We start from the raw sequence: 124,643 nt of genomic DNA on the forward strand, positions 1-124,643 counted from the left end.
TGGAGAATTTAGGTCAAGCTACAATAAAAAGACTCTGAATAGAGCCTATCAGCAATTTTAAGCTTCTGATTAGTTTGTGGGTTCCAGGTAATTGAATGAGCTTTGTGTGAGGTGTTGCCTGAAGTCATGGATAATTCACGGACTGGTCATTATATTATCCCTTCTCCTTTTTTGTTATTCAAAATGCAAAAAGCATTTATTCTCCCTCTCAGTTTTTCTTAGAGGCTTGATGTGTCACTAAATCCTTGTTTAAAAGTCCAAATAAATGTTTCAAGGGTCGAGTGGCCGCAGTAAAGACCCGGCGCAGGAAAGGTCTGCGGCGAGGGCTGTGAGCAGCTCTGAAAACGCCAGCAGAGATTTCCCTCACTCCAAGCTATGTGAAATATTTGAGCAGAGGAGAGAGGAGAAGGCTGACATTTGGATTAAGAGTTGTTGAGCGCTAAGTGTTTTTGAGACTGAAGATCTGGCAGCAAATAAGGTGAACCAAAGTGTAGCTTATCTGTTTGGCTGAATTTCCAGGGCTAACAAGTCCCTTGTCCAGGAAGCAGACTGATTGCTGAGGGAGGAGCGGGGCTGGAAAAACATTTTTTTACTGAGGATGCTTTCACAGGTGCTCTTCCCTTTTGCTGATTACTCCCAAACAGCATTTTTCCTTCATCTGTGTGCATGGCTCGCTCACATCTGGGTGCCAGCAATTTGCTCTTGAAAGGTGACTTTTTGATGAAAAAGAGGGCAGTGGGCTTCACGATAGCCTTGAGATTAGTCTATAGCTGTCTGGATTTCTTACCCAGCACCTCTCACCAAAAGTTAATTCTGTTTCATCCTGGAGGATTTTGTTCAAGTTGATTTTATCCAATGGAACAGCTTAGGTATTGCCAAATAGTAAAGAATAACAACAAAACACCAACTGAAAGAGCAAATCTTTCCCTCAGCTGGTTTTATTTGAAACATCTGAAATTATTTCTGCGTAAATGTAACTCCTTGATGAAGAAAACATTACCTAAAGAAAAAATGCACCATGGGGTGCAAGAAGGAGCTTGCATCTTGAATCCATGCTGGAAGAAGGGCACAGATGCAAAATACTGGTCTCTGTAAATTCTCTATAGAAAAGTCTTCTGTGATTTCCTGGGGATGGAATGAAAGACAGAGAAATTCAGCTAATGAAGGTTTAATAGACTCCAAAATATTTGTAGGAATTTTTTCAGCCATCTTATGGTGTTCAGTTACAATGCTTTGATGCTTAACTTCTGTATGCAGAAAATACCACTCTTGGGAATGATAATTTGGTTTCTATGGCTTATTTCCACAAGGGCTGGGCAGTTCCATTGTACGACCAATCCTGCCACACTAGGTCAGTTTGGTATTTCAGCTTAAATGCCTCCAGGACCAGTGAAGCAATGAGGAGGAACACCCCCCACACCTTGCTCTTTAGCCAAAACCTGCTTGCATACAGAAGAATGATTCCTTGGAGAATTAACACTTGCTGTTAAATCCATAGAGGCGACAGAGACCTTTTAAATACAATGTTCACATTTTTGCATGCATTCTTTTCCCAAGATTAAGATCTTTTGGCCTTGAGTGCAGGAAGCTTCTCCTGTCACCTAACGAGCAAGCTTGAAGTACACATAAATTCAAACATGCCCACGAAATTAAAAAAAAAATTAAAATACGCAAGCGATGGGATCCTGATTCAGGAGAGGACACAGCTACCTGCACTGGTGCTTGCCTGAAATTGCTTTTCTCTGCTTTGAGACAGTAGCCTGGGTTTTTGGATGGCCCCAGAGAAAGTTAAAAGGCGTTGTTTTGAAGTGGTGCTGGCTTTTCCTACAGTTCACCGCAGATCTTTTTAGGAAATGAAGGAGAGGAAACTGGGCAACCGCACTGCTCAGGCACGAGGAAATGCACAATGAGCGTGATGAAGCCAGCAGCTGCAGGACAATGGGAACAGGCTGGGGCTATTTTTGTTAGATGTGAACAATCAATTGAACGTGTGAGACCTTATCACGTTCCCTCCCCGCCTTGTCCCCCTTTTCTTCAGCACTGGAAATTTTCCCAAAGAGAAACAGCTTTCCTTTTCTCTTAGCAAAGTTGATTACCATAATAATTTTCTCTTTCATCTCAGAGCAGGTTTCTTTTGGAAGTCTTTGATGGCTTCCTCTGAGTGCAGTTATTGTCTTGCTGTGACTGACTGACTTGCAGCTGGATCGTACTCGGCATCATGAAACCTGGAGCCGTGTTTGCCGGTATTTTTGAGTGGGCAAGGGTCCTCTCACCTCTCACTTGCTGGATGTGGAGGCTGGAAGCATTTCTCCCAGAGTTACCCTCAGGGCAGAAATCTGAATTTGAACTGGGCATAGCTTTCACAGACAGAAAATAAACAGCAAGCGTTTGCATCAGATGTAATGAGAAAAATACATAATTAAGATGGTAATCAGCACTCCAATAGCTGAATTCCCCCTTATCTTTATGAGTCTCTTCTCAGAACAGTCCTTTTAAATGTCACAGCAATATTAGCTCCAACTTATAGAAAAATGGAGGGAGATAAACACATGAATTACGATGTTAAGTGAGAAGGAAAGAAAAAACATATTTTGCTCTCTCTAAACAGAACTACATTCTTCTTTTATATTCAGATATAAATGTATAACCCCCCTGTTATAGTTATGTCTAATTTATATTGTTTCAATGTTCCATGTGCCAATAGCAGCTATACTACACTAGATTCTCATACTTCATAAATATGAAAGGAATATTAATTTGTAAATGAGCTTTTCTAACATCTTGTAATATTTCATGCATGCACTGAAGCAGCACTTCAGGTTTGCTATTAATATTTTCTATCTTCAGTTCTTCAATGTGTAAGTCTTTCTCCCTTTATTAAGCAGCCTATTAGTCACATGAGATCAATACTTTCTGCACTTCTACCTATTATCTTAATGTCACTGAGATCTGGCTAGAGCTTCATACCACAATTCTTGCTACTACTTTAATTTCATTGTAATGATATGTTTACATTGGTAACAGTTCAATCAAAATTGGATGTGTTTATAACACTTACTGCAGTTTAGATTAACAGCTTACTTCTGCTTTACTACAAGGAAACCACTAAATTGACTGTAATTCCTAATCAATACAGCTATAATTCTTAGAATTTAAATAGGTTTTTAAGTGGTCTTGCCTGTGCTGCTAAAGGTGACATGGCTATCCTGTAATTTGTCATCCAGCTACTGCAGAATCCATTTCCAAACAGTCGATTGCTTCATTCTACTTCCAGTTACCAAAACCAGAAAGATTTAACTACAGGCTCTTTTTCCGATTTCTCACTGCCTTTCCTTCACCGGGGCTTGGTCTAATGAGCAGTGACGTTGTATCACGAAAGCAAATCTCGAAAGATCTAATGACTGAATCCATCATCACAACACATCCATGCCTACTGCAGAGGAGGAGATGCTGGTGGGTACATCTTGCAGGCTCCTCCTTTAACTCCTGGCCCCCAGGAGTCACTAACTTTCTCTTTTATCATCCCATTTGGGTGAGTACAACAACTCGCTCCACTCCACTGCCCAAATACGCTTCTCTGTTCCGGATTTGTCTCCAGCAGTTCGCCATTGTTTTTCTCAAAATCAAGCACAATTTCACTGGGAACGGTTTTCTCAGAGTGGCAAAGCTGATGCTCTGGCCGGTCATATCTGAGAAGCCTTAAACAGTACTCGTGATCAAACTTCAAAGTTTAGGAATTTATCCTCCATTTCAGGCTGGTCTGCAACACAATGACACAATTTGCAAGCATTGCAGTGAGATGGTCTGCATCTTGAATAACTATTTTTGTCAGTGTTTTGGCTATATTTCAGCTGAGGATCCAAGTGTGTTTCAGGCACCCCCTGCTCCTGTATCAGAGGGCACCAGTCCCCACACCACACCTCCCACTTTCCCCTCTTGTGGGAAGGAAACCCAGCTGCAGGGGACCAGGACATTTTTTTGGACAGGTCGCTCATCTGAACAACCAGGCGCTTTTCTGGTCTTAACTTTGGACTCAGACGCTGCTCAGCTAAAATGCGCCCAAAAGAGACTTGATCAACTTCTCTCCCTATCACTAGCCCACCTGAGAGGGAATTTGACCTCTCATACTTGAGCATAACTTCAGCCAGGCAAATACTGATCCTCGATCAGATGTAATGTGGCATCCTGATGTAGACTGGCACTTTTTAGGCTAGGCAGAAGCTCTTACTGAAAATGGATGTCTAAGTTCCCATTGACTTATTTCTGTGGTCGCTTGGCTCTGTAGCAATAGCAGCTTTAAAGGAGGTGGTGGGTCAGACCCTGGACGAGGTATTTTCTTTTTGGATGTAGCTCCAGTGGACCAAACTGCTAAAGATTGGGGAAAAAGAGTTTCCAGGCAGGTAACCCACATCTAAGTGTTACAGCCCTATGCTTATTATTTGCTTGCTTTTTTTATCCCATAATTGACTCTTTCTGAATGGAATAAAATGAGATTCTGGAAAGCCTTTTAACAGCCTACGTACTTCCGTAACTTGGTTTCCCAGGTTTCCTAACACAAAAAGGAGCTTCAAAACCTTTTCCCCAAAACAGCTGGAACTAAGCTTATTTCTTGGCCCTGTGACCCTTCCCTGGAAAGACTGCTGCCCTCTGATTTTGACTCTGAATTGCACAGTGAAATGCCTAGAAACTGGAGCCCTGTTTTGTTGGTGCTTCTGGGTATTTAAGAGCTCTTTCATCAAGGAGAGATGACAGCTTTCTTTTCAAATCAACTCACTTAGGAAAAAAAAAAAAAACAAGAGGAAGGGGAAGGAAAAGCTCTCAGCTCACACAACACAAAGCTCATTTTTCATGTTGTTGGAGACAGACAATATTTTTAATCCATTTCTCCCAAGTGAGTCTGAGTTCAGTAAACCTGGGATCCCTTTCCACTGTCTCAGAGGTAGCAAATCGAAAGCAGGCTGCCAGCAAATCCTGAATATACTGGGCTCCCCATCATATTGGAGTAGGTGAGGCTGATGGGACCCCAGCTACCTAACTTTAACTCACACTGAACGTGCTTTGGGAGCTCCAGCACCAGCAGACAGGTCCCTTGAGGCACTCACCTCTCCCTGATGCTCACTGCTTTCTTAGGCACTGACTCTGCGGGTGTAAACGGTGCCCAAGCTGGGCTGATCAGATCCTGTCCCATCTTCTAACCAGCTTTTCTGTATCTAATGATGGAAAAAAATTCTTTCCTATTTCCAGTCCCTGTGCCTGAGACTGTAAATGTGAGCCCTTTTCCCAGAGAAGCAGCTTGACAGGTTAGCAATGGCAGGTTGTTAATACTTGTGATGACTTCAAGTATAATATCAGATTTGTTGCCTGGCTTGGGGTTTGTCTAGACGGGTTGTTTTATTAGATAGCAGATGGTTTGGAAATTGTTTGCTGTGACAGGGCTGAGTGGAATTTGAATTCTCTGTTCCCAGACCAAAAAGGGGTGGGGTAGGGAAAGAGGAGAGCGAAACTCCCACGTTTCCCATTCAGATTGAAAAATGCATATATGTGTATATATATATATTATTGAGGGAAATGAGCTTCACTGCACTGATCGTGGGTCCTGAAGCAACTCTGATCAGTCACAAGATTAATTTCCTTAGTACACCCTCAGTGCCAATATTGGGAAAGCAAATTTACGATCTTTGAGTGTTTAATTTTTGCAATTTTGCTCGAGATAAATGAGCGTATTGGCTGGACCAAAAAAAAATATGCATTGATTCAGATTATGGTATCAGGTAATTGAATCTACTCTGTTTATTTGGATTCGTGTGGGCAGAAGTTGAGGCTGACTCCTTTACAGATAGGTCTGAGAGTCTTGCTGGCAATGATTTTGGATTTCTCTTTCATTCTAGGCCAATCTTCACACACTCAAATGAATTTGTTTGCAGGGGAGGCAGCAGCTCTCTCCCCTCAGAGATAGCACAAGGCTCTGCAGACGGGCATTGTATGTCAATATGGACTTAAGTGTGAAGTTTTAAACAATTTCCCCTCTGTCTTTCCTGACATAAAGGTCCCCCAGGGAGGAAATGGTTGCTGAACTGAAAAACTGTAAATGTCATGAAGCAATGCTTGTTCTCTGAAGAGATGTGAAGCTTTTGTTTTTGGCTGCACAGGAATGAAAAGCCATGTTTCTGAGCAGAAGCTGGGCCATCTGCGCTTTGAAGTATTTCAGATTTCATCCCCGGAGCCAGAGTATGTGCTGATAGGGAAAAATCAATGACGGGTTAAAATTGACAGCCCGCAGCCTCAGTTAGTGTAACTGGGATAGTGTACAACCACATTTTGGGCTTATGATTCAAGGCTGAATGGTGCTTCCGGCTTTCTAAGTCCTCCGATAGTGTGTCTGTAGGGAAAAATAGCTGTTTCAGTGGCAGGGAACTGAGGCGTTGAAAGCTGGGTGCCGTAGTCTAGGGCAGCCAGCAAAGCTCACAGCATTGCTTGGCAGAGCTTGGGGTAGGCAATCCCTCATACCGCATCCCTCACCACCTAGAGCAAGGGGAGAAGCAGCAGCTCTGACCACGACTCCCTCTTTCTCGGGGGATGGCATAATTGCACACCAGCCTGTATTTATATCTGTGTGGGCAATCACATTTTTAAAGAGAATTATGCACTGCTTTGGCTATTTCTAACCTTGTTTAATCACAGCATCTGCTGAAATGTAACTGTAAAATGTCAGGGAACTCTCAAAGGTCACATCTGGCTCAGGTAGGCAAAAACTATCAGAGTTTTTGTGTCATCTTTTTATACCAGACCTCGACCAACAAATCTCTGACACTTTTGCTGGTTGCATCCATCAGGAGGAAGAGGCACCTAACTGCAGGCTTGTACTTCTGTATTTGTGCGTTTTGGATTCCTCTGTCATCTCAAGATGATCCTGGAGTGAAAGATTTTGGACCCGATTTTGTGGCAATGAGCTACCTACTGTATTATCTTCACTCTGCAACCAGGTATTAGCAAACATTTTACCATAAAAGAAGGTATATCATTAATCTAATTAGTGGTAATAATTCTTGTGTTTATTTTTCATGCAGAATCATGCCAGTGGCAAGCTGCTTATTCAGGGAATAAGAGATGCCAAATTTTGCAGTGATGTGCCAAGCAAAGTATTTGCTGACACTGACTGATGTCTGCCCTGGTGCTGAGGGCATGCAAACAATGTGTTACTTCAATCTCCAAATAGTTTAAAGGAGAATATAGGCCTTATGCTAATTTTTTTCTATAAAGGCATGTGTTCGTCTTGTCTGACATTGTTTTACCAGTCTATGGCTGCTACTCATCAAATAATTGACAAAATGGTAACACCCAAATTTTGCAAATGCCTTAGTTCTCAAACATTGGGCTGCATTTTTGACTGGTGTTAGTTCTGACATGAATGTATGTACATGGTGAAGGGATTAAAGGTTTATCAGTCAATAATACAGTGGCATCAGGATGCCTGGAGTTACTACTGATAATTTATTTAGTGCAATTCCCCAGGATGAGTAAATGCATTTTTTTTCTGCATGCTAGAAGCTAACGCTTGTTGATAGCTGCACATTGCCATAGAAACCAGGACAGGTTCAGCTGTAAGTCAAAGGTTAATTTATAATTATTTTTTAAATCATCTCACTCAGATGCATCTGTTTAGACAGAACTAGTCCAAAACCTGATTTCTTACCAATAAATCTATCGTTCTATTCCGGCTTTTCCAAAAATACATTAACATGGCTCCTGTTTGCTTAAGGCAGATTCTCCATAAGGTGTTATACAAGATAACTGTCTGGTTTTGAGTGTTTGTAGCTATGTTTGCAAATGACAGAGTGACTGACAGCACAAGCTCTCTGTGGGATGGCTGTGGACCAGAGCACGGATGACTCATTGTGTATGATGTTGTTTCACACCAAAGTGTTTGCTCTATATACCAAACGTGTGCGAGTCAATAGCAAAAAGTTCAAGAGCAAACACAGCTTAGGTGGAAATAAATTCACAGTGACTGAAATCATTATGCCCAAGTCAGAAAGCCAATTTCATTGAAGGGCAGATGACAAGCGAAACACCCATTTAAATGCCTTTTTAAAGCAGGAGGTTTACTTGGGGTGGTTCCCATGTTCTCCACAAATGCTTGAGGGTCAGGCAGTGAGAACAGAGGGTCTTGGCATTTTCTTGCAGCAAAAGCCTTTTCATTCCAGGTATGGGCCTCTAGAGGCGAGTTCAAGTCCCTGCTGAGATCTCCCCCATACTACAGCAATACCAAATAATTGGGTACTGTTTTTCTCTTGGAAGGACAGACTTTTGCCAAAGACTGGCTTTCTCTCCCACCTGTCTCCCCAACTGCCTTTTCATAGCTCAGCAGAGACCTGAATAGTTGTTTTTATGTTGGGACCTATTTATTTGCTTTGTTGCCAATTAACCTTCCCCTACAGCCCTTGCATGGCATAATTGAAAAACAAACTCTTTTTGATTTGATGATGTTGTTAATGTCCTCCTGGGAACAACCCCAGTCTCAGGCTGGCTCAGTGGTGCAGAGTTGCCCCCCTCAGCCGGCTCCCTCTTTCCCCAGCTGAAATAATAAGGATCTGTGGGAACAACTTGACACTACCTCAGTCCCTCAGGGGTGCTTGACTGTACCTCTGGGCCATCTCTACTTTCATTAAGAAACCCCTCCACAACATATATTGGAAGATGTCCTTTACTGAACACATAAAGGTAGTTTCATCTGTTGTTGTGCCCCTTCTGTGAACATGCAGCAAAAGGACACAGAAACATTCCTCTTATCTGGCAAATAAAAAATCACTTTTACGCTAGCATGGGAGATTAAACTATACAATTTACTTTTTTAATCAGGTTTCTCGTTGGCTGTGGGTGTGAGCCCACAAAAACTTCAGGAGTCTTTACCAGGCTTTCAATTGTGTTGATAAGAACCTATTGTAGGCAAGGGACTGGTTCAGGCAGTGCTGTCCGATAGGGTCACTGGGATGGATCACCCACCAGTGCTTGCACGGAGGGTCTTGTGCATGGTAATGTGCGCAGGGAGCTGGAGGGCAAAGGCAAAAAAAAAAAAAAAAAAAGTAAAAAAAAAAAAGCGCTTGTGGAGGACACTTCTGTTCAGAAAGTCTCAAACTCATTCCCCAAAGGCTCTGGCAACGTCCCTCCAGCAAAGCCTATTTCCACATGCCAGACCTTTTCTTGCAGCCTGCGTGATTCTGGAAGCAGGCAGCTGATGAAGCCAAGGGGTTCGTACCCTTGTGGAGTGTCACGAGACACAGCAGAGCTTCATCAGCTGCAAGGCTCCAGATGTGGCCAGGATGGGACAGACAGGGAATTCCCATTTCCTCATGCCACAGACAGGCCACAAGGCTGCAGTACTGTCCCTCCTTTTTCTGTGCTTGCAGAGGCTGAGCTGCAGCAATGGCAGCTTCACCCCAGGCAAGTCACCTCCTGGGACGCTGGGACCAGCCTGAGGGACAAATTCAACCTTGAAAAACAGCCGGCAGAATGGCATGCAGATCAAAGGGGTGTTGCAGAGCTCAACTTTTTAAGGCATTTTAGCTCACCCTTAACTTCCTTAAAATGGAGCACAGAAAAATAAAATAAATGCAGAGGTTGGGACATGCCTTGGAAGACACGGGCACCTGAGGAGCGTTGCCATCTTCTGCACCCCTGTCTGCTCGGTGACTCTGTGTTGCTTACAAGAGGTTTATTGTTGCTGTCGTACCTTCTGAAATATGACACTGCAAATCTCTGAGGCTGGAAAAACTGTTTTGTGATGACATTTAAACATTTTAAATGTGGTGTGTACGTATCCAATTTTCCATGAGGTGTGGGAAGTGTGCATGGGTGTGAAAAAGCCTTCTCAAGAGCAAGAGGCAGCGCAGTTATTTCAGTATTTCATGTGCCTTGGTCAGTTTGTTTTTAATGAGAGGGGGAGTGGTTTTTTTTCAGTTTCCATCCTCTAGTTTGATTTATCAGTCCGTCAGTGGACACAGGCACCATAAGTGCATGAAAATACTTGCATGTCAGGTAAGGTTTCCAAAAGCGCGCAAGCTACAGTGAGCCATCCTATTTTGCAGTTAAATTCCATGTCTCTGATGGATTTCCCCACACTGTTGCTAGGAGATGAAGGTACTAACAAAAGGATATATTGACAAAAAAATTTCCAGAACAAATCTATCTCGTTATGGTAAATAGAGCCTCACATAAAATGGATATTGCAGGATTTATTTCCCTAGTAGTGGCACTGGCAAAATGACACACATCAAGTGAAGGTGAAATTTCCCCATCACGAATGTGGTTTTGTTTTGGTTTTGTTTTGTTGACATGAGGACTTCCAGTGTGTTTAATGCTGAAAGCGCTGTTGCCTTCCAGTGTGTTTTGTTGCTAGGCTAATAGGATGAACACATCCTACGTTAGTATTTTTCCCTCTTCCCTTCTTTGCTACTTCTCCCTTTCAGAAAGAAATGTGGCTTATTATAGAGGTTTCCTTTTTTTCATGACTCTTCTGGGAAACATGGATTCCTTTGCTTATTTTAAAGGAGGGAAGAAGTGTGCATGACTCTGGACAAGTTGGGATTTGGCACAGAAGCAGACGAATGTAATGGAAAAGCAGATCAGCCTCTTGCGTTACAGCTCTAGGCACATCTATGTTAAAAAAACAAAACACAAAGTTGAAGGGAAATCTAATAAAGAGAGGAACTTCAGGAATTCTCATGGAAAGATTAAACTCTTAGAACATTGTTTTCTCCCTTTCTCGTGGTGATGTAATAATGAACACACAACAAACAGATTTTAACAGCAAAAGCAAATGTGGTTTAAGTCACATACAATAAAGCTCTTTCCTGCAGAATAAGTTTAGCCCCGGTGTGGCGATTATATTTGCTCATCCACTGCTGTCCCAGCAGTTCCTCTGCCACCGTACAGGTCTCTGGCTCTAAACACATGTGAGTAAACAGCTCACTGTCCAGAAATACGTGAAGGCTGAAAATGAGATTGCCTCTTACCTTGCAGGGGAGGAAAGGAGGCAGGGGGGAAACACAGTCTCCTTCATTTCTTTACATGCATCATTGCACAGAGGGAACAGACGATTTGAACTTTTTTATGTTAAAGCTACCGGGTCCCTTCCTCCACAGCTGTGCAAATGTTGGGCTGGTTTCTTCTCGGGGGGCGTGAGTCAGCGCGCCCAGGTGAGGTAGTCTGCACAGGCCAGTGGCTGACGGGGACAGAACGAATGGTGTGGAAGGGAATTAGGGCAGAAATTGTCACTCCTTTCCTTCTCGCTTCCTTAACCTGTTCCCTCCTGGGACGTGCCATTACCTTCTGCCTCACAGGGCACACTGAAGGTGAACCCACCAGCTGGGCAGAAAAAAGCAGGTGGGGAAGGAGGTGACACATCAAGCTTGGAGTTGCTTGTTGCCATCCATCATGGCCATTCCCCGTTCCATGAGGAGAGGGGGGAAATGCTGGTTTTGTGGTGTTGATGTGAATGCCTTCAAGAAGCACTATTTCCACCACAGTCCTGGACGTCTGTGTCAACTTTTGCAGCACTAACAATCGCGAACAAAACTTGCCAGAAGCCAGAAATCTGCGCTTAATTTGTATATAAACTTGCACAGGGTTTTAACTAGACACGAATGCATTGAGATGTTATCTCTACTTGTTTTGACGGGCGGGGGAGAGGGGACAACTGGGAAGGGCCTTGCAGCTCCCACTGTTACTGCACTTATCCGGTTTTCTGCTGTAATATCCTGTTTTTAGATGCTTACAGTTTAGCCAAACATTAACCATTTAGGATGAGACTGACCATCCTGGGAAGGTGCAGACTAGTGCCTGAGAATATAAGTTAAAAAAAAGTGATGTATTTTTTCCCGGATCAAAGCCAAGCAGGGGGAATATTTTATTCTATATTAAAAGATGACTGCAATCTCTTTGCTTTGAAATTTGGCGTGGTGGTAGCAGTTAGGTCACAATGTTGTTTGCTGAACATATGGCAAACCAAGCACATTTAGCCAAAATAAAAAATAGTAACAATAAGCCCTTAAAGTACAAGCGGGAGAATACCTGCATTCAGCAGAGACTTTGGTTCTCATGACTGCATTGCTTAAGGATTTGCTCCTGCCAGATATGCCCTGAGGGTCTCCCCCTACTTGCAGCTCTGCAGGGTGCGGATCCCCTTCCCATGGACCCGTCCACTGAGCCCTGAGCATGGTGTAGGAGGCACCTCTCAATTACACGCAGAGATACAGCTAGAGGGTGGATAAGGGAGCAGAGCTGGAAGCTCAGGCAACCTCCACCCGAGCTAAAATAAAACGCTGGTCTCCGCTAAGTAGTGATGTCTTCTCTGGGCTGGGGGCCGCCTCCGGTGGGATGACATAATGCAAACAAAGCAACACAGCCAGTACATTACACCAGGCTACCTGGAGTGGGAAGTTTGGGAAACAATCTGTTTGATGGGAAAAGAAGGAGAGCCCAGGAAGGAGAAAAGATAGCCAAGGTGACAAAGGAGATTTTGGAAGGAGGTGAAATTTACTGGGTAAAATCTGAAGGCAGATTGTGAAAACCAGAAGCTCTGAGGACAGGTAAGAAGTTGCATATTAAAAGAGGACTGTGGCACAGGGGCAGTGACTACCAGGAGACAGTGAAGTAACAACATCAAGAAATTAATAGAACGGGAAACGAAAAATAGAGAAGAGAGTTTTTCCTTCTTCTTTTACACTTATGCCAAATGTTTATTTCCTTTATCCAGTACAATGTAGCTTTTATCCAAGAGTGATTCACGGGGGCAGTTAAAAATCAGTGTGAAGTTTTCTTCAGGTCTTTCCAGCTATAGGCTGGGCACAAGGGTTACTCTCTTTGCCAGACTCACTGGTCTCTGCCATCTTTGCGGGACCAGTGACTTCTTTTTGGAAACGTCGATATGGAGGTGGTTGTAAAGCTTCCATTTTCTACTGCCTGTCGTAGACCAGCATTTTGCAGCTGCTGACAAGAGCTGGATCCACACCATTGCTCAGCTTCAGAGAGTTCCCAGTGTTGTGAAGGGCAGTGGTCCAGGCCCCTGCTCTCCACAGCTTTTGGGTGTCAGCCAAAGCTGAACAAGGACTTTTAAAGTACTCAAGTCTCTATTAGTTTAAAGGGAGCTTAGAGCACCAGGTGTGACGACTACAAAGTATTGTGGAAATGTTGGTGACTAGGGTGCATTCAAAATGGAAAATTTTTGCTTACCAAAGAATTTGCTTACCAAAGAATTTGCTTACCAAGAGTTTTTTTCAAAGGTGCTCGCATATAGCAGTGACTCCGCATTGCTGTCATTTGTCAGGTATTCAACAAATTGTCTTCGGCAGGCTTGAATCAGCATGCAGTAAGTTGGTCAAATGGGGCTGAACTTTGTGGCCCCTTAACTGTGAGTTAAATATATTTTTTGTTCCACTGAGTGTTTTTTGAACAAACATATTTTCTGGCGTGTTTCCTGTAGGATAGGGACTGCCATTGCTCACATATTTATTTAGCTCATGCATTGGCAACTTAAAGTGGAAAAAGCCTTTTCACAGAAGCTGCAAATAGAAGAAAATCCTAGCTATATACAAAATCCTATTTCTTCTGTGATCCTGCCCTTACAGGGAGTAACCACAATTCTTTTCCTATCCATACCAAATTATATATATTTTTGGTACTTGAATATAGCCTTCATCTGCATTGAGTGGCTCCTGACTGAGAAGAATGGATGGCCCATGACAGCACTGGGCTACTCCACTAAGCGTTTCAAAGCTCACTACAGGGTGACTTTAGTCTGCTTTAGTTTCTCCTACATTCCTAAAACTGCTCTTCTGACATCTTAGTTCATTAAGCCTTGGGCTACAGTCTTGACTCCTTCTCCTCTATTTTCCTCCCTCCTCGGTTCACCCATAAATGTTATTAATTCAAATATATTTCAGATACGTCTGTTCACTGAAAAAAGTTTCTAGTGTTCTTTACAGAAATAGTGGGAGCTGACTTCAGTTTTCCACTCTGCTCTCAAAGAATTGATGTTTAGAAGATTTCTGTGATCTGATCAGGTATGTTGACGTAAAGATTCCTTTAATTGTATAAGATGGGAAAACCCTCGAAGCAGAAGCTATAGTTATCTGTAAACTATGCAATATCAGACCATTTCCTGATTCAAGTATGAGCACATGCACACTGTGTGATAGTCTTCATAAAAACAATACTGAACTCTTAAAAAGTATTATAATGTTCTAAAAAGATTTTTTTTTAAAAAAAAATTTCTATTAAAGTAACTTTGTTTACTCATCAGACAGTAAGAATTTATTGCATTGAAAGAAAAATCTTTTCTAGTTTTCTTGCTTCACTATGATTTTGTTTTTTTCAAATAAAGAGTTTACTTATAAGGAAGTAAATAGTCATTAATTCTTCATTGCAATTACCTCAGTCAATCTATTAGCATGAACTTCAACATGGATGAAACCAGCTTGTCCTGTTTTTCAAAGGCACGCTATTAAACTCTTGAAGCACATTTTGAAAGAAATACTAGATGTGTTCAGTCACTAAAAAGTTTTTTTATTGTTCCCTATTCTGCATTCTGAATTACTTAGAAACTGCAATTTCACAATGTAATGTAAAAAGTAATTTCTAATAGCAGGACCATAATGAAGATCTTCCAAGAGAACAACACAAAGTTAACCAAGTTGTGGGAACAGTATTCCAGGTAGACAGAATGGGATGTCAAATGTAGTTCCAAAGTGTAGTTCCACTTCTTTGAGAAGTAAGGAAAAATATTCAAAGGATTTTGTTACATACTTCCATGATCAAAAGATGAATTATCTGTTACCAACTAAACATATCAACAGGTATAAACTGAGAATGAGCTGGGGGCAAATATTCATTCTTGTTTATCATTCATTTGGAGACTACTGGTTGTTACTAAAGCTAGCATTAGCATTATCAGCTGCAAGTGATTCTGCTTTTGTTGCATTGCATTTCAAACATTTCCAGCATTCTAATCCACCATGTGATTTCACTTGCTCTTTATCAAAGCAATCAAGCTGCCAATGGATTTTTTTTCCCCTTTTGGTTATATACTAACAAACCTAATTTACATAATACGTAATAATAAAAAAAATATTCCTATGAATTCAGGCATTTATGCCCATGACATAATTTGCTTTTGCAAGCAAATCTTTACTGTAAGGGGGACCAAAGATATTACTGAGCTATACATGTCTTCTTCTACTAGGAGTATCTCTTCAGCTATACATGAATCCTTGGAAAATACCGTTTAACTTGTGACAAATGTGACATATGATAGGACTAGGAACACTTTATTAGTTCTATAACAGTTGCCTTGGTGTTTTCTGGGGTTTTTTCCACATTACCTAGAAACAAAAGTATTTCCAGCAATATTTTGTTCTGAAACGCTATATTTAAATCACTTCCTTGGTCCTCTCCATTTGCATGCTGTCTCACACCTGACAATCAGGTATCAGGAGCAAGAGAAATTTCTACATTGACTACAGTAAATCTTTGGCAGTTGTTCCTGTTCTGACTGCTTCCGTGCAAAATCACCTCTCACTCCTTTCAGAAAAGACAAAATGTGGTCTTCCTTAGCAGAGCATCTTGAATTCTTAATGGGACATGACTGCAATAGTGCTATTGTGGTCTTGATCGAAAAAGGACATTACAATTAATTCCAAATTCACAAAGACTGTAAATTTATTATTATTACACTGTATTTCTCCTTATTATTATTAGATTATGATCTTTCTTTCAGCCTTGCATTTGTGTCCTGATGATGTGGTTATCCTCCCATACAGCTGCTATTTAACTCATAAAAAAATACAGGATAAAACCACCTTCAGATACAAGTATGGCATGCAGAGCAATCTAGCTGCAGTGCTTTTAATTAGACTACAGCTATTTTGCATATCAAATATATCTGTTTGAATTTCAGCAGGAGGTGATGTAATTTAGATACAAAGACTGTAAAGACATGTGGAGCCCTTTGTGTTTAAAGATACCGTTTAAATGTAAACCACTGCTCTTTGATATCAAGTGCACAAGGTTTGATCAACAAAGTGGCCTGGGGAACACCAGCAGCTCTCAGCTCAGATGAAGCCACTTGGGTCCTCACTGAGGGGGAAGCATCTCCCTGAGTCGCTGCTCAGGGGCCCTGGTTCAGGTTCCTCAGCTCCAGGAGCAGCCTGGGAGAAAGACCTGAGGGAGGATTAAGTAATATTTTTTAGATTAATTTTCTACCTTTGTTCCTCTCTTTACTTCCCACAAAGTCTTTGCTGTAATACAAAGAAAACTGGCTTTCTAGCACGCTTCCAAGTCCAGCCCTGGATGTAGCACTTACCAAGCCCTTGCACGAAAACCATGCTGCTGCAGCTGCGTGGCAAACACTTGCTGTTTACATAAAAATTAATGATGAGAAGTTTTTCTTTCTCATTTGCCATTTCCTTGCCAGCTTTGTAAGAGCAAAGACAAAAGATCTGGGGAAATACTGTGTTTAAACCAGCAAAAGCTCAGAGGAGGAAGACAAATCTATGCTTTCAGGTGCTCACTTCAGTAGAGCAAGACAAAGGGAGACGTTTTCTCTTTCTGCTTTCAATTTCTTTAATCTTTTTCCAAATAGTATAATTAGTTCAGGTGATTTAGTTAACAATGACACTGCTTGGGTTTGCTCTGAAAAGCTTCGAGTGAATCAAGTCTTCCCCTTCCTCTTGCAGCAAATTAATAACGTAATGACCACTCGGTAAGTGAGAGGGAGCTAATCAATCTAAGCAATAGATTAAGAGAAAATGAAGGCTAAAATCAGAGCCTGGTGGCCACAGCTTGCTGCTGGGTTTGGCTCCCTGCATATTGCAAGGGAGAAGGCAGCATGTAGCATAAAAAACAGAGGGGTGTTTTCAAGTATTAACAAGGAACAGACTTCTTATTTTTTAGGATACATTCACTTCAGCAAAAAGGCCTCACCATTCAGCTTAGCGGCCAGTACCTCCTGCCCTCTGCAAGCAGAAAAACCGTGGCTCTGATCTTGACTAAATGTTAGTGCCATCTGCTGTGGGCCGGGGAAGTAGCAGGGATCTTCCCTCTGGCAGTACTTTTCTTCTGCCAGTGAGGAACAAACTGAGCGGTTTGTTGTTTTGGTTTGTTGTTTTTTTGGTTGTTTTGTTGTTTTTTTTTTCTGAGAAGCAACACCCTATAAATGGATAGTTATCATGTTTTATCCCCTGAGGCGAGGAGCACCCTGATCTTTCCTCCTGTTCCCTTCCCCAGCGGCACAGGGCCAGGAGGAGCAGGCCCCGGCTAGGCCCGGACAGGCGAGGCCTGGGCACGCCTGGTTGGTCACAGCTTCCACCGCTGTTAAGGTGTGCTTCAATGCCATTGGTGTTTATTAACAAGAGACGTACTCAATAATAGTTATTTCATGGTTTTGTTCTGCGAGGAGAGCCCAAAGGGGATGGTGCCGGAGGCAGATGACTGCTGGCTCAGGCGGGGCCCGTCGGCAAACCCTGGGCACAGTTTCTGTTGACAGGTATATAATCTTCACCTCTCCTCAGGGGAACAAGCCTCATGCCTGGTTCTTTTTTTTTTACGTCCAGCAGCTCCTGGGTTCATGGAGAAACTTCACCCAGCAGCAAAGGCAAAGGTCTCAAAGAGATGAAGCCCTGAAGAATTATATGAAAACTGGCAGATTGAGAGGAGAGGATGGAAACCCCCTGAGTTGTGTGCCTCGCGAGGGAAACCAGCACTGCTGACCCCATGGTTTGCCTTCTTGGTGCCAAGCCAGCACATGCTTTTTGGAGCCAGGTCGAGGAGAGGTAGTGCCAGGCAGGAGGTAGTGCTGGTAAGTGCAGTAAGGCATGGTGGGGGCATGTGGAGAGGGATTGGAGCAGGGGAAACGAAAGCATTGCAAGGGTGGGGGAAGAGCATCGGAGGTGGAAAGGGAGAGAGGAGAGCGACCCAAACCTATGGAATGCCAGGCTTCTCTAACACGTCTGTTCACAGAACAGTGTGTTGGCTCCTCAGAGCTACACCCACCGTCCCCTCTTGCTTTCCTAAATGCAGCATGGCTAAATTCCTGCAGTTGCAAAGATATGGTTATTATTGAAGCTCCTTTTCCTCTTGACCTTTGTTTCTCTCCTGTCTGAAAGTTTACTGGCATATGCACATATTACAGATTTTGGTTTGTTTGTTCTTAGGACTTATTTTTACCATCCAGACACTTTGGGATGTACCAGGAAGGCAGGCAGCGGCATTGCTTTTATTTTGTTGACAGTTGTCATGATGGGTGGTGACAGCAGAATTTCCATCCACTGTGTAGATAGGTTAGTTATTTGAGTGTGACATGACCTTCAGATTAGATAATCATGGGCTGTTTTTATCAGATCTGCCAAGAAAAAAAGATTACTTCCTTCAAAAACAAATTAGAATTCATGATTTTTTCCCAAGAAATTGCATACTTTAGGGTAGAATAGGGCGATGTTTTTGTGACTAAAATCCTTCTTTTCTTACGTATACGGAATAGAGTAAAATATGGCCTTGACGTTTCTTAGTGATGCTGTGCTTAGTGATACTGTACAAGACAGTGGTTCCTGGGATCCTGGAGCTTTAGATAATGTAGGCACAGGCTTGTACTTAATTTGCTTTTTAATCCACTGGGCAATGTTATACGAGGAAAATATTTATTTCACAAAATAGCCAAAAGCCTGTCTTCATTCTGGGATTATTGCAATTCATTCATATGCAAAGAAAATATTCCAATAGTTGCTCTCAGTTTTTTCAGACCAACAGCCCGCAATCTGCTTGGGTTGTGTGCCTAAGCTGTCTCTTTCTTGTATTGCACATTTTGGTGTAAGATTTGTCAAAAAATAAGAGCCAGTGCATCTGAACATCATAGTCTGTTGCACACTGTGTTCAAACTATGCCACGGTTTTCTTCAGGGAGTATGTGTTAACTGCCAAATATTATATTGACATCAGGAAGTGAGCTTTCTGCTACTGGAAACATGCACTGCCAAGTATAGCATTCCTAAGTAAATATGGAAGCAGAGATCATTGTTTACGGTCCACCTATTCACCCATCTGAACCTCTGTACTCTGATGTCCGAAAGCAAAAGGGAGTTTCAAAAGTACACAAGACCACTGTTCTCCTCATTTGACTTTGGGCCTGGTGAGACTCCCTGTGAAATCAGTGGGCAGAGACTCTATCCCTTTGCAGCAGGAACCCCTTCCAGAGACTTCATTCCTCATTTGGAAGTGTGATGCAATTTAGCAACCATCTCGAAGTGATTGACCTGAATGAGAGACAATTTTCAGCATTATCCTAACTCTGATTCCACCTATTTGAGGTAGGCCAGGGCTGACCACCTGAAAAACCCCACTGTTATATATTTTGTGATGTCATCAGAATTTTTATGAAACGTGCTGATTTCGTGGAAACAGGGACTGATGCTGCAGCCTGCACATTGCTTTAAGCAGTAGCAATGGCTGTGTTTCTGGCTTTTCTCCCAATGAACTGTGATGAAATGGCTTGCAATTTTTACATACATATGTGTGTATGTGTATGCAGTGTAGTACATTATTAATATAAAAGTAATATGCATTTGATATAACATACCTCTTAAAATGAACACTACCTGAAACAAAGAAATGTTTAACTTAGCACTCAGCTCAGCTCTTGCCCCAGGAGAAACTCCCGCTAACTTTGCCTGAGTAACAAATGAGAAAGAAAAAAAGAAAAAGGTTGTGGAAGGTGATACACCTCTGTAGTTATACAAATAACAGCTTTGCTGTACATATGTTTGATCTGAGACTACGTATTCTAGATTTATTCAGGCTTTGGTCCACCTGCCTCAATTGCCATAAACACTTCCATTTAAATACGGAAGGAGGTTAGTATAGAAACACATACTGATTATATGCAGAGTAATGATTACACCCATGTGAATGCTGTGGGATGCATTCGGTTCATTGGCCCAAATGGACCCAATCCTGGCTGTAACCGCCAAGGAGTCCTGTGTTAGCATCTGGTGAAGAGAAAGAGGCTTCCTTATGTCCAGATGGTTTCTCACTGCCGTTCTGGCCCGGGAGGGCAGTGAGCATTCAGCATGGTACAGAGTAATGTCAGAATCACTCCAGCTACTACCAGCCAGCTTTGAGAGAAGGAAACTGGGTTAGTGCCAGATTTGCTTGCTTTTCCTACTGTTATATGCACCCAGCACAGCTCAACTGGTCTAAACGATCTAGGATATTATTTCAGTTTCTGTCGGTCTCTTACAATTGTTAACTAACATAATTTGTTTATTTGAGGAAACAGAGCACTTCATTGTGGCTGCTGTGTTGTTTATATCCTATTTGGGGATGTTGCAGAATGTTCTTTAAACAAAAAGCTTTGACTTCTTATTTTTTAAAGTCTTTTTGCAAAATAATCTGCTGTACATTTACATCTTGCGCTCACCCATGTTGCCCTTGCTTTCATGTACTCATTTATGTTTCTGTAAAAAGTGTTTTTCATTCTATGCTTATTTAATATGTTTATGTAGCAATGTTATTATTTTATATTTAATACATAAATACACATATACATAAACACATAAAGCTATTAAAGCCCTTCTCCTTTGGGGGCTATTATGGCCTGCATTTCAATAGATGTTTAATACATTTTAAAGGTCCAATTAACCAGCTTTAAAAGTCCTGGAACTCCACAACTCAGTTGTGCTACTTTCTATACAGAGCTTTGTGAGGGTAGCTATTACTGCGTTGTGTGACTTGTTAAGTGTAGTTGAGTGCAGAGGGAACCAGGGAGGGGCTGCATTATGATCATTACATTTTAATAGTGTCTGCTTCTGCCTTTTTTTTTTTTTTTATGGAACTCACGTATATGCAGTCCCTTCTACTCTGCATCATGTACCGCTGTAGTCTGAGCTTTGGCTTAACATGTTTAAATCTCCAATCTGTGCTTAATGGCAGGATGAAGAATGATGGGTTTTTGTCTGTCCTAGGAAGAAAGCACATCAAAGGTATTGTGGTGGCAGCATGCCTACTGTAGACACTTATTATCTTAGAAATTACTTGAGAGAATTACTAACTATGATTTATACTCGTATGACTGGAAAGAAAGAAAATCAATTAGAGCTGGCCATTACATAGCCCTGAGCTAGTAATATATAGGCAACAGATCCTATCGGTTCTTTTGGGATTGCCAATTATCCAGCTTGGATGATACTAATACTATTAGTATTTGGGACACAATTCTGCTAGGAAAAATCCTTCAGGACAAAGCCTGGCATCTCTGATTTTGGAATGGAAGGGTTGCAACAAGAAAAGAAAAAGGAAAGAATGAAGCTTAGCCACCATTTTAACTAAAAAAATGCCTTTGAAACTGAAAGAAATGATGGTATTTTGTACTGAAACATTAGTTCACTTAAAAAGATACTGCCATACGCATTTACACAATAATAATGCACATCCCTTACAGATGTGATATCACATCCCGAGCCACTTGCAGTGAGGGAATTCAGTGGGATTTGGAAATAAGTAAGAACTGAAATGCGACTCAGGACTTTCACCTGTAGGGATAGACAGTGTTGCTACTGGTACTTTGAACAAGTTTTTGGGAGGGCGATATCAAGCAGCCAACTTAAATAAGTGAGAGGCCCCCTCACTCTGTTTAGAAAAACAAGTAGCCAATTTTCTCCTCTCTAAAAGATATCTAAGTGATGGAATTGGAGCAGACAGTAATTTTACTAAATAATTTAATTCAAGTTTTGTCAGTCTGAAATAAGAATAGAGCAAGGCATTCCTTCCCAGGAGTGAGGAGCTGCAAAATACACACATAGTTACAGAGTGCGGTTGGGTTTGTATGTCCCCTCAACAACTCCAGTGGAATTGTCTTAATCCCTGCTGCTCCGCTGGACCCACGATGGGCAACAAGCCAGTTGTGAATCTTAGCAGTAGCTCCAATATCCTATGACAGTTGTGTAAAACCCATGGGAATATATTCTTCCTCTTGTCCTGCCCTCCTGCCCAGGCCAGGGTTATAGCTACCCTTCATTTTCACAATCATTAAGAAAAAATCTTGTACACAGCTAATTCCAGTATCTCAGCTAGTGATTTGGAGGAAAATATGTGGAAATAATGATTGACAATTATGTGTGATCTGTAATTCACAGAATTACAGAGAACCAGAGGCTCCATTTGCCTATCCTGGCTTAGCAGGTCCTATGTTATTCACAATATCGCTCCTGAAACCTCTGTTTACAGAACATTATGCCAAATGTGGTTTTTTTTTCATTCACCATTTGGTTGCTCTGTCTAAAGAACCTTGAAGAGCTGCAGAGAGAAAAATAATTTTATCAGTTTTGTTTTGAAAGCTTTGGAAGAAAAAGCAGAGAGAATTTCTGAGAAGCTGCAGGAATTCAAGGCTAAAGAGCAGAGGAGCCATGGAGGAAGGCTCAGTTATGGATCCATGTCTGGTTCACATTGCTGGGATCTCAGTGGAACTGGTTTTACTGATTTTGCTGAGAGTTGAGCCATGTCCTTTTACTAGATAGGGTCGCATAATGCCACTGCAAACTGGGCAATGAGACTCTGAAATTGAATATATGGAACTTTGGATACAGAGAAAAGTCTGGACAAGAACAGGTGATGGGATCCTGCTCAAGAGGGGGAAAATACAGCAGGGCAGTTGGATTATTCTTGCAATGCAAATAGAGGATGTAGGAATCTAAGAGCAGCTCTAGCTTCCATTAAACTCAGTAGCTGTTTTGCCATGGCTCTTAGCCAGCACTACAGCCACTACAGCTGGGTTTTGCCCCTTTCCACATTACTGAGAAAATTCCAATTGACTTTAGATAGTGAGGAATTATGCCACTCCTTTTTTAACACAGAAATAATGTTTAGCCTGTTTGTTTTGTGCAAAAACTGCTACAAGAGCCAAGATATAAAAGGAACAATGACTTGAAAAAGCAATTCAGTGGAACTGTGGAGCTGCTTTTAGTATTTATATGTTAAAATTTTCTTTTGAAATAATCTCACTGAGCTTACATGGGTTGTTTGAAGATAAAAAGAAGACTAAAGGTGGCATTTTCAGCAGGGATTTATCCCTGTTCCTTCTCAAGTCAAATGGATTTCCACACTGGCAGGTCAGGAAGGTGCTGCATAGAGAGAGCATAACCTAAACCAAAGCCCACTTACAGCTCCCCGTCCAGTGGGAGTCATTCCCCAATGACAGTTGCTTCAGATAAAAATTTTAAAGAAGGTCACCATTTCTGTAATTTTTCTATGACTGACTGCTGTGATACATCTAATTACTGATATTACTCTGACGAATAAAAAAAACATAGTGGTAGTTAGAGCTTAGTACTCAAGAAGTTTGAAAAAGTTATTCCAGCCACCTTGGTTTTGTTTGTTAAAACTATCCCATAAATAATCAAGGGCTTCCAAAGACATAGGTTAAAACACAATTAAATTCCAGGCACACAGCTGGACTATCGGGCAACCCTTCAGCTGAGACATGAGGATCCTAGTGTGTTTCATGTTGATGAAATATGTTGTGAACACACCTTTGCCAGAATTTTTTTTAAGCAGGCATTGGTGTACAGTTGGAGAAATCAGCTTATTTCAGGACCTTTCCAGGACAGTTTGGAATGCTATTTCGTTTATACCCTTGCAGATGCACAAGCTCATTTAAGCCGATGTACACATTTGAGTTCCCATAGACTGATGTATTTAAATTATTATTTTTTTTAAAAAAAGGAGAAATCAGGACTCAAGAGCTGCTTGGAAGATGAACTTTCACATAGTAACACCTTAACAGGTATCTCTGATCTAACTGGAATAGGAGAAACCTCTTTGATAAGCCAGGGCTCAGTGGGAGGGTTTTACTGAGTTTATCTGAACTAGTGCAGCTAAGAGACACCTCAGAGAAATCCTGTATGACAGCTCAGAGAAGAGAAGACCTTCACATGTATTTAAAACTTACATTTTCTTATTTTACAACTTTCTTTTGTAGTAGGTATTCTGAGCTGGTAATCCATAGCCTTGTTTCTCAGGGACACAGAATACAGAGGTCTGTAAGGCCATGAAAGCAAGACAAGGCTGGTGACCGCGAGGTTGTGGCATGCTTGTCTGCTGCAGGGGTCATTGGTGGGGAATGCAGAGTACCACTTAAACTGAGAGGTATTCCTCAGAGCACCCTATGGTTCACCAGGAGGCAGTGGGGGGGTTTGTGGAGGACAGTGCTGGTGTTGCCACTGCTCTCCCATGGAAGGCAAGTAATGGGCTGGTGGGTCTATCTTGTGCTGAGCATTACTTGACTGCAATGCTACACACACTACTCAACGGGTGCAGATTCGTCTAGTAAAGCTCTAGCTAGGGATGGAAGGAAGGAAATCAATGAATCACCAAGAATCAGCGCACAGCCCTTCCTGCTTTCTTTTGACTAACGAAAGAACTGAAAATACACATAAGACTCTGGTAATTACTGTGGGGCTCTGCTTTCAGCAAATTATAGGTGGGGTGTTTTCACAATTGTAATAATGGTTGCTCATACAGCTTACTTTGCTGCAATATTAAACTGCTTTTTAATCTCCACCAAATCAGCCACATTAGCAAAGACCAAGCTCATCTTACATTTCAGCTACTGCAGTTATCTTCCACTAAGTAGTTCTTTTCAGTTTACTAACTTTATTTTACCAACAAGGATGGTGAAACTAAAGCCAGGACGTGGCCATCCCTGAACTCACGATCTGAGTCTTGCATACGTGGCAGTGATCCAAGGGGAAGATCCAAGGAGAAGCCCTTGAAAATTGATTTGCAAAGTTTCTTAATTTTATACTTGGGCACAAGTGTCCACGAAAATCTGTGGAACAACTGTACATGGGTGAGCTCTTAAAAATACAGCTCCAACAGCACACTGCATCTGTTCACTTAATCTATGTTGTCTCACATTGTTGTCCTCATCTTATTTTCTTCATCACCTTGCTGCAGTGGATTTCAGAGAGCAGTTCTAGGAGATAAAAAACCCAAAGCCGTTCTACAAAGTAGGAGCTCCACTCTCCTGTGAAAGTGTTTTCTCCTTGTATCTAAGGGATATTTAAGGGTTTAAGCTCACGTCATTTGCCTTTTAATTTTTGTTTTGTAATCTTTCTAAGACCTTTCAGGAAAAATGTTTGCTACCTTGTTATACTCACTGAATAGCGTGGCTACAGGCTCAGGAAAGCTTCTTCCTCACACTACTTCTAGTGCCCCTTTGTATTAATTCCCTACCTCTCTATGACCAGTCAACACTATTATCCCACAGTCCATGCTGCTATCCTGCAGAGGGTGATTTACATGAATTTCTTTAAAAATACAAGTCTTACACTAAATTCAATTAAGGAATTCCGAAAGATTCTTACTTTTTCATAAAATGAAAGTAACTTTTCTCTTACTTTTCATAAAATGATTCAGATGTAGTCACTAAAAAAAATCCAGACAGAAAAATATATAGTGTGTCCATTCCGAGGACTCCAGAGACAAAAGCTGCCCTGGCCTGTAAGGAGTGAATTAAGACAAATCGGTGCAAGGTATTCTGAGAATGACCTAAAAGGACATAAAAATGCTGTCCTAATTAAAATAAAAATCATCTTCTGAAAGGGGTTAGTAAAATGGTTACAGCTTTTGTGTATAGGCTAGGCTTGAGAAAATAAGAGCATAATTACATTTTTATTTGAAAAGAGGACTTTCTAGGAATAGTTACACATTTGGTTTTGATTTGTGCTTCTGGTTTGGCTTTGGCTTCGGCTTCTGCGTAAGATTTAGCCTAGGTTTTGGTTTCAAGCGTAGCTGGAGTTATGCTTTCTGTGTTCCAGAGAGTCTTGACAAGGAAAACAGAGCCTCTTTAAAAGTAGCCAATTAAAATAGCTTATTTTTATTTTTATCTTCCAATTCCCTGTAGGAATCCTGTTATCAGTTACACAGCAAAGACAAACTAACTTCTTCAGCAGAAAAAGGCAAGCAGTTTTGGTAGCTGGAGTGTGTGAGATCCCTGGGACCTCAGGGGTCCCTTGTCTTGCAGGAGATGGGAATGGTGCCACTGCATGGGCTGAAAGCTGCGTGAGGGCTCCTGGTGCCGTACTGGAGGGCAGGCAGGAAGACAGGCCACAAGTGGCTTTTACATAGATAATGAGATGGAAAGAAAGAAGCAACTGGGGGAAATGGAGCAAGACCTGAGACAACTTCCCAAGCAGCTGGAGGGAGGAAAGGAAGCAAACCTGCAGTCCTGGGGTTGTTCTGGTGCTTGGGACCCTGCCATTGGCCCTGCCATCCTTCCTCTCCTCCACCTACAGAATAACTACAGCAATGGTGAGATTTGGGGTTGTGTCTAAAATGGAACTAGAAAATTAGAGCTCTTCTTATTTTGTGTTTGACCTAGAAGTAAAACTCTAACAGTAACTGAAAATCCTGGTGCTCTTATTTGTCCTTGTTTGAGAATGCACAGCCGAGATTTCAGACTTGAGAGACTAAATTTGGCTCCTAAACCCCATATTTAGGTGCCTAAATAACCTACTTTCCCAGAACCTGCTGGGTGATTACCAGTAGCAAAGATCAAGCTACTAATCTTGGTGGCTAAAAAGGATTTAGGAGCCTAACATTAGACACCCACTTTTGAAGCATGCTGACGTTGAGTTTCAGCCCATTTCTGATTTATATACTTTTATTTTTGTGACGTTTTTTCCAAATGCAAGCAGGAGATTCCTAGGTTCTCTTGATGTCTTGTGTAAGTAGATAGTGTTTGCAAAACATTTGCCGTCACCCATGCCACAGCTCATCATCAAACATTACAGAAGTTCAGACATATTAGCTGAAGGCTGCCAGGAGCTTTCCCTGTTTTTACTGACCAAGGAAATGCATTTGGCAAAAGGTGATAACTGCATTAAATCGAAGGAGGAGTTTAGCAGTAAAATATGCCCAGCTTTTCCACATCTGAAGTAATTTTCCATAGTAACATGAGAAGGAATATCAGCCAGCTCACAGAAGTGTGAGCGCTATCTTCATTTTTCTCTCCTGGCCAATTATTTCTCTTGTTTTTATGGTCTCCAGGAGAATAATTTGGCTAGTGAGGCCTTAGTTGTATAGGTTTGCCAGGTAGTCATATGGTCAGAATCCACTCCAGCTGAGTATATACTGCATTGCCTGTTGTATCAACAAGGAAAAATGTTACTTGTTATCAGTGCAGGTATAAAGTGGAGAAGTGAAATTTGAGTGTATGAAGATGCAACAGAGGGAGGAAAAAACAAACAGAAGCAATGCTCGTTGCAGGGAAACGGAAGGCATGTCAAAACTGTTGAGAACTGGGAAACAAAATGTTAAGTCTCGCAATACTGAAAGCAAGACAAGAAGTGTTTGGCCGAGTCTTTAGGTCCATGGTTTATGGGAGGTGCACAAATCAGGAAGAATTGGACATGTTAGTGTTAGCGCCTTCTCTGTTAATGACCATGACAGTCTATTTGCAATGGAGTACTCTTTTGTTACTCCAACAGTTGGGCACTCGGGTATCTGCAAGTCACATTAGCAAGGTCATGTGTGGTTATAAGTGACAGCTGATTCCTGTATAAGGAGCAGCTGAGTTGCAGAAGGGCAATATCAGGTGCTTTCATTGTCATGTAGATCACATCTGGCTCATCTTTTAAAGCAAAAGTGATGTGTGCTTCTTGTTCCATGCCCTGCTACTTAGTGTTGCCTATACTCGCTCATTTTTGTGCACAGTGAATGTCACAGGCCAACGGTTCAGCGAGTTCACAACTAACTCAATCCTAGATCTGATGTGATGGAAAATTCCTGTTGGTGGTGGTATTGTTTCTAACTGGCAGGTTCTCTTCTGTTCCATAAATTGGGCTAATGCCCAATGGAAATAAAGATAATCCCTGTTCCATTTAGTTCCTATGCTGAGTGAGGCCTACATACTAATACAATGGGAATATGAGGCTGGAGAAGGATGCAGGAGATTTGCAGAAAATAGAAATACAGGGCTTCTATTCACATACCACAGTTCTTTCTCCAGGGCCTGATTCTGTCAACACTTGCATATATAACTTTGTATGTTAAGATGTCCAGCTCAATTTAATAGGAATGATCATTACACAATCAAAGCACAGATCTGTTAACCTGTCACTAAAATAAGTGCAGAATAGATGTGAGCAGGCTTTTCCAAAGTGATCAGCCCTAACGCTGCTCACTGAAACTGGTGAAAGGTTGGTTTTGGGCTTTTTAATTGACTTCACTGGGAGCAAAGTTAGGCTGGTCTGGAAGGGTTTGAAGAATCTGCCCTGTAACTTTGGCTGGAGAGAAGATCTGGCCTGGCTTGAGCACAGATCTGGTCTGGCTGAACACCAGAAAATATTGTTTTCAGTTAAATTCCTCAGCAAATATTGCTATTTAGTCTCCAAAACATGGACTGCAAGGATATATATTGCCAGCTCTGAAAATGACCAAAAGTTTAAAAAATTCTTTGTCAAATAAATATTTCAACAAAAAGTAAAAAAAATTACTAAATAGTCAGCTTGATAAATAGTATTCCATCAGCTCTACTGTTTGCAAGATTTGATGAAAAAAAATCATTTTAGAAGAAGGAATAAAATAAAAATATGCCCTGAAAGAAACATATTTCCAGTGCAATTGCAAATGTTGTCAGTAACCAGCAATCTAGCCTGGATGAAGACACCTCCCAGTCATTGTTATTCTTGAAGGATTTTGTGACTCTTCCTGTTGTTTTTCGGTGGGTGGCTCAGTGACTCACCTCAGGGCCTCCCAGCCAAACAGGATCCCAGGGAAACGAAAGTCTTTCTAACACCAGTTGCTACTGAAGGACTGAAGTGCAGAAGCCCTCCTCCAAAAGTAAGGAGTGATTGCTATAAACTACTCAATCAAAGTAAGGAGACCACAGAGGAGGGGCTGGCTGTGGGTTGTCAGTGAGGTCTTGCTCCTCTCACCCCTTGCTCATTGGCATTCTGCTGGAGCAGTGCTAATGTCTAGATATTACTTCCTGAAACACGTATACTTTCCGATGCTTTTTTCTTTCAAGTACTGAGCCGATCCAGTCTTAGTTGTACAGCAGATCCAAGCATCAGGTTATATAGTGATTTCCAGCAGCTATAAGCTGTGTTGAAACAGCCCCTTCTTGTAAAGTTCTGCTGTGCAATGAAGGTGACAGAAAAGGGCTATGCCAATTAAATTAAATAAAAATCTTAGGTTTCTTCAATGAGTACTTGAACAATTGCCAACACTTTACATTCCTCCTAATGCGGATGAAGCTATTCTGCAAAACTGAACTTTCTGTCATGCAGTAATACCTCTGCAAAGGAGGAGTTTTGTACTATCATTACAGCTACTTCAGTGAATGTGATGATACAACACGTCATTTCACAGGTTTTGGCTATTTCTACCTATATTTGTTAACAAATGGATTTGATAGTCTGTGTATGAGGAATTGCCACCTCAGCCAGCCCTGGAAAGACTCTGTATTTCATCTTGTTTCTCTAATGGAGAAACCCAGACCAGACCCCAGTCTCCCCAGCTGTGGCTTGCACATGTAGGCTGAAAATGGGCCTCCATATCTGTGGGTGATGACAAAAGTTAGATAACCAGTGGATTAATAAACTGATAAATGATACATTTTCCAGACTGAAATTCTACCTCATAGACTCTCAGGATAGCAAGGATCCTACAGGAATGGGAGTGAGATTTCTGCCACAAACCATGGTTCATTGTCTCTGACAGATATTTTACCTGTTTTTATATGCTCCTGTTGATAACAATACTCCCTGTCTTCAGCCAAACTGTTCAAACAGTAGAAAGTCAGGTGAAAACAATATGCTGTAGTTTTATTGAGTGCTTACTTCCTTCTTGAATGTGATCAGGTTACTCAGCCTGAAACTATAGTTGTGTGGACTGCATTGTTCCAGCCTTGTATTGTTCCTCCTTTCTTTTCCCATCTGTCAAGAAACAAAAATAACTAGTCTGTAGAAGTAATTGATGTCCACCTGCTTTTCCGAGCACTGGACAAAAATGAAAGCAAAGTATTAACTTCAGTGTCTGAAGTGCTGAACTTCAGAGTGTAACTCCAGTTGATTTACCAGAGCTAACTGGGGTTTTGCTTTTCAGTTGAGCCAGGGGGATTAACAGTCTCCTAACTTAATCCAACTGTAAAGGAAAATTCATTGTCTTAACTTGTTGGAGCATAATATATGTGTTGTATGTGGTCCTGTTCTTCATGGAGATATGTAGGAGAGAAGCCATTTTTAAAAGCTATTCTTTGCCTAGCCATCTTCTCATGGTACACCCCACTTATCTGCATAGGCCTTGAGTCCAAATGAGCATTTTTTAATGTTAAATTGAGATACCGTGTTGTTGCTGCAAACACCCATGGTGCTAAAATCCCTGAGCATAGTTTTGTAACTCCAAATATATAACAGCATATACTATGAAGTTAACTTAAAAAGGTGATTGGCATAATATGTAATAGTTTATTAACCGCTTTTGGTTACTATAAGCATTTTCCATTGCTACTGAACAGTCCTAAATACAGTACATGGCAGCACAGAATGCTGGTAGTCCATTTTTGTCTGTTGCTTGGTGGGGTTTTTTCCCTTAAAAAAACTTTTACTATCCCAGCTGCCTGGAACAAAAATTTAAATAAGTGTAAGCAGAGATGAATGTGAATAGGTGCATTCCTGATGACAAACTGTCCGGCTATACAACAAATTACCAAAAGTAGGTATGTGTAAAATTTTTTTGTGCATTTTCCAACTATCTGGATGATCTGAAATACCTGCTTTTAGCAGGTGCCCAAGCTGCTGTTATTTTCAGTTGGCTACTTAGTGCGTAGCTGTTACATGCTGTGGAAAGCATTTAGTCCATTCCGTATTGCTGAATAAATTGGAGAGCAGAAATGCAGAGAACAGGAAAAAGTTTATGATATCTGTGAAGGGGCAGATATGCAGTCTACTAGGAAGCTGAAATGCTGGGGGTATATTTTGGCACAGAGATTCTACCCACTTTTCTTGGCGATGTTGTTTCCTTATCAGACCGGACATGCATTGTATTTTGCATGTGTCAAAAAGTGCTTGCCAGCAGGACTCATTCTGATAGCGACAACAGGAAGTCTGAAATACACCAAAGGAATGAAGGTTTGGGAAGCCAGACACTGAGGAGCAGCAGTAATAGCAGTTCTGGATAAGGAGGTTAAGCCACAAAGAGTTCAAGCCTATCAATGCTGGAAGTCGGATTGGAGGAGATGGTAGATAGCTGCAAAAAAACAAAAAAAAAAATTAAAAGAAAATAAATCATGAGGATAAATGCCAAGCAGGTAGGAGCTGTCTTAAGTTCAAGAGCAGCTCTGTGCAACAAAATGTCTCCTAAACATTGTCTTGGAGCATAACAATCTAAAATTCATAATACGTGAATTCTGGCTTCTTGAGTTCCAGCAAAAGCTGTTCATTATGAATTGTCTCTTTACCTCACTTCTGTGATGGAGTAAGAGATGCAGGAAATGAGTGTGCTGGCCCGGCAGTTCCTGCATACTCTCTATCTGCTCAACATTAAATTCTGTGCAGCTGCCAAATCTCCTGTAACTCTCCCTTTTTCCAGCCCCATGTCCTGCAGCTCAGAAGTTCCCAGGGTCCTCTAAGAAGCAGCCCAAGCCCCTCAAATCTCACAATGTCGACAAACAGAAACAAAACTGGGCAATGAGGAATCTGGACACATTTTTTTCCAGTGGCTCCTTTTATGAGTGGGTGAAAACATATGTTTATAATAGATGCTGGGATACTAGCATAGCCATAGTGTTGGCTGCTGAGAAAGCTATAGTATTGTGTTGTACTTAGGTACAATAGGCTCTTTATAATCAGGTATTTTATAATGTTCTAAGATGTCCTCTTCTGGCACTAGTGATCTGAAAAGAAAGCTGACACTTAAAAACTATAGCTTAGACAGACCAACGCACAGAGTATCCATCCCCTCTTGGGGCTGATGAGAAACATGATACATTTTTCCACTGCTTGTGCAGAGGAAACCAAATGGAAAAGAGAAGCCACAGAAACTCAGATCAGCAGAAGCTTGATGTCCAACAACAACTTGCCCAGGAAAACTGACAAGTATGGTTGGAACAGAAAGTACATCTCGCTTTTCAGTACTGAGGTCCACTGCAGTCTCATCCTCGTATTTTTTAACCAGGCCCAAGAAGAAAGAGCTCATTGCAGTTTGCCACAACAAAGATGAGATATATGTCTGGATAGATAGTGGCTGGATTTATTCAGCCTTTTGGAAAATTAAGGCATGGTTCAAACACATACTTCTGTTTTGTTTCCTCTGAGACAGCCAACCGTATAATCATTCCATGCGTTTCAAATAACATGAGAAACTGAGACTGACTCACTGTTTCCCATTTCATTAGCTCAGGACAGGATGCAAAGCCTATAAACACATTCTGTGTGTGTCTTTACATGACATGAAGCTCCTTGCTCTAAGTTTGCAAGCCTACATTTTTTTTAAATCCTTAGAATGACTGTTTATTGTCTCCCTCTTCCAGCTCTCCTGACTCCCTGTATGTAAGCATGAAATAGGACTTGGGGCACCAGTACCTTTCCCTCCATAGCTTTCTTCTCTTTGCCACTGTAGTTATGCTTAAGCTCCTCTCTGGCCAGCAAGATCGACATATCTATACATCAGTAACTCACCAATAGAGAAAGAATGGACCTAGAACAGTGTCCTAAGAAGGACCTTGGCTGCTAAGTAGCACATTGCAACTCCAAGCGAGGAGCTCATGAACTCAAGAGACAACCTAGTTCTTAATCTAGATCTGAGTAACTCCTGAAGCCAATGAACCAGGTCACCAGGTATAGGGTAAATTGGTGTCCTTCCATTAAAATATATTGTCTATGGGATTAGGAAATAAGGACTGAGCACAAAAATGAGACTGTCTTTATTTATACCCGAGACTAATGAGACAGTGAAATAAACTGTGGTCTTAGGATGGAAATACAGTTTTGGGAACAGGAGTGTGAAATGTGTAAGTGCCACAGCACTCTTCCTAGCCCTCTCATGTTTTGCTAGCAGCAGCAATGGGAGCTTACAGTAAGAGAGAGATGGACGGAGGTAGCTTGGGAGTGTAAATTTGTTGCTCTCTTTTGACAGTGACATGTATCTACTGAATACCTCAAACATACAATATCCTTTGAAATCTGGCAGTCTAGCAGAGTGGCAACTACGTTTCTACAAATGTGGTCCTGACTTGTATCATTGCAAGTGAATAAACATTGAACCAGTTCCTTCAAGCATATTTTCACTCCCTGTAGCACATCAATAGAGTTCCAAGTATGAAAGAGTAGGAAAAACATGCTCTGCAGTAACAGATATCCTTACAGAGTCTGTTGGTATTGCAAATAAACAATATTCAAGCCTGATAGCTAGAGTTGCAGTAATTCTATTAGGTCTGGCCTTGAAAATATCTTTTGTAAAAAGAGTACTTGATAGAGACTAAATGCATTTTGGTCTTTAGTGCCTACATAAAGGCATTTAGGCACTTAGAGATTTAGTGGAATTTTTCACATTAGTGGCTGGCTCTGATTCAAATCAATTACATTTAAGCATTTCCATGGTACAAAGAAAAGGTGGCTATCTTGTTTTTTTTAAGCACTTAAATACATTTGCGAGCCTGATCTTTCATATTTTTAATATTATTGTGTGCAGAGGAATTTGGGCACTGACATTTCTATTCCCTGAAATGTTCCAATGCTTCCATAAAAAATTCAGAACAAAATATCTACATTTTAAAATGTCCCTCAGCATGAATTTTCAGAGTAATTTTTATACATGACCATCAAAATATCTTGGTTTCATACTGCTATATTAAAGTTCTTTGAAGTTCTACTTTATAGTAAAATTTTAATATCTATAATAGACTAAAACAAGAACTTTGAACAAAATTTTAAAAGAACAGAAAGCATAACTAAACTATGTATTTCTACACTGTTACGACTGCATTTTTCCATGTAAATTTACCCTGCTTAGAGGAGTATAACCAAATATACAGTTGTCATAGGTATTTTCTGATAAAATATCACCTTAGATGTATTTGCTGAAATACAGATGTAGCAAAACAACAGGAGTTTGAGATTAGCTTGCTCTTTTTCTACCATTCTGCTGTAAGAGTTAAAATAACCATCAGTGGAAGGGATTGCAAGCATCAATGGGAAAGGCTGGCAAATGTAGTCACTGTGTTTGTTTCTTCACTTTAGTAAATCATCAAAGATTGTGTATCTTTGTATCTTTTTATTTTTGCTTTTGTAAAGACTTTGACAAATTTACTCTTTGCATCACACTGGAAATTGCCAGTAGCTCACAGCAAGGCAGCATGGCTGTCCATATTATTTCCTGTTTTATGCAGTGGCGCTTCAAGAATATTGAACAATATGTAAAATTCTTACATTCTCTAAATCTGAAGGGGATTATTTCAACCTCATAGGAGAACTGTGCATAAAAAGGCAATGTTTTGCTCCAAGCAATGTGAACTAAGAAAGAATATATAAATACAGCCTGAGACCAATAAATCTGTAACTGCAAATCCACTGTGGCAGTAAATGGTTTCCCTTTAATAATGAAATACCACACTGGCAAAAATAAATATATAACTCAGGCTACCCCAACCATTATTGGACTACAAAATAACGGTATTTTAAAACAGAGAGCCCTTTCTTTCTCTAGAGTGCTCCTTGGTCATGTTTCAAGTTTTCTTCTGCAACTAGGAGGGCCAAAAGCTTACTTGAGAAAATGTGGAAAGTGAGACTGTCACACAGTCACTTGTTCTGTGGCTCAAAGTGAAACTCCAGATATTCCAACTACAGTTGGCGGCAGTACCGATGACCAAATTTCTCTTTATAAAACAAAGCACAAGTTGGCACTGAAGCTAAGTTTCTTGGTTTGAGGAAAGAAAGAAAAACATTTATTCAATAAAGGAAAACTTACTTGCTGGTAGGGAGAAAAACAGAAGATTTCTGTTCAGTGAACACATAGAGGAATAATCTTTTGCTACGAAGATCACTGGAAGTTTTAAAAATCTTAAATGATTTCTTTTTAAAGGAAAAAAAAAAATGTTTCCATTCACAAGAGTTGTGAATCTCTCTTCTACAGCTCAGACACTGCAAGCCAGAAGGTACAACTCAGCTTTGGCCAGAGTTTTTCTTTCAGTGACTTATTTGAGCTGCTCCCCTTCTATTCTTACTATGCCTTACTGTGCATGCTGCTGCTATCCATACCAGGTTTGGTCTAGCAAACGGTACGTTACCTGCCTTTGATGTTGGTGTTAGCGAGTATCTTAGAGGGGCACAGTTCTCTTGATGCTTCAGGGAGGCAACAAGTTGCCTTAGGACTCTCTGAGGTACAACTTGAGTTGCATGACATGGTGTAAGGCAAAGACTCTTGGCCCTTTCTCTTTCTTTCTCTCCCACCCCCTTACGTGAGGTTGGGGAGCCTTTTCAATGCTTGTACCTGCAATATGGGTAGCTATGGCAGGGCTGCAACACTTTGTGCCCTTTCTGCCTTCAGTGAGTTGCAGGTAACCACCACCGTCATCATCTTCAGCAGCAGCACACTGAGGACTTCTTGGGATGCTACTACTCAGATGAACAGCCCTGAACCAAATCAGTACTCTCTTGGGCATTCAGATAGTTTCTCTGTGTCTCAAAACCCACAGAAAGGATCCTGTCCTCAGGCCTGTTAGATTTTGCAGAGGTTTCATTTCCACCAATAAAATAATATTCCTTTCTGTATCCTTCTTCAGAATTAACATTTCAGGTGGTGGTTTGGCAATGCATTAAATAAAAGGTTAGAGTCCCTTTTACGACATCAGAACAGCACTAACCTGGGATGAATTCGCTCTCCACGTTCAGATTTATCTTTTTGCTTGAAGGCTTTCTGCTGCAGGAGTTACTGCTTTTTTAGCCCATTCTAACTTTAGGTCCTATGTCAAAACTAGCATAGAAACAGCACTGGCACTAACTCCCTGCCATATGCTCTGATCAACTTGACAAAAGTGTCATTGTGTGGCCAACTCTACGCTGAGTCAAGTTTGTATTACTGTGTGATCCCTTCCAGTGATGGTGAAAACAGTCTTGCTAAGGAGAACTCACGTTTGCATCTCTTGTGGATGCAAATACGTAAGTTTGTCCAAATGAAGTGCCAGAAATCCTTGTCTACTATCAAATTTCTATGGAGCACCAGCTTCTGTCACCTGCAAGAGGATGTGTCATAGCCTTAAGATATAAAAATGTAATTTCTTTAACTAAACAAAAGTTGTTCCACATATGATGCTGAGCTGCTACTGTTTCCTCATCCCATGAATAAAACAGTACTGTTGTTGGAAGCACTGTGGCTTAGCTCCTGGGAGTTCCTGCATGCAAAGTTGTTCCAAAACTTCCCCTTGCAGCAAGAAACAGATGTGAGGGGGAAAAAAAATTATCTTAATTACTGCAATAAGTAGACTGTTTGCGAGATCAATTTTTCCACCAAGTTTTCCTGAGAGTTGATAGAGAGGGAGATGAGCAAACATACTGCACCGCATTCTTGTAGTGGTTGAAGTTTTGTGATTAATTGCCCTCAGCTGCCTTGAATCGTTAAGGCACAGAGCACAAGAGTATTATGAGATTGTGTTTTGATAGCCTTTAACTCTAGAGCTCTGCTCGGGTTTCTTCCACAGAAGTCAGAGAAATGGCTGTGAGAAGGAAGGATACCAAAGTTTCCCAGACCAGCGGGTCTTGAAGAGAAGAGACCAATTCTGTGCTGGCTTGTTAGGCAGCCCAGGTAAGAGGCTCTCCCTGGGGTCTATACTCCCATCCCATGGCACAGCAAGTATCTATACAGAAGAATAAAAAAACCCTTTCCATTACTAATTGAGCAGACACAGTCAAGGCTAGTTGCAACTTTTCAAATTTAAAAGAAAAAAAAAAAAAGACAAAAAGCCCAGTTTTCATTTAAAGAAAAAACCACACTCTCCATCCAGCTCTAACTCTGCAGACCCCAGAGCCTCTCCCTGCTGAGGCACCTTGTGAGAGTCACTTCCTTGCCCTGTGCTGGTGTCCCCCCACATCCTCTCAGTTGCAGGATGACAACTGTCTCAGGGAAGCACTCTCTCTGCCTTTAATGTGAAGCAGCTGTGATTTTCACCAAAGCCACTTTACACAACACAAAGAAGAGCCAGGTGAGGGCTCCTGTTGTTTGTTTTGCTCCTCTGTTCCTGGCTGCCTTATTCCCCACTACCTGGGCTCCCTCATTTCTCATAAATGTTCCCTTTAAAAGTATCCCCAGGTACAATATGGAAGTTGGTGATGTATACCGTATTCTAAAGAAAGATTTGGCTCTGTTCAAAAACCTTCCTGACCTCATGGCCGAAGAAGAACAAAATAATGTATTAACAAAAACACAGTTCACTGCCAAAGAAAAGGAGTTCCTGTAAGGACTGAAACAATAAATCTCCTCCATACTGAACTCCCAGAGGGAGTATGTTGTGTTTCCTCCTGTTCTTTATCAAAGTCCCCAAAATAAGCAGGAATGGGCAGTGACTAGGCACAGTCTCTACACACCTTTTTCCATGGAGTAATTAAGGCCTGCCTCAGAGTGAGAGAGCACTCCCTGCCCAGCTGTGCAAGGGAGAGCTGACACCACCACCACCACCAAGCATGAAGCTCCTGGGGATCGCCTTCTTTTTCCTAGCTGTACTCTGTGTTTTTGCTGTGGGAGGTAAGTTCTTTGGCTTTTTTGGATAGACTTGTCACATTCGTGGGGTGTTTTGCTAGCAAAAGCTTAGCTGTCAGTAGCTGGATGCTTTTTTTTTTTTTTAGTGCAGTGATTGAAAGACTGTGTGTTGGAGGAGAAGAAGGTACAAACTGGTAGTTGAGTTATATGTGTTCTGTGAAAAACTTTCCTGCCATTGTATTTTTGTGACAGCTCTCTTTCTAGGTGTCATGAAGCTCCTCAATCTGAGAGGAGTTAAAAGCAGAGGTATATTTACAAAGGTTTTCTGTTCTGGTTTTCTTCTTTGAAATAAAGCATCTTTTGTAGAAATGGCTTTAAGGGGGAATTGAAATGTCTGTCAGATTTTGCAAATAATGCTCTTGCAAATCAGATCCATCCTGATGGATTTCCTTGGCACTATGCCAGCAATGTTTGGCCAAGGGTATTTCTCAGAAATTATCTTAGTTTTGCCCCAAGGATATAGGTGCTTACAGCATTTATTGAGTGTCAAATAATGAGGGGTGCAAGCCCAAGGACAATATTAGTTACTGAGTGCAATATCTTTTAAAAGTGATTCTCGAGTGCACAGATTAAATCAAACTTTGTGGTGTTCATATGGTCACTGAACTGCTGTTTTCATTATTCTTTAGCTTGAAAGGTCATGCTTTTACAGTGGAATTAATTAGTAGAATGTGAAAGGCTGAGAGAAACTGTAACAAGGGCCAGAGTCTATCATCACCTTTGTCAAAAGATACATTTGAAGTCAGATCTGCTTTCTATCTGTATTTTCATTTGCTGACCCTCTGGTGTGAATACTTATAACTGAAGTTTCCACAAATGCTATAGATTGCCTGTAAGGGATTTTGTGAATCACAAGTTAAAAAAATGATAATACTAGATTAACTGATCTAAAAAAGTTAATCAACTTTTGCTCAGATTATGTGTTAAAATCTAGAAATGTCTTTTGTGGTGTAGTTTATGCTATTGCTTGGGCTCACTGCTGTTAGAAAAAAAAATCAATAAAGGAGATTAAAAATAAGACTGTGCCACAGAAAGAACTGCTTTTAAAACTATGTTAAGTAAGTACAAGCCCTGAAAATCTGTGTTGAGGTACTATTTATTCTCTGTCTGCTACTCCTAGTAAAAATAGCCTTCCTGTCATTGTTAAACCTTTAATTTCCCAACTTCTGAAAAGCAAAGTGGAGTTGGATCAAAAGGACCATATTTAACACAACAGTCCATAAAGCTTATCAGAAAGCAACATGCAAAGGTGGGAGGAATTCTATCAATTTTATACAATCCTTTCTTTAAAAAGAATTTTGTCTCCTCTGCGTGATATGAACAGGGCAGAACTGATGACAGTGAATAAGCAAATTTCATATAGGATATATTTGCTCTGAACAATTTTGGTTCTGTAAAAGTATTTTTTTAAAATGCTTTATTGCAAGGTAGACATGGTAGTGAAATTCTTTTGGGAAAATGTGGGGTATGTCTCTACCTTGTGAAAGTAAAAGAACGTAATCTGGTCAAGCCTCCTTCAGGCTAACCCATGCATCATCTCTTAAGATAGAAGCAGTTTTATTGTCCGTTATATAAGGTTGGACCAAAGCCTTTGGATTTCCACTGTTTGTTATTGCTAAAGTGGCCTGGACATCTGGGCTGTAATGGCAGGATCCTATAATCTGAAGAGAGAAATAGATGGTAAGGAGGCTGATGCCAGTCTTCCTTGTGCTGTCTCCCTTTTTTGAGCATTGGAGACAGCGGCAAGAAATTTCTCCAGTTGCTTAGAAACATTTTTCATATTTTAAAATTACACTCAGTAAAATTTAGTGAAGGTCAAATCACACCCCGGCATTATAATACTCCCTCCTCCAGGTTTTGGGGTAGTTTGTCTTCAAAGCTTACCAAGACAAGTAATGTGTGGGCTTGCAGCCTGCCTCTTCACATAATACACACAAGCTGCTTGTCTTTGTGTCTTTTGTAAATCATGCAGAAGTGGACAAGGATGTTTTCACTGTGGTTAGTAAAGAACGTACTAAGTCTCCTGTGGGGCTTCCAAATTTCATGCCTTGCCTTCAGCCTGTATGCTGGCTGTGCTTTCTTGGTAAATTTCTAATTCATCATGGGATCTTGCATCCTCAGAAGTCCCTAATGTTTTGATGGGATCTACCCTCTGTCAGAAAATTACTAGAGGCTCAGTTATGTACAGATAGGGAGGCCAGTAGCCTCCTGACAACTTGTCCCTCCTCTCGAAGCTTTTCTCAAATCTTTGAGAGCTAAATAACATGCTTAAAGCAGGAGTTCCTTCATGCTCATCTCAAGGTGTTCAGTCCTGCTGGCATATTGCCCTTTATTCTTACCTGGTCCAAAACATATTTCAATGCTTTCTGGGTTGTTTCACAGCATTTCAAGCTTTAAAAAACAGACAACACTGGAATGGGTCAAATATATTGCCAAAGGACAGTAATCAAATATAAATGCTCGAGTCTGCATTAAGATGTAATTACTTTTTAAATGTGTAAAGGTGAAGTTTGCTCTTCTAAAATAGGAGAGGAACTGGCATGTATTTATAATCTAAGTGCTCAAAGGTTACATCTTCCTGTGCCTTAGCTTTGTAATACAACATGGCTATGGCTACATAGCATAGCAGATGTCCTCCACAAAGTGCTTGTAGCACACCACACCTTCCTTCTCACTCAGGCACCTAGGTTTCTTTCTTGCAGAAATGATAGCAGAAAAGAGTGGGTCTGTGCTCCTCTTAGCATCAGTCTAGATCCAATCAGGTTATGCACTCAAATGGGGGAGCTGGAACTTACTGTCTTGTGTTGTAGTGGTACGGTCAGTGTGTTTATTAATGTCTGATTAGTGACCCCTGTTGACAGCTAGCAGTACCTTTCTCCAAGAGTGCCCTTGTCAAAACTGATGGCACTACAAAAAACCAAAGATGCTTTTTCATTTTTGAAAGGTAGGAGCAAATCTTTGCATTGAGAGCCTGGCTCATAGGCCACCGAAGCAATTTGGAACTGTTCCATTACACTGTGGATCAACCCTAAGTTATGTGCTTCTCAACCCCCCTCCCCATTAAGGGGATGCTGTGGAGCCTGGGACATCATCCCAACCCTACAACCCAGTAGATTAATCCTGGCTCCCAGGCTGATAGCTTGAGAAAAGTTCCACTAAAACAGGGCTCCTGTAGTGATTACATACATTTGAACTCTGCTCTTGTTGCTGTTAACTAGAGGAGATGGATAGCCTTTTCCTTTTCCATCGTCTCTGCTCTCAGCTCACAAGCCTCCAAGTCTTTTAAAAAATTCATTTTTAAAATTAAATACTAACTAAACCATTTTAAATAGTTAAAGCTTTTGAGGATGGTCTCCCCTCATGCTGGGTTATTATTCATGGCTGTGCTCTGGGAGAGACCAGCAAGGCACAGACTGTCACAGTTGGGTTGGTGTCTCATCTCTGAAAATTTGAGAAATGTGAATAGGCTTTAGATAACCAGCTGCTTTTTTACACCCTTAGCTTGCTTGAACCCAAACTTTGAATGTCTTGAGAGTTTGCCCGTTGGGGGGAAAAAAATGTTTTGGATGTTTCCACCGTTCCTAGCAGTTTGTAAGACTAGCTTTCTCAAAAATCAAATTGTTGTGCTGGAGCTTACCATGGCCTTTTACTGAGTTTTTGTTTCTGTACAGACTTTTTCATTCATTCTTTCTTCCTTTTTTTTTTCCCTGCTGCCACATTCCTTTCATTCATTAGAGCTTTCTCACTGGGCCAGTTTTGCCTAGTGGATTTTAAAGGTGTATTTATTACTGGGCAGAAGAAGATTGCTGCTTCTAGCCCTAAACCCAAATGCAAGTTTACTGCATTTACTGAGGATAGAAACAGATGGCTTGATACCTGCTTGATAAGGAGATTATGATTTGCAGCCAAAATAAATAGAAACTGAATTTGAAGGGCAAGTTGCCTGCAGCATTCGGCTCCAAAACTGAGAATACATAATGGCATATAACATGCCCAACAAATGGTTGTCTCTTCTGAAAATGTACCAGAATGTTTTCTCTTTTATTTAGCCGTCTCTTTTATCTGGATGAAAGTGTAGAGTTCACATTAAACTTTACTCCTTTATAAATTAGGAAAAACATCTGCTGAGGCTTATGTTTTGTTTTGGTTTTGTTAGGTTTTTTTTTTTTTCTAAATACGAAAGGACCTTCAATTTGGTCTCTGCTTGTTTATACATCTGAGTCTTGTGTGAAAAATCTGCAAAAATAGGAATAAAAAATAATCTTTAAGAAACTCTTAACCTAGGGAGGGGAGTGTTTTTAACTGGTACCATTCAGTGGCCAGGCTAATGTCACAGTCTAAAGATAAGTAAGGCCACACAGTAAAATCACATGGGAAAGGCATCCTTATTACTTGTGTTCTTCATGAAGGGGTGGTGGGTGTTGTTTGTTTGTATTGTTTGCTGAGACAACTCAAGGAAGAAGCTTTAATGGTTTTCTTTTGCAATTCTGTAAACAGGCTATGTTGGATTTGTGTGTGTAGCAGCTGTTATTTCCAAATACAAGTGAACAAATAAAGACCTGTCTCCCCTAGAAGACAAACATTTACTTTTGGTTTCAGCTAGCACTCTAAAAATAGGTGTCCCAGATTTAAACAGAAGAATCGAAATCCTGAGTTGCACCATGTCCTGCCATGCAAGCCACTGTTATTGTCCCAGCACGTGATCTATCAGGTAGTGATACCTTTGCATTCATCTTGTGAAAGTGGATCCTTGGATGCCCTTACAGCGGCACTCTGTATCAGCCAGACCTACCTACAATAGGAAAAGTGGTTTGACACAATTTAATATGATGCTATCTCTACACTGTGCCTCCTGAACCTACCTCCCCATGTGAGAAAGCTGTGCTCTAATGATCACTTGCTGATATAAGGGCTGTAAGGGAACAAAATTCAACAGGTATGATCTGCTGGGGTATTGTCCCCTTGCAGGAGAGGCAGCAAGGGGGTAGGAAGCCCTCTGATGCCACACACACATGTACTAGAGCCTGGTTTGGAGGGTCCAAATTAATTCCAAATGAATTTATTCTGAGAGTGGTGATACTCTGGAACAGGTTGCCCAGGGAAGTTGTGGATGCCTCATCCCTGGAAGTGTTCAAGGCCAGGCTGGATGGGGCTTTGAGCAACCTGGTCTAGTGGAAAGTGTCCCTGCCCATGTCAAGGGGGTTGGAACTAGATGATCTTTAAGGTCCCTTCCAACCCTAACTGTTCTATGATTCTTTTTCTCAGCAGCCAGGCTAGACAACAGCCCCTTTCAGGCCAGACTGACTAGCTAATGCTCCAAAAATTACATTTCAAACTAGTAACAGGACAAGGATTCTGCCTGCTTCTATGTGGAAGGTGGATCCTTGCTTGACTTTGGTACAGATGAAAATCCTAGCCAATTTATCAATGGAGTATTTTTACAACAAGTTTTAATCTCTTTTTTTCCAGTGGCACTAACATGCTCCTGGGTGTTAGCTGCATGTTGTAGATAGCAACGCATGTCTGGTTGCTGAAACCACAGAGCAAGTCATCTCACTGGTTTCACTCAAAACACAGTTTTGCATCATATTTATCTGCTGTAACCTTTCTGCCTTGTCTTATCACTCCAATTAAATTATGCGTTTTCCCGGGATGGGAGCACTACACCAGCCTTGCTGTCTGAAGATTTCTACGAGATATGTAATCGTTCTAAAAAGCACATTCAGTTTGTCTTAATGTCATGATTTCTCAGTGTGGTACTTGGTTTGAGTGGATGTAATCAAAACTATAGGGTTAAATCAGTTAAATCCCTGATTATATTAATGAGGTGTTTATGCTTCTCGCAGATTTCTTCTTTCATAATCTTTAACAGGAGATTAATATCATATTTGGACTTGACAGGTTTGGCTATTGATGCAACAACTCTTCAGAATGGCAAAAGCTTTGGATTTTAGTTAGTCTGACGAAAACAGTGCCAGGAGATTTATCTACCTGGCTGGCCAAGGATTCACATTATTTTCCTCTGTAAAATACCTTACTTATTTGTTGAGGTGTGTTTTCATTGCCTGATAATTATTTGAAGTGATAAGAGACCCATATATTCCTTCATTTTTTAACTAGTTTTCCCACTTCTTTGCATGCTCAACATTGAGTCTAGGCTTTCATTTGAAATACACTGTTAATAACCTTCTAAATGTTAATGCATGTGCTGCTATGTAATCCAGTGTAAGGACAGTTCTGAAATCATCTTCTTTGACAGATCAATTATCCCTCCTTGTCTCAGCATGGGTTATATATCACAGCAATAATAGATGATGTAAACACAAGTGTTTGCAAACTCATGCAGGAGCTATGGAAGTAAAAATATCACCAAACATTGTTAGGTGAAATGGCAAAAAGTTGAGGATTGGTCTGGCAAGAAACAAGAAATTCAAATGTTTTCACCCCCAAATTCCCCATGTCACATCCGGTAGAGATGACTTTTGGGTGACTTTGGATATGATACATGGCTAATGCTTCCACTGCCATTCAAAGTCCCCAAAAGCCAAAATTTGAGCTTTTTCTTTGTTCAGGAATTACAGGCACCCTGAAACGCCTACCAAGTTGTCCACACTTCATTTCCCCTTGACTCCTACAGACGGTCATAAAGGCTGAAGTCTGTGGCATGTCGAAATAAATGTTTGGGGCCAACATGCAATTCCATTGCAGTTACTCATTTCTGCACAGGACTGTTAAAATCTCTTTCTGACAACTACTGAATTCTTTGAATTACGGGGCTTTCTGGACATCCTATGGAATTTAAAGCCTGCTTTGCCACAAAACATACAGATCTTGAATATTATCCAAAAGCTGGCTGCCCAGAAAACCTAAAGCTGCTCTATTGTAATAGCCTATCTTTAGGAAGGTTTTTTTCTTACTAGAGTAGTTTATTAATATGTTTGCTGTGGTTCAGAAGGCAGTGAATGTATTTATGAAACTGTTGGGCTTCACTTGCAACAACTCACTAGAGTAGTTTCTAACATGTAACAAGAGGAAGAACTTCTTAAAGATTTATGCCAAATAACCCAATTGCCAAGATGTGCTGATGACAGCAAGGGTAGGACACAGCACAGGTATTAGAGGCAAAATATCACCCAGTGCAGGACTGGTTTTTGGGTCTATGCACATCTTATCCTGTCTAGTTCAAATGGCTTCAGAGGAATCCATCATTTCCCTTTGCAAGCCATTCCCTGTGCTAATGGTGTCATGTGGCTAGTGCGTCTCAATGCTGTTGAATTTAGATGAAGTAGTGCACAATTTATCTTATTGGCTTAGTGACGCTTTCTTGTGGTGCACTGTCTGCTTCCTCCCTAATTACATTCACCTTGCATTTCCAAAAACTGGCAAAAACTGGAAAATGAGGATTGGTTGTGTATGGAAGAAATGGCCAAAGCAGAAGAGCAGAAGGCTTTTGATTAGGAATGAAGGGGTGAACAACTCATTCGCAATAGTTGTAATTGTCGTGGGGAATAACATTACGCTAATTGCCAATAAAAATACAAATGATGTCTATAGCTGTTCACCAACATAAGATGATCAGCTCCCAGCTCACTGTGACTTCCCAGTGCACTGACTGAGACCCAGAGTTTGGACAAGCCTGAGCATCCTGATTATGGTCCACTTTCTGCTCCACTAGGAAGATGGTTGTCAGCGTGGGTGCTGGTGTGGCTATCACAGCAGTTTCCACTGCTCTTTGATAGTGTAAGGTCTTCAGTGCTGACCCTCTGCTTCAAGTGCTCTCCTAGTAACAGCTTTGCTTTTTTAATTCCTACTTTTGAACATAAAGCATGTGAGAAAAGCATTTCAGTTTCACAACTGAGCTTAGCAATTGTATCAGATTGAATACTCAGGTTATTTTGAATTTCTACCAATCAGCTTTGCAAGATACTCACAGACAAGGAGATCTTCATCAGCTATATATGCCAGTTACAGAAATCAGGTGTTTTCAAAGTATATCTTCCATCTTTGCATATAACCTATCTCAAATGACACTGTACTCCACTTTGGGCTTCCAAAGCTGATTTTGGGCTTTCCCTTTGGGATATTCTGTGTCATTTAACCTTTGTTCTCTAGGCAATGTGGAAAAGATGAAGAGGGACTCATTGAGCATGGAATTACATTAATTATAAAAGCAGTTCACAGTGTTTCCACAGAATTTTTCTGATGGGAACAGGTTTTTGATGCTCCAGAGGCTTTCAGAGCTTTGTCAGGAACAGTGTGGCATGGGCGGGTGTGGCTGAAATGGGTGTCTAGGCTGATCCAGGATGTGCTAAAAATAAATATATCATAGCAGTCACTACAGTGACCCTTTCCTGAATTATACAATTAGTCATGTTGCTGCAGATGCATTTGGATCACAAACATAGAGCAGAACTATCATTTTACTAACTGCAAAGAAGAGCTACCGATTGACCTGGGCCCAGCTTCCCCTCTGACTGTTTCATATCTGCCCTACCCAAACACACTCTTTCCTGGGAAACAAAAATAGGTTTGCAAATAGCATGGTAAGGAAAAAGCATTGTAAGCATTACCCAGAGAAGGATATAGTTTTCTCTTGGCTTTCTGGGTGGGGGTGACTTACACCAACGCTCCTGTTCTTTCCTGTTGCAGGGGAAGGGGCTCTCCTTTCTTTCTTCTTCTTCTTCTACTCAGCAATGCAGAATATGTAAAAATCTCTTTCTATATAAAACTGCACCCATTAAAGATATTTTCAAATTGATATAGCATGACTAACATAAGGAGGGGTGGCAGTTTAGTTTTCATACTATAAAATAACCCTTAGTAACTCCTACCTTTTATCTTACACATGGACAGACAAATATATCACCATCAAAGGGTGACAATCTGGTGATTTAAATAGCTTTAAAGGGTTTAATTAAAACCTATTAAATAGATTTAACAGGTTTAAATAAAGAGAAGCACAGAGCTTGGAGCCTTTGTCCAAGGCAGGCTGGAGTGCTGATGAGCATGCTGAGCACATTTATTATTTTATGGAGTGCAAACAATGTGCTCATCCCTCTGTAGAACACAGTAATAAAGATATCCACCAAACTTCACATAAGAGCAAAAAGTGCACTGAGAAAGCTTGTGATTAAAAGCCCTTGATAGGGAGTTTGCGTTTCTTCTGAGTCAATAAAAGAAACCATGAAACTGGCTAGTAAGTTCCCCAATTTCTATGGCCACATGTGCAGAGAGGCAAAGCATGCTGTGCTTGGGTTTTTTTTAGTACTCAATAAAACACGGAGTCACTCGTCCAACCCTCCTCAATACTTTTTTCATTAAGGGGGAGCCCTCAACAACCTACAGCCATGTTAGCTGGGGCCGGTCCTCGGCAGCTGCTTTTTCGGTATTTCTCGGTGTGGTGGCTCCCTGTGCAGAGGCTGTTTGCTGGGTGCTCTGGGCAGGCTTTGTGGCAACGGTGCTGTTTGCCTGGGGAATTAGTAACTCCTGGCAGCTGTCTGCTAGCGCTTGGTGTTGGGTCATGCTAGCCACACGCCTGGGCAAGCAAGAGGAGCACTGGGGCAGCGCTGGCACCAAAGCTGCGTTTCCTGCCTTCTCCCTGTTCCCTGCTGGAGAAATTGCGGCAGCTCCCGCCCTTTCCTTCCTCTCCTCAGCTCTTGCTGCTGGGCGCCTCCAGCCCAAGTTCCCTCTGCAGAGCCCAAGTCCCACATTGCCCCAGTTGCTGCTGTTCATTCTCAGGCCATGCAGGAGCAGCCCTGTCACTGTCTCCCTTTCCAGCTACGGGGCTTTGAATTTATGCTGTCCCTTCCCTAACATCTTCCTCTTTCTCCTGTTTTCTTGTGCTTTTGCTTTCTCCAAGAATGGTGCTGTGCCTTTCTGGCCCAGGAGCTTCTCCTTCCTGCCTTGGTGTCTTCCCCCATGCTCCTGCCCGTGTTTCTTCCCACTGTTTTGTAGCAGGTCCTCTCTGTCATGTTACAGCAGCCTACAAACCAGGACCAGGAGCTACACTGGAGAAGCAGAAAGTTGAACTTAAATAGAAGATCTCAACATGTAGGATTTGTATAGTATGTTTTCCGTTTGCTGCTGAAGAGAGGCGTGACTGAAAGGAAAGTAACAGCTTGGCAAACGGGAGGTGGTTTCCCACCTCCCTAGGCAGCAGCAGTCAGAGGCTTCCAGCTGGTTGGCATCAGGCACCGAAGAACATGGTCTCTCTCCCTGCCTTATGGTTTTTAGCATGGCCTGTAGTATCTGACTACAGCTCGCAGGGGTTCACCTTAAACATGACTGGTGTACTTTGTTCAGGGTCCACGTAGTCCTTATAGTTGCTATTGTAAGATATTCACAAGAAAGAAAATCCTGAGGAGAAAAATGGCTTGTATTTCAGGAGGCTGTGTTAAGAGCATTTGCAGAAGTGCAAAAGCGTTGTGAGACCAGGCTGGAAAAAAACTTTGCAATTCTTAACTTGTGATGATATTGCAGTGGCGGTGATCCACCATGGGACTGTTATTAGGGATGCAGCTTTCCTTACACCAAGTGGTATCACAGTGAGAATAGTTGTGTGCAGATATTATTACAAACACATCTGAGTGTGTGTGAGGCATGACATGCCTTGTGTATTGCTTTAGCATACTGAAGGAATATGAAGATGTGAAAGTTGTGTATTTTTCTTTGAGCTTGCTTCAAATTAATGAAGTTTGCAAATGGCTTTGTTTAATTTAATATCCTTTACCACACACTGTTATCAGCTCCAGCCATTCACTGGATTACATCAGAACCTTGATTCCCACTTAAAATCTAGCTGATATGACTACAGAGGAAAGATATAAAGTTTGAGTCCTTTAGGATTAAATGTACTAGAAAGACTATTGCTTCTATCAAATTAATTCTTTTAGAACACAATATCTGCAGGGTTTTAATATTTTATTTTATTATTTTTTAATTCTTGAATGTTAAATTCATAAATTTTTTATTTGTGATCTTAGAAGTTTTGAACAGGATGAAAGGAATTGATGGTTTCATGGTTTTGAGCAATACTGTTAAAATGGCACTTAAGTCTCTTCTAACAGTACATCCCAAGTGGAAGTTTTTGCAATCTGGAGGCATGTATGCTTCCTCTAAGATTTTTTGCAGTGCTTACTGATTTTCCAAATAGTTTGCGTAGTACGGGTTAGTCATTTTTAGCCAACCAGCGACTAACCTACGACCACAATTCAACACTGTTGTTTGATGTCACAATTTCAGTCTTAACAAAATACTCCAGATGAAAGTACTACAGGGATGACTGTTCTTAAGATTTATCAAACTACTGTAGATGCACCCTTCTACTCTTAGAAACATGCCTGTCTTGAACCTGGCAGATTTCCTGGCAATGCATTTCTCTCGGTATTAGGTGGCTCTTATTTGTGCACTTAGAATGTGGGGAAGAAAAAGCTGTATCTAGTGGAAGTAAAATGAACTGCAGAAATGCAGAGGGAGGACTGAAATAACAACAGTTATCTAAAATTATTCCCATTCCTTGCTCTGTCCTACGTTACGGCTTTCTGCAGTATTTTCAGAGGGTTGATTCTGCACTGAACACATGGTCCAAAGCAAAATGTTGAGAAAGCTGAGATCAGTTGCAAATGCAAACGTTGCGGCTTGTATCCATATGGAAGATCAAAATAATAAAATCTGAAGATGCAGTTGAGATCTTGACCTGCAAATATCTCTGTTTCATGCGTAACTCTATAAATGCTAGAATGTGGTGCCATTCTGCATTGCAGTTTTTTTCTAGTCCTCTAGAAAATAAGAACATACTGTTATTCCTCTTATCGATTGGAAAATGGGACACAGGGAGCGTCTATGTGGCAAAACACATAGAAATACCCAAGCTGGTCTGAATGAGGCAGATGATTAAGTTCCAGAAGGTCTATCTAAACTAATTAAACCGCATTATTCTACATAGTCATACTGGGCAGAAGGGAGTAATCTGTACTCCAGAGTTGTAGCCATTTATCTTATTTGTGATGATATATCCAGGAGAGCTGTAAATTGGCAAGCTCACACACTATGGTAGCACAGCACTGCAGCGTGGATGCCACAGACATGGACATGCAGGAAGTTGGGTGGAACCTTGGGGAAATTGGCCAGCACCATATTGTTACAAACCAGCCATAAGCATTGATGGCAGTTACGTTAAAGCTACTTTATATGTGTCTTAGCAGAATATTATCTTGAAGTTCTGCAGGAGACTGGACCTGGGGTTTCCAACCACTGCTTACAGCACTCTGCCGCCTTCCCCTCAGCTGGGGGAGAAGCGCAACCTGGGTCTCCACAAAACGTTAGTGAGGAAGAAAGCTGGAAAGCACCTAAATACTAAACCTCACCAGGTAGAAGGCCCATGTAGAAGGCCTATTTCTGCATCAGGAATTAAACCTTAAGTTTGATCCCTAAATTAATTTATTGAGGTGCACTTGAGTTCTGTTGGAGGGCATGAATAGGGCTTGAGCAGTGTCCAAAACTTGTTTTTGCTCTCCGCACATGGGAGCGGTGTTTGTGCAATGGCTGGTTGATGGGAGAGGAACTACTCATCAAGGCAAACCATTATTTTTTTTTCTTTGGAGGATGCCAGACCCTTTACACAAAAATGCATTGCGAAAGAAGAAAGAAATTTATTTCAAGGTTTAGGGTAGAACGTCATGAACCAGAAAAGAAAGATAGGTGAGAAGTAAAAACAGAAATAAGATAATTGCGAGAACTACACTGGGCCTGGGGAAAGATCAGCTAAGAGAAAGAAGACATGAAGCAGCAATAAATGAAAATGAAAGAGAAAACATAATAGACAACAGAGCTCCAAGGTAAGAGTAAACAGGTTGTGTACATTGTCACGCAGCAGCTATTTATTAGGACCTCCGAGAATATCAGTGCCAGCTTTTCTCACAAGGACAGCTATAACTTTCTCCAGAAAGGACAAAATGTCACATGAAGTGTACAGTCTTCCCACAGATACTGGTGGAGCAGCTGTTACAGGAGGCTTTATCGTGGTCGTGGGGGCTGGCAGAATTATTATTTGCTTCCTGGAGAAAGATCACTGTTTCTTTCTTATGGTGTGGAAAGATAGAAAGCAAGAAAGCAACTTTGACTTCCCCATGACTTGTGTATAATTGCAAAGGCCCAGGGTCACACAAACAAACATAAAATAAAGTAATATACAATAAAAAAAACCACCAAAAAACATAACAATGCCATCTGTAGATTCTGCTTTATAGCCTTGAAACAGGGTATTGACATGTACGGGTTTCTCAGGACACCTCTTTGGTAATTGCTCCCAGCTACAGCTGGTATTGGTCTGGTTTTTGAGTGGGGATATCTTGCATCTTCATCAAGAAAATTGTTAAAACACTAGCGTTTGGCTGTTATGCCATCAGCTTGACGCAGGCATTGAGTTGCTAGTGTAAATTTCCCTTGTCCATTATCTCTAGTTTCATCGTCAGTGGATGTAATGAGAACTTTATTCCTTTGTCTTTGTTGCAGCTCCTCACCTACTTGAGTGCTGCTATCGTGGCTTCTGTTAATCTTTCCCTCTCCGGGCTAAACGCAATTTTTGCAATCCTTCTCGAGAGGTCATTTTTTTCTAGACTCCTGATGATTTTTACGGTTCTCCATTAAGCCCCACTCCAGGCATCCACAACCTTCTCAACACCCTTCCAAACCTGGACCAAGTACTTCAGTTCTGGCCTCATCTGGATGGAGGGTTTTTAATATGAACATATACTCCTGCCTACCTAGTGCAAGGTCAAGTGAAAAAGTGTCAGACAGGCTATTTCACCATTACTGTAGTGATAGTTGCTTTTCCATAAAAATAATTTCTTTTCAAAATCAGATATTGATGATAAAATACTGTGCACAGACAGCATTTAAATTCACTAATTCATGTAATGAATATAATCAATATATATTTTGAATGGTCTATTAATCTTTTAAAATGGTTTTGTTTTGACTTTTTGGCATTCACTTTGGTATGAGCTGTTTCATGTGGTGTTTTAAACTTAGTGGTTTGTGCCCTGTAGTATCCTGTAGGGTATAAACAGAACTACTGATGTAATATCATGCAGTCGTGTCTGCTTTTTTTCTCTCTTGATTATAGCAGTGACAGGCATCTAATTAGCACAAGGTCAAAACTCGCTTATCTTAGTCTTCCCAGTTTAAAGGTAAAAATAATGAGTGAGACAGAGGAAAGAAATTATGAGAGCTCCAAGCTCAAACTTTGGAGACTGAAGCCTACATCAAAAGCTGCAGTTTGAGGACAGCTGTGGCTGTTGGTCAGCCCTGGCTGAATTCAGGGACTCCTGAATTTTAAAAAAGAAAGGAAGTTCAGTGTTTCAGTTTGTTCATTTCAAAATCATATCTGAAGATCAAATTTTGATTTCACCGTCGCTTTAATTTTAGAACAAATGTACAATTTAAATCCAAGTCAGAAATGACAATAAATGGAAATTCTGTGAACCTGAAAGGAAAAAAAAACAGAACCAAAAAACCCAACAGTTTCTCTTTTTTCATTTTGGCCTTGTGGCCATCGGTCAAATATTTTTTGAGCTCTAAATTCCTTCTTATTTTTCCCTGTCACCCTTATTGTCTAACTGTCTCTGGGCCTTCCTGCCCTTCCCTCCTCATCTTCTTCCTGCCCTGTTATCTTTCTCCCAGTTGTGATTTCTTCTTGCCTTGTTATCTAATTTTAAACATTTTTATTTTTTTTTTCTTTTTGGATCTTACCACCACCACCATCCCGTTATTCAGCCCTCTGTCACATCTGAGCAGCTTTTAGCTCTGCGTGTGTTCTCCAGACACAAGAGTGCTACATCCCATGTCACCTACGCTCTTTTGGCTGGGTTTATTGCCAGGGAGCACAGCAAATGGGAGAGGTTTGTGTGTGGGAGCAGTTGCTGAATAGATTTTGGCTACTCCCACATCAGAGTACATCGAGGTGCTCTCATATCAAAGCGGTCACCGTGTCTAAATTTGCTGAAAAACATGCAATTGTAACTTAATTGGTTGTCCATCATCTGAGGCTGCAACCAACCTGGCATGAGCAGGAAAATTAATCTTTCTCTGTCTAGCAACAGTATCTAATGTGCCAAAGTTCTTTTCTCAATCATTTTTGATCTCTTGCTTTTATCCCCCGTAGGATTCTCCTTAGTCACAACTTAACATTGCAAATAAGAGCATAATAAGCCACACATGCTGTCGCTTCTTTTAATCAACCAATTTCCCCCGAAATCCTGGCTAGTTTTAAGCATTTTAGCATGTTGCTTTCAACTTGTTTTTAAAGTATACTTAATTATCCACCATTTTAAGAAAACAATTAATTCATAAAACTCCACTTTATCGTACTCTGCTAATCGAATTTACCTTTGTTTATATCTAGCCTGTGATAAAATCAGCAAATTGTGAATCATAACAAAACTGTGACTTAAATTCCCAATTTTTTTTAGTTTTGAGGAAATCTCGGCCTATCAACATGGTTATTAAATGGAACGCCTTTAAAGGATGAATGACCTAAGTATTGCAGTGGGCTTTCCACAAGGTCATGTTGAATCATAGAATCATAGAATGGCTAGAGTTGGAAAGGGCCTTAAAGATCATCTAGTTCCAACCCCCCTGCCATGGGCAGGGACACCTCTCACTAGAGCAGGTTGCTCAAAGCCCCATCCAGCCTGGCCTTGAACACTTCCAGGGATGGGGCATCCACAACTTCCCTGGGCAACCTGTTCCAGTGCCTCACCACCCTCACTGTAAAGAATTTCTTCCTTATATCTAATCTAAATCTCTTCTCTTCCAATTTAAAACCATTGCCCCTTGTCCTGTCACCACTCTTCCTGACAAAGAGCCCCTCTTCAGCTCTTCTGTAGGCTCCCTTCAGGTATTGATAGGCTGTTATAAGGTCTCCCCGGAGCCTTCTCTTCTCCAGGCTGAACAACCCCAGCTCTCTCAGTCTGTCAACCTGGGACCTCTCGCACCCGAAGCGAGAATCATACCCCTAGACCAACGAGCCGATCTCTCATGTTGAGCTAAAGGAAGAGTTAGGGAACGAGCTAATTGGCCACCTAGTGAATTTAGCTGGTGTTACAGACATGGTAGTTACTGAGAGATGTTCTAACAAACCATATGAAATGTAGGCACTGTTGGAAAAACATTCTTGTTTAGTGCTGTGGCCTTGTGGCGTGAGGATTTACAGGAGCTTTGTCAGCAGCTCGTAATGAGAATGAAAAGATGGAAAAATGCTTGTTGTTTAGGGAAATATGATTGCTTTTTGGCCTATTTAGATGAAATTTGTTTTCAAAGTATTTCAAGTGTGGGTTATGAAGCATTATTCTGACTGGGTAACTAAATGGCAGGAAAAACAGTACTTTAAATGCATGGGGCAAAGGGCTGTGCGTAGCCTGACTGTATTGATGTGTCCTGGAGAGTAGGGCTGGGGCAACAACAAGCCCATAGGGAACTGATTTAATTTGATATGGGATATAGCTATGTCAAACTGGGCCAACACATGCTGTGACGGAGGCATTGCGAAGGCGTACCTAGATGAGATGCCCAAGACAGTGGGTCTCACTGGGAAGGGGCAAAACCCCAGCTGAGGCCCATTAGAAGTGCACAGGTGCCAAGAGGGCTGGTAACACCTTACACTGCTTGAAGAGGAGTTGTAAGGGCTCATCTGACTGGGCCTTAAGATGTCCCTGCAAAGCTCCTGCAATTGTATTATGTATTTTATTTTTTTCCAGGTTAGATCTGTGACTCTGGCAGGCCTCGGGTAGTGCTCGTGAAATGTTAATCGGAGCGCAGCACGCTGAGCAAAGGGAACAAAGCTGACTGTTCTGCCCTGTAGCCAAAAAAAGAGAGAATGCCAGCAGATATTACCATGAATGGAGTCACACAAGAATGGTGACATGCTGTCCTGACTCAGTTTTGCAATGTCTATATTACAGCATGCTAATGCAGCATGACAGGATGTCATGCTCCAAAGCTGAAAGTACTGGGGGATTATTCTGCGCCATTTTGCTCTCCCATTCAGTCGTAGAGCTGATCTCTTCCTCCCCAAATGTACCTGTCCTTTTCTCACAATGGTGTAAAATGGTTGTGAAATGCCACTGTTTCCGATTCAATGTAGTTTTTCACCCTCTTCATCATCCCCTTAACTTCTTTTAGTAGAAAAATATGAACACATGAGAAATAAGACCGAAAATTTTATTTGAAGCCAAAATTCTAGTTGAGTTATGCTGTTATACTTTTCAACACAGCCAGAAGATATAGAAATTACTTTGCTTTTGGTTTTGTGGGTTGTTTTGGAGTGGTTTTTTTTTTTTTGGCTGGTTTATTTTGTAATATTGGAGACTTTCACCTAATAACTTGACTTAGGATTTTTAAGATTGGCATCATTTACTGTAGTAAACTCCCAACAGTTGGAGCACTGCCTTGAGGGCAGTGGGGAGAGTCAGTCATTACTCAACTTGGTGCTTCCTAAGCCAGAGTCTGTGAATCCTCCTCTTCCCCTCACATACAGGGTTCAGGGTGATGCTGAAAACCCCTCCTAAAGTGCTCGTACTAGCCGGGGAGCTAGTACAATTTTATTCCTCCAAGGCAGGAGAATGGGTGCTTACTCCTGCAACCAGGTATTTTAGCTAATCCCCTCACCCTGAACACCCAGAGCAACTGTGGTTGTACTCAAGGAGAGGAGGAACTAGCAAAAAACCTCTAATTGTTCCAGGTTTTTTTCCAAAACTAGTCTTAGAGACACTAATACCTGTTGGAAAAAAAACTCGCAGTCCAAGGGGGGAGGCCATAGCAGGTGGTCCCCATTACAGCAGTGAGGGCAAGGCTAAGAAATTTAGGATACAGCTTGAAAAGGTTGCTAGCAGAGTTGTATGATTTGGTTGCTTCTGCTAATAGGCTTCTGAACTTGATTTTCCAGGAGAGTCTTTGCTGCTCTCTGCCTTATATGCCTGTATAATGCTAAATAGATCTGGAAGGTGGCTGAAGTAATACGATTCTTTCTGTGTTTATTTCAGAAGATGGCATTCCAGACAGTAATGTCAGTGCAACCGTTTCTGCATCAACATTAGAATCTGGTAAGAGTTTAAATTCACTGTTATCTGATATTCTGAAGCTCCCATTGCCTTTTTAGCTTTCATCTTTTCCAACTTATGGGAGAAATTAGGTGAATTATTTTATGTAAGGTGATTGTAGCAATATGTTTCCCTGGGCCTCATATAAAACTCTGATGAGAAAAAAGGATTGAGGGATCTTAGTAAGGAGAAGGTTAATTTGAGCAGGCTGCATTTTTTGTTTCAGGTGAAAAAGGCTGAAATCCTGTGAGTTCCTGTGCTCTCAGGAAGCGGTTCAAGGGGGATCAGATTCAAACATTAGCTAAGACACAGTTCAAGAGGTCATCAGATTGAGAATAATTTGGGAAACAGCATCAGTTAAGGGATCAGGCAGCAGGGAGTAGCTGATTTGATGGGTATAGAGCAACAGAAGAGGACATGGACTTTAACAGTGAAGTATTACACAAGATATGCCAATGTTGGGCCTCGGTTAACAGGAAAGAATACGTGTGCATAAAGCTATCTTTTGCAAAAATTCTACTGGTAACTTCTTGAAACTATTGATGTCGAAATTCATTTTTGGGCATGAGGGGGTGGCACCAGTGCCTTCAGTTTCAAAAGCTGCATTCTTTTTCTGTTTGTGATTGGTTTTACTAGATCAAAGTTGAAGTCCTAAAAGTATGAAGACGTTAGTAGCTGCTCTATATGGTAAAAGTCTGTGACTCTGTTTTACATCTTCAACTGATGCATGCAGTTATCTTCATTTTATATCTTTGTAGTTATGAAAAATCAATATTGACCATATTTCATTCATGTGAGATAAATATCCACTCCTCTTTTAGTTGGAGTATTGAAGACTGCTGCATTTAACGAGTGGTGACAGAAGAAAACTTGGACACAGGATTATATTTTTTTGATAACTAGAGATATTAATGAGTCTGTTTTGGAGCTCAAAGCCCTGAAATGATAATGATGTATAGACTTGAAGTGCTAGTAATGGAGGTAAATAAGACACAGCTAGGTGAAGTACGCATGTGTTATGTTTATTACAGCAGAAGAATCTGTCTCTTTCAAATTGTGTTGCAGTTCTTTTATGTTTCAAAAACCCTGACGTTCTTCTTTGTTTCAGAGACATTTAATAAAGGCTCAACACCTCACAGTGAATGAGCTCTTCAAATGTTTCACTGAATTTCTCTTGCTGCTTTTTGTCACAGAAGGGAAAGCAGTATTATTATTTATGCCTATGAGAAAAGCACCAGAAGCCCACTATGAGATTAAAGCGCTTTGTGGGTGTGGAGCAAGCTCCCATGGAGGTCCATTCTTTGAGGCACTGCTATTCCAGGTGAACAGACAGCAAACTAAGAGCAGAGGAAGAGAGTATAAGTTATATTTTGGAAGTTCTGCTGTGAACACTGCATTTAGAAGTGCTCAAGTCATATCAGGGAAAATGATATGTCATGTCGTGATTTGTTCCTATTCTATTATGTTTCCTATCCATGAAAAGTGCTAGAAGAGGTAGTAGGACACGTCAGGTTGTTGTCAGGGATTGAAATGAGCTTCTGTATCTGACAGTAGCACTTTCTGTTTGTATAGGATTACAGAATTGACAACTGGGCTCTTAAAATGATTAGGTACCTTTTTTGCTACCCCAGATCCCTCAGCAGCAATTTGGGCAGTTGTGTTCCTGGGGCACATAGGACCTGCAGTATGCCATCCATGCGCAGCAAGACAAGCTGAGTTAAACCTTGTTTGGGCAACTCTACTCACCTCTTTCTGTACCAGCAGCAGCTGGAAGTGATCCCTGTTGCCCAAGGGAGCCCTTTCCCCTCCCCTCAGCCTCCAAATCACCCCTCCGGAGAAGAGAACTATGAGGAGCCACCTTACAAAGGGCGGCAAGTTCACCTTGGGGAATATCACTTATTCATCTCATCCGATATGTCCTAAGCTTTGCTGCACACCTCAGAGGAAGGCCTGCCATGTGCTCTTTTTTTCCTCTGGAAATCTGGGTACAGAGGAAGATGGTCTGCGATAGCTAGGCAGAGAAGAAGAGTCCACTGGGGTTTGGGGGTGGACAGCAGAGAAAAGGGGAAAAAATTGCACAGACTACTAGAGTCTCTTCCCCTTCAGTTCTTTACCTGTAATATATAAGCTGTTTTCCTGTGTGTCACTCACATTTCTTTCTGGGGAATTTACACCCCTTCTCCTATGAAACAGGTATGCAGCAAAGTGCTAGTTAGCAGTCCAGTCCAGCAGCACAGTGAACCCGTCCATCCATCTACTCCAGGCTCCTTTCCCCTCCCTAACCTCTTCCATTGGCAGTCATGCCAGGCACCTCTATATAACTCCCAAAGAGCATACGCCTCTTCCTTAGGGGACGGCTGGAAGATACAGCTTCTAACTTTCAGCTGACAACTTGTGGATTATCCACAGGCCAAATCTTCCCTCTGATACCAACCATAAGCACTTTGAATCCTCTTTAAAAATGTGTGGGTAAGAAAGCTCTGTAAGGGCCAGGCTTTAAACAGAAATTCACTGCCTTTGTGAGAGAAGGCAGCTAAAGGTATGTGAAGTTTATCTAGGCATGATAAAATAAATCAATAAAGATGTGAATGCCTTTCTTGCAGTAACGGAAGCTGTAAACACATCAACTTCACAAGCAACAACATTGCAAGCGTCAGTGCTGACAACAACTGCAATCAGAGCTACAAATGAATCCATCACAAGCAGTAAGTGAAAGTTTCTTCCACCTAATTGTTGATGCTGTTCCAGTGGTCATTCAGGAAACTAAGCTGGAGTGCTTCTTGGCTTGGGAATTTGGTTTACCGATAGCAAACTCTTTGGTGAAATCTTGAAGGTGTGCACAGGAGCTTCCTCCTGGTCGGGCTCAAGGCAGCTCCAAGCCAGGCTTTGTAACTGCATTATCACAGGCTTGTTATCAGCGGGGTGACCCGCCTATGACAGAGGGAGTGGCTTTCTCTGCAGCGGAGACCTGTCCCTGTTGGTCTTCAATTTGAATGAAATATTCTTTTGACAATTTAGAACTATGCTGCAAGCAGGGCAATAGGTGTGCTTTGTGTGTGTGCATATGTGTGTATACAAAATTGAGGTAATAATTTGAATGTCGTTCCTTTATTAGAGTCCACGCCGCCTTCACCTAGTACTACACAACAAATAACACAAGGTACAACAACACAACCACCAGTAACAGTGACCACTACAGCAGCAGATAAAAGTGGGAATGCAACAAACAGTAAGTGATAATTTCATTGAGAGATTTCTGATTTATTGTATGCTACATTTCTGTAAAACAGTATGGAGCAATAAAAAGAGATCAAAAAGAGTACTTTGGGTTATGGATTTGGAGGTTTGGGAAGTAGAGATATTCATCCTACCATATTAAATATCTTTAATGAATCTTGCCCTAAAATCTTACACAAATAATATACTCTTAAGCTGTAGTGGAGGCGATCTGAAGTCATTACATAGGATTTGAATCTCCCTGTAATTGAGAGAGATGTATTTGGAAGGGGTTTCGTTTTTTATTTTCTTCTGTGTTTGCTTTTTTTAATAAGTATTTCATGAAAAATAAATGATTCTTTGTGATCAGAGTGGTGTCAGAACAGCCCCCTTTGTTTTTTATTTTATATATGTTACAATGCTGTAGTTAATTATGTTCTATATTATTATGAGTCACAGACCTGAAAGCAGAGAGGTGGTACTAATTACCCTGCATCAATCTTAGGAAATAGTTTTGTTCCCCATAAATCTTCAGAATAATGTGTGTTGGCCCAGTATATCAGATTGGATTCTAGAAAAAAGACAATTTAAAAAAAAATCCCATGTATCCAGCAAGTAGTTGGATTAATTTGAAGAAGTATAATAGCATCCAAAAGGAGCTCAGTAAACTTAACATGAAATTTAGTCTCCCTTTTATGTCTGTGAACTGCACTGTAAATGTTTGGTCAGGTCTTTTGCTGAACTGGAGCTTTGAAATATTCCATGTTTTAATACTTAATTGATTCAAAAAATTAAAAATAAATACTCTAGATATTTAACTCAGCAGTCAGTGGCATACCAGCATTCTCCGAGTTGATATTTACACCATACTGAACTATGACAAATGATTGGAATTTGACTTCTCTTCCCTTGGTTTCCTTGCATAAAAAGGGACTCCTACGAAACAGTCTGCGTACTTTCTCTGAATTTTCTTTAAAGCTACCCCTCATGGACCCGAGCCTCTCTAGGCTAAGCTGCCTGGAGAGCAATTACCCTTTCACTTAGCAGTTACATTTTCTACTGATGCAGCCTTCCTGCTGTGCTTGGTGTAGGGAGTAGTCTGATTGTAAGCCCGAAGTCTTTTGTGTTCTGGCTTGGCTTTTAAATGGCAGTATCAGTGAGTCACAGGATACAGTATGGCTGATGCGCAAGCTGCTGAAGTGATACTGAAGGCCACAAAGAATCTTTTTAAGCTTGCATTTCTGACCCTGTGGGCCTGTCCACAGCCTGTGGCATGGGGCATCACATCACGGAAGTGATTTCTAGTCCTTTCAGTTTGGCAAAGGTTCCTGGCTTGCAGGTACCGGAGCAGCACAGGCACCTGGAACTAAACATTGGTGACAGGTAGAGCTCCCAGCAGGGAAAGGAAAGCTAATGAGGAAAGGCATACGTGCCAGTGCAGCTTAGCTTTGGCCACTGCTCTGCACTGATGCCCCGAAAAACTAAAACTAGTGCTGGATATACAATGGTGCTGGAGGTACGATGGGCCTGAATGTGAAGTTTTCACCAACGTACCTCCTTTCTGTTCCTCCTGTGTTCTCTTTCCACCAGCTGGAGTTCAGTCACTAGTGGCTTGGGTTGTGATTTGTTTTTAAAAGTCTTCATTTAAGCTAAAAATATACCCCAAAACTTGTGATAAAAATGGTTGATAAATTGACCTAAGAACAGGGCTTCCCTGCCTCTTACTCCCCTTTGTAAACAGCAAAAGTAAAGAACACATTGGGAACTGTCCTGCATGAAAAGACTATATTTTCTTTCAATGCTAAGTAGTATTTGGAAAAACTGTGTATTTGAAAACTAATTTTAGTGGTCTTTTAAAGACAAAATTCTGGTCTACCTTTCAGGAAAGTCACAACCTTGGCTTCAGCACAAAGGGGTGGGACGGGACAGAAGATAGTGGCTTTGGGACAGGGCAGAAGGGCTGTGCAGATGTGTGGCCAGCCTTTACAGAAAACCCACAGACCCGTCAACCACTGTCTCTGTTTCCACCCCTGGCGTTGGCACAATGAGGTGCCGTTTGTTTCACGGCACTCTACCAGCCCCCCGTCGGCATCCCCAGCAGCAGCACAGGGCTGGGGGAGTCACACTCCCTGAAGAGAGCATGGGCATAGCAGGACTTCTACTCTCAAAATTGACAGGAGATAAAAGTTCTCTACTCTTTCACTAGCACTCACTTCTCCCCCTTTTTGGGCTGGCTGTATGGGATGGAGGCAGAAATTGGCAGTACTTTTATGACACTTCAGATATTACCTATACTACATCTGATTTTTAATAAAAAGCAGGTGCCTTTGTTGTTTTGTAATGGAGGCCATCGCTTTCTCTGCTTCAATCCTTGCTAAAAGCTTCAGTGAATGATCACATTCACACAGCAGAGATTTGACAGGGCTTCCTGTCTCTGCTGCAATTTCTGTGGCTGCTGTCACCTTTTATTATAAATTCAGGAAAAGCCCCCAGTGCTCTACATGCTGTGAAATCATGCAAACTACTTTGTCTTTTTTTTTACTTTAAGTCTTCAGAATTCTTTTCTTCTGCAGGCCATAAGTACAATCTCTCCCTCTTTGCCCCCCTGCCCTGTTTATTTTACTGGATGCCAGCAATTAGACTTGTCTCCTTAACCTTTTTGTTTATTAATATAAGGGGTCAAATCAAATATCTCACATTTAGGCAAAAGAGTGACCTCACTTCTTCAGTCCAGGCTCCAAAACAAGGATTTGTATGGTGCCACACTACAGTAAGTTGCATCTGCAATCAGGATTTCATATCCTGGACACCTGGAATTATCAAAGAGAATATGAAACGAAATGCAACAAAAGATTATGTTTTTCGTCCCTTGGATACAGAGCAACCATCTTATGCAAGTTCAGTGCTCAAGGTATTAAATTACAAGTAAGAGTGGATTTTTTGGTTGTTGTGTTTCTGATTTATCTCATGCCACTCTCCTGGATGATCATACATCACGGTGCAATGGAATATTAAATACTAAAAAGTGAGAAAAGAAAAGAATGGAGGAGATACTCTTTCTCTTTTTATCAAACTACTGGTAATTAAGAAGGAAGCTATACTTAGTCAAACTACCCGAAGAGAATAATGATAACGTGGATTGCTCAGTAGTCCTCAGGTCATTACTGCATGCTGTAGATAACAACTGAGTATAGTTGGCTGCTGAGACATGTTAGGCAGAGAGATGTTTTAAAACATATATTTTTAAATACTTGGGGATTTTTGCTTACCAGAAAATGTAAAGCTGGTAGACAGCAAATGCAATCAGCTATGGGTGTAAACATTAAAACTGAGATCTGCTTGGTTATCTCCCTAGCCAATTTCCATTCCTCTGAATGGGTGTGAAGTTGCATTGGTTTTGCTACACAATTTGCATTGGTTTTGCTACTCTGGGATCTTTCAAAGTTTTCATGAATGTATTCATTAATGCAAAGGGTTTCTCAGGCTATTTATTGCAGGGGTGAGGCCTATATGTGTGTTTTTGCTAAAGTATGAGCTTAAGGGTTAAGGTTTAGTCTTCCATCATACAAAGCCCTTTTGCTGTTGCTTTAACATGGTTTGGGTGTAGTTCCTTCTGCCCTGTAAATGTGTTTCCTTGATTCATTGGTTGGAGAAGTATGGTGTTAACACATGAGCAGATGTCTGTATTCTTTGCACTGCATAGAGTATATGTAAAGTATTTGCTGCTTACTTCAAGCATCTTATGATGTCTAAACTAGTTAGGTAACAGACTGCTGTAGAGAAAACTTAAAGTACTGTTGGGAAATGCCAAAATATATGTGGATTATACGTAGGTTAAGTAGAAAATCATGCTAAGATCAAGTGAGGATATGTGTCAAATTTCAGCTGGTTAAAGAAAATGAAGAGTTTTCGGAGCACAAAGAGTAAGGAAATACCTGAGGCTCAGATAGCAGCTTTGCAGAGCAGCTTCAGGTTCCCTGTTGTTGATTATCCCTTTGACAAATACGTGTTAACACACTGTCATTTATCTTATCAAAATATCAGCAGGGAGAGCTGCATCACTACCAGGGAGTTATGCCACTGCAGCAATCAGCCCCAATCGGACAGCTGTTTTACAGTCTTTACTGCTTTACCATTTTTATTCATAATCAGCTGTTGACAATAAACCCGCTAACCGATGACGGGGAGTGCTTTTGCAGCAGCAGCAGCATCCCTTCTCTGCTGTGCTGCTTTTCTGCGAGCCCAGGCCTCCCCCCGCCAGGCAGGCAGAATTCTTTGCTGCAGCTGGCTGAGCCAAAGCGTGATGAATTACTGCAGCGATGTGTCAGTGGGGACGGCAGAACTGAGTCACCGTATGCCCGCACAGAGTCCCCCGCCTGTTCCCGTGCAGAGCATGGGCACCGCAGTAAGGACTTGCACTGTCTCCTCCTGTTGACATCAAATTAAAGCTTGCATAGATATGAGTTATGTGGTTTACCAAAAAGGCAGATTTCTAGCAGGCGTACTGTGCTGTCAGTGCTGCCGTTGTGTACGTGAGCAGTGGCTGGATATGGATGCTTCTGTTCCCATAGACTTTTGGCAGAGAAGCTATTCGAGCTGCTAAATGTGTTGATGGTAAGAGCCTATGCTGTGTATTAGGCATAAGCCTTGGATGCTGCTTAAAAGCCGCTTCAAAGCCACAAGTCAGCAGAGAATTGGGTTGCTAGGATTTAATCTTACAGTGGAATTAAGTGAATCTTCCCCACCAGGTTGCGTTTTTTGTCTTGGAAGTGGTAACAACTGGCACACAGACTTGCACCGTAGCACGTGTACTTCACCCCTTGACACCAGGAGAGGGGAGCCTGTTTTGCAGTCTGCTGTAATAAATGCAATAAGCTTCACACCAAGGCGTAGGTAAAGGCATGAGTCATACCTGGTGCTACCCCTGAGTCGCAGGAAGAATCTCATCCAGGCTGAATTAAAAAAAAATAAAATGAAATGGAAATGCTATGATCCCCTGACGAGGCATATCCAGCGCGCAGACCGTGTTCCCGAGAACAATCTGTTCTCGCAGCTCCCAAACACAAGAGGAGCACCCAGGGCTGGGCTGCTGCCAGGACTGATAGGATGCCTGGAACGTGTGATCCCCATGGGAAGACAGCTCTCCGCGGGGTTACAAGGCAACTGGCTGCCTCCCTCCTCTTCTCTCCCACACACCTGATTGTTTTGCAGCATTCAGAAAGCGTATTTGTGTTCAAATGTCTCTGCACATGAAAGCTCACTGTTATTCTGCCTTACTTTTCATTCTTCCATGCAAGCTTTTACCAACTTATGATAAGGGAGACACAAGATGGTTGCTGTTACTGTTAAAAGCCCATGTGTCTTAAGGAGAGAAGTAGGTTCTTTGGGGTTTTTACTTTTTCTTTTTAATTGATCTCAGATTAAAATTTAAAATTTGAGTCTGAAACAACCAGTTTCAACCAGTTCTTACAACCAGTAAGAACCAAAAGTGGAAAAGGTTAGCTTTTAAAGCTTCATCCAAAGCTTCTATGGTGAGAATGCAGGAATGATTAAAGTTCTCAGATCCTTGCATTATACCATAGTAAAAAATGATGTAGAGGGGCTTTTCACACTCATCTCTACTGCAGATTAAGCTTGCATATTGAAAGAGTAAAATGCGGAGGTTTCTGCAGGTAGCTCACAGTGAAATTATGCTTCTCATCCACTAGAATTCCAGTGAAAATTTTAGGCATTTAAGCTTGTTTAGCATAGTTTTCAGTTTGATTTTCTTCCATGCCTCGATCTTCAACAATACCATCCCTGGCCATCCACCTCCTCTCACTTCCCAAAGTTGCACGAATCCCCAGACTCCAGTGACTTCAGCTCACTCTTTCATAGCTCATTGATTTTTTTGAAGGTTGCCTCTCTGAGGTATTGCATTTAATAAACAAAAGTGGAAGGGAAGGTCCAAGTTAAAGGTGTGTGGTGGTAGAGCTTTGGGTTGGGAGCTTTGGGCGTTGGCATTTTTTTCCTGAGAAAAGGGTTCTTTGAGGGGGCCAAACTGGTAATCAGAGTTTTGAATAAAGCGTGTGATGAAGCATTCCTCAACATTCACATGTTGCATGTGCATGATGTTGCACTCATTTGACTAACTTGTCTTAAAGTTGGTTTAGTTCTGGTGTTTGAAATTCATATGAAGAGGCACTGCAAACAGTTTACAGCTCAGTCGCATCTCTGATTTATATCAGAAAGGAAGTATAAGGTTACTCTTGGCCACCCCTATGTTTTATTCAGTAGGCACTGTCTTGCCTGTTGTTATGTTGAAGTTTGAGCATAGACGTAGGAATTATCAGCTGTGCTGGAACAGCTTAAATTCTTTGTTTTTGTCATTTGGTGACCTTCAGTTCCACAGGCTCAGGCCGTGCCCTGCATCACCAGTTTGGACTCACCCTAGGCTGCAAATCTTTTGACATAGATGGCCTTGATCTTCTAGTGACTCTGGGAAAGCAGAAATAAGACACTTTAATTTTTCAGACATTAATTTTCAGGGATATGTTATTTCCTAGGCCTTAACAGCACTGATTAAGAGCAGAATTAATTATTTTAAGTACAATCCCTAAAATGTTTTACAGTATCACATTATGTGACAGTTGTGGCTGAAGTTTGTGATTTTTTTTTTGTTTCATTTTTTGTTAAATGAAAGTTAAAGATAGAGGGCAGTAAGTAAGCTTCTCTTTTCTGCTTCTGTTGCTCTTGGTGCAAGACTGTCTAGTTGTTCTGGGCTCCCAAGTCAAAGCTCTAGGCTGTCTTCTGGCAGAGATGTGAGGCTGTTTCTGATGCTGGGATGTATTTTAAAGATGCCTTAACTATGCCAGTAGTAACAGCTCTGTAGGGGATGGTTTGTTGCTTGACAAGACGTTACCAGAAGCTGTAGTGCTTTCTGACCTTAAGTCACTTGTATGATGGTGGGAACGTTTGTCTGAAGGATGGTGCAGGATCTAAGACAATACTTGTATGTGTGTATCTTACCTGAATGTCTGTCTTGTTTCCAGCTACGCAAGAAAGTGGAACACAGTTGGCACAAAATGGGAGTTTGAGTTTGGATGCTTCATCTACTAAAGGATGGTCTTTTTCTTCTACAACCTCTCTACAAGAAACCACTTCTGCTCCTGGAACTTCAGGTAAGTCTTGAAAACATACACTCTATTTTCCTATACAAACAGTTACAAAGATGCAAGTAATTTTGAATCTCTTCTTCGCTTGCACATTGTCCTGGAACAAGGGCCACCTCCTTATTCATGCAGGATATGCTATGTCCATGTCATCTATCTCTGAAGTTATGATGAGTGATGGGTGAACTTCAAAACATTCATTTGGGGTACTCAAATGTCGTTACAGGAGGATATAAATTACAAAAGATAATAGCAATCTTTATATATGCTATATGTGGTCATTGTGTAGCATTGACTGCCAGAGGAGGTTATTGAGATAAATTTTCTGGCTGCAAAGCAAAGGAGACAACAGCTATAATTTTTACGATTGTTAATAAATCTGGAGGGCAAGTTAATGTGTGTTACCAATTAAATGACATTGTTCAAAGTACAACATGGTCACATGCAGGGTCAAAAAGATATTAATCCTTCCCAACTCCAGTCTAGTTTTACACCAAAACACACCTAGAAAAACAGTATTTATCCACTAAGCAACACTGAGGTGAACGTAGATGCCAGGTCATATGAGTGATCATTTATTATGCTTCGAGCTGGCTTAACGTTCCTAGATTCTGAAGAACCACTTATTCAGGTTTTCTTAAGGTCTCTTGAGCCTTCACTTCACTCTATATTTACTTTCATCTCCATGTGTGTAAATCCAATAAGGACACTGACTTTGTTTGTATATGCCAATTAGTATTAATGTTTAACATCCCCCAAGTGATAGGAGACGCTTTTTGTAACTTCTGGATTGTGTTTGTGGGAGATAAGCATGCACGTGTACTGTGACTATTCCTCATAGAGGATAGGATTGGATATAAAAGTGGAGTACTATCACATGCTCAGTATGTACTGAAATGCTCAAAGCATGCAAAAAGATATTATAATAATAGCATTTTAAGGAAGTTGAGTTTTTTTCATTTTTAATCCAAGGCCACTGATTTACAGAGGATTCTTTGCAATTATTTCAATAAGCCTATGCCCCATAATGCATATATTGTGAGCTGTAGTACTTGATTATCCTGTTAGGTTTTGTGTCTATTGGCAGACATGTGCATGATATGGAAATCTTACCATTGGTACACTGCAATAAAGCAGGAAATTACAATTTTCTTATTAAAGGCTCTCTCACACAGGTAAATGCTCCAGGTTGAAATGTAATTGTAATACACATCTGGCTGTGATCACATGTATTTAATTACCTATTATAGAATCATATAACGGTTAAAGTTGGAAGGGACCTTAAAGATCATCTAGTTCCAATCCCCCTGCCCTGGGCAGGGACACCTCCCACTAGACCAGGTTCCTCAAAGCCCCATCCAGCCTTGACCTTGAACATCTCCAGGGATGGGGCATCCACAGTTTCTCTGGGCAACCTGTTCCAGTGTCTCACCACCCTGACAGTAAAGAATTTCTTCCTAATATGTAAGTTAAATCTCCCCTCCTTCAGTTTAAAACCATTATTTACATTATTTATACAATTACATTTTACATTTAAAATTTGCCCAGAAAGTTTTAAAACCTTCTTTGGGTGTGTTTGTGAAAGTCAACACCTTACTCAACTCATTTTGCTATAAAATCAATAAATCTTCTTGAGCTTGGGGACTCCCAAAGATACCAGGACTATAATTGCCTGGCTGAGAAAGAAAGGGCCCATCTCTCCCAGGGGAGCCAGTCTAGGTGCTTGGCATAGCTTCCATAAAACTGTCATTTCTAAATCACTTCCTCCTGCAGCAGGATTTCCACGCTTACACCTTTCCTGTCTCCTCACAGCACCAACTCCTCCCTTTTTTGCAGCTTAAACACGCAAGAAATCCCATTACTCACCCTGATGAGTTAGGTAGCTTATCCCAAACAGGTGCACCTTTGGACAACCTTTGCTCCCTTATTCTCTCTATGTGTTAAAGACTTGAAGAAAAAATGTTTTGGTTCCCTCTAAACAGATTTCTTTTCCTATATGCAATTGCTCAGGGCCAAGGGAAGTCATATGCTGCACCCTAATAACTTTTAAAGCAATGCAAGCGTGAAGCCAGTTGTTTCATTCTGTGCTGAAACTAGAAGAAATGCTGACTCTCTCACCGCCATTAGATAATGTATTCCCAGCTCTTTGAAATTTCACATTAAGGGTCTGCTATAGGGGCTGGGTATCTTTTGTTCACCAGAATAGAGGGTGGTACATGCAGTGGGGCTGGCGCTGCATCCCATAGGGGATAGCAGAGCTTGCAAGCCAGAGGCACCCAAACCACAGCTTCTGTATGGGAGCTCAGGGGAAGACAGATTAATGTTAAATTGATGCAAAACAGAATGTTTCTACTTGGTTTGCTCAACCAAAATAATTCAGCTGGCTAACCTCAAAGCAAAAGAATATATTTAGTTTTGAGATGATTTTCCATTTGAAAAAAAAATGCCATTTTGGTGAAAATTTCCTTTCTTGCTGCAGAAAAAGAAAAGAGCACATCTTGAAGAGAAATTTCCAATCAGCCATATCAAAAGATCAGGGTGTGGGAGGAATGCCACAGAGAGCTGGAGAGAGACTGAAATGAGTGGGGGAGCCTAGGAAAGAACTTGGAGAAACATCAGCGAACAGTATTGCTGCATTAAAGAAGATTGAAACCACCAGCCAGGGAGGAAGGGCTGTGTAGAGCTCATCCAGGTTAGAGAAGGGACTGTTCTCAGCTAAGAGAACAACCTGCATGTATGCCATTGACACATACACTTCTTCAACTTTAACTTAGGCTGTCAGGTATAATGTAACGCCTACTCATTCTCTGCCTCCACAGAGGATTGCTTGCTAATATTTAATTTTCTCCTTCTGTTTAATTAGTGAAAAAACGGAGATTTAATGGATCAGTCAAGAGTCTAAATGCATCTGAGAATCTGCAAGCATTGTAGCTTTTTATTCTGTGACCTAAACAATAAAAAAATCCGTAAAGCAGTATGAGCTTAAGTTCACCCAGCAGGATGGTAAGATCAAATGATCTATTATAATAAACTGACAGATGAATCAACCTGCTGCATCTATTGATATCTTTATTGCACTCCTCCAATTATAAATCCTACTCACTTGATTCACAGGAGGCATCTCCCTAAGAAAAAGTCTTATGACTAAGACAAGGAGGGTTTGACTCTTTCTGTACGCAAACTGCGTAGGAATTCTGGATAGTGATATTAGGTAAAAATTACCCACCATGTCTTCAGCTTCTTCACAAAGAGGGAGACACAAAAAAACAAAGTGCCTGGGAGATAAAGCCTCAGTTAACACAGTTACAGATCTATAGCATGGTCAGGGCAAGGAGGGTTTTTTAAAGTTCTTGATGTTGCTTTGATTTATGTTGTGCTATCCCCTCTGAGTAATCAGCCAAATTTATTCATTTGTTTTGCCAGTGAACACAGTATCTTGTGGCTGCCCTCCAAAAACAGAAGCAGAAAACCGCAGGGTATCCAGGCTGCTTAGGTAGCAGTTGTTGGAGAACAGAGTGGGGAGAGGTTAGTTACTGGTCTCTTTCTCCATCTGTCAAGCTTCTAACCAGGGCTGAACTGACTCAGGCAGGTATTTTTCAAATCAAACTACCACCATGTGCCAAATTTTTTATCCTTGTCCTCCTTACTGCACAAGGGCTCAGCACAGCCAGCATTGCACACCTCACTTTTCATGATGAATCTGGAAATCTTCCCAGATTATTTATGCAGAGCATCTGCCCCCTAACTCACCACCCCAAAGGATGTGGTAAGCTCTGAACAGGCAGCTAGAACAACTACAGTGACTATGTTAGCAAGCAAAATGCTGCCTTTCCTTCTGTCCTTCTCATTCTGAAGAGCAGCAGCATGTGACCCCACTACCAAAAAAGGGCACTGGATGGTTATTTAGAAAATGCAAACTGAAATCCTGAACCTGCTGAACTGCTCCGATAAGCACAGCTTTGTTTGTGTGGCAGGGCTGAGCAATCTCTGAACAGAGGGTGAGCTGGCGCCTTGCTTGCATACTGGCAACTGGGGGAGAGAGAGAAGAGCACAATATTTTTCCTATTTAATTTTTCATGCTCTAGCAGAATCTGGGTGAGATATCTTTGGGAAAGATGCTTGTAGTTTTATTGTGTGTAGCTGTGTGCAGCTTTTGAAAAATAACAAAGACTCAGGAGGCTGTTGCAGCCCTTGAAGGAAGGGCAGTGGGCTACTGTCACATTTCCTACCTGATATCATTTCTGCTGTTTGGATTTACTGAAGTGATGAGGTCTGGCTGGGTCAGCAGCATGGATTTTTGTTGTGTCTGTGAGTAGTGAACTGCAGGTTGTCTGACCCCTCCTGTTTGCAGAGCCTAATGTCACTCATATACAGCTTTGACAAACCGTAAGTCTTTGGGGTGAACCTGGATATCAGTCTTGGGCTTGACATGCTTTTTTGATTTATTATTTGCTCTAATTTGAACCAAGATGGTTCACTTTTTTTTTTTTTTTTTTTTGCAAGAGTGAAGTGAAAGGAAAATATATAATTATGTTATGATCTTGAGGGGTTTTCTTAGGAAAGCTCAACTCTTCTCAGGCTTGGGAGATAAGGCTTGAAGTTTCATAGAGAAGTGACCTATTTGTAAGATTTGATAAGGTCTTCTGCCTTTCTCCAAGAATATGCACACACAGGGCTTTACTGTTTGCCTGGTCGACCATTGCTGTGGGATCATATGGTACTTTTTCCATGGGATCCCTCTCCTTATAGGCTGAAGGAAAGGCAGTATTCGGGTAACACGGAATCATATCATATTTGGATGTTTCCTTAATACTAGGTATGTGTCCTGCTGTGTTCTGTTCTGTGTGTCATTCCAAACCTCCTTTGATAGGCGAGTTACTAACTTCCCAAAAGCTTTTCCTTGGCTCTTATCATTAATGTTGCCCAAACATGCTATAAACGTTGCTTCATGAATCATCACAGAGATCTTCTCTGAGCAAGGTGACACTGCTTTTTGCAGATGGATTGATGAGATAATAGAAAAGCTTAGGGAAAAAGTCTCCTCTGGATCCTAGGAAGCCAGTGTGAGATAACTGTATACTTTCAGAGAACTTAGCATTACTAATACTTAGTATGTTCAAGAATAGCTCTTACTGCTGACTTTTAAGTATTTGGCTTTTTAACCTGAATGCGCTTTTCATGTGTTTGTGCTTCAAATGCAGTTAAAGTTCTGCCACGTATATTGTTAGCGAAGAGTGGTTATTTGCACCCCAGTGGCTCAAGTGATCCACAGTTAAAATAACATGCTTCACTCATGTCACAGCTCCGGCAGTAGGACCTGTCTTTGTGCAAAGTATCAGTCCACAGCACAGAAAGTGCAGTGAGAGCATAAGGGTGGATTTGTGCTCCCCGGGGACCCCGGTTGGAAGAGGAGCGATGCAACCCCAGGCACTCAGGGGAGAGGCTTAATGATTGCTTGGAGTTACAGCTGCCTTCACACTGCTCCCTCTGTGGTCTCCCTGGCCTGGCACAACTGTGACACGGAGGACGTGCAGGGGTGTCACGTCCTCCTAGGGAGCTCTTGGGACAGGGTCAGGTGCACCATGCTCCCCACAGACGCTGTGGCAGCAGTGAACCCTGAAGAGACCCAACAAGGGGGCTTTTATGGTGCCCTCCAGCCTAGAGGAAGGTGACCAAATGCTATGATTTATACCCCAAAATAAGAAGTGACTACTAAGGATATATTGCCCGAGGGATTTTTTTTTCCATGGTAGGTCCAGTAATCCAGTGTGAGAGGCCTCGCCAGGTGGGCAAAGTGCCAGTCACTAGCCCCTGGCAACAGACAGTCTGTCTTGTACAAAGAGATAAATGTTTTGCTGCCAGTTCACGCAGGTGGATATTCTCAAAGATACAGACGAGTTAGGTGCCCAGCTCCCTTTGGCTTTAAAGTGATCGCAGAAGAGATTTAATGGGACATCATAAAAACTGCTGTGGGAGTGATGGTTGTCTGTGGCTAGCCTCCAAATGTGAAATATTCACAGCCGCCTTAATTTCCAAGCATGCTACAGTCTAGATACACAAAAGCAGCAGCAAACTGAAAAAAAAAAAAAAAAGCTAACAAAAAATCAGTGTTCTGCACCAAAAACTTGTGAAATGGCTGGAGGAAGCTGACAGTAGCGGGCCGGTAAGCATTGTTCACAGCGCTCTGCAAGGTCCATTTCTTCCTGATTACCAGTGCCTCTTACTCCTGCTGCTCGGCAGTCTGCTAGCCAAAAGCACTAAGATAATTAATGAAGATTCATTTTTAAAGGGTTTTGTGACACTTGAAGACGTGTCTCAGTTAGGCATTTGAGGTTCTTTTATTAAAACACTTATTTGTCAGTTAAATGCCAGCTATTCACTCCCAGGCACTTATTTGGTTTTGGCAGGAGGAATTTTTTAGGAATGTATCAATTAATTCAGGATTTTCTTCTCTTAAGCAGAATAATAACCCAGTGTAGGCTGTGCTTTGAATCCTACTCCCATTTATAAGGGATGTCTGCAGACTTTCACGGTTCAGACTTTCTGGGCTTGGGAACAGTGTCAGTTCTGGGTCAGCATTTCTTGTGGGGTTGATGAGGACATTTTTAGAGTCTGCCAGTTTGTATGGCATGAAGACTCTGGACATCTAACCTTAAAACAGTTACTAATAAACATGTTCCTTCTGTTTTACTGCAGGCCTTCACGTGAGCTCCCCAACAGAAGTGACAAGTAAGAGCTCTGTGCACACTGGCAAAAAGGGCTGGTATGGGGTGGGAGGGGGGCATCCTGAGGAAAGGAAACATTCAGGGAACAAGGAGGCTCTGGGTGAAGTATGAACCTGAAACATGGTACAGAGAAGCAGAGAATTGATGCCCAATTTGTAGCAGTGAGTAACTTCTCTGTGATTTCAGCTGAATGCCATGTTAGACTAGCAGATACTGAAAAGAAAACAGGGTGGGAGCACAAAAAAAATCAGGCCTGGCATGATGCAATGGGAAATTGATATAAATAGAATGTTTACCAGGGAGCTTGTTCTTGTCAGTGGCTCGCATTCCTCGTCTTGAGGTTAGAAGCAGCAGGTCCCAGAGTAAGGCAAGAGTTTCCTGTACTAGCAAACCTGCATTGTCCTATTTTCCTTTCTCTGGGCTTATCAGGAAACAGTCTCTTCTGTACTGGTCCCTGCAGTTCTTGCTGCTGCTGCCAGCAAAAGTTTGTCCCTGCTGTTACCATGATGGATTGTTATTCTGATCCCATATCATCCCATAGCTGGAAAATATCTCTGCATCTGGAAAGAGAATCTGAAAGAAAGTAGACAGGATGGGCTGGACCGTGAGAAACTTCAATAAATGAAGTGGATAACTGAGTTAAAGTTTTTAGTTGCTTAATCCATTTTATTCATTCAGTGGTGCTTCTTTTTAGCTATTGTTTCTCTCATTTATGGTCTCAAGTAGTTTGAATCATAGAATCATAGAACAGTTTAGGTTGGAAGGGACCTTTAAAGGGCATCTAAGCCAACCTCCCTGCAATGAGCAGGGACATTCAACCAGATCAGGTTGCTCAAAGCCCCATCCAACCTGGAATGTTTCCAGGGATGGAGCATCTACCCCCTCTCTGGGCAACCTGCCCCAGTGTTTCACCAGCCTCATTTAAAAAAATCTCTTCCTTGTATCTAGTCTAAATCTTCCCTCTTCTAGTTTAAAACCATTACCCCTTGTCCAGTCACAGCAGGCCCTGCTAAAACGCTTGCCCCTGTCTTTCCCTTTAAGTACTGAAAAGACGCAATAAGGTCTCTCTGGAGCCTTCTCTTCTCCAGACTGAACAACCTCAACTCTGTCAGCCTGTCCTCACACGAAAGGTGTCCCATCCATCTGATAAATTTTGTGGCCCTCTTCTGGACCCACTCCTACCAGTCCGTGTCTTTCCTGTCCTGAGGGCTCCAGAGCTGGATGCTGGACTCCAGGTGGGGTCTCACCAGAGCGGAGTAGAGGGGCAGAATCACCTTGCTTGACCTGCTGGGCTCGCTTCTTTTGATGCAGCCCGGAATCCAGTTGGCCTCCTGGGCTGCAAGTGCACATTATTGGCTCATGTCCAGCTTTTCTTCCACCAGTACCCCCAAGTCCTTCTCGGCAGGACTGCTCTCAATCCATTCATCCCCCAGCCTGTATTGACACTAGGTGTTGCCCTGACCTATGGATTTATCTTTCCTGCATCACTCACATCTTGGTCATTTAATGGAGAACTAGGAAAATAATCAGTGAATTTGAATCCTCAGTTTTTCTCCTGAGGAGATGCTGCACAAATGCAGGGATACACGTTCCTGGTTTTCAGTGTAATTTGTTTCTGTTGACATTTTCAGTCAGTATCCAGGATAACTCCTTGCTGTGATAATTGCCTGCTTGCCCTGTATATCATGCAGTATATCAGGTAAGGTAGAGAAAAGGGCAATAGTATTTCCCTGGGAAATCTAAACCAATCACATGGAATTACGAATTCATAAGAACTATTTCAGTCACTTGATGATGGCTCACAGTTTCCATCCTTACATTATCACTGCTCAGCAGAGAGGCACCACAGAGAGAGAACTTCTGCTTTAAAGAAACATAGTGATTTTTTGGATATAAGCATCTCAGACAACGATTGTTTCCTACACTATAGCATCAGAGTGTCTCAGCTGTGGCTGTATTGTTTGGGCACCACACAAGCACATAGTAAATGATCATTTTTCCCCAGGAGGTTTCGGTCTCTGGCCAAACGAAAAGGGGGAGGGGAGGAAGAGGGGAAGAAAGGAAACAGAGAAGGCAAACAATCTGCCCAAAATTCACACAGCTTCACAACAGCAGAACAAAAATGAAAACACAGCACTCTCAAATCTTTCCCTTTGCATTACCAGTCAACCCACATAAATTTTTAAGTAGAACCACGTGGCTCCTAGTTACCTGGAAAATCCAGTATAGTGGCATATCCAGCAAAGCTGTGTAGAAACTGCCCCCTGGCTGTTCTCTCTGTCTTCCTCTTGCATAAGGAGACAACATACTCATATATCTGAACAGACCAGTATGTTGTGAGAATGGGAATATGGGCAAAAGGATAATAGTGGAGAAAAAACAATCAGCAATACATTTATCAATATTGGGTCTGAGTTTTTAAAATCAATGCAGCAAGGTACCCCTACAAGGTTGGGACAAATACACCTTGTTTGCTACTCTAATTCAGCAAACTGGAATCACATGTACTGCCTATACAAAAAAATTTTAAAAATCCATCTGTAAAAAAGATGGACCTGTCAGAGACTTAGGGGAACAAAATTGTATTCTAGCCCTCAAAATGTCCCTGGGAAATTGGTTTCAATGACCCAGCTAATTTCGTAGTTCTAGTCATAAATTTGAGCCCTTTTCTGTGCATCCCTACACATGTATGGGGTATGAATGGGTACCTGAGCAATGGATGTGAGACTCAGTGGCTGCTACCATGTTCTCACTTCTTTTATACAGAGCTATACTCTCCGCTAGCTGTCCTGCTTAACAGACCACCTTCCCCAGGCACCTTTGTGTGAGAGCCATTTCTGATATTTAAATGAGCAATGGAAATGCTCGGCTTTGCATTACAACTTTGATGCTAGGCATCTAGCTATCCATTTGTCCAGTTATCAGCTTCCTCAGTGGCAGTAAGCACACATCTACTCAAGCCTCCATCCGATACGGAATGCAATCCTGTGTGCTGTATAACGTACCTAGGGAAGCAGCAATGTTTGTTTTTTCTTTTTTCTCTCTTGAAGTTCAGTGGTTGTTTTTCCACAGGCTGTATGCAACAAGGTAATAAATATCTTGAGTTGTTGATACCTGACTCAAATTCAGATTGGCGCCTGAAGGTACAAATGCATTCCTTTCAACCCAGCCCTAAAAGACACCGAGAGGCTCCTGACAGTCATTGCTGTCCCCAAATGCGGCAGAGAGCGCCTGCACATCCCTTTATAACACTCAGCTCTCAAGAAAATTGCTAGCTACTGATATTGCACATCTTTAGACTTCTTCATCTACTATTAGCACTTTTCATAATTAGCAGTGAAAATCTTGGTCTTTCTTCTTTCGGAGGCAGGGCTAATTTTCACTCTCTTGCTTGTTTATTTGCTTGTTGAGATCTAATGTTGAACAGTACCTTAACCTCCGACAAGTTAAACAGTTTGTAGTTCATAACTTGTAAGTGGACAAGCAGATGATCCTATGCACTGCACCCATGCAAAGTGTGTGTTTCTTCTAGGCCACACTAGGTAAACTTTTCCACCCTTCTTGCCAAGTTATCGAGGTATTATTGAGAAGAACTATAGCTGTGGAGCACCAAATGGCTCCAGAACTGGGGACACAGAAGTTGTTTTGGGAGGGTAATTTTTCGGGGAAGTTGTCTGGGGAGTTCTGGCAATTACATGTTAACCTGAAAGGCTTTCTTTTGCAAATCTAGCTTCTGGCAGTCCTGGAAACAGTTCCGGAAACAAGAAAGTGCCAGAGAGTACTATCCACTATTCTAGTGAGTGTTCCTGCTTTATTGTCCAGCTTTTGAGTTTTCAGTTGATCAGTTTGACTTTTGGTGAGTGATTGGAGTAGCAGAGAAATGAAACTGGCAGTTTTATTTCTAGCCTTACCAGACATAAATCCTATTATAAACACAATTTGACTGCCAGTTATAAAAATCCTCTCTAAGAGAAACAGAGCTTAACAAGTTGACACCACTCTCACTGGAGAGCAGCACAATTGTTCCCAAGAACTGATGTCAAAGTCATAGAACTGAAAAAAAAATGTGAACACAGTCATCCCCTGTGGGAGAAGACACAAAAAAACATGAAAATGTTGTTCATACACTGTTAAGAGTACACAGTATATTAATATATTGTTATGAAGGTATTATATGAATGTATTGTTCATATTGCCATGGGAGAGAAGGACTAGGAGGGAGTCTTCTGGAAACTCTTCAATCACTTGATATTTGCATGGTGCATGTTACTTAATCTTTTATTTTAATATTATGCATCTCTAGGGCAAGAGTTTTGCTGCCGATCTGCTATTTCCTACCCAAAGTACTGGCTTAGCAAAATATGTTTGATGTTTTTCCACTGTAGACTTGTCTCCGGGTTCTCCCTCTAGTTCCACAGATACACACACACGCATCTATATGAATATTAAATATTAATTGCATCAAAAGCCATCAAAGATGCTGCTTCTGAATATCAGGCAGGCACGATGGCTGATGCTGAGGAAGGTTGTGGGAATGCAGCCACAGCTTTCCCTGATTTGAATGTGGCCAATCCCTGCCAGAAAAAAAAAGATAAATGGAGAGAAACTGGGCTTCTATATTTTCCCGGGAAAGCTTCTCTTCATTACATAATTCTTTCCTTTTTGCTTCTTGGCTGGGAAACACCTGTCAGGAAATGGCAGATGGTGGGAAATAATAAAAGGAAAGAGATGTCCTCATTTAAAAAGGAGATCTTGCATTTTATATTGCTGGTTGTAAGTGCTGTGGGGAATGTTACTGAATTATGTAACTCCTTGGTGTCTTTCTGGGCATACAATGTTAAAAGAGAAATAATCACTTCAGTTGCTGAATTTTGGATGAGTCTTGTTTTCAAAAAGAGGGGGAAAAAATAAATTGCATGTATCAAAAATTTATTCCTGAAACATGACTGTTTTGCAAAACCTTTGGGGGCCATCAGCAGTGGGGGTGAATCGTGAATATTTTGATCAAGATTATGGTGGTCTCAGTGGGGCACTCTGCTACAGAAAAGTGGTGAAACCGGCTCCACGGGCAGCACGGGGGCCAGGGAAGGACTAAGGTTGGGGGAGGAAGGTTCCTAAATCCTTCCTCCACAAAGGCTGCAAGCCTGAGGCTCGGTGGGTGCGGGAGGAATAGCGGGAGCAGCAGGTTACCCTGCTCCAGAGAAATCGGTAGTGTTTAGTGAAGCGGAGCTGGAGGTGCCTCGTTTTGTGCACGCAACTGCCTGTACACGGAGGTAATGCAAGCCAGGGGCAGCAGGCAAAACAATGTTCTCCCTCTTTTGCAGGCGTTATCCTACCAATTGTCATCACCTTGATAGTCATTACACTTTCTGTCTTCTCACTGGTGGCTTTGTACAGAGTGTGCCAGAAGAAAACTCCAGGTAGTTGGTTTACTTTCTCGGGGCAGGGGGGATGGGGGAAGGGGAAGATCAAAGTGCTTTTTTTAAAAAGCTTTTTTTTATTAAAAGATCTCTGAGGTCTTATTAGATTACCTTAACCATAGATGTTGCAGTTGTCTGATAGAAAAGCTTCTTGTATTTTACCTAAAGTAGGAAAGTAACACTTTTGTGTTACTGATTTTCAAAATCAGTAGGAAGAACAGAGGGAGCAAAAACGTCTGTGATTTTTGGAGAATACATAATGCCATAAAGCTTTTTGTTCACGCTTTTGCAGATAGAAAGAGCTAACAAACAGCTGTGGTAACACAATCAATCAATCAGGTAGAAAAATGCAGTGAAAACTAAGTTTGGTGATACTGTTTAACAAAATCACTATATTTTATCTCTGTTCTAAATACAGGCAAAGAAATATCAATGCGTTCTTTTAGGAAATACCTGATATATGCATACACGCACACATACACACACGCATAAAAGTAAAATTTTCCAGTTACAGTATAATGTACATGGGAAAAAATCCCTGAGCAAACAGTGTTTTCAGAAACAGTCATGTTGACAGGTCAGCTAAACCCAGTATCTATTTTTCTGCTATTCATGAACTACTTAAGATAATAGGGTATAATTCCATTGAAATCCATTTGCCAAATTCTTCAAAGAGTTGTCTGAGTGGGCCACAGGCAGGTGTAATTCTCCATTGAGTGAAAAGCCAGATCTGAATCCAGACTGTAGTTTTCCTCTCCCTGCAAGCTGGCATGAGTTAGGAGACCTGTGCAGAGCTTCAACTGTGAAATCACCAGGCCTTGGAAATACAAGATCACAACAGGGTGTTGAAGCTGTAGACCAAGGCAAACAGTGTGTCGTAACCAATTTAGCCAATGACATGGAAAACCAGGCCCAGATATACAGAGGAGGTGTGATCCTTGCTTAGGAAATTACTGAATATTTGCAGTCGAGAGGTAAAGATGTGAGGTGAAGAACGTTTCCTCGCCAGTCTCCCCTGTGCACAAGTGCCAACAGGCACAGTACTGGCAAATTCACTTGGAAGCTAGAGTAGATTGATATCTGTGGTGCTTCCTGCAGAATTTGCTCAGGTCTGTCTGGTGTGCTTCCCCTGTATACGGAGAGCCCTGTGCCCAGTGCCATGGGGCTAGAATTGGCTCTGTGTCTCCGAAGTAACCCCTCGGCCCCATCCATCTGCCCGCACTTGCACACAAGAATAAAATGTGTTCACTATATGATTCATTCTGGGGAGAAACCCATTCCTCATCGGTGGGTATAACAGACTCTGTTCTCAGATGTCATGCCAGGTTAAACCCCCCAAAGCGTACAGCCTGGCAGCTTATTCCCTCACTCCCCTCACCTTGTATCTTTTAGCTCAGTTGTTATGCACTTAAGAACCAGTGCATGCTCACCTCCTCTGTGCCAGCTACCCGGGGAGCTGCAGGGAAAAATGTGCTTCTGTTGTGCTTTTGCGCAAGTCACATCATTCTCCCTAGTTTCCAGAAGAATCGATTCAACTAGTTCGCTTTCGTAGATGACTTGGTTATCTTTTGGGAGGATGAACTAGAAGAATAACAATTACCATTCAAGCTGGTTGATTGAATTAATGTACTTAATGCAGTGCTGCAAAATCACAACTAAGCTTTCTTCTAGCAACTGCAATAACTATGTCTAAATGTTTACTTATCTGAGTTCCAGCAGTCAAAATGATACTAACTTTGTTCCTTCTTCCAGAGAGACAAGAGAATGGCACTGAACAGTACGTTGAATCCTGTCTTTTCATTGCTTTGAGATCTATCGTGGGGTGCTTGTGAATGCAACAGATTCTGCATGAGACTTTCTTTGATCTTTCTCTGTTTAAACATAATAAGTGGTTGCCACCCCAAAGAGAAATATCCTGTTGAAAGTGATGCGCTTGCAGTTATTCTACACCTGTATGCATGATAAGCAGCTGTTCCATCATGGATAGAAATGGGATAGCTCTCAACTGTTTTGCAGGGGATCCTTTTGAAATGGTTAAATGGCTTATGCTGTGCCACAGGGCCAATTGGCCCAGTCTTTTATCTTTTTTTTTCAATTTTTACCCCATTGATTTTGGGGTTTTTTTGCCCCTACCCTTTCCTATCCCCCTTCTTTTGTTCTTGTTTTCTCTCTTTTTAATGTTATTTATTATGGATTATTTTTCTCTTTCTTTCTCTCTATCCCCCATTATTTAATGTTCCTCTATGCCATCTTCTCTCCACTAGTCCATTTGCAGAGGCTCAGTTAAAACAGTATCGGTATAAGGAATTTCAGGTGTGTGAAACTGAGAAAGATTTGCTAGAAGATGTCTAGTACAGGCCACTGGGTCTGGCTGTGGCCTCTATGTTTTGCACGACCAAAAGCAACATTTGGGCTGCTGATTTACTTGCTAGCCCTGACTCTGTGTACATCTGAAGTGGTCCTTCTTGCAATTCAGCATGGCTAAAACCCTTGTATTGACAGAGAAAAAAGATTATTCCCTCTTTTCTCCCAGAGGTACTTCTTCTGTGGAGCACTAAACTGAACCTGGAGTCATGCAACTTGATTTATTACATATTTTAAGAGAAAGATGTTTTCAGAGATATTGGTATAAGGTGTTTTCCACCACCAAGACTAATGCATGATCCCATGCAAAGCCCATTTCAAGCCCTCTAGTGTAGACTTCAGATAATGATCCTAGAGTTTTCTTTGGTTGACCAACATGCATGCTGAGCTGCACCCTGACTGTCTGCTTGTTTTCTGACTTCAACAGGGCCCAATCAGATAAAGAAGGAGTCAAACTTCTTTCTGTGAAGACAACTTCTGCTGAGACTGGTAAGTGTTTCCTCTGTGTGTAGGTCTGTCTCTCCGACCCCAGAGAGGAACAGTTTTGGGATGTCATTTCCATCAGTAAAACCATCTTCAGTTCTTGTCAGGTCAAAGTCACTGCAAACAGTTCCTCTGCAGTGCAAATCCCCACAATTGGGAGCCTGTAGAGCTGCAGTGCAGCTGCACTGTGTGTGGTATCAGCATTTGGAAGAGAAAAGTATGACTGTTTTAGGGGAAAATAATTTTTTTAACATCATTGATGGTAAGTGATCTACAGGTAGGCATGTTCAGGAGTGACCATGATCATGATATTTATCAGCTAGATATCGCCATACAAGGAAGTTTGAGGACTGGTAATATCCCAGGGACCAAAAGGTTTGGGAGTTCACGCTGTATGTAAACAGGGCTTTGCTGGAGTTGGTGTCGGCAGTGTTCAGTCAGCCCTGTACCCAGCCACCCTTTGCATTCAAAATCCTACTCGCATTGCAAATTCCTCTGTCCTGTGCTTCACTGATCCACTTTCTTGCAAAATATGTGTGTAATAAAACCCAAAGGAACAGAGGTTATAGATAACATGCACAAAAGAGAGCAAAATCTCATCAATATAAGCTAAGAGATGGATGTCGTTATAGGTTCTGCAAGAAACAAAGTAGCACAAAATAAGACTGAGGCAGAACAAAATTCTGACTAATCTGATTCCCAGCTATTCAACAAAAAAGAAACCTCTCATGGCAGAGTTACTCATAGTGAAACTTCTCCCCCTTCACCCATTGCAGTTCTCTTCCTTAGCTGTGTAGGTCCCATCTTTGCTCCTGCCTCATCTGCAGAAGTCCTCCAGGAAAACCAGACTCTTACTTTATGGTTTTTTAGGTATAAAACCCAATTTTTTTTAAGGTTTCTGGCCATCTGTTTCCCCTAATGACACTTCAGAAGTTGCCTGATAGGTGCTCTCCCTTTCCTCTAACTTCTCGAGAAGTCCTCTGAAACACAGCATTTGATCTGAACTATCCTCTACTTGCTGGCGAGGCACGGTTTGCACTTTCCAGCCTTCTCCGCAGAAGCATTTGCACAGTCCAGAGACCCACGGGGCAGCTCTGGTGGGGCAGCCCTTGCAAGAACCCGGAGTTGTGCGGGGTGCCTGCAGGCACAGAGCAACATGCTAACAGGCTGGAGGAGAAACATGCTCCGTTGCAGGCTGCATCATTCTGCCCCACTGCTGCTGAGCAAATGCAAACTGTGCTTTGGCACTTAGGAGACTGCACTTCAGAGCTTTGTGATTTAGGAACTTTTTATTTATTTTATTTATTTAGTATATGTCTTTAGGAATGGACTTTTAGCCTTTCTCTAAGGGGTATGGAGTCGTGTGTATGTTTACATTTAAAAACATAGTATTTTTTTTGAAAACTGAATGAAGTCAGAAAGTGGACTTCATAGACGTTTTTTGATTGATTCCGCCCTCATACTGGGTTCAACAACATAGTAACTTCATTGGCAGGAGCAGAATTATTTGTGTTTTACGTCAGGGTAAATGAGAAAAGACTCGGGCTTGCTGTTTGTTTTTTTTTTTCATGAGATGAAGTCTGGTGCCTGTTAATCAGCTGCTGGCTCACCAAGTATCTGAATTTCTTCCATCCAGAGGACACTTGATAGTCTTTTTTACTGAAGTATGATGTATGCATGCTATAATTGGAAGGTATGAGTCATAACCACTTAGAAGACAAGATTCTTGCCCTCTTCTCATTAATACAATTCATATTTAAACTAGCTACCATTTTCTCTTGAATTCTTACATCTTTATATGTTTCAAAATTAAACATGCTTTCACAGAAATGGAAGTTCTGGTTTTCCCCCAATTTTTGGAGACACTTCTTAAAAGCACTCTGAAAGAAAGGCCTGTTTGCTTACAGAAATATTTGTCACTCATACAGGTGTTTTTGAATATGTTAGAATGCCTGCCTATTTGAATACAATTTACTTGCTTCATTAAAAGCTGGAGCATAAAGGCAAGTGTTTCTTATGGTACAGAGAGAAACCTGAGAAATGTCTGACTCGTGGTCCCCCTCACAACTGCCAAAAAGAATTGCACTGTGTAAAACTTCTTTACATGTGTTCTTTTTTCCTTTTCAGACACATAAAATCCAGCTCAATTAAAAGGTGAATTCATTGTCCAACCATTTATATAGCTGCCTCTAGTTGTATATACCAACAAAACTACAAAAAGTTTTGGCTAAAACTAGAAAGTTCTTAAGAGCAGCCTTAACTTTACAGGTAGACCTCCATCATCCTTTCAATATCAATAGTCTACTCAACTGCCTAAGGTAAAGCATGCATACAACAACATACAAGCATACCTACAACGTATTCAATTTAAGCTTAATTATAAGTATACCTTTTATTTTTAAATTTTTACTTTTATTATTCCAAACAGAAGCTTTTGAGATTGCATAATTGTTTCAAAAATGTGTAAAAACCATATATACAAGCCGAATAAGGATATGACCTACAAACTGCTCAAGCAGGCAACCTAGAAAAGCCCTGTGTCAGTGTTGTGCATAGTATAACTTGATCAAATGTTATGGTGAGTTTAATCTTGCCTTATTTTATATATCTAAAAACTAAGCTGGCTGCACACGGCCGGTTGAAAGATATATATTTCCAGAGGGCTCTTTATCCCATCTGTCTTGGACATGTATCTTGAACTGGAATGAGCTGACCTATGGAGGTCCATTGACCACTGAAGATTCCTATTTTAGGAGTTCTATAATTAGCTTCTGACTATAAATTAAAAAAAAAGAAAGACTGACTCCTTTTTCAGAAGCATAGCTGAATTAGATTTAATCAAGGATATTATTTCAAACACCTATAGTTAATGTGAAAGAGTACAGGAAAAGAACAGTCTTCAATTAAGCCTAGCCTAAAGTTATGGTTTTCAATCGAGCAATATCGGCAGCAATATTAGGTAAAACTGAGCTTTAATATTCTCATTTTTCAAAACTCAGAAGGATGGAGTTGCTGATGGCTGTAAGGCACTACTGGTTGAGAATTAATATAAAGTTAAAAACCAAACAGACAAAACTGAACACTTTGAATTTTTCATGCATGTTTGCTAGTGAACTGGAACACCTGATGCAAGATGAGTACCTGTACGTCCTTCTTATGTGAAAACTCAACTTGGATAAAAATGCTTATGATACTGAATAGTCCCAAAAGTTTTACACTTATGTGTAAATACAAGATTTGCTACAACCATTCCATGTTGACTATACAGGTAAATTTAGGGTGGCTCTTCCTAGGGATAATAAATGGTCTTCTGCAATACAGAGCTCTAGAAAATCTACCTGCAAAAAAATTTCTTATTTGGGGTTCAATAAGCCCACAGAACTGCACGTTTGGCTTGTCAGTGGTAGATATGTTTCCCAAAAATATAAGATGGTGGGTTTTACTCGATGACAAAGAGATCAATACGATCACCCATGATGTTAATGATAAAGTATTGCCTATCTTGAAAACATATCTAACTTTTACTATAAGGATTCATGCATATTTCACTGAAAACCAGGAAAGGTATCGATCACCTTTTAGGACTCATGATAAATGTCGAGCGATGGAAATTCCTCAGTAACAGAAAGGTTGAGGAATAGAAATTGGGGTAAGGTTACTCCATACAGATGAATGGTACCCAAGTCATGACGCATCAGTTTTCTTTTATGGCCCTTGCCTGGAGTACCCATTCTAGAGCAGGTGAAACATATGAAGGGCCTTGATAGCAGCATCACACCCGTTCAATGTTCAATATAAAGTCTCTTAGGAATGTGGCAGTTGACATAATATTTCAGAGTTGTTAGGTATAATCCTGGCACCTAAACATAAGCTGATTGAGCAGGTCATGTTTTTGAAGCAGTGTGGGCTCTTTTGAGGTGATAGGGTAGGATACGGCTTACTCAGCTTCTAGGGGTATTGTCTGTTCTGCATTGAATTTGCTGGAAGGATATTAAATATGTCAAAGCTGACGTGGCTCAGATTTTGGTGAGGCACCTAGAGTGCAAGGGGGCTGGAGAGTGGTCCGTGGTTCATTGTCTGCATTAGGGCTTTCTAGGACACCCACTGTAGACACAAATGAAAATTCAAGTGTTGCTACTAAACAAAGCTGGGAAAATGTACCAGGCAAACATGGATATTTGAGGAGACACCTGACCTGTCACATATGAAACACCCTTATTGTAATCACATTGGAGAAAGGGATCAGTCAATCTCTAAGAGGCGCACGCAGGTGGCAGCGCAGTACAAAATAGTATGAACCGAGGATGTAGAACAGCCAGCATTCCCCATATGCTTCACTTCTCTTCCAAGAGCTGCTATTGGTTAACAGTAATCTTAGAGCTGTTATCTGCTTCTTCAACTGGTTGTACCTCCTGCCTGTAGATTCTCATAACGTTTCTTGGGTGTGTCCACCTACCTTGAAGATACGTGGGATTTCATGGCATAGATTAATTGGACCCCATAACTTCAGTCACTTTTGAGATGAAGCTAGTTTGTTCCTGCAGCATTCCTCTGGACTTCCTGAATTTCCAAAGCCTTCTCTTCAAAGGCTTTGAGGACTCCTAGCGTTCAATGTCAGAGGCTGATGACTGTACTGTACATAGTGACTGAGCACCAAAATCATCACAGAACAAAGAAAAAACTCCTGTTCTCATTCAGCACAAAACCTGGTCTTGGTCATTGGAATACACATGAAGTTCAGCACCTGACAAGATAGTCCACGGCGGTGCTAGGGTTTGGACCTGCAAAATCCTGTGGTCTTCTGAAATTATGTGGTTGAATGACAATATCTTCATCACCGCTTTCCATGAATCTCCAAATGCTGAGGCTGTTTAATTATTCTACCTGTGGCTGTGGTAGCATGGGACAAATCTGGAGCTGTGGTAGAGGATTATTCCTCCTTGGTTTCTATTATGCTGAGCACATCGGAGCATGGACTGTGGCATTTAAGGAGGTAAGAAGTCTTTGGGTTTTACCTCATTAGGGGCCCAACCCAGGGAAACTTACCCCTGCCAGGGAGCGTGGTTCCACAGTAGGCCACGGGGCATCTCAACATGTGTTGGTAGTTTCATCTCTCTCTCATTTTGTCGAGGATACAGCTGGATGCCTCTAGGAGCAGGTGAAGAAGACAGGTCTCTAGGTGAGGCACTCTGTCACTGAAAATTCCCTTCCCTCCTCCTCTCACTTGCAAGATAAGCAGTGCAGGCCAGCTGAGAGCAGTCTGCTGGCACGCTGCGTGCTTAGAAGAGGTAAGAGTGGGTGTTCCTACTGATGTGAGGATGTGATAATGGTTACTTCTTTTTTCTGTTATGAACTGTACTTTTAGTATCTCATTCTTTTCCCTGCAGGTAGAAAACCTAGAAGCTGCTTCATAGAAAAGGGTCTGCTCACAACAAAGAGATAGATCAAGTACCTGCTTCCCTTTCCCTTTGTTTCTGGTACTCTGTTTTTCTAACCTTGTATTGTATAATGGCCTGAAGTTGTGTTTTCTTTCTTCATAGAAATTGAAGAATAAACTTTCTCAGCTTTTTGCAGCTCATGGTTGGATTCTGTTTGTGTTTACTTGCACCACAAAGATCTGACTGCACTCACTTTCAGCTGAGACTTTTGGACAAAACAGTAGTCAAAAACGTTAAATAGCATGTGCTTCTTCCTATATTTCTAATTCAGTTTGTAAGCTGTGCATATTTGCAAGAGTCTTTAAAGCAGTTCTTCCAGGACCTCTGTCCCACTCAGTGCTGTTCTCCAGCATCTGTAATGCACCCCTCTTTCTTTTAGTTCAGCGTGGTAAAGATAGACTTTTATATTCCTATGTCTGCATAGATAGTTTTATACTTCTATAAAAAAAATGGGTTTCTGCAATCATATTTTATGAAAAATTTGCTTTAGCTTTTTCCTCCAAACTGGTTTGCCACTTACAAGCAATTTCTCAGAAGCAGATATTACAGTGAAATAACAGCACTACTCATTTTTTCTTACAGGCAATGTAATCTGAGGTTCAGCACAACCAATTTCTTATGTCAAAGAATATTTTTTATATCCTTTTTCTTCCAACTTTCCTAACAATGTCAAAGAGGGCTTTGCCCAGGTCAAAGACTTTCTGAACTCATAGAGGTATGACATGTTAACTCTCTTCTGTATCATCATGTTCTGCAGTGTTTGTGTATTATGAGTAATATATTCAGATTCTGGTTCAAATGGGGAGGGGGGAGGAATTTACAGTGAGATCAATACAATAGCCTTCCACAAAGGTGAGGCAAAGAAATGTTTGCTTCAGAGTTTCGGATTTGATTTTATACAGTCTGTAATTTCAGCTGATTTTATGTACATTACTTATTCACATATGCTGGCATCAGGCTGCAACATTAATATTTAGAAATGAATATATTTGTGAGAGTGAAAAATCAAATCAAATACTGCACAAGTGGAATTTTAATTAGGAAGAAAACTTTGCGTTTTCATTGAAGTACTATTACTTTCCTGGTTAAACATTGAACTTTGCAGAGTCCTCAGTACCTGTGTACTCAGTCTACTTCCAATGCACTGAAAACAAATATGTTGAAGGATCAGGAGTTATGAATACAGAATCTTCCTATTACATCTTCCTTATCCTCATCCTTTTAAAGCATGACTGTGTTTTAGAGAAATATGTGTGGTGTGTATTGGATGGGTCCCAGTGCCCACACTGCTGATTTACTTGGGTGAATCAGTTGCTGGGGCTCCAGAAGTGTTTGAGGGGTGCCACATGGGAGGTTGTGCATCTGAAAGACCAGTGCTGCATTACAGCGGTTGCTGGAGCACCTTCTCTTTTAATATAGAAGCTAAGAAGCTATTATCCAAGCCAGCTGTACCTGCTCAGATCCTGGATCTGTGTAGCCCCAATCCTGTCACTGATGGTGGCTAGCATGAGATGTGAAGGGAAGGATAACAATAAGGAAGGAGTTCAGTAATGCGTCCTCCACTATAGCCTTCCAGCAGCCTGTGGCTTGGAGATGCCCTGAATCTGGTTGAATACAACCCTGTTGTATCTTTGGTGCTTTGTAGTCCTTGGTTGCTTTTACTTCCATGAATTTGTCTTAGCTCCTGTGGCATCCGCAGCCTCTTGCGGCAATAAGTTAAGACAGTTTAACTACAGATCTGTCTGTATTATATGACAGTGATGTTTAGAGACTTCATAGTGCCTATGTCTTTGTGTTTACAATCCAATTTCAAACAAAAAAATCAACAAATGGGTGCAACTTCAGAGGATGAGAGGGAGGATGAAAGGTTTAATGGAAGGGTTTGCTTGTCAGCTACACCTTCTGTGTCAGTATCAATCTGATTTCATTTTCCAAATATTCTGTCTAAGGCCTCTTTCTCAAACTGTGCATCATTTCTTTCAGTTTTTGTAGAAGTGCGTGATATATATGAGGTTGGCTTCTCGCTGCCCTCTGCCAATCTATATGAGCCCACAACTCCTCCTCCATCAGGAGAGGTGTCACAAGGCAGGACTGCAGGTAAAGGGGGTCACGTTGTACTTGCAGCGGTGCAGTTGACAGCGCTTTAACTGCACCAAATACTTTCTTCCAGTTCCCTTCATCTCCACTTTCTGCAGTTCACTCATTCAATCATCAAAGTAGACAAACGTGCAATGAACTTTCAACCCATTATCAGAAAGTGCCTATCAAATGGGATCAACCGATACTAGCTTATCTTTATGCAAGATGCTGTATAACTATATTGTGAGAAGCTGATGGTTCAAGTCTCTTTTGATACCCTCCGTCTCCTAGTGTGCAACACTGGTGTTTAAGTGTGTCACGCTCCCCTAAATGGATAACCCAGAATCAACAAAAGTCAATTTTTCACTGATGTTGTCCAGCAATTTTGCTCTTGTTGGCATTAACTATACCCCTTCTCTCTCGACAGCAGCCTTCAAACCATGCAGGTAGTCCACCTAGACTGGTTGAGCACTGCCACTGCACTGTGTATTTTCTCCATTGGCAAAGAGTTTGGTGTGAAATAATTCCTGCAGTCAATTAAAGTATCATCTGTTCTAACAAAATACTTAAGTATTTGTTTTTCATTTTCCTTATGGGAAGCAAGGTCTTGTTTTTAGTGGGTGATGGTTTGGGGGCAAGTTTGGGTTTTATTGCAGCCTTGGAATTTATTTCTGTCAGTTAAGGCTATTTTGAGATCAATATAACTGTCTTACTGCTTGCAACTAACCTGAATGTTCTTCTTAATTTGCTCCTTGTGTTGCAGCTGGATATTTAGCACAACATCAAACTGCTGCCCTGCGACTCCAAAATTGTTCTAGACACCTCTCTGTGCAGCCTTAAGGTGTACTGCAGCCCTCTATCCAAAACTGTGTGTTACCCTTGTTCCTCTTGGCAGAGACCATCTGTGTGACCATTTCTTCTCCAGTATATAATCATTCTTTCTTCATCACTGAATTGCTAGTTGGCACTAACAATTATAGAACCTGCAATGCAAATATCTTCAGACACATTTGCAACCATGGACTACCAATAACATGGTTTTGTTTCAGAATTCTTGCAGGCTCCTGCCATCTTGGGAGCGCAATGGCAAAGCAACGCTGAGCCACTTCCCTGCGTGCATCACACACCTGTTGGATAATCACGGATATTATAGGGGGATATTGACGCCAGCAATAGTTAGTGGCAGTTCGCTATTTCCAGGCATTGTGTGTGTAGCACCAGAAAATCTGTTATAGGGCATGTGAGTGTCTGTGTGCTGCGGTCTCAGGGTCTGCAATAAGGCAAACTCGCCCCTCCTGTCCCGACCACCACCATCGGCAGCTGCTGCTCGAGCAGTCTGCCTCCTGCAGCCAGCGCTGCCTCACCCCTTTCATGCTCTGATCCAAAGCCTGTTGTCACCAGTGGGATGTTATCCAGGGAGCCACACTGGCTCTGGAGCCTCTCCTTAGACGTGTTATTTTCCTGTGGTGCAAAGTATCAGCTTTCCATGTAAGTCTGCCTAATTTCTAGTGTAGGCAGAGCAACCAGCAGAGAGTGGAACTGATAACAAAGTATTGATATTTATTACAACTATTGAATATTATCTTCTCCCTGGTAATATATTTCTCAATTAGTTTCTCCTACACCTTCTTTTTTTAAACAATCTCTGCCAATTTCTCCCTTTCACGCCCTATTAAATCTTCTATTTCTGTATATTGAACAAGAAAAATAAAAACATGCAGAAGAAAGAAATAATAAAGGAAGAAATAAATAAAAGCAAATTAAAAAAGAAATGGGAGTTCTTGAAAATCTCATTCCTTTGTTAGTAAAATACTATACAATATTTGAACTGTTTCACTTTATTTTAGCTTTTCAAAGCAAAATTTTTTCCAACAAAAACTTTTCACCTAACAAAAAATGCATAAGTCTTGTTGAAATCTTTCAGTTTTTTCTCCCAGAAGCTTGTGCTTTCCTTTTCTCTAAAAAATTCTATTATGAATTATTGAAGTAGTTGCTGAAGGCCTTTTTAGCTGAAATTTAACATCATCAGAACTTCTGAAGCTCTAGCTTACCAACGCTTTATAATGTTTTTAAAATAATTTTATCTAAAACTGAACACTTGGGAAGCAAATGCCATTCCAGCACACTACTGTTGAACAGTTTTCAGTGTTTCTCATTAAACCCCATTAGATACCAAGTTTTCTACTTATCTCCAAAAGGCCCCTTTTTGCTGCCAAGAAAAGCTGTCTGAAAACCATTGATGAATCTTTTCTATTTTCTTCAGGAGTGCAACTATTTAATTTGACTGCTAATTATTTAAATGCCTAATCAGTGAATTTGTTATAATCCTAATTTGTATTACAATTTCCAACCCTAGGCTATAGATCATATGCAAGCTTCTGAATAGATATTCACTTTTGCTAGAATGTAGCACATCTCTTCACTTTCTTGCTTCCCGTGTATGTGTCAGGCATCAAATTGTCTCCTGCAGGTGAGCAGAGAGGCAGAAGGCAGTTTCCTGGAGGCATTTGGGTTTCCCCACCCTTGTGACCGTTTCCATGGGTCTGTGTCCAGTCTGGGGATGCCATTCCCTGTCCATCTCCACGTATGAATTTCTGACACAAAGAAATCCCAGTGCCGTTCCTGGGGGACACATTTGGAAATAGAACAACTGGAAACACATCCTCATCTGGAGGCTTATTTGTCTGCCTGTAATTGCTGGCAGCGGCTCCACTTCTCCAGGGAAAGAGGAGTGAGAACTGTCTGTAATCCCCGACTGAAGTTGTTAAGTGTTCATTTTCCTGCTCTGGAGGAACTGAGCTGCTGTCAGCGGTATCAGCAAAAATTAATTTTATAGTTGTATCTTCTTTTTATAATTTAATGTTCTAATCATAGTTAAAAATTAATTAAAGTCTTATGCCTTCTCTAACCCCTTGAGAACTGCTTTGGAAATACTTTGTGGTAGTAAGCCACCATTTGAGAGCAAATCATAGGGGAAATAGGCTATAAAACACAGAGAGAGTAATAAAAATCTATTGTGTGGACAGTTTTTGCTGGTTAAGTCTGACAAGGAGACTGGGTAGTTTGTATGGTGGTCGGTGATGTGTTCCCGATAGACTCATTTGTTCTTTTGGTTTTGCATGTTTAACTGAGGCAAATATATTTTCTGTTTCTTAGGAGAGCACTCGTCTCAGGGGAAGACTAAAACTCGGCAACTCTTCACACCTCAGCAATAAATATGTAAGTTTATTGCTTTTAACTTACATCCTGTAACATTAGTGTTTGTTAGTCTTGGTAATGCTTGTTAGTCTCAGTATTGTGCCATTAACTAAACAAAAGGGTTAAAAACGCAAAACAGAAAGAACAATGACTTCAGTTGGCAGCAGCCTCAGGGAGCAATGGTTTAAACAAAGCTCAGCTTGGGCACGCTGTCACAGAGTCCCAGGGGAGCCAAGGGACTCGTGTGCCACCTTGAAGCTGCCTCCTCATAGAGGTATACCTTTATAGGCATATCATTTGACTTTAACTGTTTGGTATTTCCTGGTCGTAGTTCCCTAAGTGAGTTTTCTTTCTGTTTGTGTGAGAAGTAAGATATTTTTAAAGGCAGTTACCTATAAAAAAAGAACTTGGTACCCAGAAATGTTCAGCTTCTTCAGTTTAATGAAAAATCTGTCCGTTCCAACCATGCAAAAGCATGCGCTTTCATTGAGGTGGTTTATTATGGCTTGAAATCCTTGGTTGATAACGAGCAAAACTGGCAGATATTAGATAGTATTTTGACGTGTGCAAGGGCAGAGACAGTCAGAGCACCTCTGAAACCCACTGTCTGTGATGTGGGCACTGCATTTTCCTTCAAAGCTTTCTCAGGCACCGCAATCTCCACATCCCGTGGAGTCGCTTCTCTCATTTGTGGGGAAATGGGGTCCTTTGCTGAGGGTGGGAGAAGGAAGTGGCTACAGGAAAGGGGCAGGCTGTGGGAAGGGCCCTCTGTGACCAGGGTAGTGTGGGGAGGTACAGGAGAAGGACGGCCTGAGGAGCTAGGTGTCACAGCATATGTAGGATGGACCAAACAGAGGTAGCTATGTCGGGCCCAGATGAAGCCCAGCCTTCTGCCAGCATTGCAGGATGAAGTCCCTCTAGAGCGGGTCCCATTGCCCTCCAACTGAGAGGTAGACCAGAAATGTGGAGAGATCCTTTTGCAAAATGTCTTTGATGGTTTTGACCTATTCTCATAGCTTTCATGATGAGCTTTCCTGATGCCAACAGTTAAAATAACCTTCTTTGTCCCTTAAATTAGAGCAGCAGAACACAATTTTGCCTACAGTATGAAATCCCAGAGGTGGTTCTGTTTGTGAAGTGCAGGACAATGTCCTGGACAATGGATTTACTCCTTATTGTCTGTCCCATATTGGATTTATTCTACGTTATCCATTTCAGCTTACTCTTATGTTCCTGAACATAACCTTACCTGGAATAATAATCTTGAGATACTGTTGTCGTTTCAGATGTGAAGCAGCCTGTTTTATCACAATATGCAAGAACATCCCACCAAAGTTGCAGTTCTACAGGAAATGTGGACCAGCTGAAGCTTTCTACCAGGCAGGACACTTGCGTTGATGACTTCTGAATCTCAAGTGTCTCCTGTCCCTTCTGGAATGCCACTTAATTTTTTGATGGCTTAATAACTGGTATATCGTATGTATTTATTATTTTCACATATAGTAAAAGCAGGAAGATTTTCAAGAAGGTTGAAGAGAATGTAAAAATCAGGTGAAGTTTGCATAGTAGTTACTAAAAACGTTTTCTGCACATACAGGAAGGAATATGTTAGCATACTTCGTTGAACTTACGGTAGATAGGGTTCTTTTAATTGTATGTAGCAAAATACAAACAGGGCCTGACCCTTGAAACAGTACTGGGCAAATTGCCACTATGAAAATTAATTCAGTGATTTCCATGAGACTCCTCACTGTAGCACACACTTGGCTGGTCATAAATGTTTACAGGATGGGATGCCTCGGTGAAATGCTTAAGTGTGCGCTTTTTTCTATGAAGGGGGGAATATACCTTGCACTGAGGCTCTTTGAAGTTCTGTAAATTACTGAATATGATCTTTGTAATGTAGCAGGCAACACAGTTTATTTTCACCTGTTCCTTGGCTAATTGCATTATGTGTGCTATAAATATGTCTCCTATGTAGCCTGGGGCGCACAGAGGGAATCGGCAAGATAAGCAATTTTACAGATGAACTTTCTTCCCTCCATTCTGAGTAATGCATGGGATTCCTGTGGCTATTGAATAACTCTGGAAGTTTAAAGAGTGTTTTGAGTGCTAATTACGGACTCTCTTAATTTGTACAGAGCTGCCAAATCAAAAATATCAAGTAGTGCTTCTACCTGCATGTATCCTACTTTTCTAGAACTATAAATGTTTGAGAATTATATTACTGTCAGCAACTGACTCTGACTCAATCCACTGACTCTGGTAGCGTGCCAAGAACCTCCATTGTTTTATTGGGGAATGGAAAGAAGACAACTGGTGGTGTAAGTGCAGGACTAAGAGCCAGGACGATGATCTAAGTTTTGATGCCTGCTCATACAATGCATTTGAGGAACTTCTCTCTCCAGTTTCCTTCTCTGAAATAATAAAACTTACCTAGCAGTATGGCAAGAGATTGAGCAGATAGTTCATGTTTATACACAAAGCTGAAAAGTGTTCATTGTCTGTTGCTCTTATTTCCACTTTGATGGGTCTAATAATCCTCTGTCTTAGTGGCACCAAGAGAAACTTTTGATGAAGCTCTGTAAAGGATGGGGAACCAACAAGTGTCCTCCATGCTGCAGCTGAACTTCTGTGGTTCATTCAGGTATTTCTGGATCACTTGGGTTGCTCAGGAGCAGAGGAGTCTTGGTTGCCTACTTTGAAAAGGTCAGGCCATCTAAAATATGCTAATTGGCCTCTGCAACTGTTGAGATTCCTGATTGCTGAAGTTTCCTATGAAAAAAGCAATCATTGTGGATTTTCATGTTGATTTAAAAAAAAAAAAAAGTATTTTCTAGCATGTTGCATCCTACGGAAAAGACAGTAGAAACAAAGCAGAGAAAGATTGTGAAATATATATGTTTGTGCAAAATTTGTTCAGAAACTACCATTGTGTGTCAAAAAAAAATTAACTGCCTATTAAAAGTTATTCTCTTTATTAAGTGGCTCTTATTTTTCTCTTTGCAGAAATGCAGTTCATTACCCATACCTAATACCACTATTGTTCATTACTTTGCATTCCTGTAGCACAGAGTGAGCTGAACTCTTTACAGTGAGCCTGGAGACCAGACATTAGATATTCTGGGCATGGTGGTGGCAGGGGAGCATGAGACCTTGCAGAAGGTATGCTGGGGGTGGCAAGTGGAGTACAGAAAACTCCTCTTCGTTACAAGAGTTGACGGGGAGGGAGCAGGGCTTGCTGCAAATCTTGGTACTGGAAAAGTGAAAAACACCAAAATAGGGGAAGGTGTTTGGGCTCTGCATGATAGGGGCACATCAGACAACCAAACGCTCATCAGAAGGCTGGGAAGTGTACCTCAAAATCGTTTGTGTGAGTGTGTGAAGCAAAAGAGGTGGGTTTAGTGGAGAGCAGAAATGAAGAACCTGTGATCCTCTTAACCCCTGAGGCAACAGAGCTTGTGGGAAATGAAAATGTATGAACTTCTTCCACCCTTGTGAAGGATCAGGAGGGAATTGATGTTAATATGAAGCAGAGAAGAAAGATTTGCTTGAAGAATATCCGTAAAGCACAGAAAGGATTTTGAAGAATATTTGGGGCTCTTTCTTCTGCAGAGCTGGAGATGCTGGAATTGGCTTTAATGGGAGGTGACAAAGTGACAAAGAGAACTCAGTTATTAAAGAAGAGAAGTTACATGCAATGTCTCAGGTAGATGAAAAAGAAAAAATCAATTCCAGCTGTCTGGCTCAACAGCTCTGGTGTAACGTGTCTGAAAGATCCACTTGAGGTTTTCTAGTCATCAGCATGGCCAAAAAAAACAACAGCCAAAAGCAAAAGTTGGTCCTCCACATGCAAGGTTTGTCTAGTCGAGGATACCTAGAAAAGTGGATCTACATTTGTAAAATACTTTCCACGAAAGTTTGACTAAATCTTCTGTGGACAGCCCCACCTAAATTGAGTAGTCTTCTGTTTCTGTGTCATAATTTGCTACAGGAGTAGTGTCTTCAAGGACAGAAATGTTTCCCTGAGCCCTCCCCAAAGTCCTAGCCCTGTTCATTTAAAAGACTTGCAATATTTTGGGAGTGACCAACTGCAGCACACTGGGATTTTGGATCCAGTCCCAAACAAGACAAGTGGGCACTAAAGAAAACAAACCAAAAAAGGGTGTGGTACAGTGTATTGACCATAGGCTTTCTACTCTAAGATACTGTATCAAGCAACTCACATAAGAGAAAAAAAAAAAAAAGAAAAAAAAATACCAGGAAGGAAAATACTTTGATCATTATTTACAGGAAAAAGGTCCAGAAATGAGAAAACAGCATAGAAAAATGAAAATAATTATTTCTAAAGAGTAGTGGTTGAAGAGGTAGACATTAGGTGCTTTTAAAAATCCCACAAGCAGCTTATTAGCCTTCTAAGTACTTAAATATTTATTTTTGCCTGTTTGGCTGAGGGCCTCGTGTGAGCTGCTCATGAATGGGTCAGTCTTTTGTTCATTATTTTGCTTATTGGATCACAGGAATCATTCCGGCCCTTGGCACCCCGGGGCCTGTGGATGGGGCTATTGACAGGCTGCTCGTGGCACTGCTCACAAAGCTGCTCAAACAAAAGCTATTCCTGGGGGGCTGTCTGTTCGGTGTGGAAGAGCCGTTCCGCCCGCCGGCGAGCGGCACCCTCTGGATACTTCTTCACCCTCCAAAACCCCCCAAAACCTTTTGTGGTTTCCGAGCGACTCCACCCCATTGAAGAAGGGTGAACCATTTAACCAAACACGGCTGCGCAGCAGACTCAGAGAAGGGGATAAAGCACGTGCTCCTCCTTGCCTTGGGATGGGGAGCAGCATCTCACAGAATCACAGAATGATATGGGGTTGGAAGGGACCTCTGGAGATCATCTAGTCCAACCCCCCTGCCAAAGCAGGTCCACCCAGAGCAGGTTGCACAGGAACGTGTCCAGGTGGGTTTTGAATGTCTCCAGAGATGGAGAACGTCTCCAGAGATGGAGAATACCCCAGATAATCTCGGGGATGTCTCGGTTGCCAGCACCCCTCTGCTGACCCCAAGATCTGGCTTTTCTGCTGTGCCCTGCAGGGGCAACGCTGCTGTTTGCAGCCTGCCCTTCAATTTTTGGGTGAGGGAGCAGTGCAGGGCACTGGCTATTGACTTGCTTTTGGATTTCTGCGATGACAGAGCGCTCCCCGGGGCTTGCCTGCTGGAGCATCCCCCCAGCCCCACTGCTGCGCTCCGGCACCCTGGGCACTTCCAGCACATCACACTCTAGGGGCAAAGGGCTCTCCTCAGGAAGCTTTAAACATACATCAGAGGACCTCTCTGGCACCATTAATTATGGGTCCTCAATTTCTTCAAATTAGGACTCTATATCTAATAAAATAAATGAGCTTAAAGATTACTCTATTGATTCCCAATTGAGGCAGCTTTTCAGTTTATGGCCAAGGGCAATCTATAAAACAGAAGCTTTAATTAACCCCGGTGAATGCAGCTGATGTGAAACGCCAATACCATCAAAATATTTAGCACAGACAGCTGAAGGATCTTCACAGCTCCCTCTTTTCCACCCTGGACACTACCCTGGGTGAAGAGCTGCAGCAGAGGCCCTTCTCCACCGGGCTGCACTGGGGCCAGGGCCAGAAATCTCTCTGCTACCACCACCATCTTCCTTGCTGGAAGCACCGGCTATGCCTTTTGATGTGCCTGTCTGTTTGCCTTCATCCTGAGGGTTGGACTAGATGACCTTTAAAGCTCCCTTCCAACCCAAACCATTCTATGATTCTGTGATCTTATCTGCCCATGGCTTTGCAGGCAACCAGGAGAAAGACCCACCAGCAGCCTGCTGGTGGCCTGTAAGGGACACCAAGAAGGTCCTGCTGGGGCATGGGGACCCCACACCACGGTGGGCAGCTCTGGGGCTGTTCTTCAGGAAGCTACAGGTAACCCTTCGTCTTGTGGCTGACATGTGGCTGCTGCGTTCTGCCGTACTTGTTCCCTGGAAGGATCTCCTGTAACTTAAGGTATTGAGCAGCTCCAAGTGCTGCACAGAATTTAGTCTGTTATTTGAGATTAAAGCTACTGCAGTGCCTCAGCAGAGCAGCCCCAGCATGGGCTCTGATGTGCTTCAGGACACTCACAGGTGGCAAAATTCATTTCTTTCATCAACAGCACATGATCCAGCCTTTTCATCCACCTCTTTTCATCCCCCTGGGCAGACCTTCCAGAGGAGAAAAGGAAAAAAAAAGAAGATGCACTTTCTGCCCAACTTGTGCAAGCATGGGGGACCTTGTCGCATCCATCCCTCTCCCTCGGTTTCTGCCCCTGCCCCGCCACTGCCATTGTTCCCTGTGCCGTGGGACAGCCTGTGAACGGCCCTTTCCTTCAAACCCACCCCTAGGAATTGGAACCTGCAGCATCTTTTGGGGAAGTGAAAGGAGCGGCACTCAGGAGCTCTGGCTGGCCAAGGGGGAAAGGCAAGCCTGCCCGTGGGAAACCCTGCCTTGCCGCCTCCCACGGCAGGGCTTCTGTAGCCGAGATGCCAGCTTTTGGGGCCACATCGTAGCACCCAAGGTAACAGCACTAAACAGTGCAACTACAGAACCATCACCCCCCAAAAAAACCCCCGCTAAATACAACTGGGAGGGAAGGCAGGGCTATGAGAGCAAGGAGCATTTTGCTGGTTTTCATCTTTGCTTTCTACGGTGCGTTAATTTTTTCCAGGCATGGTGCTTTCTGATAGAAAAGCAACTATGTTATTGTGCTCTTTATTATTATTAACAACTTTCAGCTTCCTTATTACATCAGTAGGACACTTCCCGGGTCAGGGTTGCTGTTCTTCTAATGAACGTGGCTCATTTGTCTCCTTCCCTCCCTCCCCACTCTGCTTTTTGTCTGCCTGCTCTTTGGGTAGTAATTTGATGTGTTGAGCTCTCACCACCTCCGCTGCCCCCGGGGCTGAAGCTCTGACGATGCTAAACAATTAAAATGCAATGCAATTACGGGCAGTACAGAACAGAGGAGAATAAGCCGGCAAAAATTCAGCCGTGCAGAACACTGCGGAGACTGTGTGGCTGTCAGTCTCCGACTCCAGGAGATAATTTGGTTTTTCTAAGAAACAATAATTGAGCCTTTCGCATGTGCCACGGTTGTGAACTAGTCAAAAGCCTGTTTGCTGTACACCCAGGAGCACCAGATGGATTGGATAGTCCCTGCAGCTTTTCGGGGGCTGCCAGCCTTACACTTCAAGCCTTTGCTAGCTCCTGTACTTGTAAGTTATTCTTTTGACAGCTTTTATGCATACGAGCGCTGAATTTAGCTGGCGAAGCGAGGGAGGAAGGGTGAGGAAGAGCATGCCAAAAGAAATCCATGTAGTTGAGGGGAGTCCAGAGCCAGAGCTGAACTCTGCTGCTCACATCCGCCCCAAGAAAATCCCACAGGAGGGACAAAACTGCCTCTGACCTTCAGCCCCCAGATTATGGTAAGCACTGTTTGCTGCGTGCCAGGATGCGGCCGCAGGTGCCCCACGCCAGCCAGTTTGATCACACTCAAGTACTTTCAGCCCTGTTTTCACGGACCCCATGCATACCTTTCCGAAGAAGAGTTATTACGAGGGAGCTCGGCAAAGAGCTGCTATTATCAAAAAAGTAATTGGAAGGAGCATTTGCACCTGGGGTTCAATGGCTTACCTCGGTGAAGCGCACGCCCCACGCAAAGGGCAGAGAGGAGATGACTGCAGGAACCTGCAGCCGCTCTACGCAGAGAGCGCTGAACGTCAGGGCTGCTTGGACTTGCAGGTCAAATCCCAAAGGTGAGCGACAGAAAACCCCTAAGTGCTCCCCGCTGCTGAGCCAGAGCCCCTGCTCCTGGCAGGGGGCAAGGAGACGGGATGGGGAGGGAAAGCACACATCCCGGGTACAAACCCTGCACAGCTGCCCAGGGCAGCTCCTCTGCACTGCCCTCGCCAGGCTGGTTTCCCACTCCCTTCCCAGGTCCCTCCCTTGCATCCCAAAAATCTGTGGGTGTTCACTGCAGACATGGAGAGCAATGGCCTAATCCCATTGCACTACCATGATTTAATCTCTGCGTGAGGGTCCTGGCCCAGACCTCCAGGAGATGGAGATAAACTGGGACCTGGATGTGAGCCAGGCCACGCTTTTGAGCTGATTAAACCGGGTGCTGCTTTATATGCCACGGTAAGTTTTCATGCTCTTGTGCCATCCTGCGCTTGGCTGAGGAGAGAGCTGGCCCTGAAGCATGTATGTCCCCCATCACCCCAATCAATTCCTTCAGGTGCTGCCACTTTGTGATCACCAGGGAAATTCGTCACCGGGCACTGCCTGCCCTGCTTCCCTCCCTCCCTCCCAGATAGGTTTCTTATTGCTGGGGCTGCTTTATGCACTCCTCCACAGCAGTAAGTGCTGCTGTTTGCAAAGGACGGAGGCTTTGAGGTGTCTTCCGTCCCCCATGAACCTGGATGCACTTGGGCCCCCCGTGGCAGCCCAGGCTTGGCTGCTAGCTTAGCAGCAGGAAGGCTGAGCTCTGGCAGGAGGAGGTGGCTGGGGGTCTGCCCAGCATCTGGGCACATCTCAGTCCCTGGTATGTGGCAATGGCGCATCTCACTGAGTAACTACGGCAGGTGGGGGGAGGAGGGGAAATTGTTATTATCCTGTACCCGTGTTTCTTCTCTTCCTGAGAGCTGCTGCTTTTGGCTGCTCCCTTGGATGGTCTGCTTTTGGCCGCTTCCAAAAACTCATGGTGTTATAAGGGGAAAGGCACCTGCATCTCCCCTGGCTTCACCCACTGCCCTTGCAAAAGCCCTGAAAGCATCTGCATACCAACAAGAGCAGTTTGTGATGGGCACCACCTGGCCCTCCCCACACAGCCACCATTGAGCTCTGTACTTAAAAAAAAAATAGTTAAAAGCTCCATCTTAAACTCAAACTTAAAGTTTGGAGCCCAGCTCTCTGCTTGCTGTGACCAGCCTCGAAACCCGCAGAAGATGCGACCTGGGATGATGTTTGCCCCCTTCAAATAGTTTCTCAAAGCTCATCGTTGGTTTTCAAACTTCTTTTAAAAAGCATTTTAGCAGTTTTTTGCAACTTTGCCAGCCTGAAGCAGTAGGGTGTGCAGGAGCACGACACAGCGAAGGTGATGGATTTCTCTCCCCCGGGTGGAGCACTGTGGAAGGAGCAGGAGGAGCAGGAGCCGGGCAGGCAGGGAGGGCTTCAGTCTGCTGCTTCAAGCAGTGTCTTGGGAGCAAAGGTAAGGGATGGCTTTCGATGAACGAATAGCGCAAACACGCTGTCTCTCTGGTCTGGGCTTTCGAAGTTTCAAAAAACCAATTTTCCTGTTCCTACAGATCACTGACAGCGTGAGCTGCCCCGGGGACTGTCCCTTGGTGGCGTGGGCACCATACGCTGTTTGGAGGATGCAGGAACTTGCACTGAAGCTGTCTCCGTGTCATTTGTAGGCTGGAAAACACATTCCTGACTTTCTCCCGGCGGTTTTGCTCACCACTGGCCATCTCGACACGGCGGGACTGGGTCAGGTATGGTGATGCTTTGTCCATGTGCTCGGTTTTCGGAAAAAGTCAGTGGGGTTGCTGCGTCCTTGGGACAAGCAGGTGTGTATTTACATACCCATGCATCCTCCCACAGAATAAAATTAAAGCACATGGCCCTATATATTTCTTGAGCTACACCTGGTGATCTGATAATATCACAGCCCTCTCTGAGGGACAGAAGGGCAGATACCGTTGCAAAGACAGAGGTGCGATTTGGACAGAGGAGAGAAGGATCTTTGTTTTCTTGCATTTGCAAAAAAACTTGTCTGAAAAACTGTAGCTTTTAGAGGCTTGCCATGGATTGCGGAATGAAGGTGACTTCTAAATCCAGAAATACTTGATTAAAAATATTCCAGACCCATTTTTTCCCCCCCCTCATTAAATGAGGGCACCTAACCAGCTGGTTTACTGTGCCAGTTTTAGGAACACGATCATTAGGATTCAACTGCAACGCGAAGGCAGTGCACTAACTTTAGCTAAGCCTCAGTCATTAAGCACATATGTGGTTTTTTTCCTTCTCCATAGCCGGGTCTGATATATAGAATTAGTTATTTTGCCCATGTGTGTTGGAAGCAGCAGGAATTAATGTAGAGCATAAACAGTATATCTGATGGAGCAAAATAAGGAAAAGTTAATGGACATAATTATTGGAACAAGCATTCTGGGTACTCGAGGTAGCATTCAGGGAAGAAGAAACCCAAACTATTATGGATAAAATAATTTCTAGGCTTTCAGAGATCCTTTTCAAATGGAGCACATTAATACTTAGAGTCTGTGTTTTCTAATTGACAATGAGTAACGTTACCCCCGTGTTACCGAGAGGAAAAAATGAGAGCGAAAGCGCACCATGTTGACGAAGCCTGGCGTGCGTCTGCGGTGGGGATGGGGACAGCAGCTCATCATGGCTCACGTATGTCCTGCTCCTGCTTTGTTCTGTGTGTTTAATGCCCAGGAAAACACATTTAAGGCCTGAAGTCCTGCAAATGAAACAGAAATCAAGGTGTATTGGGCTTGCATGGCAAGGTTTTGGTAGTGGGGGAGCTACAGGGGTGGCTTCTGTGAGAAGTTGCTAGAAGCTTCCCCTGTGTCTGATAAAGCCAATGCCAGTGAGCTCCAAAACAGACCTGATGCTGGCCAAGGCCAAGCCCGTCAGGGATGGTGGTGGTAGAACCTCCAGGATAACACATTTAAGAAGGGGAAAAGAAAAAAAAAGGCCAACTGCAGCCAAAGAAAGGAGTGAGACTATGTGAGAGAAACAACTCTGCAGGCACCAAGGTCAGTGAAGAAGGAGGAGAGGAGATGCTCCAGGCGCCAGAGCAGAGAATCCCCAGCAGCACATGGTGAAGACCATGGTGAGGCAGGCTGTCCCCCTGCAGCCCGTGGAAGTTAGTGGTGGAGCAGATATCCACCTGCACCCCATGGAGAACCCCACACCAGAGCCAGTATGAGATGAGACCAACATCATGAATCTCCTGTGCCATTTGCATTCATCTCTCATAGTAATTAAAATCAGTCTATTTTTAGTTAAGCTGACTTGCAATTTCCAGGATGTCGTAACAAAGTGCCAGAGAAACAGTGAAACTTCTGGTGCAAATCCTCCCTTTCCTTCAAGAGAGATAATACAAAGCAGTCTCTGACAGCCTCTGTCATCAGCATCAGGTAACGACGGCCCAAAACCCCTGACAGATGAGCCTACAGCATGTCAGGTCTGGAGTCTCAGTCATGCTAATTTTCTTAATTATGTATATTGTGTTAGCAATACTCTGAAGCAACACAAAATACCAGATACACAACTAAGAAAATGAACCTCAGTCACTTCATACAAATAAAAAGGTTACTGGGACACAAGACGATCCTGGGCTGGTTTGGCTGGAGAATTTGGAATCACCTTCCCTGCAAAAAGCAGCGCGGAGCCAAAGATGTGCCATGGGGGGAGTATGGGTCCTACGGAACAGGAGTTTGCTGTGCAAGGACCCTAGTATTTATTTATTTGCTACACGTACATGGGTGGAACTGCTGGATTTTTGGTGTCATGCAGGTTCTGGTGCAACACCTGCGGAGGGGAGCATTGCCTTTGCTTTTTCAAATGGGCGGGGGATGTTAGAAACAACAGAGCCTTAAGCAAAGTCACCAAAGACTGGGATATATTCCTGTTGTTTATTGTAAGCTACTGTCTGTTAATGTTGAGCCATGTCAGACAAACTTGGATGGGCAGTGATGGTCTGGGTTAAATGGATACTGTGCCTACCTGCCCCTTTCTGCCTCCTTTTCTCCTCAAAAGGAAGTTTTCACTCTCTCGGTCCTGCTGTGTTAGCAGTTCCTCTGCCCAGCCTCCAAATGGCACCGCGTGGGATTTGTGTTCGGCAACCGAAATCGTGTGGGATTTGTGTCTGTGGGTGGGGTGGGGTGTGGCTGTGGGTGTTTGGTTTGGTTTGGTTTTGGTGTTTGGTGTTCTGGGATTTTGGGGGGTTTTTTTTGGTTTTGGTGGGTGTGGGTTGTTTTTTTTGGTTGGTTGGTTTTTTTTGTTGTTTTTTTTTTTTGTTGGTTGGACTCGATGATCTCAAAGGTCCCATCCAACCAAAAATATTCTGTGATTCTGTGATTCTGTAACCCCTGCTTTTATATGAGCAAGTCACGAAACCAGCCACCCTCTGTTTTCCAGCAGACGGTGGGGAGGGAAGTCACAGCACTGAACTGGTTTTACTGTGGACCTAACTGGCTGCCAGCAATGCTTCCTGCAGCAGGCCAGTGGCGATGTGCAAGTCCCAGGGACGGTGGCAAGGCACAAGCCCAGGTACTGGCCCTGAGGCCAGCTCAGATCATTGGGAAACCGGAGGGGGCTTAGCTTTGTGCTGTGGAAAACAAACAGGAAGGTCTCTCGCAGAGGCAGCGGTGCACCAGAGCAGCTCAGTGTCCTGGACGTACCTGCACCCAGGTGGGGAGGGCTGGGCTCGTGTGGGAGCCCAGCGGCACGTTAGGAAGCAAAAGCTGTTTTGGGAAGCCGATGCCTTTTAATAATGTATTTTAATACCTGGATAGGAAGGTAATGTTCCTTGTAAAAACATCACCTCCGGTTATGTTGGGGGTTCTTTCCTGTACCATAGCCCCCAAGCAGGTTTCTAGACACTCAACCAGCCAACAATTTCTTGCCTTTGTGTCACCGTGCTGCAGGGGACGACAGCCGGTGTGACGACTTTAACCGGCATTGCCCCCTCCTACCTGCTGTACAACCTCCCCGAAACGCCTTCGAGGCATGGACGGAGGCTGCACTGCTTCAACGGTCTTGCATCCTTCCTTCCATCCTTTTATTACTTTGTGAGATCATAAAAAAAATTAAAAAAAAAAAAAAGGATAATAATCTTTGCCTTTTGGTCCCCGCAGCCCGTGCTGCCAGGGGGTATTTCACCTCTACAGGCAGAGACCACCAGGAGGCTGACAGCCGTCACTCTGCCAGCGTGCTGTTGGGTTGCGTGGGGCCGTAAAAATAGTGCCATTGGTTTTGGCCGTAGGAGGCGGGTTTTGCAGCGCTGCCATACCTGAGCTGGCTCCAAAATGGGGAAAGGCTTTTGCCGTGCTGGGGTGCTATGCCGGAGCTGCACCCTGAAGCCTGGGATGCTGCTATTCGAGCATGGCTACCCCACTGCCGGTCGTGCTCCTGGGGAGGAAGCTGCTGGCTGTGTTTTTGTACACAAAGGGAAATTTCTGTGGGGTTTTTTTTTTTTTTTTTCCTCATCCACATTCACTTGCACCAAAGCCTCAAGTTTTAGGCAGACACCAGCACAGCTGTGATGAAGTGAAAAGTTTCTTCTAACGTGATGTACAACAAAACTCGGGTGTCGGTGTGTTGCTCGGTGGGCTATTTATTTTTAAGCAGACCCATTGCTTTGGGTCAGTAGCCTGACTGTGCTCTCTTAAGAGATCTCTCTAGGCCTGCTTATAAGGACAGGAAAAAAAAAAAAAAGAAAAAAAGGAGGAAAGAAAAATTATCATTCCCATTGGAGGAGATATCCATCCCCTGTTTTTACCCAGGACTTCAGCTGGCTCCTGAGCTGAACGTCAGCGCTCAGAGCACAAGGGCCTCCAGATCTCGCTCTGTACCTCCACTTTCCTCCAAAAGAAGCTTATACCCACCTGAAAAATACTATTGAAGCAGGATGGTGACGTTACCTTTTCAGGTCATTCGTTCAGCAGATGTGGTGGAGGGGAGGGAGCACTTTCAGTTGGTTCTGGATATGAACACGATGGCAAAAAGACTCATCAAGAGGTCTCGGTTTTTCCCGAGGGACTTGGTGTCTTGACGTGGGAGGAAGGAAACAGCCCAAAGCGTTAACGAAGTTCATCCCTGGGACAGAGACGGAGGGTGCAGATGTGTGATTATAAGAACTGAACTCCCTTAACTGAGAATTGCAACCAGGCACGCGGAGCTTTTCTGTATGCAAAGAAACCATTTCTGTTCCCTAACAGCCATTTATACACCTACTGCTGTGCAGGTGATCTTCCCAAAGACAACTGGGCTTGACTAAAGTGTTCCATCCGTCCATTTTACCATAGTTACCTTATAACGCAGATGCAAAATGGGCTAGGTAACAGCTATTTGTATTTGCAATAATATGCCAACATAAACCATAACGCTTTCAGCTTTTGCTCTCCTTCCCTAAGGCAGTTTGGTGTCTTTTGTTTCCACCCTGCCATTTATTGGTGGGGGTTTGGGTTTGGTTTTTTTTCCTTATGTCCATTCACCTGGGAGATGCTCTGGGCAGCAGCTTCCAACCTGCCTTCCACACCGCAGCAGGAGCTTGCCAAGTAGAACATCTCTGAAGAGGCAGCATCTTCCTCCCCACACGTGAGCTGCCCTGAGGTGATGGGAGTCATCGGGGTGGGACCAGGGACCTGTTCCCCCTCGGCTGCCAGCCCCCACCTGTGCAGATGACGTCTGTTCATATACGCTTTACGTTTGGTTTAGCAGGTTTGGCAAAGGCCCGTTTGCACGGCAGGCTGCTGATGGAGCCGGCATAAAACAAGCGAGTTTTGGATTGAACTGCTATGAGATCTCTTGGAAAAAGTAAACGTATAACTTACCAAACATACAAACTATGAAATCCATGAACTGCAATAGAGGACTTAAATGATGCCTATCCTAAAAATACCTATGAGAAAGTTGCTTTATAGAAGAAAGCAGGGGGTTTTGTAGAGGACAACTTGCAGCGAATTTCTACTTTTTAATCTAAATAGACCAGAAATGTCAGGGTAATGATGCAATCATCTTTCATTTTCATTTCTCCCCAAGCTGAAAGAAATTTCACTGAATTTCACTGAATTTTTAGAGTTGGAAGGGACCATAAAGATCATCTAGTCCAACTCCCCTGCTGGAGCAGGATTGCCCAGAGCATGTTACTCAGGACTGCATCCAGGCGGGTCTTGAAAATCTCCAGAGAAGGGGACTCCACAACCTCCCTGGGCAGCCTGTTCCAGGGCTCTGTCACCCTCACCGTGAAGAAGTTTTTTCTCATATTTGAGTGGAACCTCCTATGTTCCAGCTTGTGCCCGTTGCCCCTCATCCTCTCACTGTGAGGAGGAGTGCCACTCTCAAATGTGGCATTCTGCTTGCAAATGCCCTTTAGGTCAACCCTGGGTGCGCTGCATCCAGCAGGGGTGGGTAGGTAATGGCACCTGAAGTCCATACCAGTTTTTTGCTGAGAATGGATGGGTTTCCGTCCCCAGAAAGTGAAAACCCCACTGACAAAATAGAAGAATTTTTTTAAGGAGAAATGCAGGTTGCAAAGCCCCTGTGCGGGGCTCCCACACGGGGAAGGATATTTCAGCAGCAACAGCCCCTGAGCTGCCAAGCGCCGTGGCCAGCTGGCAGATGGAGATGTTCACAAGCAGTGAAACCAGAGCTTGGGAAATGTGTAGGTCTCGCCTGGCCCTGCAGGCAATTAGAGAAAAGACCTCTGCTTTCATCACGATGTTTTCTTCCAAAAATACGGACGGGTAGATACCATCGGCACTGTGACTGACAGGGATGCTTGACACCAGCCCACGACAGGTCTCTTGGTCCAGAAGCTGCTGCTGGCTCCTCATTCCCTCTGGAGACAATTTGCTTTTTCAGTGGGAGAGGTAGACGGTGATGGTGATGAAGATGATAGTGATGGTAATGATCATGGTGATGGTGCACTCCCCGATGGGTTGCTTAAGGTCTTCACAAATTAAAGATTCCTCTCTTTTGCAGCCTACGTGTTGAACACACCAGCCTACGGTGCTATATTCTTGCCATTGCCCTTAAGCTTACAGGCGTTTTAGAAGTGGAAGAGCTTCAAGGGATTTGGCAGTGCTGGTCTTAAGGTAAGGATTTGGCTTGTTGAAGGGCCTGTGCTTTCTAAACGTGCATATTTTAGTTTGGTAGCTAAAAAAAAAAAAAAGACACCACCAAAATCAAAAAAAAAAAAAAAAAAAAATTTAAACCCTTCCTCATGCCTCCTCCTGAATGTTTATTAGTCTGTTGCTGAAAACTCTTATAAGACTGTTTTGACTTTAACCCTAGTAAATCGCTAGTAAACCCTAGTGATTAAAATTAAATAAGAAGATTTCTTTTTTTCCTAACTGGTGAAAAACTAACAATTTAATTCCTTATTTTGAGTGTCCGAAATCTTGACATTTTCAGCTGTTCAGCTATTCCTCTGCCCACGTTTCACAACAGGATTGGTAGTAGGTTTGCTCTGCTCCTGGGGATGACACCTTTCCTTTCTCCTGAGGCCCTGCTCTGCTGTGAAATAGGGCGTGGATCAAGAGGTGATACAGTGAAAAAATTTAAATTAAAGTGAAATTAAAATTTGGGTTGCCTTCTCGCCAGTCTGCCACCAGACCTAGGTTCAGAGGGACCAGCTGGGGCTCCCAAGAGCAACGGTGACCCCGTCTCATCCCTGCAGGATGCGGGGATGCTCCTCAGCACCTGGTCCCATGGGTGCTCTTAGGTGCAGGGAGAACAGTGGAAATTCATCCAGCACTGCAGGCAGCGTAAGGGTATTTTCAGCTCATGGTCTACGTGAGCAGGATTGTTTCTTACAAATTTCTCCTTTATTACTACCATTACTTTTAGTTAATCGGCAAAGTATTGAGTAAGGATGGGTAGAGATGGTTCTCCCATTTTCCTCAGTCTTGTGTCTGGGAATTGAAGCAAAGGCTCGTTTCAGTTGTCATATTCACATCCTTCATCTCTCATATTCAGTGCCTGGAAACTGTTGGGTATGAGGTACTTAATTATTCATACATTAAATGTGTATTTGGAATTGCTTTAGCACCTTAGCATTTTTATGTCACAAATTAAATCTATTCTAGGTTTTTTCTTATCTAAACCTCTGCTCTTTTTATCCAACATTTTTGGAAAGCAAAAACATTCAAGCTGAGATGAAGCACAAGAGGATTTACTGGAGTTTGAAAAGTCCCGCTTGTTAAAAGCCCGGTGGGGACCCTGTCCATGCAAGCTCTGGGGACAGCCAAGGTTGGCCAAGGGGACTCAGCTCCCCTTGTATTTTGGGGCAGGACTGGATGGCTTTTAGCAGGACCGCGTTACCAGGGGCAAGGGAGGGGGGAGCACTGAGGAAAAGGAGGGGCAGCTTTTAGTCAGGCATCTCAAGGCAATCGGGCTTGATCTTCCTCATGGCTGCTAGACAGTCGCAGCAGGGGACTGGGAGACATTTATTGTAGGGCTCAACACTTTTTAATTAAAGCCGCTATTGAAAATATTCCTCACTTGTTGGTGGGAGGGAGAGAAACCTCCTGCACCTTCTCTGCACATCGCAGGGAAGCTGAAAAGGCCACCTTTTTTACCTCCTCCCATGCGGGCCACCTCTGAAGCAAGGTGGTGGCAGCGCCTCTGAAACACCATCCACCCCCCCCCCTTGCCATTTCAGGACGGAAGATGTTTCCACCTATTAACTTCCAAAAATAAAAGGTTAATTAAAGCCAACAGCCTAAACTAAGCCCCAATTGAGCTGGCTTTGTATATTAATCAACTGGAGCTACAGCATTGGGATTTTCACACAATGGCTAAGGTTCAGCAGGAGAAGACACGCCAGAAAGCAAGAAACCCATGGTTCACTGGCCAGGGGCTGTCACCTCTGTACTTTCCCAAATCAGGGGTACCCTGGGGATCACAGCAAGTGTCATAAAGTAATTTAAGCAGGGTAAATTTAATACAGGATGTTGTATACCAAAGTAGCATGCTGCAGGGCTACCACTGATGAGAAGACACTCTACAATGACATGAGAAAAAACACGTGCTACCCCAGTTGGGTCGGTGCTGCCTCTTTCTCTTTGACTCAGTATCTTCAATAACCAAAACGATTTCAAGCTGTGTGTAGGCAAATGACTTGACTCCACAAGGCGGCAGAGGTCCAGCAACTGGTCCAGTCCTTCAGCCCCACGACGTTGGCTGTGGTTGTCCCCAGGGAGCCTGGCCACGGGTAAGTTGGTTTCACTACTAGGGGACCCAAGTGAAAGAGAGCTGAAGGGCCCTCGCTGCTGCCAAGGATGGGCGGCGGGTTATTGATGGGAGGGAGCACAGCACCCGGCTTCCCGCACGGCTTGAGACTGGGAGCATCCCCAACACAACCCTGCAGACCAGTCCCTCTAAATCCACAAGAGGGATGCAGGGGGATAGGTAAGGATTACCAAAAGAAGCCCCAAAAAGATTATATTCTTGACTAATAATGCTTTGTTCTAGTCTCACTGAGGATTGCATCAAAATTACTATAGCAATGGTTGTGACTTCAAAATATGTTTCCCGAAATCTTCACAGGGAAGTGCTGGTAGATGGTCTATTAGGGAAATATATATTAAGACTGTTCAAAGTAAGTAAAAACATTTTTTTAACCCCCACGTGATGGTAGGCAATAGTGGGTGGGTTTTTTTCCACAGAACAAACATGTCTCCGATTTCTTCTCTCCATTTTTTCTGATTCTCCACAGGCGTTTGAAATTCTTCTGCGGAGCCTGTATGGGATTGAAAACTGAGCAAGATTTGTAGCTTGCACCAAATCTGAGACAAGGTCTATGAGTGTGCTTGCAGGGAAATGTGCGTATAAGGCTCTTCAGGCAGAAAGCAAAAGGGTATTATTTTTCTGCATAACCTACGTTGCTTTTTCATACTCAAGGCCTAACATTTGGAAAACTCATCTTCCTAAATTGCTTTCTGTGAAGGAAGGTATCATATAGTGTTTTATACAGCACTGGGCAAAAATTATCTTTAAGGATTGGGTCACTATGGTAACCGCTTCTTATCTCAGAATCAAGAAGTGGTTATGATTGTAATTAAAAAATTTATGCTTTCTACCAAGAATTATTCTGAATTATAATTCATTTTCTGTTGCATACTGGAGTTATTTTTATTGGCCCCAAAGGTATCAACATTTCTTATAATTCAGCAATGCAACACTTCATAGGGAGAGGCTATAACCTGCTTTGAATGTACTGTCAGAAATTGTGGTTGATGATTTCAACCTCTTAAATGCTTCAACAGACTCTAGTGAAACACCAGGAATGCTTTTTGTTCTTACAGAAAGATAAATGAGGCCTCCTGAAAGCTTGTGTTTCATCGCAACTTGTGATGCCCAGTGATGCGCAAAGAGGGGTCCAGGTTTGTCGCTGAAAACAGGTGGGTTGGCCACGAATTCAGATTTTCCTTCAGCTTAAGCAGAAAAGTTTTTTCTAAAAAAAAAAAAAAAAAAAAAGAAAACCTCTCTCATGTGTGCCCATCGCTGCTGTTTCCAGGACCAAGGTCACACATGGAAACCTTGGCAGATCACTGGGACGTGGTGGATGTTCACAGGTAAATCAGCATGGCTGCCTTTAAAAATTATAACATCAGTAAGATGAGCATAATGCTCCACCTGGCCCAGACCAAGTTGGTGGCAAAGCTGTTTTTCAGCTTAAGGAGAGCAAACCTAGGTGATCTGCTCCAGCTGGCTCTGATGGGAATTGTCCACAGGTGGCTTCAGGGAGGCAAGAAGCCCTCACTGCTATATGAACCATTTCCAAGGGGGTAGCAGCAGGGTGGTCCTATCCCTTCTGTCTGGGTCTGGTCAGGAGACTTTTAGCAGGATGTTTGGCACCCGCTCCTGGTATTTCATTTTTTTTTGGGGGGCTGCAGCTTATTCATTCTTCAGCTCATGCATTACAGAGCAAATATCCACCTATGTTTTATGTAAATAGTAATAGAATTGTTTGCCTAAATGTTTCTTTTTTTCCACTTTTTCCAAGAAGGAAGCAGAACAAATGTTTATTTTCCTAAAAGCCTGTAGCTTTCAACATCATCATTATTATTATTTTTGGCTCATTTCTCCATAATACAGTCGTGAATCTCCACAGACTTCTGAGCGTTTTCTCCTGGAAGAGGATTTACTGCTCGGTGGCCACAGTTATTCCAGCAAGAGACCTTTTTGGTGCCTAAAATGAGGGGTTTGCTCTTTCTGGCCTGGGGGAGCAGACTCCTGTGCTCCAGGTGAGCAGTAATCAGTCAGGTTAATGAGCCATGGACTAATAATTTTCGGAGCCATTCTGAAGGGCTCTCCGTGAAGGAGGAGCTGTAATTCATCAAGCCAGCTGAAGGCTTTTGGGAAAGGACCTTGTAAAAGCCCTGGCCCCTGGTCACCCAGAAGATCCCAGAGATGCCTGTGGAGGCTGAGCGCTGCACCCAGGTTGGTGGCAGCGCTGCCCGTGATGGCACAGCCCCTGCCTGCGTTTCAGGGCTGGCGCAGGGATGCTCTCAGCAGCTGAGCACCACGCACCTGGCTACAGCCTTCCCTTCACACAGGGTAACGCCACGGGCTTTCCAGGTGAACCTCTTGCCACCTAGAGAAAGTAAATACTTAATAATGGCTATAATGAAGTCAAGTGGCAAATTACTTCATTAAGCCTGGAGTAATAATTAGTTTAATCAGCTGAAGCTCAGCTCAATAAAGCACACTTCAGAGGTGAGTTAGCTCCAGCGTGCCGTGCAGGGGGCAAGGGAGGATGCTGGCAGTGGATGCTCTGCGGACCCGTACTGTGGTGCTTCCCAGGTGTGGAGGGACCTGGTGCATCAGAGGGATGCCCTTGGGGTAGGTTTCCCGACCCTGCAACTTGAGGACAAGACTAAGTACAAAGCAGCTCCTGAATCAGGGGAACTAAACCCTTGAAGCATGCCTGTGGCTTCACCTTTAGCACCCTTCCCTCAGCTCCACTGGCGAACAGCAGTAATTAAGCCTTTTCCCTGTGGGCTTTCCTCAGAACCTCCATGGGGTTTTCTCTGTCCTTCTTTCTTTTTTTTCTTTCTTCAGTTTTTGAAGTATCCAGCAATTCCCTCTTTTTTTTTTTTTTTTTTTTTTTTTTTTTTTTTTTAGCTGCTGGGAAAGAGTCACAGCTGAGCTGCAGCTCAAGCTAGGAGAAAATGTCCTATTCCCACCCCAAGTGGAAGTGGTTTTTGCACCTGTCGTGATTTTAATGTCGAGCAGCATCTTCAAGTATGGTATCCCTTGTAGAGGTTGGATCTCTGGCACTGCCATGTGTTGTTAGCCTCTTCCACCACCCTCATCTTTCTAGTTTCACAATGGCAGTTGCTTGCTGGCATAGCCGTACCCTTAGATAACAGAAATGAGCTTGTCTGTGTTGACGCTAAAGACTGTTTTTGGTTTTCAACATAGGGTGTCTGCAGTGTGAAATCCAGCTTACCACCAAGGATGTGCATCATAATTCCAGCCAGTGGGGACTCCCTTGATGAGCTGCTCTGAGAACGGTGGAGTTGAGAGGTGCTGCGACAAGTAGGACAAACCGGTGCCGTAGTGCTGCAGCCTCGAAACGGAGGAAAGGACGCCAAAGCTCTTTACCCTGCCCAGGTATTGGGAACCGACCTCCTCCCCCCCACTCTCCCAGCAATGCTCAGCAGTGCTCAAGAGCCCACCAGGGAGGGTTTCAGGGGGAGGAGGACTGCAGCTTCAGTGGTCCTCGTGCTGAACTTTGAGGAGCTCTTGGCAATGATAGTTACTTGAGATTATGGAGGCTACGGCAATGAGTGATTCTAAGCTTGGAGGATCCTACTTCAGTTTAAGTACATGAACATCGGAGAGCAGAAACCAGCAGGAACGCACCCTCTCATTGCGAAGTGAGAAACAAATCCTGTCATTTGAGCTGGCTACTGGGATGAGGTGGTCCTCTATCTACTTCCTCAGCCTGCATTCATTTCCTCGTCCTCTGGAGAGAGTAGGATGTGATGGTCCTTGCCTACAGGGCATCAGCAAGAAGGAAACAAAAGGGATTTCCTCACAAGACAGAAACAGCATGTTGCCAAGGTAGGACCAACCTGTCATCTCTCTTCTGGCAAACAAAACATCAAGCAGAGAAAAACCCTCCTGGAGCTCCAACATCCACTGTGCCCATCCTCTAGTCATCGTTCTGAAGCTGAGTTCATGTTTTTAAAGAGCTTCCCTGTGCAGGAGCACCTACCCTACAACCTGCTGGTGGAGCAGCTCAAGAGGCCAGGGCTTCTTGAAGTGACACCCTGCTGTGATGTGACCTTTTGGACACTTCCCCTAGATGTGCTAGCAGGCTGGTTAATTGGGTTGGGGGAGAGGAAAATCGAGCCAAAAGAGGTGACCAGGAGATCCAAGCAAGGAAGTGCAATGTCTGCAAGGTCCTTGCCTCCTAGCAGAGATCCTTCAGCCAGACGTGCTCCTAGGTGAGAAAGGGGATGTGGATGTGTTGGTTGCTGATGCCTTCGACAGATATTGCGTGTGAACAGACTACTTGCGCTGAAAGGTGAGCACCTGAACAGTCAGAACAACCATTTACAGTTCCCTGGGCAAGTTTAGTCTTCCATTGCTGTAAAGCCACCCCGTGAACCAAATGAAGCAGAGGTGCCAGGAGGGAAAAAAGGAGTTGGGTATTGTGCACGCTGGAGGAGGCCACACTGCGCTGCAGCACCAGCTCCAGTGCTCCATCCTTCATTCTGAATCCAATCCAGACAGTATTCTTCTCTTGCATAAAAAAAAAAAATAAAAAAATATCCCAGCAGCTTTTCAAAAAGAAAAGCCAAATTTATTAAATTACAAGTTCCTCCACCTGGGCTTCCCAAGGTGAGTTTGAATCCAGACACCCCTGGGATGCGCTTGAGCTCTCCAAGCACGCGGCCCCGCAGGCAGGCACGGGGCCAGCAGGTCTCACCGCGGGTGCCCGTCTCCCATTACCCATTTTCTACACGAGCCTCAAGGTGGAGGTGGCCGAGGTGGGGGGATGCTCGCGTAGAGTGGGGACATCCCAGTTGCACCTCCCTGCTGCTCCCACTACTTAAGCCACCGTGCCAGCCTGTGGGACCCCAGGCTGGTATGCTCCAATTTTTCCTTATTTCCCTCCCTCCCCCCTTCTCCATAGGATCATGAATGTGAGAGAAGGTTTTCTGGAGCTCAGCCCAACGCGTACAAAAAATAATTGTGTCACCGATGGCAAGGGTTTTCTGTGTTGTAACCTTGTGGCTCGCTGGGACACCGGGAAAGCTGCTGCGTGTCCAGTAAGTGAATTGAACGTCTGAGATAGTGGCTACTGTGCTCCTCCATCCTACAGGTAGGGGTAGTCCTTTAAACATTTCAAGTGCAAACTAGGCTCTGGTTATCTAGGCTTGAAAGTGGCACAAGGAGGAAAAGAAACTCCTCAAAAGCTATTTTTGAGGAAGACAGAGGTGTGTAAGGAGGGATTTGTATTGCGCTGCTTGACATCCTGACTTGTCGGGGGGAGAGCAAGAGGAATGAGTGGGAAAGAGGTTTCTCCCCATGCAGCAAGCAGGGCAAGCTCTCTGTCCCCCCAACACGGGGTCACCTCCCTGCGTTTCTGCTGAGCTTCGGGCAGCAGCAGGCACTGAAGGCTTTTTTCTTTCCCTAATCCATAAACAGCGCTCCGAGAGGTATTTCAGTGCCATCGTACTCTTGCATTTCTGAAGCAGGTCTAAGGCCCACCCGTGGGTCAGGAACCTGTTATGAGACAGCAGAAAGCTTGACATTACTTCAAGGGTTTTCAGGCACTGTCCAAATAATGTGACTCCAACAGGATGCATGTGTGCAAGAGGACCACAATGTGGTCCTCTTCCCCTTGCTCCTCATCGCTTCTTTAGAGCTAGAGGCTTAAAGAAACTTTTCCCTCGATATCTACTGTAGGTTAAACGTTTCCTTGCCTGATATGCCCAAAACAAACAAACAAACAAATAAAACCCCCAAAGCAGGACAGTGGTATCAGCGGGGCTGAGCCGTGGCCGCAGCCCAGCTCACACTTCCCCGGGCAGGGAGGCAGGAGTGCGAAGCAGGGGGCTGGCTCTCAGTGGCGGGGGATGCCAAAGTTTGCAAGCAACTTCTGCAACCCCGAGACGTTGCACAGCAAAACCCATTGGGGTCACCTAAGGACGCAGCTTATCATCAGGGGCTGGTGGGTTTTGGGTTGGCGGCAGCGGGCAGGACATTTTTTGGTACCCTCTCCTCTGCCTGCACCCAAAGCCCATTCGCAGTTTCAGCAGTTGCTGTATCGGCTCTATAGCCACAGCCTGGATTCTGCTACCAGAAAACCCTGGCTGTGGGCATTAATGTGCCTGTAACTCACTCATCCTTTTTTAAAGAAAGGGTTTGCACCAGAGATCCTGGACGGATCATTGGTGGCCTCATTGCCTTTCTTTAGCTGATAAAATTCTCATGTCTGGGAAAGCTGGTACTCTGTGACCCTGCAATTTAAATTGCACATTCAGGCTGGTTTTTTTAGGGAGCAGTCACAAGCACAGACCTCTCGCAGCACTTTTATGCAAAGTTAGATAGTCAAAAGACTCTTCCCACTTTGCATTTAGTGATGGGAAGCATCATTGTAGTCACCTTAGTGATGCTTCTGCTGAGGATTAGAAGATTTGCGTTCTCCTGATGTCTTCCCCACTGCCTGAATCTGCTTCCCCCTGCTCTCACCAACACAAGTACCCTCTGTCTCATTGCTGAACAAATGCAATGGGGAAGCGAAGAGAAACCCTCCAGGAGTGTTTTTCTGCATCGAGCAGAAAAAAACGGACAGGTTTTGCCATGAGGCTGCAAACGGTGGTCAGGGCAAACTGGAAAATCAGGTGCATTTCCCATGACATAGGCTGAGGCACTGGTGGCTGCCGTTCAGGCCTCCTGGCCTCCCAGAGCAGGGATGCAGGGGGGCGGTACACAGCTCGGAATTAGGAAATATAATAGTTCCTGTAATGTCTACCTATGCTGCCACCCCAGCTGCACCCTGGGCTCCTGTTATGTTGAAAATTGACATTTTTCTTATCTAGAAGGAGGCAACAGGATGCCGGTGGATGCATCTCGGACATTTATGTCTGTGCTGTTTTTAAGGTGTTTAAAGCTCACTGGGACTACGTTATTTCATCTGGCTGAATGATGCCAAAATGATGGTTGAATGATGCAGCTGCCAAAGTCCCCAGGTCTTCCCGGAGTGAGTCACTGCTCAGACCTACTACTTAGCAAGGATTGGCCTTCTTTAGCATTAGCACCACGGGGGGAAAGGGAGGGATGGTGATTTGCCATGATTATTTTGACTCAGCAAGTTAGATGGAGAAAGCTTTAAGAGGGACTTCCAGCAGGCGTTATGCCAAATGCTGTGGTGGATGGATTCAGCTCCACGCATCTGCTGCAAGTGTGCTCCTGCTATTTGGCCGGGTGGCCTGAGCGCTGGAGCTGGGATGCTAAGGCAGAGAGAGAGACAAAATTTCATGCTCAGGAGCCAAAAGGAACACAGAAGAAATACCTGAAAAAAATATTTTGCACAATCTGAGCTACCCTTTTATAAGGTAGTGATGGGCTGATTTGGTAGCTGAGTACTTGCCAACTTCCAGGCAAACCATTTCTATAAGTGAATATGAGGATAGCAAAGGCAGGTGCCATTATATATTCTTGCCCCATTATATAGGGGCAAGAAATGCAGGGATGTGCAGGATGTTTGTACTCAGGTCTGAGCAATGCCTAGTCACTGCTCCAGCAAAGTTTGCGTGGAAACATGCCACAGGGGCTCCGTATTTACCTAACCAACCTGAGCCTGCTCTTCATTTTTAATTTTATTAGCTATTAAATGGGACTTATGCACACCTGCCAGGTTGTGAACACGGGTTTTGTTCACAAAACTTGCTCCCCTCGTACAGCCAGGTGTAAAGGTGGTTGGGAAAGGACCAGCTGGGCTGGCTCTGCAAGCGCTGACGATGCTGTGCCTGTCCTCGGTGGCCATGGAGCCCACCCTCCACCCCTCTGCACTTCCCCAAAGCCAAGCACCCATCCTTTGGGTGACCAGAATACATTTTCTGGAGCACCTGCAGAAGCACCTTTTTGTTCTACAGGTTTTTTAGCCATTTTATATAGGGGGAAAAAAAAATCCTAAATTGTGTCTTGCAAATGGCTTCTGGAAACTACTTACTGGTCTGGTTCTCACCTCATGTAAGAAGGAAAATGTGTGTGCCTGGGTTTTTCACCCCACCTCTGAAAAAGTGAGTTATATTACAGTTGCTACTGCTGTTTTGTGAACAAGCTTTGGGCAAACAGCCTGGGAACTGCTGAACATGCCAGGAACCCAAGGCCCCAACTCAGTTGTTCATCCCGTTTTATAAAATAATTTAATATAAAATAATTTAAGTGTGGTCTTGAGGGTGTTGCTGAATTGGGACTTTGGGGCAAACCTGCTGGATTCAGTTCATCTTAAGCAGATATTTATTAGAGCTTGGGCAAAGCCACTGACGTTTGGCTTAAAGTATTTCATAAAAATCCTGTTGGTGATAACTTGGATACCAGCATGCAGGCATTTTGGGAAACAAATGAGGATCAACCAGCACTGTGATGGATGAGTCATACGGGAGAAAGGAAAAATTGGCTGATTTTGCTATTTTTAAGGCAGTTGGCCATGCCGATGGGAGCAGCAAACAAAGGAGAGCCAGGCAAGAGGCAGCCACAGAGGAGACTATGATGGCTGGCTATTCATTTTGGAGGAAAATTGGCAGTAAAGGGGATCTGGTTAGCGTAAAGCTCCGGCAGCGTTTATTCTAATTTTGTTGAGCTGACTCCTTAATTAAAAGGTCGCTTTATGGGGAGTAGGAGAAGTATCGGCTGTGTGGTAGCAAAAGGTGGAGGATGCTGTCCCAATTCACCTATTTTTTTTTTTCTGAATGCTGAGAAAACATTTTTCACCTCCGAGAGGCTCTTCTCTCAAAATGTGGCTATCCTTCCCTGGGTGGCCATGGTGGGAAGAGTGGGGTGCCCCCCTCTTCCCACCATGGCTGCCTGCTGCCGTACCCCAGTCACGGAGGATAATTTTGCCTCTAGTTTTCAAACAGCACCCAGGCATTTGCCTTTTCCTAAGCAACAACTTAATTCCTTTCATGGACTTACTTTGGGCTATAATACAGCTACATTTCAATGCCTCTTATTAACCCCATGTTGAAGGCAAGCATACTAAAGATGTGGAAAAGAGCTATGGTTTATTTTTTTCCTTGCTGAAGGTCCTGTTTCCTTCTCCCCATTCTGGAGGTTTCTCTGGATCTCAACCCAGCAGCCCCTCCATCTCACACTGTTCTTCCAAAAGGACCTATATAAACCTCAGGCATAGGAGAAATATGGCTGTTCATATCTTTGCACCACTAAGATGTGACATTGGGTCTACATAAATTAAAAGCAAGCTTTTGGAAAGTCTTCCCTATGGTTGGCAGGGAAAATATGAATGACAGGGCAGGACTGGGGTTGCCTCTGTGGGTGGGCTACCAGGGAAAATGGTCAACTGGAAAACCTTGAAGCTGACCTCCTTAATGGCATACAGCAAACTTGGAGTCAGCAGCAGAGAGGGCAGGTATGGTTTCTTGCAGCGTTTGGATTTTGCAGGTCCCTGGTGTTCTGTTTCCACCAGCTCATGCAGGGCAGTGATGGGAGCCTGTGGTTTCTCATGCAAGTCCCATGCAAGAAAAGTATCTGCGTCCAGGTGAAGCTGTAAGCAACAGGTGTGTGCATCTGCCTGAATCCGTGTGATGCATGTCATGAATTCAGCAGTTTGCCCCGTCAACACAGTTGATGCAATTGCTGATGTGCGTAACCAATGCCTCTCACTGACGTCTGCATGATGGACAGCGATTTTGGGGAAAGAAAACCAGATTTGCAAGAAGATCCGTGGCAGGTCCAGCCGGTGCTGGAGCCGGGAGGGTACCTGCAAGGACAGCGGGCCGGCAGCAACCTGTGAGTACACAGACAGTACTCGGAGCTATTCTAGATCTCATGTTTGGCTTCTGTCTTAAAATTAAATATCTCTTCATTGCGACTGGCACAGAGCCAAGGATGGCTCAGCTGCAATGTTCCCTGGGACGAGCTGTGTGCCTTGTACGTGGCTTGTTTTGTTCAACAAATCCTAGGTAGGGAAAGAAAAATTGCCAAAGCCTGGAAGAACTGGACCTGTTATTTCTAAGGCCCCTGAGCTAAAGCATCATCTGCCCTCGGCAGAGTTATCCAGGCTCAGCAGAGAAGATTAATTTCCTTAAAACAAGATCTCCTCAGCCCTAGGCTCCGTGTTGCCGTGTTACTCTCTCGGCCAAAACACCTGACGTATTACGTGGCAGATACCACATCCAGAATGGTGAATAAAGTATCGTCTCTTTGTTTGCTATTGACTCCTGTGCAGCTGGCTCCTTTTTTTTGGTGAGTTTGGAGGGACTTCTGTTCAGCCAGCGCCTATGGCTGGTCTGCAACAGGGTGACTGGCTTCAAGTACCCCAAATGCCATCGGGTCCTTCCCTGCAAGCCACCTTCTTGCTGTTTAAGACCAGCACTGCCAGCCTCTCACCGCATACATGGCACCGTCAGGCTTAATTGGATTATAACACCATCCCCTGTGGATGGACCTCTATTTTGTGTTGGGGGTTCATATAACACCATCCCCTGAGGATGGACCTCTATTTTGTGTTGGGGGTTCATAAAGTGCCATGGTCTTGAGCTGTTGGGGCGACTTGAGGAAAATAAAAGCTCCTCGCAGCAAGAAGCCCTGTGCTGCCAGTGGGGAAAGCCTTTTCTCCCGGGCCAGCCACGGTGCCGCTGCTTCAGCCTGCCGTATTCTCTGTTGCTTTCAGGCGGCTCAGTCGGTAATGGCTGCTGGAGCGACTTTGTGTCAGAGGATGACTTCATTGAGATGCTTAATCCTCAGCAGGTGCTGCGCAATATGACACGCGGCCGTGTCTTGGAGGTAATAATGCCACATTGATGTTTTACTATGCTGTTAACCCTCGACGCAATGAAGTATTACAAACATCATTTATCTTCTGCTCCATTGCTGATAACACGCTCTCTTGCTTGGAGCTGCCTTGCCAAAGCAGTGATTGATACGACGCAGGAAGCAACTCGCTTCTCACGGCCGTCGTGTGTTATATCACTTATTTTCCACACTCGTGGTTCCTCCTCTGTTCCAGCTCCACGGGGTCTTGCACCATAAAATGGAGGCTCTGGCTGCAGGATGCAGCATGGCCTTGCTTTACTGTCGTGCCTTCCTGATCTCATAAGGTGTCTTATTTTTGTAGTTGCTCCTGCTTCTTTTATTTGTTAGGTTTAAGGCAGAAAAACAATAAAAAGGATCATGGCCTTCTGTAAGGATTTACATTTATATTCCATGAAATACTGACATAGTTCCTCAAAAAGCAGGACAGAAGGACATTTGGATCAATCTATGTGATATTTCCCATGTTGCAGATCACCCCTTAATGCGGTGCACGTTGCATCTCCTTGGTTCTTCCCTGGCCAGCAAAATCGATGGAGCTTTGATTACATGTCAGTGGAGGACCAGGACCGGGATCACACGCATTTGAGTAATGACTTGCACGCACATGGAATATTTTCCTGATTATGGTCTTGGATAATTGGGGCAATTTTCACAGGAATTAGAAGCCACTACCGGGATGTGATTATGTTTTACATAGTAAGTTCTGATTGACTGAACTATGGAAAATTAACACTGATGAAAATCGCCAAAAATTTAGGATACCGACTTTATACTGATTGTGTCATTACAACACTCAGGGCTTTGTAGCTTATAAATCTAGAGATTGTCTTGCAGAAAGCCTTGATGGTATGTCACCCTCGGGAAATCACTGCTATGGCTGCAACCTATCCCTTTCCTCAACATCTGATTTTTGCCTTGCTCCCACATCTAATAGCTTCCTTGGGTCCCACCTTTGTGGCCTGCCAAAGTTTTCCCTTTGTTTTTTTGTGATTTAGTCACCCCCAGCTCTTCCACAAAGATGGTGCTGTTCATCACTGCGTTTCTTCTAAGCTGTGGCTCTCCCTAAGATTTCCCAGACGTGGCTGTCCATCTTCCCTGGTACTCTGCTGCAGCACGTGCCCAAAGTGAGCCCCAGAAATTTCCTGAGAGGGTCTGGACCAAGGCCTTCCCAAAAGCAAAAGAAATTTCCTGAAAAATCCCACTTTGGAAATTTTTCCTGTCTTGCAGCCTATTTTTTCCCAGGGCCATCACCACCTTCCCAGCCCCAGCCAGAAGGCATGCACCAGGACCACTTGGTGAAGCAGAAAGCGTGGAGTCGGGGGTCCGCAGCGGCAAAGCTTCTGCCTTCACCCCTTCCTCGTAAGGAGCGAGTAGGTCACAGCTGATTAGTGTTAGTGACCTGTCACAGGTAGGTGTTTTCCGGACGGTTTGTGCAGCACGCGGCGGATTTTCATCTGATCCCCCTGCCTAACCATGAGCAAACTGGGAAACAGATGGCAATTATCCGCAGTGCTAAGGGAGGCTTGGGTGGGAAGGCACCGTGCTTTTCCTTCCTGATGCCTCAAGCGTGGGGAAAAAGAAAAATAGTAGTGAATCCTTGTTCACTGGGATGAGGCAAAGCTCACAGCTAGCCCTGTGCCGTTGGTAGCTGAGGGAAGCAGCTGGTCAGAGGCGGGTTTGAAAAGGTGGTGCCAGGTTCAAAACTTCAGGCTTGCTGATGTCATATTTTCAGGTTTTTAGTAAGTCCCAGTTAAGATATATAGCACTGGAAGACGCTCATTCCGCCTGCGGTTAAGTCATTTCCCAAGCAGGTTTTGACTTTGAACACTCGGGAGTATGCATTGACATACCTGATACTGATAAAGATCACAGAGTCAGGGAATCACAGATGCTTTACTGCCTTTGGGAATAGCCCAGGGATAACTGCATTTGGTGTTAATATCCATCATTTATTTTACTGTTCCGTGACAAATTCTGCTCTCCAGGTGTGAGTCCATATCTATCTTCTGGCGAGGCAGAACTGCAGCCCAATTCAATATACAGTTTGGCTCTCGGAGGTGGTGGGCTCTGCACTGCACGTGAGGCTGTACGGGAAGGCATCGACCATCCTGAGGAATAGCTGGTAACCTGCTGGTAAGAGGGTGAGGGGAGCAGAAGAAAACTGCCCTTAGAGTCACCTTGATAGCATCAGGGAAATGGATAAAACCTGAAAACAGAGATCGCCATGCAGCCTGTTTTTTGTGTCTCACTGGTTTTCTTCCCCGTACGTCCAGGCCAGGGTACGAGGACAGGCAGACCTTGGTGTCTCCCCATAGGGCTGGGTTTGTGTGGCGGGGATGCCATGCTGCGCTGGGGTTAACACTATGCTGCTGACCCTTGTGAGCTGCCGTGTCCTCAGCACCGCTCAGCCTTGTGCTGCTTTGTGGGCTGATACCCACCTTTAATTAGAATCATAGAATCATAGAATCATTCAGGTTGGAAAAGACCCTTGGGATCATCAAGTCCAACCATCAACCCTACACTACAAAGTTCTCCCCTACACCATATCCCCCAACACTGCATCTAAACGACTCTTAAACACATTCAGGGATGGTGACTCAACCACCTCCCTGGGCAGCCTATTCCAGTGCCTGACCACTCTTTCTGTGAAGAATTGTTTCCTAACGTCCAGTCTAAACCTACCCTGTTGCAGCTTGAAGCCATTCCCTCTCATTCTGTCACTGTGAGAAGAGACCAGCACCAACCTCTCTACAATGTCCTTTCAAGTAGTTGTAGAGAGTGATGAGGTCTCTCCTCAGTCTCCTCTTCCTCAAACTAAACAGTCCCAGCTCCCTCAGTTGCTCTTCATAAGATTTATGGTTCAGGCCCTTCACCAGCTTCGTTGCCCTCCTCTGCACTTGCTCCAGCACCTTGATATCTCTCTTGTATTGAGGTGCCCAAAACTGGACACAATACTCCAGGTGTGGCCTCACCAGTGCTGAGTACAGGGGGACAATCACCTCCCTGCTTCTGCTGGTCACGCTATTTCTAATACAAGCCAGGATGCCATTGGCTTTCTTGGCCACCTGGGCACACTGCCGGCTCATATTCAGCCGCTTGTCAATTAGAACCCCCAGGTCCTTTTCTTCCAGGCAGCTTTCCAGCCACACTTCCCCAAGCCTGTAGCGCTGCTTGGGGTTGTTGTGGCCCAAGTGCAGGACCTGGCACTTGGTCTTGTTGAACCTCATACCATTAACGTTGGCCCATCGATCCAATCTATCCAAGTCTCTCTGTAGAGCCGTGTAATTAACATCATCCCATCCAGCCTTCAGATAACCTTCAGTAGTTTCAGGGCTTTTTCAATCTCATCATTAAAAAAAATGGGTTTGGACATGGAAAGGGGGTTTGCTAAGCCCTGTTGCCACAGCATCCACTGCATGGCAGAGATGGTGCTTGCAGAAGGTCCTAAATTCTGCTGGGTAGCAGCTGCCAGAACGTGCCCCACCAACCAAACAAATGCAATGATGATCTTGCACCTGTAAGAAATTCTTAATGCACTAGAGACTCAATATTATAGTATTTCTCCATTTTTAATCTATGAGGGGAAGCAATGCGGGTTATCATACGTGATAATGTCCGAGAGCTGAAATACAGAGCTGTCAGCTGTGGGACACTGAAATGACAGCCCTTTAGAGTGCTGTCAGGCTCTTGTTGGGCTCTTGTATCAAAACTTGTATCAAAATTTTAGCCCTAGGAAGACAAATCCACAGCGTCTTCCCTTTCTGGAGAGGTCCTTAATTTAAAGTACTGCTATTCAGTAGTGGGATACATAACAAAATGGCTTTTTTGAAGTTGTCT

The 124,643-nt window shown here is 42.9% G+C and overlaps 1 protein-coding gene across 1 annotated transcript; it reads left to right on the forward strand.

Annotated features, from left to right (window-relative positions):
- The first annotated feature begins 37,591 nt into the window (after positions 1-37,591).
- Positions 37,592-94,947, forward strand: EMCN (endomucin). The gene is made up of 12 exons (XM_074147877.1): positions 37,592-37,778; positions 55,835-55,894; positions 58,495-58,596; positions 59,007-59,120; positions 66,139-66,267; positions 72,955-72,987; positions 76,714-76,779; positions 78,308-78,403; positions 80,156-80,180; positions 81,195-81,256; positions 91,924-91,986; positions 93,252-94,947. Exons 1-11 carry the CDS (start codon positions 37,718-37,720, stop codon positions 91,980-91,982), a joined length of 807 nt encoding a protein of 268 aa, XP_074003978.1. The 5' UTR covers positions 37,592-37,717; the 3' UTR covers positions 91,983-91,986; positions 93,252-94,947.
- Positions 94,948-124,643: the final 29,696 nt, after the last annotated feature.

The sequence above is a fragment of the Numenius arquata genome, chromosome 5, assembly GCF_964106895.1.
Source record: "Numenius arquata chromosome 5, bNumArq3.hap1.1, whole genome shotgun sequence".
NCBI classification, from domain to species: domain Eukaryota; kingdom Metazoa; phylum Chordata; class Aves; order Charadriiformes; family Scolopacidae; genus Numenius; species Numenius arquata.

Coding starts and splice junctions, on each gene's coding strand:
- EMCN (XM_074147877.1), top strand. CDS start 37,718: ATGAAGCTCCTGGGGATCGCCTTCTTTTTCCTAGCTGTACTCTGTGTT. Junction 55,895..58,494: donor TGCATCAACATTAGAATCTG/GTAAGAGTTTAA, acceptor CCTTTCTTGCAG/TAACGGAAGCTGTAAACACA. Junction 58,597..59,006: donor AAATGAATCCATCACAAGCA/GTAAGTGAAAGT, acceptor TTCCTTTATTAG/AGTCCACGCCGCCTTCACCT.